The sequence below is a fragment of the Triturus cristatus genome, chromosome 2_1 (assembly GCF_964204655.1).
Source record: "Triturus cristatus chromosome 2_1, aTriCri1.1, whole genome shotgun sequence".
In the NCBI taxonomy this organism is placed as follows: domain Eukaryota; kingdom Metazoa; phylum Chordata; class Amphibia; order Caudata; family Salamandridae; genus Triturus; species Triturus cristatus.
The window spans coordinates 1,093,914,358-1,094,058,536 of record NC_140581.1 but is presented as its reverse complement, the minus strand read 5'-3'; positions in this window follow the sequence as shown (position 1 = coordinate 1,094,058,536).

Here is a 144,179-nt window from a genome sequence, read left to right as displayed (position 1 = left end):
ATGCAGCCAAGCCTTCACTGCTAGGGATTGCATTGGTGAGCCGATGGGGGTGGCTGCCGCAGGGCGCCTTGGTGTTTTGGAAGGAACCCCTGAGCGGGCCGGAGCACTGGGGTGATGGGTGAAAGCTGGATAATAGCCTGACACTGGAAAGTGAGATCCATGAGAGATCCCTGTAAAATTGGCACAATCTGGAAGTGTTGGAATAGGCCAAAGTCGGTGAGACCCAGTGCATTACACCCCACATTCCATGAACTGCTAGCTGGTAGCAAGCACCAGAGTCCCGGTGGCACAAGGTGACTCTTGCATTGCTATTCTCTACAGGGGCGGTGTGGGGGGTATGTCTCGGCCCTCTGCGGGTTCCAAAACTCAGACCAGACAAGGGTGAGAGGCTATCCTGTGGAGTGAGATACCGGAATACAGGAAGCCTTTAGGAGGTAATAATTCTGTGGCTGAAGCCTACTGAGCCTCTTTATCGAGGTGCTGCACTGAGCCCATCTTCAATAGCTGACGTGACATCTGCGCTGCCTAACCACCCGCCCCTGCAGATATACCGGAATATCTCCATTGAGAGCAGACTACTTCTATGAGAGATGGAATCTAAGACTAAAAATCTAAGACACAGCAAAAGTAGCAGACCGCAGTAAGCACACCAAACATGGGATGAGTTGTTGCAAGTTAGTTGTCTGGCAAACAGAGAAAAATTTGGTGAAATAATAGTTTGGCCAATTTTCTCTGGCTCTGATCTTGGGCTAGCGTGTTCGCATATATCCCCTGATCACCTTTGTTAAAGAAGAACCATGCAAAACATGTGCTCTTAGCTATTTTTGGCTGCAATTTATTGAGCTACATGGATGGATCCAGCTTGCATGTTGTTGAAAATACATTTTGTAGGATACTCTTGTGTGTCCCTCAGTCGACTCTCTCTTATATTTTGCACTAAGAATTGGGTCTTGATTATTTTTGCGTTCTTGTGGCCTTCCGTGCCCTTTTGAGATCAATTACTATTTGGGTCACACCTGAATGTAAGTTGAACAGGGTGGTACTAAGAGATTGTCTGATCTTAGATTATTGGCAGTCCATACCATGGTTAAAATATGCCATCAAGTTCAGGAGGCTGGGCTTTTTGATTGCCTTAATGCTATTTTAAAATCTGCCCTGGACTCATAAGCACTTGCTTTTGATGCAACAGTCTTGTAGAGAGGAATAAGAACTTTTTAGGCCTTCTATTCGAAGTTGTATTATGTTGAAAACTTCACCTGGTATTGAACCCTACTTTTCTATCAGTCAGCAACTGTTCTCATCATTTGTTGCTGACGAGATTTAGATTGAATTTAATCCACAGGCTACTGGCAGTCTCTAAACATCAGGATGAAACCTGGTGTTTAGACCTGAAAGCCATGAAGTTCTTGACCTATTCTAGAGACACAATCCGATCATTCCTGTAAGCATGTAAGTGTAGAGGGGAGAATTTATTTTATTGTTGTCAATCAATTAACAAGAATTTCCTTGGACACAGAGTAACCACAGATAACTACTTACGGCTAGTTAATTTACTACAAAGCCAAAATTAACTGAACATAAAGACACCTCAATACAAGAGTGTAAAAGTACTTTGGAATTAACATAAAGCCAAATCAGCGTATCCAATGAAGATGATGTAACATAAATAAAACAATTAATTCAAGAAGCAAAATGCAGAGGATCAAAAAGCATGGCTCCAAGTTTCACCGCATTGAGGGTTGGTGAATATAAAGCATTAATCTATCCCTACTCTAACTCTAAGATGACATCCCTTCTTATTAAGCATCTTCAGGAAAAGGAGTGAAAAAGGTGTCAGCATGTGGAGTCTTCCTAAGAAGTCTCTTCACCATGGATGGGTCAGATAGCATAAAGATATTGAGACAGAGTTTGTTCTAAGATGCTCTCTCTCTGAAGGCAAAATAAGAAGAGGGCGCTTTCCCTACTCCAAAAAACACAATATTGTAGGTAACTTTCCCAAGATCCTTTGCAGATCACACCATCTGCTCTAGGTACCGTCCAAAAGGTAGTTTTCCATGGGACAAAGTTGTTCTTTTTGCAACAAATTGTCCTTGATTCTCAGAACTTCTCCTGTGTGAAGCACAACAAGCTTCCTTTATCGACTCAAGCTATACGATGTAACTTCTTCTCTCCTTGCCTGACTAGTAAAACAAAGTAATCATTCTAGCTAACAAGAGCACTTTGTTCACCTGAAAAACAAAACATGAGAAAGAACAAATTCTACTGCACACATGAAATTCAGCTATTAATTCTAAAGCGAGAGATTCCAGGGAACTGCATATCAGGCCTACAAGATTCAGCTAACATAAGAAACCAGAAGATGGCTTTGACGGATTTGCATAGGAAAAAATAAAGCACATTCAATTAATGATTTACCTACATGTAAAACAACCTAGTTAATAAACACATGTGATACATCAATAATAGTCACTTTCACAATACAAATTCTTTCTGTTAATATTTTCTGCTAGTTACATTCACTTTCTTTGGTAATTCTCCATGTTACTTTTCAATGGCCTAAGCACATCTCATTTCATATTAATACATTTCAAATTCTAACACCTCATGTTAATACGAGAAAGGATTATATGCGGGTGCTTTCTACATGTATGATTATGATGCACCCCTACAATTAAAATGCGATTTCTGCTACATCAGACCCATGTGGCTGTGATTCATCATTATCCCCAAAAGACCTTTAGCATTTTATCATGTTTTTTGGGGATTTTACACCTACTGCCCATGATGTGACTTGTTATTTGCAACAGTTTACCTGAGAAGGGCATGTGAGGGTTGACTCCTGTTCAGCTAGGGTGGGTTGTTCCAAGTCGAGGTCTATTTGTAATGTCATTGTTATATTTAACTGCTATGCTAAGGTAAGATCCCTGACTTATGTCTTTTAAATTTTGCCATGTATGATGACATTGTAACATGAACTTAGGTTTTATATTTATCTGCATTTATCTGAATTATCTGCATTTAATTCTCTATGCAATTGCTTTTATGGTTAATTTATTTTAACAGAATAAAGTATCTTGATTGATTGATTAATTGATTGACTTACCAACACACCTGCCACCTTCTCCATGTGTTTCTCTAAAACTGATACTGATTCATGTACCATTATCCTATTGCTATGTACAGGATTTCTCATCATAAAGCTTTACAAATCAATAAATAGATTAAATAAGCCTGATACAAAAAATGCCAGTAATCTGTTCACAGAAGATGGAATATTCCTGCTTATAGCAGCCGGTGCAGTTTCAGTAACTGTTAGTATCGATATAGTTAGCATCACGTTTAATTTCTAAGAAAAACTTTTTTAGTAGAAATCAGCCCAATCCTCATACAATTTAGTGGGTGGTTGATTATTGGATATCTCAATTTAGGTTGAAGTCTTTTTATTGATTTAACAACAAACACGATGCAGTGAGAAATGAAACCCAGATCATGGGCTAGCAACCAACTGAGTGTTTAGCACAGCATCAAATTAAAAGTGAAATAAACCGTCCTGCAACCCTCCCACCACTCGCCTTCCCCACCCCCCTCCCATCTCCTCCCCTGTTCAAGCTGCTTATACATGAAGGTGGAAATTTGGCTCAGCACATAGTTGCTCAATTTGGTGGTATATGGGTGACATCTTGGTTCAGCGCGGGAGGCGCAGAAGCCGCAAGTATCTAGGGCAGGATAGTTCGCGAAATTCAGAACATAATAAAGTGACAAAAGATCGCCACACGTCGGCGAGAGCGGCCCCATCCCCCTGGAGCGAGAAAGAGATGCGCTCCATACCCAGCACATACCATAGGCGATGAAGTCCTCCCTCGAAAGTCGGTGTCTGATCTGTGCCCCATAAGGAAAGTATGTTCTGTAAGGCCGCCCCCAGAACTATGCCTAGTTGCTTACCTTTACGAGACTTGAGGGGGTCGGTAAGCCTATCAGAGACTCTCAGGACCACATATGCAGGAAAGCGTAAGAGTGAGGCATTGAAGTGACGATCGATCTAATCTAGTACCTGTGTCCAGTAGGATGTGAGATTGGGGCACTCCCATAATAGATGTAATAATGTGCCATCTGCCTCACAGCCCCTCCAGCAAGTGGGAGAGCAGTCGGGGTCACTTTGATGGAGTTGTGATGGTGTGAGGTACCAATACATCATAATCTTAGTGGCTGTCTCTATGCTAGAAGAGTTGCGTGCAGAGTGTCGGGCTCTGTAATGGATATCTGTCCATTCTTTAGGGGTCAGTGTCTGCCCAATCTCAGCCTCCCATCGCCTTTGGCCCGCTGATTTGACTACCTGTTCTGGGGGGCGCAGAATGTGATATAGTTCTGTGATAAGTCTCTTTGTGGATTGTTTCAAGAGCAACCAGGGCTCGTACGGAGTAAGGATCTGCTCCGCTCCAGGGCGGAATATCTAAATTTAATGGCATTTCTGTCTGATCCCTACCTAGATTGTGTTTAAAAGGATAACTATTTACACGTCACAGATCACAAACAATTGTATCCATGAGTTAAATGGGCAAGAGGTATCACACTTTACTTGTGACTGCCACCTCTCAGGGCGAGTACTCAGTCCATTAATCCATCTCAGCATTTCTCAAAATTCTTGCACTTTCACATGAATACGGCTATGCAGATTTAGCAGAAAAAGGAGTTGGTAGTTGTTAGACCTGGCACCATTGGCGTGGGTCTCCCTTCCATTTTTTCACTGTTTCCACCTGTGTTTTTGCTATGTTTTTGCTGGTCTAGATGCTTTAGGCACTTTGCCACTGCTATTCAGTGCCAAAGTGCAAGTGCTCCCTATTGTAAAGTGTTGTATTGGATTAGTGACGCATGATTGGCTATTTGATTTACTTGCCAGACCCTAGTACAGTGCACCAGGTGTGCCCAGGGCCTGTAAATCAAAGGCTGCTGGTGGGCTTGCAGCACTGGTTGTGCCACCCACAGTAGCAGCTCGTAAAATATGTCTCAGCCCTGCCAATGCAGAGCCTGTGTGCAGTCTGGGACTGCCATGTCGACTTGGCAAGTGCACACACTTGCCAGTCCCTAAACCTTCCCTTTTCTACATGTTAGTCACCCCTAAGGTAGGCCCAAGGTACCCCCATGGGCAGGGTGCATTGTATGTAAAAGGTAGGACATGCCCTGATGTGTGTGGCATGTCCTGAAAGTGAATTACAGCCAATTTCGTTTTTCACTGTTGCAAGACTCAAACCTGCGAGGGTGTCCTCAGTCTCCTTGGAAGCTCTCTTTCTAAGGCAGAAATGCCTTCATCAATAACACCTTGACTTCTTTTTGGAAAAGGACAGTAGAAGGATTATGTCTGACTTCAGGGGGCAAGGAGGTCCAAATGCTCGGGGCGATACCGGAGAAGGCTTGATTGTAGGTTATTCTTTTCTTGAATTTTTGCGGTATGGGCAGTAGAGTGCTGGCACTTCTAGAGGCTCTCGATCCACCTGAGAGCTCCAGTTTGTGAGCGAGGTACATCGGGGTATTGAAATGAATGGCTTTATGTACCATGCATGCAATTTTTTATTGTATATGAGCTTCATATGGGAGCCAGTTCAGGGATATCAGATCTGGTGAGATATGGTTGTATCTTTCAGTGCCTGTTTAGAGCCTAGCAGCAGAAACGAGGGCAGCTCTAAGAGGAGCCGTCTTCAATCTTGGAAGGCCGCAAAGTGTTGCGCTGCCATAATCCAGCTTTGAGATCAATAAGGCTTACACTGCAACCTTTAGGTCATGTGAAGGGAGAAAAGGTTTTATTTTCCTTAAGATGCTGATTTGGAAGTTCACTCCTTTGGTGAGGTTACTAATGTACTTCTGCGTGTTCAGACTCTTGTCTAGCATTATTCCCAAAGAGGATGTAGTATCAACGATGTGTAGCTCCCTGTGGAACCCCCAGCGTGACCGGAGAAGGATGAGATAGGGACTGGTTCACCTTAAAGCTTTGGGTTCTATTGTGGAGGAATGAGGAGAACCATTTTAGTACAGACCCAGACAACCCCATCCTATGCTCCAAGAGCTCAATTAGGTTATCATGTTTAACAGTATCAAATGCTTAAAAAAGGCTGAGGAGGCTAAGTAGGCAAGATTTGATCAAGCAATCTTAGCGCATCATTGCAATATGGGTGAGAGCGGGTTCTGTGCTATGACCCTGGCGGAAAGTGAATTTAAATTGGTCCAGGAGTTGGAATTGATCATTGTGGTTACACAGTTGGACTTGGACACATTTCTCCAGGGGCTTTGCCAATGTGGGTAATTTAGAAATTGGGTGGAAGTTATGTAGGTCAGTGGGATCTGCGGATGGTTTCTTTAGAATAGGGGTAACTTGCCCAGATTTCAGGCAGTCTGGAATATCACCTTGAAGAAGTGAAGCATTGACAATCCTAGTCCAAAGTGAGAGTATGGAGGTTCTGATTTCAGAGAAGAGGTTCAATGGCAGGGGGTCATTGAAATGATTAGATGGTTTCATAGTAGACAGAATTTTGCGTATAGTGCTTTCATCCAAGGTTTTGAATAAGCTCCAAGATGCTACTCATTATAATGTTTGATATTTATTACAAATCTATATTTACTGTGGCATTAATTATATTTTTGAGTACCCTAACTAGTGCCTTTAGTTCCAGCATTTTCTCATATAATTTATCATCCTGATTCAAAAAATATGAATGTCACATGCCAAACTTTCTTTCCCATAAACCTTTATGGGGAAGTGTACTTAGGACTATTGAGCTTACAAGGCAATTGTTTAAACCATGAAGGTCACTATTAAGAGATCCTTGTTAATCCTTCAGGGAGATACAACGGCGAGAATTAATAATTAGGATTTTTTTATATATATTTTTATTGAGAAAGAGAAAAAAGAATTTCCCCTCCCCCCACAGTTTTAGCTCAAACACTGTACCCTCCCCCACCCTACCCCTAAATGTTAATACATCACAAACATTTCATAGGCAGTGTTGATAATCATCAGCAATAAAAAAAAAACTCTGTTAGTTCTTATTACATAGCATAAAAGCTTTGCTAACGAAACACCCACTCAATTCAATGTATTATTTAACAGCAGATTCAAAGTACAATGGTGTAAAATATGCAGCAGATACAATACTAGCACGGCTGACGGCCACCTGCACTTAGTTATAGTTTCATACTCCAATTATATAACATCAAATTAATCTGATAAAGTGCTGGTGCAATTTAAGTGTCTGAATGTTCAACCCAATTGGCTAGGCAATTCCAAATTATTGTTCCCTTCTTCCTGGCCTATGTGCCTTTTGCGTGTATATGGCTTTCTCCAGATTTTATGTCACCAATAGTCGGGTTAGCCATTGTTGAAATGAGGGAGGAACAGGGTCAAGCCAGGCTGAAGCAATGCACAACCTATACACAGCCCTTGCTATACTTAAGAAGGCGCCTTCATCCTCTGACCTCAGATTTCTTATGCCCAATAGTATTAGCGGGGGGTTAGATCAATATGCAGTTGTAATTTCTTTTTTTTAAATTCATTAAATTCCTTAATTATTGAACCAAGTGCATTACACGTAGGAAACATGTGCGCTAAGTCTGCTTTATACAGCCCCAGCTTGGGCAATACACTCCTTTTCCCTCACTCCATTTGGCTATCCGATATGGGCTGTGGTATAGCTCATAACAGGTCTGATAATACTGTGTTTGGAGGTTGGCAGGCATTAAATCTGATTGAGTGCTTATAAAAGCATTTTGAAATGATGCATCAGTAATATCTAGTTTCCCTTGCCACTTAGTAGAGCATTTTTCCAGGTCATCTTTCAAGTATTCGTTAAGCAACCTGTGCAGTTTCCCAATACACGGAGAGAAAGGCTGAGTAATTTTGTCCACAAGATCGCTCTTCCTATATCTCTCCACCCCCTCTCCCTTCCTCTGTGAATAATCTCAAATCTGAAGATTTTTAAAGAACTCTCTATAGATAAGACCAAATTTCAATCTCAATTGATCCTATCATATTATACTATAAGGTGAGTAAAAACAGCCTATTTGCTTCATTTATCCAATTCTTAAAATAAAGGTCATTAAAAATATCTGGCAGGTTCCTATTGCACAACAGGGGATATAATAATTCAGCCTCCCCAGCCTTGAATGGCGACGCATAGAATTCCATACTTTAAAAGCCATGAGCAGCGTCTTGAAACATACCCTTTTGTAATAACTATTATATAGGTGGTGCCATAAACATCCCCAGGCTTCTGGCCAATAAATAATTCAAACGGGGTAGGGTACATTGGCCTCCCACTGCTAGGATCTTCCTTAAGAATGCTGTGTAGTGTACCAATGAGGCCACCCACCAATATAACCTAAGGTTAGGAAGGGCCAATCCACCACTTTCCCTGGGTAATGACAGAAATTTGTATGATCTTCTTGGTCTCGAATATGCCCAGATAAATTGTGCAAATATGCTTTCTAATTTCTTTAGCCAAAAATGTGGAATAGCAAGGGGGATTGCTCTCAGAAAATACAGTATTTTTGGAAAAAAGTACAATTTTAATTAAATTGCTTCTGCCAATCAGTTTTAAATGTAAATTATCCACCGTTTTCAGTGCCTTTTTGGTCTCTTCTGCACACAGCCCCAAGTTTTCATTTACCTCCTAAACAAGATCAGAGCCTATCGTAACCCCTAAGTAGACTGTTTTTTTTACTACCCTGTAATCAACTAAAGATGTAAATTAATTAGTGACAATCTGCGTCTTATCCTTGTTCAGAGCATATCCTGATAACGCACCATATCTCCAAGCTTCTTCTTCTATTACCCCAATAGCCTGTTTGGGATGGGAGGAGACTAAAGCTATATCGTTGGCATAGGCCAACACCTTGCTCTCATACTCATACAAAACTATGGGGGGATATCCAGAGCCAATTCCAGATGCTTTAAAAAAAGGTCGATGTACAATGCAAAAAGGAGCAGTGAGCAGGGACACCCTTGTTGTGTCCCTCTTGTGATTTTGAAGGGCTCCGTCATATTCCCATTTATAAAAACATTTGCCGCAGGATCCTTGTACAGAGCTTTAAATGCCCCAATACATTTAGTCCCTATCCCTTTCCTTTGCTCAAAATTCAAAGAAAGTGCCAGGAAACCCTATTGAATAATTTTTCAGTATCAAGCAAAATTGCCGCCATCCGGTCTCCTGACACTTGTCTGGCATCAAACAAGGTAACGATTCTTCTAATATGCTCCATTGTACCCTTGTGGGGGATTAAGCTATGCTCCCCCATAGATACAATCCTGTGAATAAGCTGTGATAAGCAAGAGTCTAAAACTTTTGAATATATTTTTACATCCCCATTAATGATATTGGACGGTAGGAGCCAAGCTCCTGTGCAGGTTTATTTTTCTTCAGGAAGACTATGATCTTTGCTATAGCCCAGGAATGTGGTGGGCTGCTCCTTCCAAGATCTGTAGAAACAGAGTTGTCATGACGTGTTTTAACAGATCCCAAAAGATCTTAAAAAAATCCTTGGGAATTAATTTGGGACTGGCCGCTTTCCTACTAGGTAGTTTTGACATTGCTTCCAAAATCTCATCCTAAGTCAATGGGTAGCCTGATTGCTCCCTCTCATCCTGCATCAATGCTTCCATCACAGAAGAGTATTATGTCGTCGCTTTGGCCCCCCAGATCTTCTGTATCTTTTGCATATAGAGCATGATAGAATGTATAAAAGGCTGCCCGGATTTTACCTGATTCGGATACCAGCCCCAATAAAGGATCTCTCATCATGTTGATTTCACTGCTTGTAAGTTCCTGCCTAGTTCTTACTGCTAATAGGTGACCCACTTTATTTCTACACTCATACATCTTTCTCTCGATAATCTGCTGATTTATCTATTGCCTTTTTCAATAGCCTTCCCCCAATTACTGCTTGAGCATGAGCCACTTCTTCCTGGGCTTCCTCCACCCCTTACTACTGCTGCAAGGCGGTGACTAAATTTCCATCTGCCCTAGCCAGATTTTGTTGATTAAGCCGCAGACAATCCCTTTCCTTTTTCCTCTTTTCAATCGAGAATTGGATTATTCCTTTCCGGGTGCCTGCCTTTAGAGTGTCCCAAACTATACTAGCGGCCAAGTCCCAGGTTCCTCTGCAAAAAGTTTGGAATCCACTCCTTCATGTGTTCTACATAGGCCTCGCCCAATTATAGTGCCCTCTCAAATGTCCAAGAGGGAGCTCTTTCAAGAGTGCCCTGCCCAGCCAATTCTAACACTAATGGACTATGGTCCTATAAAAAGCTTGGAAAACATTAAATTGTGCTCTCATAAGTGACAGTAGATGAGACAAAACAATAATCCAACCTCACATGTTTTTGATGTGTGGCAGAGTAAAAGGTAAAAGTGTGTTCCAAAGGTCTAATTTTGGCCCATGCATCATACAGTCCATGTGTCTGGCATAAGTTAAGTGGTGCTTGAAATACTTTGGGCTTCCTCCCCGTGTATTTTTGCCCCAGCCCCCAAATGCATGGCAAATTGATGTTTAAGTCTCCACATAAAATAATTGGGAGTGCCCAATGTGCTAATTCATTACACATCCACTGAAATGAGGAAGGATTATCTATGTTGCTACCATGCAATGATCATAAGGGACCAATGGGGATCCCTGGGGCTCTGCAGCCAGCAATAACCCATCGCCCTTGTACAGCCACCCGGACTTGAGTAATTTGTATTGATTTGCTATGGATTAAAATTGCTACCCCGACGCAGGCAGCCTTGCACTATGGTGCAAGGGTGGCTGCGTCACAGGGATGATTGTTTTTGGTCAGGAAGTTAAACCTTTGTGCACAAAACAATCACAAGAGGTAATTTCCTCTTCCCAAATGTGCTGCAGAATGCAGTACACATAGAAAGAGGAAAACAACGAGGAGAAATTAAAACAGGGTGGCTTTAGGTGTCCTTGTAAATATGGGGCAGCATATTGCACCCCCAGTGTGTCACAAAAAGTGATGAACCAGTGGCACAATGGGCTTGTAAATAGGCCCCTAAATACTTTTTGTGGTTTGCCAGGCATAAAGTTACTTTCCTGTTGGTTTCAGCTCTTCGTCTGGTTAATGCTCTCACCCCCTAAATGTAGCGTAATAACTGTTCCTGGTTTCCACACTGTATGAGACTACTCAGGGTTCTAATGCTCCCTGAGGGGAATGGAACCTATTTATGCGCTGTTACTTTTTCGGGCCGCAACAGGGATGTATTTTATTTCTCCACGGAGTTACTTTTAGATATGATATTTGTCTCTGCAATGTTTCTGGTTCACCATTTCGGACTTCAGATCCAGACTAAAATGCTAGTTATTGGCCCTCACGTGACTTATACACACGGATGCATGCTCAATGATGGTAAGTGAAAGTCATTATTTTGACTGACTCCAATGTCACGAAGGAGATTCACATCTGGTGGTGAGTACCTGTAATTGCTATAATTCCAGGGTTCCAATTAGCTATCCCCCCTCAACTTTCCAATGGATGTGTTGATAAAGTGTAAGTAACCTGGGCAGATGGTATCACAGTCTATTTATTTGTCACTCATGTTAGGGGTCCTGAGCAGAATAGAACATGCAATTATGTGGTTATTATTGCTTGCCTCCCAGGTAGTTAACATTATTAGAAAATGGATATGCAAGAACATGTTCTAGAATCCTCTTTTCTTCTGGGGTATCCGCTGTCAGAAAATGGCTCCCATTTTTCCATGGTCCTTCAGGCTGTGAAGCATGTCCATGGCTCCTGAGGCATCCTCTCTTATCCCACTGGAGCCTACTGTCTCTCAATGAAAGCTGTAGCAGGAACCTGTGCATGGCAGCTTAGGTAGCTCCTCCTTCAGCTTTCATTCCTTGAAAGCAACCGCTGTAGGAGGGAGGAAGAGAATTGCAGCACAGGCCATCAAGGTACTGTACACCCCTGGAACACCCTTAGTGGTAGGGGTGTCTTAGCCAGTATCTGCAGGGATCTCAAAGCATCCTCATGACCACTAGAGGCTTATTCAAATGCCACCCATTACCCCATCCTCTTCTTTACAGGTACTACTATGTGTCTTAAGTTTGTGTGTCAGCCATATGTCTTCCTTTGGTAAGTGTTGCTCAGTATTTTATGGACTGAGTATGACATGTCTTCTATCTTTTGTATCTAAACAGCTAAAGCTATTCCAATTCACAGCCTCTTCATCAGAGTTCTAGTGAGTATCACATTCCACCCCTACAATATTCCACCAGATTCCTCTCCCCAAGCTTTTATCCTTTTGAATTTGATGGTTTTATTTCCAGTCAATTGGTTGTCAGTATGCCATACTACTTACAATGTGCAGAAACAGCCAAAATGTGGTTGGTACTAAGTACTGCGTAGAGAACAAGGTAGCATTCCCAGAAGCTTTAAAGGCCAGAGAATAGGAACTCATAAAAGAATCACTTGCTGAATTTTTTGTTGTGGGTTTTCAGGTCATTTCTTCATATCCTCGCTGGGATGTCGAAAGGGGAACCTCGGTCTTGGCTCTTACCGAGCGCCTGATTCGTGCAAATTACCTATTTCTAGCAAAACTCCTCAGAATGAAGATTCCCCCCTCTGATAGCATATTTAGAAGGTGAAACCCCAAAGCATGAACCAGTGAGCACACAATTTAAACAAGTATTAATGGCATTTCAAACAAGCATTGACCATTGACAAAGCCATTAAGTCTGGTATGGGCTGCTCGCTTTTAGGCTTATTAAAGCTTGTTTATTTTCACTGTTTCATAAAACTTTATTGTGGGAGGAGATGCTGGGTACTCACCAAGATTAGAAAATTGTCTAAAGATTAAAAAGTTGATTTGGTCTCAAAAAGCTCACATTCCCATAGTTGTCCACGGAACTAAATGAAAACAGTTTGTGTGTGGATGTGCTCCTTGTGAAAAAGCAGAACGCCATCACTCACAGTGAAGTTAGCCGACGGCATATTTGGCCTGTACATCAAACTGGCATGGCGGATCACGTTGCTGTTGCGTGGTCTTGCCTTGTCTACGATCTTGGCACTCTCCTCCACCGGACTGTTGTTCCGACGACTCCTGCAAGGAACAAGGAGAGTGAGGATCAGGAGCTTGAAACCTCTTTGGTGTCTTAGAGCGGTCACGCATATCATACCTACGCTCGGAAGCATCAGGTGTCGGGGAACTAGCACCTGAACCCTGCTTCTGCTGTGGCTGTTGTTGTTTATTCGTGTTCCAATTCTTTTTAGGAAAGAATAGACATCCCTCCTTTTTGGGAGGGGGTTTAGCGAGTTGCTGAGTAAAAGGTTTATTCCCCAAATTATTACGTCCAAATACTTTATACACCTTAGCGATAATCTTTGGCAATTCGCGTTGTTTATCAACATCGGCTACTGCCTCAAGGTGCTAATTCACTTGCAAACTAACTGCTTTTCCTTTTATATTGGCTAATAACATATCAGAGACTATAGAGAATACCCCAACTAGTCTCATCCCTAACTCCAGGGCGGGCTCCACCCCATGCTCCTCCTGAACCTTCTTAAGAACTGTCGGAAGCACTATCATGGAGGGGGTGCCAAAGCATAGAGAATACAGCGCTGCAAACACCTTTCCCCAAGTTGGGCAGTCAGCTAAATTAGGAATAAGACCTTTTGGCAAACTCATTGTGAGTATCCAGTGTTTATCCAAAGGAGTAATATTAGGAAATACAGCTTTGAGTTGCTCAAATCGTTCAGCCAACCAGAATGGCAAATCATCTCTATTTTGAGGAAGCTTTCCCATCACTGAGTTAATCATGATTGTGCTAATTACCATGCCTCCATGTCCGGGTTGCTGAGGAGGTGCACCAGCCGGAGCTGCCTGGACCATTCGAGACGCATATTGTATCACGCTTCTGTGAATATACACTAATGATTCATGATATTAACGCAGGTCTGCGTGTGTAACACCACGATAATTTGGGTGTGGTGTAAAACCCGCCAACATGGGCCATGTGGCTCCGTCGACCAATAAAGGGCCTAAACAGAACATTGTAACAGAGTGAGGTAGGGCTCCATTTATCCTGATGGTGTGCTCTCAAGCTGACAACGGAACCTCAAGTGTCCGATAAGGTCTATAATCCCGGGGAACTGCTGCATGCTCATATTCATGAAAGAAATTCCCATTCCCATCCACCGCCGGAAACTTAACCCAAGAATAAAAAACCTCGAGAGAAAAGCTGCGTTCACTTCAACAACAAAGATAATGTTAGCCCCCACAGCCGGGACTCCATGTTGAGTCAAATGAGTAGTTAGCGCTGCGCGATTATGAGAAGCGATATCAATAGCCATTATCCAAACTAAGAGGAAAAGAAGGAAAACGGTAGTGCAACACTAGGTCTTAAAGAAGAAGAAAAACAAAACCTTTTACAATCCAAGCTTGAAAAATCTATAATCTCCAATATAGGAGGTTAAACCCTCGCACCACGGACGTCTCCGGTAATTGGTGAGAGGGTTTTGTGGACAAGCACTATTCAGGGGTCTCATGAATAAGTACCAGACCAAACGTTGGTGGCGCCATGTTGCATGAATTCTGCACATACACAGAACTATGCGCAGGATTATGGGACCTTGGTATATAGGGGCTGAGCCTTACTACCACCTTAGTGCCCACGAGCCCAGGAACGACAAGCTAGAAGGTGTCTCACTCGCTCTCCTACTCACAAACAGAGAAACCAATGATTAGACATCCCAGATCACAACACTCCTGGATCTCTTAGGAATCGCGGTAACAAGACACACCTTTTCGCTCACTCTCTCGTTGTCCACAAAACAAACTGACAGAGACACGAAGATAGTGTAAAATATTTACTTTAACTAACGTGGTCTAAAATGCAGTATGAGGGGGGCGTGGCCAAGATGGCGGCGAGGTAGGATGCATCGGTCAGAGGTCCTGCCCGCCGTCCGCCGAATTAGCACATACGCCTTTCTGCGGTGCACGAAACTGACTCGGGGCGCCTTCGAAGTGCCCCCCTGATGAGACTCCGTCCATAGCTGCCATGAGACCCCCATCGCAGGCGGCGTGAGTGGTTGCCCCGTGGGGACCGCGAGGGAGGCGGCCTGGTCTTCCCCTCGCTGACATTCAGAAGCGGCTTCAACAACGCGGTGGTCCGGAGCCCGGACCACCGAGGCCAGCTACGTTGAGCCCAGCCGTACTACAGGCACCCGGATGACCCGCGGGTTGCCCAGCTCCACGCCTGGTTGCCTGCGATCCCCATCCTAGGCCTGCTTCGGGGAGCGCCGGAGCCGTAGGTGCAGACTTCTCCCCGGCCTTGCATTTGATCTGTCCGCGGGGCCGACTGGAACCCGCGGAGGCAGCCCACCACCTCTCGCCTTCATTGGGCAGCTCTTGGGGGCCGCATTGAGGTGCTCCTGTGCCTAGCAGCACTTGTGGTCACCACACTCAGGAGGCCCGGTAGCACACGGGGCCGTGAGGATCCCCAGCCTTGATTTTGGGACTCGCCCACCTGAGTAGCTGAGGCCCAGGTTGACGGGCCCGCCAGGCCCTTGGGGCTCCCGGAGAGCAGCCGCATCGCCTTGCACCTTGCCATCGGCTCCGGGGTCGGGGGCTGATCGGGACCCTACCCTCCCGCTGCGCACTCTGCCGATCAGGCCCTCCATTGATTCCTGCGCCCGCACCTCGCGTGGAAGTGGGCCCTGCCACCGGAGGACGTTTCCACCCACTGACGCCTGGTATGGATGCGCATTCTGCAGCTGCATTGGACAGGAGGTCACACTGGGTTATGCACCATGCTTCTTGTGCGGTGAGGGAGACGTGAGAGAGCTGGGGCCTCCTCAGACTTTCCTGGCCTGTGGCGCAGTGTTTTGGGAGCTTTGCGGTGGATGCCTTGGGCCTCATTTCGTTCCTCACACAGTGGCGGTCTATGGACGCTGTGGCCCCACGTGGTATTTAGACCCAGCAGGGTTATCTGGATTTCTCGCACCGGCATAGAGATTGCTCCCCTGCCTTCGCCTCGGGGCACCCTCACAATGATTGGCGGCGGAGCTGCACGTTGAGCCACAGCAGAGCCAGCAGTTCGCCTAGCGCCCACTTTGATCTGACACATTTGTGCCTCCCACATCTCACTTCACAGCTCGGAGGGAGGTGCCCGATGAGCATGTCCCCCGACAAGGCGAAGACGGTGAAACCCCTGAAGGACATTTTTGGTCGCTCGCAATCCATCCCCAACATGGCGTCCGCAGCCCCCGAGGCTGTGGCCTCACAGCAGCCTGCAAGCACTGGCGCGGAGCTTATCATGAAGGCATTCCTGGAGTCGCAGTTCCTGACTCTCAGGGAGGACTTGCAATCGGTGAAAAATGACCTCACGGCTGAGATCAAGGAGATCCGCCGGGATGTGGATGACGTTGGGGATCGGGTGGCCGCCCTTGAGTAGAAGGGTGACACCGCGGTGGCCGAGTCCACTATGCTCCAACAGGAGGTAATCCGTTTACAGGATCAGCACATCGACATGCAAACCCATCTGGGGGATTTGGAAAACAGATCCCGCAGGCACAACATCCAGATCCGGGGGGTGAAGACAACGGAGGACACTAGAGACTTGTTTCCATTCGCCAAGGGCCTATTCCACCATATACTGGGTGCCTCCCACGAAACTGAGATCATCTTGGACCGGGCTCACAGGGTCGGACCACCTCGGGCGTCTACTGCTCCCCCAGCAGATATTCTTGTATGCGTGCAGGACTTTAGAACCAAGGAAGCCATTCTCACTAAATCAAGGTCTCTCCACCCCATCTCTTTCCAGGGACACTCTCCAGCGCTGTTCCAAGACCTGACCCTCATTACGCTTCAGCACCGCCGGCAATTCCGCCCCGTGACTGAACACCTTCGACAGCATGGAATCCCATACTCCTGGGGGTATCCCTTCCGACTCATCTTTCATCAGTGGCAAACTTCATCAGCTCCGATCGCTCACAGAGTCTTGCAGGCTCCTAGGCCTCACTGTACCGAGTGATGAAGAAGGCCAGCGCAGTGTCAGCTCGAGGCCTGAGATCTCCCCCTCGGGGTGGCAGAAGCGGAGCCAGAGACGGCTCGTCCGGAAGCCAAACAAGATAGATATAGCCAACGGTCAACGGGCGGCCCTCGCCTCTGCAGCAGATGCTCTGGCTGCGGCAGACTCTGACGCCAAGTGAATGAGCAGGGCTCATCGATTTCTCTGCAGGTCCTTGTTGGATCCTGGGCAGGCAGCGGGTGGGGCTGAGACTGCCCTCTTGGTCACAATATGGACCCCAGTTTGTTGACAGGCTGGTCCTCCCGGGATGACGGACTACTTTCCTTGACTCTATTGGGTTTCAATGTTATTGTTTCTGTTTTGTTCTGGGCTTTTGTTTTTAGGGGGTTTTGGTGTTTTTTGGGTTTGGGTCTCCTCGTCCACCCCTCCTCACTGCACCTTGGAAGACGCTGAACATTGGATCATGGTCCTCCCCCCTCTATGCCTTCCCACCCGCCACGACACACATCCAATGCTATGGCTTTTACCCCTCCTCCAACCTAGATGCCGCACAACTCTCTTAAAATCCTTACCCTGAATGTGCGAGGTTTGAACAACCCGGTCAAACGTAGGGCCGTCCGTCACTATTTGGAGCACTCCAAAGCCGATATATGCCTCCTACAGGAGACTCATCTTCTCCCTAAGGATCACCACAGGTTGAACTCTCGTGCTTTTCCCACACAGATGTTTTCCTCTAATCCCACTAAGTCAGCCGAGGTTGCCATATTGGTCTTCTGATCTTCTCAGGGTAGAGTCCTGCAGAAGGAGGCCGAGATCGGGGGTCTATTGCTCACATATCAGTTCCAGGTGGGAGGGATGTCCTTTATAGCGAAGTCCATATACGCACGCAATGAGGGGTAGGACAAGTTGCTTCATGACGCAATCACTGAGGCGACGGCTACTACTGAAAGACGTATACTATTGGGGGGCGACTTAAACCTTGTCTTCGATAACGCTCATGACCGCTCATGCCAAAGGATAGGCCAGACTGTTGCTCTCTCACCTGCAGGGCAGGCCCATCCTTAAGACATGGGGATAGTAGATCTTTGGCGACACTTCCACCCCCGCAGTCGGGCCTACACCTTTTATTCAGGCACGCAGAAAATGTACACTAGACTGGAGTATCTCCTCAGCTCCTCCTCCCTACACGCGCTTGCGACTGACACTGAGATTCTGCCAGACTTTCTTTCAGACCACTCCCCGGTCATTGCCACCTTTCAGCTCCCACCAACACAGCAACCTCTTAGACACTGGCGCCTCCGCGATACACTCCTCCACTGAGCTTCCGTAATTGAACAGATTCAGAAAGCTATCACTGATTATCTTGCCCTCAATGCCAACTCCGACACCTCTTTAGCGACACAATGGACGGCACTGAAGGCAGTTATACGGGGGGATTTTATAGCCATCTACACAGCAGATAACCTTGATCGTAGTCGTAAATGGCCCGAACTCTATCAGCGGGTCACGGACCTGGAGCAGATGCACCAGAGGACAGGTGCTTCCCAGGCTTGGTGGCAATTGTGTATAGAGCGGAAGCAACTTGCAGCTTTAGACCAAGACAGGGCCGAATATGCTGTCCTCCATCTCCGTCTCCGTCTCCGTCTCCGTCACTCCTTTTACACGGGCGGCGACCATTGCAGTCGTCTCCTAGCCCTCAAATTATGGGAAACCAGGCAGAGACAGGGTGTCCAAGCCATTCGCTCTTCTAGGGGTGACCTCGTCAACGACGATGCTGCCATTGCGGAAGTCTTTTGAGACTTCTATGCAACGCTTTATTCAAGTGACCCGCTAGATGCCCACCGTAGCGCCGACTATCTGGAGCCTGCACACTTACCCTCCCTCACTCAAGCACAAGCCGACTACTTAGATAGGGACATTGGGACAGAAGAAGTCATAGCAGCGATTTCTAGTCTCAAGCTGGGCAAATCGCCCGGGCCAGATGACTATTCGGCGGCCTTCTATAACACATTCTGCAGCCAGGTGGCCCCCCTCTTGAAGGACTTGTTTAACACCTTTGCGCAGGCCGGGGCTATTCCGGAGGAGATGCTTGAAGCATCAATAGTGGTTATCCCGAAACCTGGGAAAGATAGGACGTCCTGTGGTGCATACAGTCCGATCTCTCTACTGAACATAGATATTAAAGTTTACACTAGCATTTTAGCGACCCGCCTCGCACCCTACATGTCCCAACTAGTCGAGCCAGATCAGGCAGGCTTCATCCCGCTGAGACGAACGAGTGATAACACCAAACGGGTCTTGCACCTACTCGAAAAGGCATCTCGCACTCAGGGAGAATACATGTTCCTGGCCATTGACACGGAGAAAGCCTTTGATAGGGTGCACTGGCCCTACTTGGAGCAGGTCTTGACACACCGCGGCTTCGGTGAGAAGCTACGCATTCGGATCCTCAATTGCTAACGCTCGCCCAAGGCGACTATTCGGGTTAAAGGCCACACATCCTCTCATTTTCCCATAGAAAGAGGCACCAGACAGGGGTGTCCTCTTCCACCCCTCCTATTCGCATTCTATATGGAGCCCATGGCATTACGGATTGGACGCCACCCCCTCATCTCCGGGATCAAGTTTGGCGGGGATGTACACACTATAAGCCTCTATGAAGATGACATCTTGCTCTCCTTCTCCAACCCGATTCCTGCGCTGCGAGCCCTCTTCATTGAAATGCACTGCTTTGCGCAAGCCTCGGGATTTAAGGTTCACGTGGATAAGTCGATCATACTTAACATCTCCCTCTCCCCGTACACTTTGGCTCATCTACAAGAAGAACACCCCATACAATGGTCCACTTCCTCGATTCCATATCTGGGAATACAACTAGCCTCCTCCATTCAGGCTACGGCCGACACCAACTATTCCATACTCCGGACGCATATACGTAAGGAACTAAGCCAGTGGAAGCACTACACCCTATCCTGGCTTGGTAGGATTGCGGCTATTAAGATAACCATCCTCCCACAGATCATATATCTTTTCCAGACCCTTCCTCTTCGCCCTCCCTCAGGCTGGATTCAACAGACCCAATCAGACCTCGCACACTTTATATGGCAAGGCCGCAAACCCCGGTTTAAACATGCGAATCACCATTCTTCCACCGGAGAAGGGAGGCGTAGGGGTTCCTGACCTTCAGCTCTATTTTTATGCTTCACAGCTTCGGTATTTGGTGGAATGGCACCACCTGGAATCGGAGAAAAATTGGTTGTTCCAGGACCAGGCAGTGGCAGCCATGCCTCTGCAGGGCATTCCCTTTCCCCGCAAATCACATAGACCACCCAATCTCTATGCATCATATATTACAGGTACGATAACGGAGTCGTGGGATTGCACCAACACTACCTATAATCTGACTACCTATTCCTCCCCCCTCACGCCACTGTTCGATAATCCAGAATTCCAACCTGGCATGGACACTAAAGCCTTTTCCGTTTGGCGCTCTTCCTCAGGTCGGTCTCTAGGTCACCTCTTTGATTTGGAAGGGACACTTCCATTCCCACAACTCAAGTCACACTATGGCCTTCGTGAGTCGGAGTGTTTGCCCTACTTGCAGCTCCAACACTGGACACTTCATTCACATATCAGACCTGGGGCTCAGCGCTTCCTGACCCCATACGAGAAATGGCTCATCACCCGCACGTCCGATAAAAAAATTATTTCTGATCTGTATAAAATGCTATTGACATCCTCTACGCACATATACAACGCCGGCCGAGCGCGCTGGGAACGAGACCTAGGAAGGACGCTTAGCCACAAGGAATGGGAAGGCATATATCATAGGGCCCGGCATTCAGCGTACCACACGGGACTCACTGAGACACTGACTAAGATAGCCACATATTGGTACTACACACCGGACCATTTACACCAATTCGACTCACGACAGAGAGCCCTTTGCTGGCAAGGTGGTGGGGAGGTGGGCACCCTGGTACATATCCTATGGGGCTGTGACCGAATTCAACCATACTGGTCCCAAGAGCTCGATGAAATAGACACCCACTTCAAGACGCAGCTCCCGATATTTCCCTCCTACATTCTCCTGGGCTTACCTAATCCCATAACATATCCGTTAAAATCCCGGAGGGGCCGATTGATTGCTGTTGCTTTAGGCGCGGCCACACAGAACATCCTGATACATTGGCGTACCGCCCAGCTCCCAACGCTCTCCGGATGGCTGCAGCGACTCTGGATGGTGTTGGGTATGGAGAAATGAACCCTCACGTTAGCCTGCAGAGGGTTTGACTTCCCGGAGGTGTGGCGGCCCTTCTTGGCCCTATCTGAGTTCCGAGAACTGACATGCCTCTGATACCTTAGACTTCTCCACCTTTCGGACACACCGCTCCCACAAGCTGATTCCTCACGGTGTCGTAAACGACCACGTTTATTCCCAGATTATTCTTATTCCCCTTTTCTGGTGGACGGGAGGGGGGGAGGGGGTGGTTGGGGGCAGCGGGGGTAATTTTGGGTTCTAGTTGTTTGTTCTGATTTGCCCTTTCCCCTTCATTGTGTATTCCCATAGACCCTCTCCGCTCATATTACCTTGGTAATGCTATTATTTGCAACACTTGCTGGGGGTCTTGTTTCTTTTCTTTTTCAAAATCAATAAAAGATATAAACCATAAAATGCAGTATGCATGCCACAACCAGCAGCAAAATGCATAATACCAATACAGTTGGGGACGCTCGAACCATCTTCAGGGCAGCCTTGGCGCTTTGCTGCTCTTCTCTGGGGGCTGTGATCCATCTTGAGCCTCCTGACTCCAGCCAAACGTGAGGCCCTTCCTGTTCCTCCCCGTGTGCACAACTGCCTGGTCATACACTCTGGTGGGACTCCAAGTCCCAGAGTGCAACGTGTGTATCCCGTTTCCTGTCAGCTGGGAGGGAGGAGTCAGCTGTGCCCTCATAAGCGCTGATCAACTCCTGCGGCGCGGGACGCTCGAACCATCTGCAGGGCAGCCTTGGCGCTTTGCTGCTCTTCTCTGGGGGCTTTGATCCATCTTGAGACTCCTGACTCCAGCCAAACGTGCGGGAGGAGTCAGCTGTGCCCTCATAAGCGCTGATCAACTACCGTGGCGTGGGACACGCGAGGGCCAAGGGCGGGCCCATCATTGCCAGGAAGAGGCAGGGCAGGGCCACCTCCCTTTCATCCAACCTCTGAACTGAAACTGAGACGCCGAACTACTTACAACCCAATAAGGTACTGTGCCAAGAGGTAACGATTGTATCAGCGACCTTTTGCTGCTAGAAGGTATCAGGAGGAATCTACTACTACAAACTTTGTGTAGGACCTTTGGACTTAGTAGGTAACTTCTGTAAATCGAACATTGGACTTTGGGCACTGGGGGTACAAACACCTTGGGGGACTCTTGTAAGCTGCGTGCCACTCAAACCAAATCAGGGACCAAAAGATGGGCAAAAGGAATATGATGGAGGAAGCGGGGGTGGGCAATGGCCCTAATGGGGCAGGAAAGGGGAAGAAGGCAAGGAAAGCACATAAACATGCCGCCAATAACTGCGTGATGGATAGAACCCTCATTTACAAATGTGAAGGCATCCTTGAAGCAGAAACACCAGTTCCCCACAATAACATTCAATCACCCCCCAAAAGCGCCAGCCCACCCCGCACAACTGCCATTCCCACAATGTTCCGGAAGCACTCCCAGAAGGGAGTACCGACACATAGTAAAGAAACACCATTGGAGATTAGAGTAGAGCAGGCGAATGACTCTCCTCCTCATGACTCTTCGTCTTAACCTCCAAATTTCTCAATCAGCATTGGTGAGACTCAACCTGGCCCCTCCCTTACGTGTTCGAACAGGTTTGCAGTTTTTGGCAGATATGCCCGATGCCTCTGTGGCTGAGATGCCGCAACCACCGCCTATAACCCCAATTGCGATTAGTGAAGAGGAGATTCCATCACCTCACAACCTTCATCAGCTTGTTAACTCCCTTAGGCTAGAGATAGGAGCCATGCGAAACATGATTGAAGAGCTCATGATTACGGTCAAACTCCAATCCATAAGGGACACACCCCACAAGCATAAACAGCCGACACCCCCCCTGTATGATCAGCGCCTACAGGCCTATCGAGCTTGCTCACTCACTCACTCAGAAAGAAAGAGGCCCATCATGAGGCTCACTATTAAGTGCCGGGGGGGGGGGGGCAAAATGCTCGATGTATTCAATGTTTATGTAAGGGGGACCGCAGGGGGTAAATCTTCACTTATTGTTATGCTATTAGAACAAGGTTTGTCTAGTTGTTTGTCCCACTCTAGAGTTGTGGTTGCTGGAGATCTTAATTGCACCTTTGAGCCTCTAAGTACAGAGGACATGCTCGGTGTCGAGGAAGATGATAGAAAATGGTCCATCCCCCCATTAAGCATACCCCCTGTCAAAAAATGGTCGCAGATAGCAATCCAACTCAATGCTCTTACCTTGGAATTCTGCTTGAGGGCAGCAAATGGTAGAACCATATCAGACGGCCAGGGGGCTAAAACTTATAATAGAGCTAGCTGCCCCTCCCGCATTGACTATGTCTTGCTAGATGTAAGACTGTGAGGGCATGTAATAGACATGGTAGTGGGTAATACAAGTGATAGTGACTATAACCCTCTTTGCGTGACCAAGAAGTCTCCATGGGCCCTCCCCCATCCCCTTTTGGGCACCCATATGTTTTCCTCAACCAAAGAGGTGGTCCCCTCAAACTGCAGAAGATTCCTCAAATGGCAAAAGGTTGCTGTACAAGACTCTAAATTAGAAGGCATTAGGCAAGTATTGAATAAAAACACCATTGAGTTACAGGAAGCAATGACAAGTGCAGACGGGTTTTCTAATGTCCCTAATATCCCCTCGCGCACAATTGAACAGATAGGTGTATACTTTCAAGCTCCCAATAAGTATAATAAACCTGGTGCGCAATCAAGGAGCAGGCAGACATGGTACAATACGGATTGCAGACTCAAGAAGCAGGCACTAGCCGCAGCAATTAGAAATAAGAACTGCCCTGTGATTAAATCCGCAAGTAAAGACAATAGAGTGGCCTTGCTTCATGCAAAGCTGAAATGGGACGAGACCCGCTGGCAGGATCTAAAAGACGCCAGTGCAGCAAGGGATACCAACCTTTTTTGGAATCTCGTTGGGCAGACAAGAGGGATCCAGATCAAATCCCCAATCATATCTCATGCCAGGACCGGTACGACCACTTTGGGAAACTTTATTCTGGGTCTGATGACGAAAGCATGGAAGGGACATGCGATCACCCCCTAATTCTTTCTGGGGGTGGCAACAGCGAGCCTTTCACGCTGAACGAATTAAAATCTGCCATAAGTAGGATAGTTCCCGCCAAAGCCCCAGGACCAGACGGTCCCCTGGAGACCTGTTTCTCGCAGACCCCGAAACTGGGCCCGGTACATCTTGCTCCTAAGTAATTCCATCTCTAATGGTTGCCCAGTACCGGAATCATGGAAGGGCGCGGAGGTGGTCCCGATCTTTAAGGAGGGAGCCAGAGAGGACCCTGCCAACTACAGACCATACTGCAAAGGATCCAATCTTGGGTTAAGGACGAAGACATCCTCTCCCAATATCAGGCTGGATTCAGGGCCAATACGGGAACAGTGGACCAGGTTTTCAGGCTCCTTTTGATATATTGGAAAGTGGTTGTGATCGGCAAAGGCAGTCTTTATCTCGCCTTCATAGACTTAAGGACTGCCTTTGACCTGGACCCCAGAAAAAGGTTGTGGCAAATATTAGGAGACATGAGCATCTCTCCACTAATCCTCAACCTGTTGATCCGGCTCCATGAGGGTAATTACGCCCAGGTGAGATGGGGGTCCCAAGGTCAGGTGACAGAAAGGATCCCAGTAAACAGGGATGTACACCAGGGCTGTGTGATGGCACCAACCTTGTTCTCCTTATACATGAACGAGGTGGTTAGTTTCTTCCAAGACATTCCAGCTGATGCCCTGGCCCTGGCAGGTGATAAGGTACCCACTCTCCTGTTTGCGGATGACACACTACTGATCTCCAAGACCCCATCTGGTCTACAAAAATGACTGATTCCAATCCTTTTGTAACTCTCGGGGGCTGGTCATAAACACATCGAAGACCAAATTTATGACACTTAACGCCCACAAATCGTTCAGAAATAATCTTACCCTAGATGGGACACATCTGGAGAGAGTCAGTACTTTTGACTATCTCGGTATTCGACTCTCAGAAAAAATGCAATGGAGGTCCCACCTTGACAAAATGCTTTTGAATCATAAACGCGCGGTTGAGGTACTAAGCAAAGAACATCGCTCATCACAGAGCAGGCCAGTTTCCCCGGCACTCACGGTTTATGATGCAAAGTCAGTTAGCTCAGCACGTTATGGAACCGAGCTCTGGGGATTTGACAACGCTGACGAGATCTGCAGGTCTGAACACAAGTTTTTGAGGGATTTGGTTATGCTACCCTGTAATGTCCCGCTAACTCCCTTGATTTATGACATGGCAGGCGCCCTTATGGTGATATTGCTAAACTCCGCCCACTGCTCTTCTGGGCTCGCCTTAGGCGGACTTCTGAACTCACAAATTATGCTAAAGCGCTCACAGAAGTAATAAGTTTAGATGTCAACCATGGGGTCAAATGGATTACTAACGTTAAGAATCTAATGACAACTCTGGCCTTAAGGATTCCTGGGAAACCCAAAATCCCCCGAGTAAGGAAGACCTCAAACGTTCATATTGGGACTGGATTGACGTCCGGGAGCTAAGTAAACCAAATATGGGAAGGCTAATGGAAGAACTTTTCCAGCACAAACAATCTAGAAGTCTTGAACCATATTTGGATACAATCCAGATACCAAGAGATAGGGCACTCTATAGCCAATTTAGATTCGGATCACTCCCGGTTCATGTACTTACTGCTAAATGGCGCCCCCCAAAACAGACTACAGAAGACTATCTTTGCTGTAGGGCACCGAAAGAGAGTGTCGCCCACCTCATGTTTGCATGCCCAGCGTATGAAAAGGCGAGGTCTAGATGGCTCAAGCCAATCTGCAAACAAATAGGTACTCTTGATCATCGCGTTGTTTTACGAATTTTAAAATCTGATAAAAGAACCCTCTTTGTTTGCGGAGTTGCCAAGTTTATAAGTTGTGCCTGGATAATCGAAGGGGGACTTATTTTCAAATCACAAGCTCTATGATGAATTCAATAGAGCCGAAGATGAACGACCATATTACTTGAACTAACTTCTATGCACTGCCATTTACACAAGGTATATTTAATTATGATTCTAAAATGCTGCTTTTATCCAAACATGAAATATTTTATCTATGACAAAACAATCGTTATCATCTCTTGACTAATTTTATCACATGTAACTGTCATGTTTTATTATGAAAACTTTTACCTACATCGATTGTATTTTTTATAAAGGTATGTCTGATGCTTTTATGATACTTGTTATCGAAATAAAGCTATGTGACTGACTGATAATACCAATAGAGTTAGCATTGCAGCAAGGCCATATATCATAAAAGGAGATGTCATTTTATAAAGATAGTGGATAAAGAACTATAAGGCCTAATCACCCTCTCCTTGGTAAGCAGAAGTATTATTATATAATAGAAGATCTCTGGGCTTTGTCAGCAGACCCCATACCTCAGGCCATAGATCGTCTTTCTACATCATAGGTGCAGGTTGCTCTTCTCCCTGGAAAGGTCCCTCTCCAAGTGTGTGTTACCTCTTCATGCAGCCCCATAATATCAAAGTACGAGCTTCCAGCAAAAACAGCTGCATTGGTATGTTTTGTCTAAGTGCTAGGGCCTGACCAGAACAGAATAACAAGAGTCAGTGTTTATCGACCTTGCTCACAATGTTCAGATCAAACTCCTGGAACAGGCAGAGAACGAGCACAGCAGAGAGTTCTCATGTGAAAGGCATAAACTGAATCCCGCTAAAATAAAGACATGTAGTGTCGTGCGCAAAAGCAGCATCATGGCTAATGGGCTCATGCTAACTTAAAGATGTCGATAATGACTCTAGCAACCACTTGACACATAGACCAGTGAGCACACAATTTAAACAAACATTAATGGTATTTCAAACAAGCATTGACCATTGAAAAAGCCATTAAGTCTGGTGTTGGCTGCTCACTTTTAGGCTTTTTCACTCTTGTTTTATTTTACGGTTTTAATAAAATGTTATTGTGGGAAGAGATGCTTGGTACTCACCAAGATAAGAAAATAGAAAATTGTCTAAAGCATGAAATATTGTTTTGGTCTCAAAAAGCTCACATTCTCATAGTTGTCCCTGGAACTAAATGAAAATAATTTGTGTGTGGATGTACTCCTTGTGAAAAAGCAGAATGCCATCACTCACAGTGAAGTTAGCCAACGGCAGAATTGGCCCATGATGTATGCTGTGGAGGACAGAAGAGAATGTGAATGATATGACACAATAGACCAGCAGATGAGAAGGTCTGGCTCAAAGCCTATATAGGTAAGCAAAAAGAAAATGATCACAGTCTTTCTTTGTAGCTGGCCGATGCCATACTCCAAACTGAATAGGGCATTAACAGAAACGGAGTCAGCTAGCTTCTTGCAAGTTCTGCGTTCCTTCCTAATATAACAGAAAGGCAGTTGACACCATTGGTTTGCCGAAAATATCAGTTTCTTACAAAGCTTCTGCCATGAAGCCCTTCAACTGTCAGACTCATCCTTTAAACACACAGGTAAGCAGCATCTTGATGTAGTGTTTTAAAGTACATATGTGCGCAAAAATTCCATAAACATAGAAAAAATATGTCTTCAGTATAGTCAAGGTCATCATGATTATAGCACTTCCCGTTTCGGCAACATATCTTTTATTTCAATTGTGACTTATTTTAACAACTCGGCAGCACCAACTCTTCTAATTACTAAACTTGAAAAAAAGACCCCTGGTGGCCTCAATACATAGGAGATTTTGCAAACATATTTATTAACACCAAACGCTCTCTATGCTTTTGTATTAGAAGCAGGTATTACTCAGGTACATGATAGGTTAGGTTAGTCTACTTGGGCATAACGTTGTTTGTGTGATGAGTAAGGCTGAACAGGGTATTTCACAGCAATTAATATGAAAAAAAATGTTAGGACACTGGTACAACCATATGCTGCAGTTAAAAGTAATGTTTTAAAAGTGGTATAATTAAATCCTACTATGTGAGAATTTCACATGGAGGAACATTTAGAAAAGTTGGTGGTATTATGTTAATAAATGTATTGCTACATATTTCTGTACGGTTAAACACGCTTGTTTTCTGACAAACAAGATTTATATTTCAGCCTGTGTACCAGATATCATGCGGAAGTGTTTTATTGTGTTTTTAAGGTAGATTTAATTACAAATTATAATGTCACTTATGTGAATTTGTCACGTAGTTCCTACAAATCTATAAAGGACCTGCACGTTTTAGACAACATAAACTAAGGGATTGGTCCAGACTGATTCCAGACACCCCCCAAAGGATATGTTAGTCTGTAGTGCCACTATAAGCCCCACAACCTTACCAAGGAGTGAATAGTTTCTGGCAACTATCGAACATGAGAACCCTGACCCCTCAGGGATCGTGGAAACAGTACAGTACTTTTTGCTTGGTCACTCATGCTCACTTTATCTCAGAGAGATACACAGAATAAACTGTGAGAGCGTTTTCAATAAGTATTTATTGAACTAGCGTCATTCTAGCATAAAATACATGTGCTGAAACAACCATGAGACAGAAACAGATATAGACGATTACAAGCACAAATTTTGTAAATAAAAGGTAAAATACTACCATAGTGATAAAACAGTGAATATATGCAGGCATATAAATACATGACAGTAATAGTGTGTACTACAATGCAAAGCCTAACTAGATGTACCTAAGTGTACCTAGCATGTATGTAGGTGTATAGCCAATAATCCCCTAGGAAAGAGCCAACCACATTACCTGATGTGAGAAAGCGAAGGACCCTGTCTTGGTTTCGAGTTGGACACCCCGCGAGGGATGTCAGAGGACTGCGTGCGGGAGTTTCTGCGTGCAGGGACTTCAGTGTCTCGTGCCAGCAAGTCAGCATGGATGCTTTTTCTTCTCCGGTTTGCCCAGCGAAGATGTGTTACTTATATACTCAAAAGGTACTCTCTGGGGTTCTATCTAGATGTGTCATGGTACTGTGGGCATGTCAGCCAAGAATGACGATAGTGCTGACTCATATACAGAGTTTTTATGCAGAAGATGGTAATCGTGTTGTGATACTGAGAATCCTCATGCATAATATATGAGGTTAGTTTTCGGAGAAAACCACATGACATTTATGTGGCACCTAACAGTAAAAGGTCAGAGCAAGAACCGTTATGTAGAGCAAGGTAGGACAAATGTAGGTAAAAGGTTGTGCAACTACCTAGGCCTACATTGGAGTACATTGGCTTTCACAGCAAATTATGAAGTGTTATAAAATATTTTGGTCTGCGATATAATAAAGGAGTATTTTTCTATGTGTATGTAATTTTAGGGCACGTATGCACTTTTGGACTCTGAACCACAACGGTGATCCCTATGTGATCAAGGCTGCATCTGATAGCTGAAATGCTTATTAGCAGAAGTTCTGTAATAATCTGATTTTCTGCAAACAAGTGATTTGGCAGCATTTCTGTTATATAGTAAAGGAAAACAGAATATTTAAACCTTAAAATTACAACCAGCTATAAGGAGCTAAGAGCTGAGCCAACAAACACATTTTGCACACTTTAATGTGTGACTCTACGTCTGCTAGTGCTTGGTATGTAAGCCCATGGCCTTTGAAATGTTGCTTGCTATTCATTTTTACCTACATATATTTCTTTCTTCCCAACTACTATTTCAGCTTCAATGGAAAGAACCTTTGACCTGGCACAGTGGAAAGGCAAGCTTGTCTCAGTAAGGATGAATTGCTAATGAAGGTTACACATGACACTTGTCTCTTTGTCTTCCATAACCACTCATTCAGAGTGAATATATGCAGATATTAAATACACCCCATCATTGTGCTGTTCTGCTATGAGGGTTGCAATATTTTCACCATATTCCTATTATTTCTATGGATTATGATTGTTTCTATGACCTTGATTATGATTGGGCACAGAGAGGGAGCAGCTGTCCCTGTACATAACATTTCCCTAATATGCAATATTTCCCAGAAGCATTAAAAACCTCATTGGCCCCAGTTGACACTCAGAAAATTTGGAATTTCGTGCTTACTGCACCTAGTCCTGCATGTATCAGAGTTTATCCCCATGTTTTACCCAGGTACATTACAGGCTCTACAGTGATCATTGCATTACACATAAATCTGACTGTTGCTGAACAGGGCTACAAATGTAGCCCCTTACTGGTAAGCGTGTCCTCCGACTCTTTTTATTCCCAGGATAGTCACACCAGCACAACGTTCTTCTTTCCCTGGATTGTCACACTATCACTCTTCCCGCTCTGCCAACTGCTTTTCACATTATCAGTATGTTCATATTCTGCAATCGGATTGGCACATGATCAGTGCTCCCTATCTTCATCTGAACTGTCACTCTGTCACTGTTCCAGTTCAAACTTGTGATGGTCATGTTATAACTATCTCTATTCAGCCCTTGGTTATCACACTCCAACATGGTTCCTTTTTAATTCCCAGATAGTCACATTGATGCAGCGGAGTTTACCAGCTCTACACATTCATACACACAACACTAATGTGGGCCCATATACATTCATACACGCAAATGAGCTGGCAAATTTCCACTGGTCATCAATTTTATTTTACCCTAGGTAACCTGTACACCAGTATTCTTACCATTCCTGTCTCCTGATTAAATGAACAATTCGATAGATCTAGTAGTAGATTAGAATAGGGAGGAAATTACAATAATGCATTTAACTTTATTTTAAAGAACCACAGACTCAGAAGAAGTTTTAAACGTTTACCTGAATTAATCATTTTGTGAGTCAAATTAAAATACACATGGATATATCAGAAGTCTCCAGCAGGGAAAAATAGTACAGTTAGCTTATAATCAGTTTCGTCAATGTAATACTTGCAATGACAGCACCCGAGGAGAGAAAGAATAGAGAGCAAGTACGGAGCATTTACCCTACAGTTATATTTACCTAGAAGGTGACCTCTTCTACTATAACGCCGGCGTTACACCCCTCTCTGGGGCCACTCTCTCCAGCTCGGGCTCGTCTGGACCCTTTCCTAGATGTGCCTCCTCGGTTGTTCCGCAAATTTCCCTAGTGTTGGATTCTTCAGTCAGATTGCAGCAAAATCGGGCAGCATCACAGCATCAAGTGTGTCTAACTATCTAGAACTTACCTCTGTTATACCAATTCAAATGTATGATCCACCCCTAAATGTTTCAATGCCATGTTCACCTGTAATTTGATTGGGCCAAGCAGTGGGGAAAGGACATCACACCATACTAAGTGCAATAATTTTCTTTAGTTTATTGTCTAGTTCCCCGCACCTTAATTTTAATACCCACAAGCTTTATTCCCACAAGCATTTCAAATTGTTGATCGATAAGTCTATTTTGCAATGTTGCTTCTTCTTCCTCTCTTAGGGTCAAGAGTTGGTTTCCCATGTCCTTGCTGGGCTTAGGGTTTGGCAGACAGTCAATTTCACTTCACTTGTTCAGAATAAGCAGACGTTTGCGCATGCATAGAAGCCACAAGGAAACAGAGACGTAGTCACCCTCCAAGGCCCAAATATGAACTATTAATAAAGTCAAAGAAAAACACGTTAGCATACAAACTTAAATAAATTCACTGTATACCACTTGCTTCTACTCTAACTCCATTTACTTAATAAATCTTTTGCATTAATGTCTTAGTAGATCTTGCATAGGTTAGTTTCAGCACAGAATGTGAGTTAGTGCATTACTTTAAAGCAGCCATTTCAGAAGCTATTGCTCAGCTGCAAAGTTTTCCCCCCAAGCGACAGAAAACGTCATACTACGTAGATGTAGTAGACGCATGCGCAGAAGAGTTCCCGCATTTTAGCTGCCATTTTAGGACACTAGGGTTATTCATTAGTAAGGCACATAGGAAAGCGTCCCCTGGATACAATATGTAGAATGTGGTGCACTGTTAGTACTCACGGACAGATTGATTATAGTGTTATAGGTTATTTGAGAGGATTGCACACAAGCAAGTTTCTTTTTATGCGAAACCTTGCTCCGTCAACATTAACAGTGTATTTTTTGCCAGGTAATCGCACTCCCCTGTGCTTTTATTGTGCTCCTGAGATGCAATTTTCTTTTCCTTGTGTTCAGTCTTCACCCTTGTTTACACTAAATTTACATTCTGCCCCCATGCTGGTGATCCAAAAGTCTATGTGTTTACATTCTGCTTCTGAGAATTGTTGCACAGTCCCCATGTGTTTTCTGTCTAGATGGCTGCACTGTTGCTCTTTTCAGAATAATTTGTGGGCAGCATGTTTTTGTTGCATATGTTTCTTTGTAAATCAAGGCCACTGTAAAGGCCTCCTGTTTCTTCTGAGAACTGATTTTACACCACACTATTTAAGCATTGCTGTATGTGTTCTCTGGTTCTTCTGTCTACATATAATTTCATCATTCCCTGAGGTTGTTGTCAGCTGAAGTTTGTTAACCCTTATCTTCTCAAAGTCACTGCAGACGTTAGCTGTGGATACTGCATGTATGTTTATATTACTACATTAAAGTCTCTCACTGTTTTCTTTGCAGTTCCTGGGGGCTATCCTGAAGCAAGCCCATACAGAGAATGGCATGTCTTTTGTATGGAAGAACTAACCCTGCAGATTGACAGTTTTGCCCGTCATGAGAATGAGGAGGTTAGTGATCTCAATGGTCAGCACTGAGCCATTGGGGAAGTCAATTTAATACAAAGTCGTAGAAGGATAAAACTGTGTATTCTTATTGCAGTGTGATTGGTAAAGTTCTTTTTTATACTATGGGTATGCAGCACTGGACCAAGCCAGTCAGGAAAATCAGGTATGGTTCTCCCACTCACTGGAAAGGCTGACCTACTTAGAATCATATGGAGATGAACTCCATGAGGTAATTCCTCTCCACCTGAATCGTTAGGAGCAAACACATATCAGGGCTAAACTCATTTCCTCAATGGATCTCCTTTAGCTTATAAGTATTTCTCATGTTAGAGCCAATCCCCATTCAGGATATGTGAGGCCATATTCATGCAAAAAGCAGTGGAGGTATTGTTCCTATCTAAAAGCAAAGGAGAAAGGAAGGCGGGCAAAGAAGGGGGAATCTTAAGTATTATTTCTTGGTGCCCTCACACATCCATGAGGATGTCATGCTTCATAGCGAGCTTAATCCTCATAGGTCCAGTGCTGTAATGCCCTACGGGCCACACGAAGGGTCACTTTAGCGAAGATCTTTTTCTTTTTGCTGTCTGATGAGAAGTGCTTGTGTGAGGGCGTTTTGAATATGAGGGGTAGAGTAAATGTGTACAGTGAAGTGAAGGAAGACTAAAACTATCTAAGAGATACAGAACTGGACGTTAATGTGATGGTTCCCTTGGAAGAATTAAAAGCAATAATTTGGTTGGGGCTACTACAGGGGCGTGATTACCCAAGTAGACTAAAACTGTTAGTGTGGTCAGGTCAACATGTTTTGCGCGCAATGGCATAAAAAGGTTCCACAATGCTGTGTTAGCACCAAAAATGTGTAGGATAATCCTACTCCACACCTAAGACATGACATGCAGTGTAGGCATGCCTTTAGAAGAAAATACCTGGTTCAAAAAGTTTAGAAGTGATCATCCAACCTAGAAAATAAATGAGAAAATAAAGAAAACACACAGTAAGCAAATGCTTTGTATTTTTGGTCCAATGCGTCACCAGAATAGCTTTTCCAGCTCACTGTCTCATAGTGTCTCTAAAGGTAGACATGTGCATGCTATCTTGGCGCTGATCAATCACCACAACTTGAAAGAAGAGAAAAACACACTAGTACATACATTATAACAAAACAGGCAAATGAACATACATGGAACAGACAACATAAATCAATCAGTGTTGGTGTTACTCAGCATATCATAAGTGATTAGTTGTCCTCAGGTGTGAGTGAAGGATCTCACCCTGTGGATCAATCAAGTATGCCCCATATGTCAAAAGCAGTGGTGCTCAGCTGCTAACTGTTGAAATAACTATGATAGTCAGTATAAAGAAACAGTAAATCAAGGGGACCCAAATGACTTAGTGTTAAAAGAAAAAAAACAGAGAGTTTTCAAGAGAAGCAACCATACTCACGTGGTTTCTGCACGGAGAGCACAAGAGACCTACACTCCTCTGCTCGCCTGGCTTGAGACTGAGCAGAGGAGAAGACCTGTCCTTTAAGGTACGTCAAATTGGAGCGATTGTTCTCAGGTGTGGTGTGTGCAGCCGCGTGCGACTGTGTGAGTGTGATTTAAAAATGTCTCCTGGATTCTCCAAAAGGAGTTTATTCGAAGAGTACCTGGGCCATGAGTAAAAACAGACTGAAAAGTCGTGAACTGAGAGGGGAAAATTAGACTTGTATCAGTTCTTGTGGCTTGTGCAAAGGGTCAAAAAGGGGCGGCAAGTAGTGTACGACAGAGGTCAAAGTCACGTCCCCGTATGACAGGATTCCTCAGTAGTCCTAGTGTGTGAAGTAACAAATCATAAGTAAGGTACAAATATTCCTTCTGGAAAATGGTGACCCAGGGACAGCTTGCTATGGGTAGGTCCCACATTGGGCACCTCTTGGATCCAAATTGGTCCCCTCGTAACTTGAGCGAGTTTGCCGGCTTGTCCCTGCTGGGGCATCATTACCTTACCCTTCAGTTGCACCATTTTCCTGAAGGTATATTTGTACCTCACTTATGATTTGTTACTTCACACACTAGGACTACCAAGGAATCCTGACATAAGGGGTAGTGACTTTGACCTCTGTCTTACACTACTTGCCGCCCCATTTTGAGTAGATGAGGATTATAGGTCCCGATGAATTGCCGAGATCCTGTTGGACTTTTTAATAGGCAAGAAACATGTTAACCCTTTGCACAACCCACTAGAACTGACATGGGTCTAATTTTCCTCTCTCAGTTCACGACTTTTCAGTCTGTTTTTACTCATGGCCCAGAAACGACTTGAATAAACTCCTTTTGGAGAATCCAGGAGCCATTTTTAAATCACAATCACACAGTCCCACATCTACTCACTTCACAGAGGCTCCCCCTCACATAATACCATCTAGCTTCACGACGGCAAAACCAAAAAGACCTCTGGCAAAGAGCCCCCCTGCGGGCCTGTTGGGCATTGCAGCACCGGCACAACGAGGAGCTGCCCTATGATTAAGCATGACACCCCTCAGGGTGTGTGAGGGCCCTTGCTCCTTATTGGAGCGATCCCTGGATGAGCACTAACTACCTTGCCCTTCCTAGCACCTGCTAATGACTGTCATCACTGACATGATCTGACACCCTTTTCCTCCCTCCAGCCCCCTAGGAACAGCATACCTTTTGTCTTTATCTTTTTATTTTTGCCATCTGATGAAAGTGCCAGAGTGAGGGCCTTTTGAATGTGTGGGGTGGAGTGCATGTATATAGTTAAATGAAGGGAGACTTAGTCTTTAGCTTATGATTGGGGCCCGAATGCTGGACCTATCAAGCCCCCCGTCCCTCCCCGTGAGACATTAAAAATAAAAAGATCTCCGCTAAAGCAACCCTTCGTAGGGCCCATTAGGTATTGCAGTGCCAGCCCTATGAGGAACACCTCAGATGATGATACATTACATGCTCATGGATTTGTGAAGGCACCAGGAAAAATCCTTAGGATTACCCCTTCCTTGTCCGCCTTTCTTTTTTCTTTGCTTCCTGAAAGGAACAGTACCACCACTGCTTTTTGCATTAGCACTTTCGGAGCCTAGGTGCTGGAACTTTATTGGCTCCAATTACCCCTCTCTTCATTGTTTTGAGTCATATTGAGGGCCATAAACAAATCTCTTCAATGTCCAGAAAAAATACCTATACATAACATAACAAAACAAACCTTTCTCTCAACTCATTAAGTGCTATTTCAAAGTGGGAGACAAAGACGTGTGTAAAGTGAATCAAAGATGAACACTCCTCTATAAAAGAGTGGGCCTGAGATGCTGTTTATTCTTAACTCAGACTGTCTTTAATTTACTCCCATATTAGGGTTTTATTTACCAGTGCCTTGGTAAGTGCCTGGCCAGCTGTGATAATACTGCACTGACCTTACCCTTCCTCCGAAGCATGTTCAAATCTACTATGTTTATCACAACTCCTCACCATGCAGTAAGTATCAAGTGTATTTCTTACAATAATCATCAATCTATTTCCCTAAGGTAAATGTTCACCCTGTACGACCAGAACAAACACATGTTGAAAAGGAAGTCATATGGGGCTGCGGAGCACCGGGATGTACATTGTCCAGGTTTGTAACTTCAGTAAAGGAGCTTGATGGTAAATTAATAATGGCAGGTGAAACCTTCCTCACTCAGCACTTCCTCTCACCCAAAAGTGTGATTTCTGCTCCATGCATAGCCACATCATATTCGAGTGAAAACCCTCCACAGAGTAGATGGAGACTAAGTTAGCAGAAACTAAATGTATAGCTCCTTTGTTCAGGTGACCACTGATGCATTTCATCAGGGATAGTTAGGAGCCTCTTTAGGTGATCTCTCTTGATAGAAGCTAGTGTTTGAACAAGATAAATCAAGTTTAATCAATGTAGCAGATAAAGCAGAATCTGGTGCAATCCCTGCACAGTAGACATGAGGAAGAAAGGATAAGCACCCCTTCTAAAGAAATCTCACTCCTTCGTCGCAAAGAAGACTTGTGTACTGATCTGTCGTTGCAGTTCCTTTATGTGAAACATCAGAGAGAATCAAGTAACAGAACACAAATAGTGACTGAACTCCCATCTTATTGTCCAAAGATGCTTCTTCAGTAGCATGGTAAAGGCACTCCAGCATAGTTGTATTGGGGGTATCCTTAAATCATGCTTTCCGGCCACTGAATATATTTTCTTTAATAGTTGAGAATCATTCGCCAATACCACCTGTAAATACTGAATGTGAAATCAAGAACCAGCTTTAGCCTTTCTTTCTAATATGGAATCTCTTGCACTAAATGTCTGTGTTTGGTTAATGTCTATTGTCTCCCTGAGGCTGTGAGTTGTCTTTCACTCTTTGCAGGACATAGTAATTGGTTTCGAAACATGTGCAAAGGTTCATCCTTTCGAATGCAGGCAGGTGTTTGAAGAGTACAAGGGTTCTCTTTTTGCTATTGAGCTGGTAAGAGCCATGCATCTCTTTCTCTCTCATATTTCAAACTTTCCTCAGCAGCGGCGGTTTACATGTACGAAAGTGTATTTTACAATTAGATAAATGTTTACAAGAAAGAAAAGCTAAAATATGTCTAAAGACGTAGGCGGTCTACAATTCCAAAAACAAAAATGTATCAAATAGATGGCCAGTGCAGCCTCCGTGCATCATGTGTATATAACATTTGTTGAAGAAATTTAGAAATTTGTTTAGAAAATGTACTTTGAAGGGGCTTATGATACCAAATGCAATAATCACTTAACTATACCTTAAAAACAAGTCATTCAACCTTTACTTCCTCCTTTGATTTATTTATTTATTTATTTATTTTAAAGTTTTATAGAGCGCGAACCAGACCTGTGAGGGTATCAGAGCGCTTTACAGGATTGAAGGGTGGTATACAAGGACTTAGGAGGGGAGGATATCAATGGGATACAAAGGGTTAGGTACATTGTACCAGAAAAACAAGCAGTCTCAAATTCCAGATACATTTGGGATAAAAACAGGTAGAATCATTATTCAAGAAAATAAGTAGTCAGCTCCAGGGTGGGATGCCCAGAAGGGTTGGGAAGGTATAAGACATGGATAGTGCTGTAATGGTGGGTGGAACAAGGTTGGAGAAGAGATTGTAATGCGATCGTTAGGCGAGGAATTTACTCATGACTTCAGAAGTGATAGAGCACAGATGGAAAGGCCACCCTCCAGACAACTTACATGGAGGAATGTGGGTGTTCAATACAAGACCGGGTCTAAGGCCAGGCCATGGGGGGCGCGGTACTCACGATCAAACGCCAAGCCTGTGTAAAGGCTGGGCTCTGCATCCACAGAATACAGTTACATTGAGGAAAGGTACTGGGCTGATTCTATATTCCATAGCACACAGCTTACTGTGTTCTAAACTCCTGCGGAAATGGTGACTGGCCTGGGCCAGGAGGCAACTGGCAACGGCAGTGGTGTGTTGTTTTACAAGACTACCTCTCCTGTCTTTCGGCTAGGTGGATGTGCCTTCATGAGGCCAACGTGAACAACCCACCCTGACACGTGGGTAAGGCAGTGTGATTGCATTGTGGGGGCAGAGAACAGCACATATCCATCTATGCCTAGGACAAGGCCAGGGAGGATAATTGTATTTAGGGACTGGGTGATACTGAGGCCAGGGTGTATTTAGGCAGCCGGGTAAGGCAATATTCACAGGATCGTTGGTTTAGCAGGGCATATTCTTTGTGGCCTTCCTGGCCCTTTTGGGGTTGGGTAATATGTGTGTGTGTGTATGTGTGTGTGTGTGTGCGTGTGCGCGCGCGCATGTGTGTGTGTGTGGGTTGGTGTATGGGTGTGTGTGATTAAGATTTAGGGTAAAGGTAATGGTAATGGTACACATTAAAGTTAGGTGTAGGGTTAAGGAAAGCATAAAGGATAGAGATAGACTTCAGGTTGCGTATATTGTGCCAGTTAGGGAACAGTTCTTGTTTAATGTTAGTCTTAGGGATAACTTTAGGGCTAGAGATGAAGTATGGGTATGGTACAGGGTTAGGGTAAAGAATATTGTTAAGGATGCTTTGCTGGGTTGAACTAGGTTCAGGTTTATGGATAGGGGTGGGTATATTATGCTGCTAGTATTAGGGGTTTTGGGTTTGTGTTATAGTAGAATGGGCAGGTGATAGTGATAGCATTATGGTTAGGCATAGGATTTGGGCTTTGTGTACCTTACAACAAGAATCAGATCCGATAAAATCATTTTTAAATACTTATACAGAATTTAAATTCGAAATGTGAGTTCCTCACTTTTTGGGGGGAATTTTTCCCCTCAACATTTCATTCCAAAATTCTAACCTAAATACCCCCTGCAGGGGACAAGTGTCTTTTGAGCAGACGGGTGCATGAGGTAGTGCTGCCCAAAAGTTCTTTGACTCTATAATTCAACTTTGAGTGAATAATTTATGTTACCTGCACCACCCCAATTCTCTAGCACAGAAAAGGAAATGTGTTTAAACTTTATCATAACCAACAGCCATTACACATCCCTCACTTATTTCACAGTACATTGCGTAACAGGACAAGTGGAAGCTGCACTCCAATAAATGTGCCAATAGCACTGACAAAACATTTGTTTGATAAGGCATGAAACCCATGAGCTGCCAGGCTTTAAATGAAATAAAAACGAGCTGCATAAGTTTATAATTGTTATTTAGTATGATGGATCGATACATGAAATTTAGGTTTTAGTTTGAAGTTTAGCAGTGCCTAGAAGCTGCATGAAGTCGTCACTAGATGGATGAATTTACTTTTTCAGACATTTCAAAGATCCGCTTTCTGGCAAAGCTCTTAACTTATAATAGTGGTTACTTCTTAGGTCTTTGCTCTAGACAGCCCGCATGTGCTGTCTCTAACCATGAGTGCTGTATCTACTACATGGGGTTCAGCCTGCCCATAGGCTTCCCTTTAGCTGCCACAATCGTTACTCTTCAATTTTTAAAACCCGTTCATCCATGGCATGAATACGTCATGCCTTTCTCTGTATTGAACCCCCTCCCCAAGAGAACCAGCCAATTGATTATGTGTTTACACAGCTGCAATTTTAGGTACTTATTTCGGGACTACTTTTTTCATTGGTTAACACTGCTGTACACGGTGGGTACAGACACACTGTCTCTTGGGTCTTGAAACTGCTTGTTTTTTTATTGTTGTCTTGTGTTTTTATCTCAACAGATTACTGGCTCAGGATTTTTTTCCGTTCGTGGTGTTTCCGTTGTTCAGCAGGTACCCCTTCATGCCCGCTGCTTCATTAATCTAAGGGGTTTCGCAAAGAAATTGGAATTTCAACAGCACAATCAACGGCTGTCGTAAAAAAAGCTGTTTTTCTGTCAGTGCCCAGTGCTGCGTTGGCTAAAACACAGCTTCCAAGTTGTTAAAATCAAATAGGAGCGCTCAGTCAGATCACATTGGAAGCAAGCTGGCCTATTGGACCTGGCAGTGAGATCATAGTTGGGACCAAACAAGATGTGGAAACTTGGTGTGTAAATGCTGCAGAGTCCTGCAGTCTTCTCTGCAGCTTTCGTCCTCACCCAGCAGAAACATTCAGTGTACTCCTATACTTTCTTTCTGGTCTCCTCCTTCGGACTCTGCATACATGTTTATATTTAACAACGTGAACACCGTAATAATAATCATTTATGTTTTCATTTATTGCTCAGGTAACCTCATTGTGTAGTTTCATAGCATTGCCACATGTCTTGAAGATACTATTTTTAACAACCCAAGCACAAATAAGAATCACATAAGCCCAGGGCTTTATGTGGGCTGGGTCTTTCCGGTGCACCATCAGTTCTAAAAAGCAAGTGCTGGGATGGGCCCTCCATTTTTGCCCGCATCCTCCGGGCAGGAACCTCCGTTTTGTCTGACTCCTGTTTTTGCTGGAATGTCTACTCTGATTCCGCTGCTTGAAGAAATAATTTTCATTGCTGCGGGGAAGCATGGCTCTTTTACCATTGCAACATACTTTGCAGAACAGCAATATAGTGAGGAGTACATTATTACAGTGTTTACTACAAATGACATTAACTGTCATTGTCCTCTACTAGGGAAGGTTTCTGCCCTTTATGCGCTTGTATATTTCTGCAATCAAGCTAACGATGATGCATATGCCTAGCCAGGGCACACCAAGATCACCTTATGCTGTTTTCTTTCTTTTTTTTTCTGGCAGTTTATATAGCGTAAACTTAGCCCAAGAGCACTAAAGCGTTTTACATATAAACCATACATTTTTACATGACAACTGTTCTGCAGAAAGTAATGCTTTGAGGTATTGAAACATATATTTTGTTAAGCACCAACGTTGTTGAAAATAAGTTGTGAGGGGAAAAAAAAGTTTGGAGAGAAAGGCAAGGGCTTTACTTGGATATCCTGCTTTAAACGCAGGAAAAAACAGAAAATGACCTATTTAAACTAAACTTTACAAATCCTCGCTTTGATAACCAGCCCTTCTTGAGAGAGAAAAGACTTAAAAGGAAACACATTATTTGAAAAGGGCATGGAAATGTTCACCCTCAGATATCGCCAATGGAAATACATACCATTGACAAAGCTGACAGCCTGGGTTTATTGTATATGCAATGTTACTTGCTGTATTATGCAATAACAGAAGCACCAAAATACCAGTGGGGAGGCACTCTATACAGAAGCACATATTTTTAGCTTACATGTTTTAAGCCGCACACTTAATCTTCTTGCCACGTCCCTTTGAGGAACTCACCAGATTTTTCATCACACTTGAAGCCCTGCATAGGCCTTTCGTCGCAGGCCAGGGTTTATTTCATGAAGCATGCCACAAACAGTAACTTGCTACATTCCATTTTTTTTTCTGAGCCTGATGAGCTGCCAACTGTGGTAGACTTTTCTGCTTGTGGTAATTTGGCATTAGTCGTATCATGTTGGAAATTTGTCTATACACCCTGGCAGCCGGGGGTGCTGCAAATTGCTGTGGGCTCTGTTTCAATTCTTTTGTGGCTAGTCTTGTTCATTATTCTATGATTCTAACTCCTGTGGCCTTGCACCCTTTCACACTGCAGCGGAACTGAAAGTGCGAGCATTTAATTGTCCCATGCCACCGCCCACCTGGGCTCTGCAGGTAGGGCCTCTCACTGCACAGTGTGACCGCACTGAAGTGGCCTCCCACTCTGTACACCGCCTGCTCAGTAAAACACGAACATTGCCTATTTTTCTCAGAAATTAAATGTGGGTCAAATGGTTGGTATGTATACGGAAATGAGTGGCAAACTATAAGGTGCTACAATATAAACATTTTGGCAACCGTCGAAGTCATTTCACACTCATTATCTGATCTTATGAAACCTGTTACATATGTTTCTTTTACCATATCGATTATACTGTAACTGCATGTACATGTAATTTTTGTAGGATTACATTTGTACACATGTGTGCTGCTTTTGTGGGCACTCTCCCAAGGGCAGGATGACATATTGAACATTTATTAACACAAATATATTCTGCATCTACAAATGTGTCCACTGCCTCCATACCGTGGCCAAAACACACACAGCCATTTTCTTTTTGGACATACTGCTACCAACAATTCATAAACCTCAATGTATGCTTGGTCATTCAATCTTGCTCTCTGCCTCACTCTGAGAACACGGAAGAGAACACATATGCACCGGTACAGGCAAAGCATTGCAGCGCCATACGGTATCTCTCTGATGGTAAACTACACAGCTGGATGAAGTCATGTTTTTTAGGTCTCAGTTCTAGACGGAGCATATGCGCTGTCTCAAACCGAGACATGCTGCATCTACTGCATGGGCTTCAGCCTGCCCATGGGCTTCAATTCTACCCACATAATTCCAAAGCACACAATGCCACATATTTCCACTACACAACTTCACAAGTTGCCACGTAATTCCACAACAAACAATTCCAATCCAACACATCTCTCCCTTGCACTACCATCAACCCTGTCATCTCTTCCCTACACAACCACTGCCCCTCTCATCTCTTCCTCAGGCTCCCAGTGCCCCCTCTCATTTTACAATACTGCTGCCCTCTCTCATCCCTCCCTCACACTCCCTGTCTTCTCTCTATTCTGCCTGCTCACACCCTCTACCTTCCTGTACCTCCTCAAGCTCTGCACTGGTCCACCTCTTGCCTCCCTCCTATGGGTGCCCCTTCCACCTCTATCTCTCTCTCTCTCTTACTCTCTCTCACCCCTCTCTCTCTCACTCTCTCATGCACTCATTTCACCTCTCTTATATGGTTCACTTGAGGTCTCAAGCACAGTTTCTTTACCATGCCTTTTCAAAAATGTCTGTCCCTCAAACCCACACTCTCCTCTTATTCTTCTGGTGTTTTCTGCATACACACGTGCTCCCTCTTCATGCATGTGTAGCCTGCTCTCCCCTTCTTTCTCACATCCTCTTTCTGCTCCTCTATCTCAAATTCAATTACCACTTCCTGCACAAACTACCTATCCCTCTCTATCATCCATTTCTATCTATTCTGTGCAGCTCTCACCCCTATCTATTCAACATGCCACATAATTCCGCTACACAAATACACCACACAATTCCACTCCACACAATTCCACAACTAACAATTGGAATACACCCCACATAAGTCCACTCAACACCAAATACATCCACAACACTCCAAACCAAAATAAAACATAGGTAAAAGACATTGTCATTTACAACGTCAATAGCTCTAACTCTCGCAAATCCGAGACCTATTGAATCGCAAATGCTTGTTGAATCATACAATCCAATAACTGTGAAGGTCTCTGCTCATTGGTTGAGGGGTATGACAAGGGTGATTAAGATGATCAGTGGCTAAAAAAAGCAAGACATTGAAAGGTTCAGATTAGATGAATCATTTAGAGAAATGCAACAGTACCAAAAAAGGCAGAAGAGAGGTGTCTACCTTAACCAATAGTTGACGATCCAGAAACATGTAGTATGACTCTCTTAGAATCTGTCAGTCACAACAGCAGTCCCAGCTCTTGCTAGATACTCTAACACTCTACACTGGTATTGCATGTATGTATGCATAGATATTTCTATAATCTGAACTTCAGAAATATTGGAGTGTTGATGGATGGGCCAGCCCATCAAATAATGAACTCCGTCCGGGCAGGGCAGTGGAAGCATGTACTCCACTGCCCTGGCTGACATACAGCTCACCATATTGAGGGATTTCTGTCAGCCTGAAAATCCCATGCTAATTTGTAGGACTTGAGTCAATAACATCAAAAGTTGTGGAAAAATCCAGCAGGCACAACTGCAGGGTCGGCTTCGACAGTGAAGGGAGCAGATGGTGGAGTTTCATTGCTGCAATTTCACCCTGATTCGAGAGCAGTTATTGCGCAAGAGGCAATTCTTGTTGATTTTTCCCTGTAGCTGGATAGTCATTTCATTATTTTTTGAAAACTCTTTTTTTGAGTTTTTAACAATTTTAAGATCATAATACTGTAACACTGCATCACCGTCCAGCCCATGCTCCGCTTGCTCAACATCCCATTTAGTTTTGGAATACCATGAAGTAGACCGCAGTTAAGTCTGCTGCTACCAATCTGGTGCACTATAGATGGATCTGTGCCCTGGACAACCTGTTCCCCTCCCCCAAGAACTTCCTATGGGTGGCCAGCTCTGGATATTTTGTGCTGCACTTTCCACTGTCCCCAGATTCTATCATACTTTTTTGGTCACCCTCTGTATCTATACACTGGTTCCTCAGCTGAAGAGTGGTAATACCATCCCTCTTGGCCACTTTGAGATTGGGGGGAGGCTGGATCTCCAATGGCCTGCTTTGTGACGTTTAGCCAAAACACAACCTATTCCAATCATCAGTTTTTGTCCTGTTACGCGTTCCATCCCAGGAATACTTCCATGAGTGCCAATATGGGGTTGTGTTCTATCAGAAATCGGCATACTATTTGTAGGTTAGGGTAAAGCAGGATCCAATACACCTGAAGCACCCAGCATTCCCATACCACATGCATGAAGGAACCTCGGGCTTGTCCGCAACGGAAATATTCAGGTCTGTGGTTCCTACCCATCCTCCATAGCCTGTCAGGGGTGTAATATATTCTGTGAAAGTATTTAACCTGGTATAATCTCAGGCGAGGCAATATTACCAATTCTCGTGCTGACATTGTTTGCCTCAATCCATTTGTCGTCGTCCAAGGGCTGCAGGTCTGATTTCCATCTTTCCTGCAATTTGTTTAGCAGGTCTGGGACATTTATCAACCGCAATTCTGTATAAGCAAGATCTGCCCTTCCTACCAACAGCTAACATCAAGAGTGAGATTTCGAATGGGCTGTACTCTGTGAGAGCTGTTATGTGGGCCTTGTGCCTAATCAGTGCATGTTGGCGCGGTATGTAAAGAAACAACTGGGACCTCTGTAAATCCTATTTAGCTTTGAGTTGGTCATTGACCATCATATGGTATGTCTGCCTGACGTCTCCCAATTTACAGATCCCAAACTTATCTCAGTGCCCTGGAGCTCTAAATGTTCCGATAGCCATGTACCCATGCACAATAGCTTCTTCCTATTGGGCAACGTCCAGTTAATCACAGGAATGGCTGGAATGGCTAGAATGGCCGGAATAGTGGGCAGGAGAAAATCCCCATACAGCCAAAACCCGGGTGCTTGACCGGTAAAGAGAGTCTGCTTGAGTCCTGTAGCTGGATCCCCTGGTTCCCAAAGATCAAGTCATTAACCGCAAGCAGCTGAGCTGCCTAGTATTACAAGCTGATGTCAACTGCCCCTAGTCTGCCATCACAAAGGATTGAATGCACTTCTTATGGGAGATTCACGGCCCTGATCCTCCCTACTTGTAGCTATTGATGTTGGCTCATAGTGTTGTAACTTGTAAACCAATGGGTAAGAATTTTGTGGAGGTAGTGTTGCAAAACATACAACAGCTGTGGCAAGGTCACCATTTTAAAGAGGGCTATACAACCTTATCATGGAAGGAAGCAACAGTGGTCAGAGTCTTTTAAAAAGGTGCAAAAAGTGACCCAGCATGCTATAGGCCCATTTCATTGATTGATGCCACCGCTAAGGGTTTGGGCGGAGTCCTCCTTACATGCTTGGAAGATTGGGCATCAGAAAATTGGATTATGTCCAATACTCAATATAGTTTTTGGAGAGGGCAGGGTACAAATGAACAATGTCTTAATTGATCTTTAATCATTAATAAGCACGTAAGGTCCATGAAGGGTTCTATTGATCTGTCCTTCATGGACCTATCTAGAGCTTTTGACACTGTCAACCAAGAAAGATTATGGGCTATGTTGGAAGACATGGATGGGGAAAAAGCGTTAGTAACCCTACTCCGCAGGCTTCTCTCCGGTACCACAGTCATAATAAGATATGGCAGTAAAGGGGAAAAACACACACAATTATTTCTATGGAGGGTGTTAGGAAAGGATGCATCCTAGCCCCCTTCCTGTTTTTAATTTATACAAATGGGTTGGAGGCTTACTTATTAAGCAAGGAACTTGATTTTCCCAAAATTGGCAATAAACCTGTCTTGCTTTTATCTTATGCAGATGACATGGTTTTATGAGCAAGGACAGCTATGAGTTTGAATAAATCTCTTGATGCTTTTACCGATTTTATGACCTCGTTTGATTTAAAAGTTCATTTTATTAAATCATATACAATGGTATGTGGGCCTAAAACCACTAATACCCAAACATTTATCTTTCAGGGAAGGAAGATAGAAATGGTCAGTAACTTCTTATTCTCGGGCAATCTTTTTAGCAACCAGTTGAGATGGGAACCTCTTTTAACTTTAGGAGCACAGCAAACAAGGAGGGCGATGGATGCACTATTCTGCTTTGCTTGTAAATTGGGGCACACGCCTGAGAAGGAACTAATTACCCTTTATAGAGCCAAAAGTCTCTTTATTGCCATGTATGGAGCTAGGGTTTTGCGCTACGCTAAAAGCCAACAGCTTGTAGTAATCGAAAATAAATTTATGAAATGATTACTGATGCTCCCGAAAGGTTCTCCTATTGTGCCACACGGAACTTGGCCCAGAATTTATAGAAAACCATCTAGTCAGTGACTCTTCTCTCCTATGGGCCAAGATATGGACAGCTGAGGATTTCACGTTTTCACGTGATGTTATCAAAGATTGCCTAAAATCAGACAATGTTTTAAATATTCCATGGTTTTATTATTTAGGGAGAAAATACCATGTGAATAGTCTGGAATACTTTTGGAAAACCCATTTAATTCCTCTGAATGCCAAAGTTATTATCAAGGAGGCATACTGTTCCAGGGGCAATAGGCTTCTTAGTTACCTACATGACAATTTGGGAGTCCCCTGTTTGCTTCCTTCCTCTGCACAGTTGTATCTGTTTTTTTCTACTAAGTCGCAGTTCCGATTTTATCTAACCAGCTTCCGTTTATGCACTGTGCACTTTTACCTGGCATTTCCTTGCCAAGAAGGGTGGTCAAACAAGCTTATGCCCTGCCCATGTTACAATGTTCAAAGCACTATGCACTTTATATTATTTTGCACATTGTATAAATCAGAGAGAACTAGATTTCTGCTCCCGTTACTAAGGAATACTCGCCCTTGCTCGTATCTTGATGGTTTTAACTTCTTACAGTCTTTGGCTATGGCTGAAATCTCTATTGCAGTAGCTAATTAAATCAAGGCTCCATTACGTCCAGAAAGCATTATGAGGAAAATCAGAATATAAATTTTAACTTTTTATAGTGAATCTTGTATGTGTTGTATTTTAATTTTTTTAATTTGTAAATCTTTTTATGTTTCTCTGAGCTGAAATAAAGTTATTCTTGACGTGACTTGCCTGGCTGTACACTCCATCATGATCGGGGGTGCTCCATCTCGCCATATTTCCCTTAATTTTGCGTGCCAAAAGGGTGATATTTCTGTCCCAGCATTCCTCTGGGACTCATTTGTTAGAAACTGGGTTTCTGGTTGGCAAAAGTATGCAGCCTGTCCAAGCAGAAGCCGTAATCCTAGTCAGGGTGAGCTAAATCCACACCAAAAAATAACCTGTGCTCACCCTCTGGTAGCTTGGCACAGAACAGTCAGGCTTATATAAAGAGGCAATGTGTAAAATGCTTGTGCAACACATACACACACAGCAACAGAAAGAATACACTACAAAAAGACTCCATACAGTTTTAGAAGAAATAGGTTATTATATTATAAACAAAACAAGACCAAAATGACAAAAATTAAATGTATAAAGGTTGAGATATTGAATTTCAAAGGAATAAATGCCGTAAAGAGATTAGAAGCAAGTAGTGTTAAAGAAAGTTACTTTAGATCGTGCTGTACCAGGTCAGAGTCAAGTTTCAGGCTGACCGTGTGGAAGCGCAGGTCAGCTACAGGACCCATGCAGGACCGAGAGATCAAAGTACCTTTCCTGGTCACAAACAGTGAGATACATCGATCTGTTCCACATAATGATGGCGATGCATCAGTTCCGAAGAAGAAGTCGAGAAGTGTTGAGTGATGTGCCGCACCAGATTCTGCCCCACAGTCGAGCAGATGCATTGATCTCACTAAGCTGCAGCAGCTGCAATACGCTGTCAGATGCATTAATCTCAAAGTGCTGGTTCAAATGAGATGTGGCAATTTTACTTCAGCAACAGTGTTGATTGCCGGATCTGTTACACACAGACAGGAGATGCGTCAAATTCCATGTTGCAAGTATCTGGGCCACTTCTAGTAAGTTCAAGCACAGGAGCAGGGGGTGAAGACTTTGATATTCCTGACTCTCAAGCAACAGGAGGCAAGCCAACAAGCTCTTGGAGATCCCATGGAGGGAAGCAGAGTCCAGCTCTCCTTCAGCAGAGTCAGAGAGCAGCAGACAGCAGGGCAACACAAGAGAGAAACAGGCCTTTCAAGCTTGCAGTCCAAAGATGAGTCATTTAAGCAGCACAACAGTCCCTCTGTTAGAGATTCATGTCAAGATCCAGAAGTGTCTGATTTTGGGAGTGGGGGGTCAGAGACCCAGTACTTATACCTAAAAGTGCCTTTGATGTGAGGGTGTGAATTCAAAGCAGCCCTCTGAAGTGCACAGGTTCTCCTTTCAGCCCAGCCCTGTCCGCCAGGGATATTCAGTCCTTTGTGTGGGGACAGGACACTGCCTATTCAAGTGACGTGTTAGACCCTCCCTTCTACCCAGCCCAAGCAAGGCCATCAGAATGCAGATGTATTTAGATGGGTACTCGGATACACCTATCCTTCCTGTGTTGTGGCTGTCTAGAGGGAATGCATAAAGTGTAGCTGTCACCCACCCCAGACATGTATTGTAGACGGGCTTTCACATACACACAGCAGTAAGTATAGAGAAATGTCCACTTTCTAATAATGATGTAAACAAAAAGAGCCTAAAAAGAGCCTGTTTGACGAGGGCCCAGGCAATGTGTCCTACATGAGGTGTAGTATTGTGACCGAACTCAACCCTAAAGTACCCAACTTTTCCCCAACAACCCACTACTCAACACTTATAAAGAAGCATCTGTCGCCCCAAAAACAAGCAACCCCAATAGAAACAACATACAATACAACGTAATAATAAATCAAAATAAAGTAATCACCATAGTCTTGTGTAGCAGGGAGTGATTCGCCCCACGACAGCCTCTCTTTGCAGATGCAATGTGTCTCTTCTTTGTCAGCGAATGAGAATAAACTTGTAGCTCTACATGGAGGAAAGGAAGCAAGGGGACCAAACCCTCCTCTATACCGCTGTAACTTCTCATCATCCGCTAGGAGGGTCCACTCCCCCATGATCACCAGAGCTCTCTGAGGAGGATGCCCTATATCTGTCCTCCGGTTGTGACCACAGTTGGCCTCCTATCAGTGTGCTGTGTTTCCTCCTAGAGTTGGGATGGTTGACCCCCTTCGGTCTCCCAAAATGTATTTGGCTCCTTTGATGATATGGGCAGTAATTTCCTCTCCGCTGCTCAGTCCCAGACCTCTTCCAGGCTCCTAAAGAAAATGGTTCTCCACTGATACATTACTTTCAATTTGACAGGGTACATCAGCATATATTGAATGTTAATGGCCCTGACTTTCCACTTAACCTCCAAGAAAGATTTAAGAAGGGGCTGCACTTTAGCTGGGTAATCAGGGAAGAGCATAATGCTGGAGTTGGTGCAGTAGCCAGGGATATAAAGAACTTCAATATCGAGCAGGTATATCCTTACCTTCAAGAAGATTTTTTCTTGAATAACAACCCGAGCTCCCTCAACCTACAATAAACAGGGCGCTCACGTAGAAAATGTATAACTTTTTCGGATACTTCTTCTGACTCTGACTCAGGTCCCTATACTAGTTATCCACCATACTTCCCTTACCCGAGAGCCCAGCAGCCTTTTTTAGGCAAAGACAGAAACAGGGGGAGAAGGGAAAGAGGAGCATGGAGAGGTCAGAATCAGAACCCCAACCAATTCTCAACTCCAGACTCGAGAACCTTCAGAACGAGGAGACGAGTCTACAGACGCTAGGGACTGATAATTCATTCAACATGAATGATGAATGTATACCTGTAAATAACTTGTCTAATTATACAGCTACAGAGAACGAAATGAATTTGTTGTCCAAAGGGTTGTCTTTTGTCCCAACTACACTCCAGAACCCAGTAGACACTAAAACCGAGGTGTTAGAGTTTTTACAAAAAATCAGATTAAAAACATTTCTCTTAGAGAGGAACACCGAAGAAACAACTAATATTAGAGGATTAAAAAAGAAATCTTGCTTTTGCCCCGAAGCTGCTACGATGTAACCAGAAATCTTGTTTTTTGAAGATCAAGTATTATGAGACTTGGATGCTCTGAATGGTAAAAAGACATTCTATAATAACAATTGTTCAAAAGAAGAAATATCAGCACTCAAAAGCTTATCGAACAACCAGGCCTTAGTCATTAAGCCAGCTGATAAGGGGGGTGGGATTGTACTTTGGGACAGAGACAAGTACGAACAAGAAGTGACGAGACAACTGGCTAATACGAATCATTATCTATCACTAGACAACAACCCTACTGAGAACACAAATACTACACATGACCACCGAGGCCTTGGAAGAAGGGTGGATTTGTAAGAATGAAATTATTTTCTCAATACTGACAAATACAAAACACCTAATATATACGTACTGCCTAAAGTACATAAGAACATAGATAACCCCCCAGGAAGGCTGATAATTTCGGCGTGTGGTTCTTTGTTAGAGCCACTGGCCAAATATATCGACACCTTCTTGATTGACTTCGTCAAAAAAACAGATTCATATGTCTGCGATACCATGGACTTCATAAACAAAATCAAAAATTTACCTTTTGACTATGATAAACAACTTTTGGTATGCTTTGACATTGAATCATTGTATACCAATATACCACTTGATAAAGCACTCATTGTACTAAGGAATGCACTTGACCAAAGAGAGCGACCACACGAGGTACCAACAGACTTTATAGTCACTCTGGCTATCATCTGCCTGAGGAATAATTTTTTTGCGTTCAAAGACTCCCTTTACCTTCAAGTAAAGGGAGTTGCCATGTGGTGCAGCTTTGCCCCCGAAATAACGAACCTGGTTATGCATGAATTTGAGAAATACTGGATATATAGCGACACCAACCCTTATAAAAATTGTATTAAACATTGGTGTCATTATAAAGACGATATTTTCATGATATGGGAAGGCACTGAAGAAACCCTTATCCAGTTCCACAATTGGTTGAATGTGAGATCGGCTGATCTTAAATTCACAGTGTCAAGCAACAAAGATAGGATTGATTTCCTTGACGTTTGGGTACAAAATAATGGCGGTATCCTGGAAGTGAGTTTATATACCAAGCCCACCGACCGAAATACGTTGCTACATTTTTCAAGTGGTCATCCCCGAAGTCTTAAAGAAAATTTGGAATATGGGCAATTTTTAAGAATAAGACCAAATTGTAACAATAAAAATGACTATTTTGCCAACGCGTAAGTATTAAAGAACAAATTGATAAACAGAGGATACCCCCGCAAATTAGTGAAAACAGCACGTAAAAGAGCATGGTACACACCAAGGCGGGACCTACTCAAACCCAAAGAAAGACCAGAAATCACGTCACTTACATGTGTACAACCCAAAAGCTAAAAAATTAAAAAGATCATTTTGAATAACTGGAAGTTGGTGTGCCACCTAGGACACCCAAAACCATTGTTTGCATTTCGTAAAGGCAAGAATTTAAGACAACAACTTGTGAGGGCTGCCCAACCCACAGATAAGAAACAGAACTTAAGAGGAATGCTAGGCCTCCCCCAGTGGTGGGTCACTTCAGGTGTCAACAGTGTGTGGCATGTACACTTACAGCAGATTCTAAAGAGGTGACGATTAATGGACAACATCACACTCAGAGAACGTTCTCTAATTGTAACACAAAGAACGTTATTTACTGTGTCACTTGTCCATGTAATATGCACTATATCGGTCAAACTACACAACTGATAAAGAACAGCATTCTGCAACATAAGTCACGAATAAAGTGCAAAACCCCTGGAGCCCCCTTAGTAGAGCACTATTTGAGTCATGCTCATAGCGAAAATGATATCTGTTGGACAGTACTGATTACATTACAAAACACCACTCAAGAAAACATTCAGACTAAGCTGAACAGACTCGAGGCTAGACTCATTAAGAAATATCACACAGCAACCACAGGACTAAATGACAGAGACGAAATCTGGGCTTTGATATAGTAATATTAGTCCCTCCTCGAATCATATCCTGGTGTATATATTTACTCCACAGTTAAATATCCTCTGAAGATATGGGGACCATTACATCATGTTGGCAGTTCAGATAGACGGTAGACAAGGTTACAGGCCAATATACTCTGTTCTAGGTTATATGGACAGGGAGATAGAGTATACCATTAAGACGGCTACAAATGACTTTGGATTATGTTTATAATTGACGGTTTGTTGTACGTTTCAATGTTTGTTTGTTTTTTTGTTTTTTTTTTTGTTTTCCAAAACCTTTATTATTCCTTCAAATAGTACGTTGCTATTCAGCCAACAACCCGGAGGCAGGCAGCTAGGTTGCGAGGCGGATCTCCGCCCAAGCAGTTGAGGTCGTACATTTGAGCAGCAATACAATATGTTACGATGAACAAAACCCAACAGAGCTAACAGTGAGCTAGAGTCGAAATGAAGCAAACACTGACTAGTCGAAATGTCACAACCGCCGTCACGCTGCGCCCACAGCACACTCAGACCACGCAATCGACTGACAACCCCCCACATAAAGCGAGCCCCAAACCTCAGAACACTTATGCCAGGCGGTTCCTCACGTGCAGCGCACCACAGTCAAACTCCAACCTCGCCATGTCACCAGAGTCACAATCCACCACCCTAGTCATCTTCCAACGCTTTCGTCCTCGCCAACCAATCCACCAGTGGCTGCCATATATCTACGGGCCTCGAGCGCTGTGGTAACTGGTCCCAGTAGGCAGTCAGTTGCTCCCTACAGTACACCGCCGCTCTTATCCAGGCCGCCACTTTCGGCGGCATCGTCTTCTTCCAGTGTAGCGCTATTTGACGCTTAGCAAGTAATAGCAGGATGGCCACAAGCCTACGCGAGGCCTTAGGCACATTTCTAACGAATCCCAAGAGGGCCACAAGTGGATCCAGCTCCATCTCCGCCCCCACGATCTGCCGTATGGTATTGAAGACTGCAATCCAGAAGTCGCATATGGGACCACACACCCATACGAGGTGATAAAACGTGGCCTCCCTCTCACCGCATCTCCAACAGTTCGCATCGGACCGTAGTCCCATCCTACGCAGTTGTATGGGCGTACGGTAAGTCCGGTGCAGATAGTTGAAGTGCACCAACCGCAGCCTATAATTAGGTGATAGGTTTTCAAGTTGGGAGCAACAGTACTCCCACTGTTTCTCTGTAATAGATATACCCGCTTCATATTCCCAAGAGGATCTGGAGTCAATGTGCACAACCGGAGCTGTGTTTTGAGTAGCTCTATAGATGCGTGTGATCAGTTTGCGCGTGGAGGAATTCGAGAGTATGTCCTCCAAGGCCGCAAGCGTCGGTGGAGCATCTGGAAACATAGGGTACCTGCACTTGCAGGCAGACCGTAGTTGATAATAGAGAAGAAGTTCCGAGGCCGTCGGTTCAGGCGCTGCCGCCATATCCCGCACTGTAAGGAAGGTATCGTCCAGGTACAAGTCTCCCGCCACCTTCAGGCCGCAGGCCTGCGCCCGCCGCACCACCGCCGCGTCGGTCAATGGCTCCAGCAGTGGATTAGCCGCAAGGGGCATACTCGGCGCATATAAATCAACGACGCCTGCACGTTTGGCAATGTTTGACCAGGCCCAGCGTACCATTTCAACAGTATCAATGTCCTCCCGGGAGCGTTTGTATCCCTGATACACCGCTGCACGAAGGGGGCAGGGGGCCGCAACATCCATCTCTATTGCCACGTGGGGCTGGAAAGGGATCGGGTGATGCCAGTAATGCAGGTATTGAGCCTGTGCACTATACGCATATAGCTCCATGTCCGGGGCCGCGAGTCCACCCTGGCGGAAGGGGAGTGTGAGGAGGTTCCATGCCACTCTAGGCTGCTTACCCGCCCAGACCAGTTCAATCAAGGCGGAGCGGAGCCGGCGGAAGAACGACTTCGTGAGTGGCACGGGGATGTTTACGAATAAATAAAGAAACTTAGGCACGACCACCATCTTAGCAATTGCTATGCGGCCCGTCAGAGACAGTGGCAGCGCCTTCCAGCGCTTCACCTTACACTCCAGCCATTACACGGCCACCCCAAAGTTGGCCAACCATATGTCCTGCACCGATCGGCTGAACCGTATGCCCAGGTATTTAATCTCATCAGTGACCCAGTCAATCGGGAATTCCGTATGGCATTTACTCGTACCATCCGTCAGCGGGAACATCGCCGACTTCGACCAGTTAATATCGATGCCTGTAAGGCCACTGTACCGTGTCACCTCACGCATCAGTGGGTCAAAGTTCTCCGACGGATTCATCATATATATGGTTATGTCGTCGGCATACATAGACACCAGCAGGCCACGCGACGTGAATCCGATACTGCGCTGAGTGTGATGTTGGCGCAAACGGGCCGCCAGCGGCTCCGTCGCAATGGCAAATAGCAATGGCGACAAAGGGCAACCCTGCCGAGTCCCTCGGGTTATGGAGATCGGGGCGGACGTCTGACCATTAACCCGCACCCTAGCCGTCGGATCATTATAGAGTATTCCAATACGCCTGGCGAAGGAGGGGCTAAAACCCATGCGAGTGAATAGTGCCCGTAGGAACTTCCACTCTAAGGAGTCGAACGCCTTTGTGGAGTCCAGCAATGCAGCCGCGGCCTGCACCTTGGGATCCAAATAATGCAGGAGCCCAAACAGTACTCTCAGATTGTGGGAAGTTGACCTCCCCATTACAAATCCCGACTGATCGGACAACGCTATCTGTGGCAGCATAAATTTCAGACGGTCAGTGAGTAATTTCGCGTAGATTTTGGCGTCAAGATTAATTAGCGAGAGTGGGCGATATGAGTCCGGGCTTGCAGGATCCTTGCCAGGTTTAAGCAGCGTGATGATTAGGGCCTCTCGCATCGGGGTAGGGAGGGAGCCCAGCTCCACCGCCTCCTCAAAAACTCTGTGCAATCGCGGGACAAGTAGGTCTGCATATTCCTTATAGAAGGCCGCCGTCAGCCCGTCGGGGCCCGGTGCCTTGCTGAGCGGCATAGCGGCTATCACTGCACGAATGTCCTCCTGCATGAACGGCAGGTCCATATATTGTCTGGCATTATTACTGAACCACGCCAGGGCTATGGTGTCTGGGTAATCACTAATAATAGTGTCATCAGGTGTCACCTTAGAGGTATACAAGACCCTGTAGTAATCTGTCATCACTGTCAGTATAGTCGGAGGGTCTCGAATCACTTCACCCCCTGACCCATGTAGCTCTAGAATATGCTCCGACCCACGCGGCGAGCGCAGCATGTTAGCTAGTGTTCGTCCAGCTCGATCACCCTCCCCATAGCGTCTGGCCTGGGAATCTTTGGACAAGAACGCAACCTCCCTGTCCGCCTCCACTTGATACATGGTCAGTTTCGTCCTGAAGGCTGCACTCGCCTCACCAGAAGGGTCCACTATCATCGCAGCTTCAAGCTGCGCAAGTTCAGATTCTAACGTGCTCAGGGTATCTCTTATGGAGCGCAGTACTCCAGTTTTTAGCGCCATGCAATGCCCCCTGGTTACTGCCTTACAGGCCTCCCAGAGCATGCCAGGCGAATCTACAGAGCCCTCATTAATTGCGAAGTATTCCTCCAGTCGTTCCCGTAAAGAATGCTGGAAGACCTGGTCGCGCAGCGCACGGGAGGGGAACCTCCAGCTAAACGGCTGAATGTACTGCGGCGGCGCGGATAGCGTCAAGCACACCGGGGCATGATCAGAGAGAGACCGCGGCATGTGAGTCACCTCCAACACCGATGAGTGCAAATCTCTGGACAGCAGCCAGAAGTCCAACCTGGACCAGGCCGCTCGGTGAGCTGTAATGCACGTACCAGCGCGGACCTCGGGGTGCAGTGTCCTCCAGGAGTCCACCAGCCCTGCATCCTGCATAATGTAGCCAAGCGCCTCCGACGCCCTGGGGTGATGTTCCCTAGTTGTGCCCTGCCTATCTTTAGTATCCGACAGTACCACATTGTAGTCACCTCCCCACAATATCGCTGCCGGTCCACAGGTCCGCACCCTATGCCATAATTCCTCGTAAAACTCTGGGTTATCGTCATTCGGGCCATATACATTCACCAGAATCACTCTCGCGCCGCACAACGAACCCACCAAAAGAATGTACCTGCCCCCTGTGTCCCTGATTTCCTCATGCGTCCTCCAGTGAAGCCCCTTTCTGATGAGTATCGCCACCCCTCTGGAGTAGTTAGAATAGTGTGCGTGGACTACCTCACCCCATCTATTGTGTCTGAGCAGCTGCGCAGCGTTAGCTATCAGGTGCGTCTCTTTCAGAAGGCAAATGTCAGCACCTTTTCTAATTAGAAAGGCCTGTATCAGTCTCGCTTTGCGTCTATCATTCATACCTCGTACATTCCAGGTAATACACTTTATGCTATTCTCAGCACCAGGCGTATTGACAGAGTTCGCTCAAGCAGCGGACATGTACCATCCTCCCAGTCAGCCGGCCACTTCATGCCGAAACGCAAAGCAAACATTACCAGCCCAGCGGGTCTCAACATACGGGGGCGGCCATGCCACAGCAATCTGCAAGCCCGCTGACAAGGTGGGGAACTTCCGCACGGCAACAAGCATTGAAGTAAATTCCGATGAGACCATGGACCTGGTCCCCGCTGCGTCCCTCCCGGCAACCCATCTCTGATAGACAGCACACACCCCGCCTGCCCATCTGGGCACCCTACCCGGCAAATGCCAGAACACCTCTCGCTAGGTGACTGTCGACATGGCAGCAAACAGTGTACAATGTGCAATTCAGTAGCAGTTCTCGCTTCCTCTGACCCAGCTCTGAAACTTAAAAAGAACTCAACAAAATCCCCCGACCGCAACCAAACCCCAATCCCACCCGCTCCAACCCCCCAATCAGGTTGTGCAATATCCTCCCAGGTCCCCCTCCCAACCATGGTAACTGTGACTACAGTCATTAGTCGTGAGCGATGAGTGGGAATCATCCCTTGAGGTACGCAGGTTGGCCACCCACAAGCACTGTACTCATGACAGGGTGATCGAGCGCTGACCTAGTGTGAAAGCTCAAGGACCTCCCCCTCCCGAGCCCGCAGTCCTACTGAACTCCCTCTCAGCATCTGAAACTGACCCTCCTGGGCATTCAACAGTCACTATGGCCCAGCCCGATACGGACAGGCAATACCCAGCGACAAAGCGATAAACAAGCATGAACAGTTATTCAACATCACTTAGCCTGTCCCGCTGGTCCGGGCCACCTGCCGTTGCCTGAGTCTTATGGTCCTTCACCAGTTGTTTGGCATATTTCAGAGCCGCCTTCGCGTCCAAAAAGAAGGACGGTTTACCGGGACCTTGGACCCGGAGTTTTGCAGGGTAGATGAGGGAGTATTTGGTGCCCGACTGTTGAAAAAGTTTCTTTGCAGGCAAAAATTCCTTCCGAGCGGCCTGCACCTGCAACGTATAGTCCGGGTATAGTGCGATGTGGCTGCCCTTGTACTGCACGTCTGTCATGTCTCTAGCCATACGTAATATCACGTCCCGGTCCCTATAATTTAAGATTCGTGCAATAATAGGCCGGGGCGGCGCACCTGGTTTAGGCCTGGGCCCCAATGATCTATGAGCCCTTTCGACCAGGAACTTCGAAGACAAACCCGACCCAAACAGATCCTTAAACATTTGTTCGACAAATTGCTCCATGTTTGTTATGTCCGTCGTTTCCGCCACTCCCGTGATGCGGACGTTGTTGCGCCTCGAGCGCGCTTCCAAGTCCTCATTTTTTTGTTGTATAAGTGCCAGGATCTTATCCATGCCCCGCAGTTGTTTGGCAAGGTCGGTCTGACTTTCCTCCGTGTCGGCCACGCGTGTTTCGAGCGATGCCACTCTTCCTTCTTGTTTGTCCATGCGAGACGTGATACCGTCCATGCGGGCCGCCAGCGCATCCATTTTGCCATCGATGCCATGTAAACTCGTTTTCAGTTCCTGAAACATGGCTTTAATGTCCACACCCTGAGCACTACTCCGGTCTTCTCGAGAAGACTCAGCCTCACGATGATCTGGGTCTGGGTCTGGCGGTTTCTGTTTGGACTTGCCAAATGTGATTTTCGGCTGCCTCGTGTCTGGCTTGCCCATGGCCGCCCACTGTCCCGGGGCACACACGGGGCGCAGCGGAGCGGACCAAGCGGGGAGAGTCACAACACAGTCCGTCGGATCAGGCCGATACTCGTGTAGCCGTTCCCTGTCCGCATCCCAGGTCAACGCAGCACAGCGGAGATGGACGTCCGCAGGAGCGCACTCGCACCTCGTCTAAGCGATCATCCGGAGGGGAGAGCAGGCCAAGCAATCTCGCACCAGAGCCAGTCGATTCCCTGCTCCGCGCCCCGACCCCCCTCTGATCCGGGGGTCACTGGTCCTAAGCTCGCCTTCACCAGCACTGCAGTATGGCCGGGGGCAGGCACGACAGCCGACCACGGCTCGCCGACCGTCGCCTCCGACAATAGGACTCCGCCACACTATCAACTTCAGGGAAGATGGCCGCCACTGCAATTATCCTTTCGGGCCCGCCACTGTTCCCCAGTATGCACTCCAAGGGCAGGCGATCTAAAGGAGCGAATCAGCGTCGCTCCCCATGAGGTCCGGCAACACGTTCTCACAGAGCAGGGCCCAGCAGCGTTCGCCGAGCATAAGCATCGGAGCCCTCCGCGACGTCCGCGGCAGTCAGCTAGCTCCCAGTGCGCCGCAGAGCGTCCAGGTCTCCCCCTGCGCCTCACCTCCAGTTCGCTTTCAGTGTCCCACCACACCGGGCGCCGCTGTCCCAGCCTCACTGTCTCAGCCGCAGGGGGTGATCATCCGGCGGGCCGCACTCCCTCCGGGGCGATCGAACAGCCGCTGCCTCACCACTCGGTCCGGATTCGGACCCCGCCTCACGCAAGCCCCCGGCTCTCACGAGTGCCGTAGGCCGCCGCGTCTCCGCGCTTCCCGCGGGCCGCTCTCAGCCTCCGTGTCTCCTACGGGGTCAGAACATCCAGCGCACCGGGCAGACACACTGGGCTAACATCTCGGGTGGGGAGGTCCGAGCCCGCACATCAGTTGAGCAGATAATTGAAGGATTTCTGTGCTCGATCGGCGGAGCTGCGGTTTCAGGCAGCCATTCCGCTCGGCAGCCAAGCCACGCCCCTACGTTTCTATGTTTAACTGCTGGGTAGTCAAAACGACATTTCCCAACATATATATTGTGAGGGACAACAGAGAGCAGACACATATATTATATATACGCTTTTTTATATATATGTTTTCTTCTTTGGAGATGGTTGCTATTTATTTGACTATAGTATTCTAGTCTTGCTCTTTCACATTTATTTTTTTAAATATGTTCCTAGATAGTACTTTTTTGCCTTCTTTTTGAATTTTACATTTTACAGTTTAGCGTTCTAGGGTTTTTCAGGCATACCTAGAACGCTGTAGATCAAGAGAGTATTTTGCAGTCTTTTTTCGGAGTCTACCGCTCACAGAGGCTTATTGCGTCCCCACGCCATAATTCGGCTTGCTAATCGGTTGGCGTCTCGACTTGACAGAGACAGAGACAGAGACAGAGATTTCGTTAGCAGAAGGGTCTGCTTAGAGGTAAGCCGTTTCTGCAGCCCGTGTGTACACAGATTGAGCCTCTGTGTGCTGCATGTAGGTCCCTTACACAGGCTCTTTGTTTCCCCGACAGACTGCACAAGATTTTTTACCCAGTAGAGGAACGTCCAGTTATTCCATGGATGACTCGAGCGAAGATTGACGATTACCTAATTATTCTTCATCAACTATGTAAGCCTTTATTTTTATTTTTATTATTCATATTTTTGGTGACCCTAGTTGGCAGAAAACCTCGCCCTTTTAGGTCATCATGTCATATTACCTGCGGGCTATGGAGATGTGATTTTAGTATTTTGAGCATGTCCCCACAGATACGTGGATTTCACTACCATTGTGATCCACTTGACCGAGCCCTAAGGTTTTCACTTCGGCATAGAAGCATTCCTATTGATGAGGTACATATGCAGAGAGATGTTTTAACAATTACACCCCAGTTGGGGTGATTTGACACGTGTTGTGGTGTTTTCTAGCTCTTGGGATTACTTTGGGTATTTTTCGTTATATGTATTCCTCTATTATTCACGGGAACTTTGTTTGAGGAATTTTAATGTGATAGCGTCACTCCTACGTGATTCTGCACTTCTTTATGGGTGTACTCGCTTTTGCCTATTTGACATATAAAAGAATCCACAATTCTTCGTTTTCTAGTGCCTCTGCTTTCAGCTCCACTGTTGTCCACAGTTGAAATCCATTGAAATGGTCACACCCTTGGGAGACTTCCTCTAAGTGGTGTGGTTGATCCCCAGATGTATAAATTGTAAATAGCTGTGTATGTGTATATAAGTTATATGAGAGGTTGTATCTACTTGTATTTCAGGTTTCCTTTAGCCCCCAGTTCTGATGAGGCCCAGATGAAATGGGCTGAAACGGGTCGACCCGATATAGAAAGAAGCCCTGTATCACTTTAATCCATATGTAAAGAAAATTCGCAACACCTGTAAATAGTATGAATAGGGCGTAATGTATAAGTACCCTAAGAGGTGTTGACATGAGGGCGATCTTTATTGATGTGAGTTGCGAATTGTAATTTTGGTGTATAAAAGTGTTTTTCGCAGCAGTACTAATATTAGGGCACTAAGGATTCTGTTTTCCGATACATAAGTGTCTTGACTGTATTTACATTTTCATGTATTGTATGTAAATGTTTGTTGTTTGTCTGATAAAGATATACATATATAAAAAATTGGATGTATAGCGATGTACATCAGACTTACAGCCTAGTGTGAGTGTGCTTATAAATAAAGACAATTGGTCTGCAAGAGAATAACTTCTCACTGATGGATTAATTTAAGTCTCCATCAGCTATATAAATTGTTGTTGTATCTATTCCGCCGCATTATTTCTGTTTTTTTCTTGGAGTTGGTGCAATGCACGTATGGATGTCGTCGTGCCTGCCGCAGGATAGAGTCTCTGTCCATAATGTACAGTACACTGATGGTAATGGCTCTAGGCGGTCTCCCTGGCTGAAGCCTTAGGGCCAGCCCCCTGTGTGCCCTTTCTAGAACGAAGTAGGGGGATAGCTCACAATCCATGATGCAGGTTCTGAACTATTCTGTGGGGAATATCTCTGGGTACTAGTCTTCAACGCCCTCTGGCAGGCCCACCAGCCGGAAGGGCACAGGAGGGTCCCCCCTACACCTAATACAGGAGACATCTGCCCGCTCTTTTCTCTGTGAGGCCATGTATTGAGGGCCGACCCATCTTCCCCTCCTCTCTCAAGGTATCCTCCTGAGACCCCACGGCGATCAGGGGAGGAGTATGGCTGGGCTTGTGTGACCGTTGCTGCCCCCATTGCCCGTAGCAGTCTCCCAGGACTACTGGCCCCCGAGAGGGGGTCACTTCCTGAAGGGGAAGCTGTGTTCCCATCTCTACCTATGGGGCAAAATGTCTTGTGTGGGTCCCAGCACACTGGCTGCAATATTAGCCCTGTTCCTCATGCTGCCTAGCTCATGTCTTTAACTCTGTGCCACCAATTCAGCTGGGCTGTCACAAACCCATGGGGCTGCTTAACGAAAGGGGGTCCCTACCACTCCCCTCCCATGTGGATGTATCCTCTCCCTTGCTGTGCCCCAAGAGTCAATGCGAAGGTAAAGGTAGGTCGCCGCTGTGGGATTGCAGCTCCAGTTTGTGTCTGTTGGCGACAGGTCCATCTCCCGGCAGGTCGTTGCTTGCCAAATGTGTTCTTCTCATCCCCGACTCCCTGCATGGGCTTGGGTAGGCCAAACGGGACAAGCGTAGTGGGTGCCACATGGATGTTTGCATCTAAGACAAGGTCACTCCATAGTCGGCTCACCAAGGCTGCAGTTGCAGTCCTGGCCGCGCGTGGTGCCCAACCCATCTCCTCCACTCTAAGGTGCCCATTCCTCTGTTATGGGCCACCACCTGTAAGTGAAAGCGGATTCGTGCCACCCCCCGGCCACTCGCTTGTCTTCTCTTCCTCGCACATTCCTGTCTACCAGCAGGTCGTATGTACACCCAGGCTGTGGATCGCTGAAATTGTCTCTCTCATCCCGGACTCCCTGGATGGGCTCGGGTGAGCCAAAGGGTGTGATTATAGGGCTACTGCACGGGTGCATGCAGCTAAAAATAGGTCACCTAAGGGTCGGGTTCAGCAGGATTCTCGGAGCTGGCATGTAGCTTGCTTAAAATGCGGTTACCATCTAAGGCTGCTTGGCCACGTCCCCCAGTGATTTCTTTCTTGGTGCTCTTTACAATGTAGTGGAGGTGAGTGATCTGTTAATAGTAGGTGAGCCCTTTGGAAGCCAGGATTGTATTTATCAGATAAGGTAGTAACTGTATTGTTTAGAAAGAGGCATACAAGATTTCTTAGGTAAAGAGTAAAGTGAGCACTTATGGTAGCAGCATACTTACAAACTGCCAGATCACTATCACTATTATTCACTGTTACTGCATCTTTTATCCATTACTCCCAAAAGCAATATTTCACTCACACATATGTTCTGCTTTTAGGTGATGAGTACAAGGTGCTAAGGCTGTGAAATGCCAAAATAGGAAGTGAACATAGTATGCTGTTTTTTGTACAAATGTTTTTTAGTATTTTAGTTGCTTGAGGAGTGCAGCCTTTCATGACTTTCGTCTTCGAGACTCATGACAGTCTACATTTGTTGACAATGGTCCTGCTAACGCTGATCTTTTTACTATATTTTCAGGATCCATATAATCTACTTGAAGAAGTAACACCACCAGAATACAGGGATGACTTCAACATCCCCACCTTTGCAGCTGAGAAACATGTGAGACTTCTTTAAAATACTTTACTAACATGTTCATATGCCTTCTCTCTCAAACTCTGTTTCTTCCGTTCCATCTTCACAAACAAACTAAATCCACAAGATATCACATAAATAACTGCCCATGGAAATTACACTCCATTCTCAGAAACAAAACGAATTCTTTATGATATTAACAAGGAGTGAATAGTGTAGCAACTTAATCCGTCTTTCATCCACTGGTACGCTTAGAGAGCTAGAGCTGATTTCTTAACTTCAAAGCTGGTCTTAGTGCACAGGGTAAATGTAAAGAGGTGGAATCCATCTCCTGATGGAAACAGAGATTAATTAAAACAATCACCCTTCTGAATACTAGACTAACCTCTTCTGCGAAAGAATAGAACAAAACTCACTAGGGTTGATCCAATTTGTGGCCGAGCAAGGATCTATGGGGCTAAAAATTCCCTTTCACCCTAGGACCAAATTTAGCTTTTCCCATCCTCACTTCTAGACTAGACAAAGGATTCGGCTGGCATTGGCTTTGACCAATGGAGAAAAAATCTTCTATTCCTTGGGGTCAGCCAGTCACTGGCAATGCCCACAGTTTGCCTTTTTTGAGAAAAATAAGTCAACTGTTATACATGTTGTCAGGTCTAAATAGCCTTCTTGTTTCCATTCTCTCAATCTACCATCTCGAGAACTGATCAAAATGATGAAAAGCACTCTCAGGTTGTGCGAGTTCATGCTTTCTAAGTAGGGTGAGGTAAGATGTTGATGCTTTTTTCTGTCAATGTGAGTGAGAGTGTGAGTACTATCAGATTGAAAGGATCACAGAACAAACCGTCACTAATCGATGGGGGGCCACTGAAAATAATGTAAATGTAAGGTGGATTTGTAGAGCTCTGCTTGTCACCTGTGAGGGTATCCAGGCACTTCTTCCGTACAATTATGGGTTTGCTGTACTTGCCTAACAATTCACTCTATGCTACATAGTTTACAGTTTTGTACAAATGTTTTGCTAGTTTAGAAGGATCAAAAATTACACATGGTGCTGCACCGTGGCAAACATTAACTACTCACCTGAATTTTTCACCCATGTTTTATGCTAGAACTAGAGAGGCAAAACTTTTTGCAAGATCAGCATTAATATGTGATAAAACAGCAAAATAGTATTGTCCCAGAATGTACTACATTATGCTGCATAATTTTCACTGTGTTCCATAATTTGGCCTTCCAGATGTGTCTCATGAGTAACAATATTGTGTGACACTAATATCATTTACATAAAAATCGAGAGACAAAATATAAAAAAAAAAATATATGTATAGATTTCTGTACCTAATTCCACATATGTGTACCAAAATACATATACAGATATCTTCATTTATTTGGAGGTAAGCATGGCAAATGTATACGTCCCTTTGTGCATTTACCCTTCGATAGTATGTCCCTCGATATTTTGTCCACAGTACTACTGTGACACAATATTTTTGTACTAGACGTTCAAGAGTACAATCGGCCCTTCATAGTCTCATAATTCCAGAGCCGCTTCTAATAGAAGTCCTTTGGTTAATGTTTTAAATGACATTACAGTTAGGTGTGCTAAAAAGGAACAAAATACATAGGTTTCAAGAGCCTAGGGAAATATGTAACCAACAATGGACATGGCAAGATTGGTGCTGGAGGAGGAGCGATTTTGGGGTAGTGTTGTCCAAAGCACTCGTCATCATCAAAGAAACACCTCTATATTGGGGAATATTGGGTGCAAACCCCTTTAAAAGAGAAAAAGAGAAATACTTTATGAATTTGGAGATGCATCATTTGAGAATCGAGCCACCAAGACCTTGGCTGTAATCATACTATGGATGCTTTGTGATTGTCACAGAAGAGCAAAATAATTCTGCAAATGTGGTTCAGATGCAAGGGGTGGGCATGAGTAAGCATTGTTGCGGAAACTGCACCGGCCGACCTCTGGTCATCAGTCCAGACCACCTGATTACGATGAAACCACCCATGGTGCGGTCTCATACTCACATTTCCCGATGAGAACATGTGTTACGGCCATAAATCGGCCTGTAGCACAAGCTCCCATAGGTAAATGGGGGGCTGTGTTCATCCCTGGAGCTCATGGCAGGCACATCAAGGTGCCTGCCACACAGTGTAGGGATCAACATGCCACCTCGGCCCCCAACCGGAGGCCGCAAACAGAAGGGGCCCTGCAAGGCGGGCCTCAAAAACGCTTTCCAACAGGCTTTTCATGTCGGAAAGCCGACATGGAAAGTCTGCCGGAAACCATGCATCATAATATGGAAGGTGTAAACGCTGTCCATATGGATTACGGGCCAGCCTCTGGCAGGCCGAAGGGCTCCTTCAGCCCACTGGAAGCCAGCCGGAATGACCGGCCAGTTTCACTTCCGACCACCGAAATTGTAATTAGGCGGTCAGAAGTGAAACAAACGATCTCAGTCGGAAAGCCTCTGACCTAAGGACGGAGCCTTTCTGACCAAGATCATAATCGACCCCTAATACTGGCATTCATCAGGCCGGTGTCACATTGTTAAAAATAATCTGAATGATTACAAAACACTGACTGCCTTTTTTATGGACTTCAAAGAGTCCTTGTATTCTGTGGAATAGCTCCTATCTATGAGAGTGTGTGACACTGGAGAAGACAAGAGGCAGCTGCTGGAGTGCAATATTGTTTGGCAGCACATTTTTATGAACTGCCTTACTTCTTGTTGTGTTTGAAGAGTCACAACCTCTTTAGTGCTGACTCTCCCTTCAACTTGGTTAAAGTTATTCAAAATCTTTGCAAGCCCACGTGGTAAACAGAGCAAAATATATTTTATGAGCTCCTGGTGCCTCCATTGCTTGCTGGACTGTGAGGAAGGGCAATTGCCTACTTGACCTATCTGACCTTTTACTTTTCACATTTCAGGTTTCAGCCTACTTTCCATTTCTTTAGCCTTTGATTCTGACCACTGTGCTTCATATCACTGACAACATTTATTGAGGATCCCTCAACATCTCCCTTTCTGATAAACATTCAGTGCTGAAACACCATATCCCATCAGAGGATATCCAGAGAACCGTTAGAAATCGTTAAACAATAAAACTTCACTAGCCATAGACAAATATAAATATTTAACTTTTGTGACTTGGCGAAGGATGACGACCACATCTCAAGAGTATGGCTGAGGACCACTTTGAATGACAACTAAGTACTACTTCCCCTGACCTGGGGCTCCTACATCAAACCATTCACTAGTATCTGCCATGACACGTTGGTTCATAACAACTTGAGCAATATTAAGCAGTTGTTGAATAGTTATTGTACAGCCATGGTGAATTTTAAATTGCTTACTATTTGGAATGTAAATCTGACTGTTTAAAATATTTGTATTAGAAATGCTCTTGTCCAGACTCTCGGAATGTAAACATTGTACATTATTTTATGTAATCTAGTTTAAGGTTCCTTGGCAGTAAATTAAAAAGAATTAAAAAATTAAATTACTCTTGTCTTTAATGATAACTTTCATGTATTCTTGGCTACATGACTGGCATGATCCTTCAAGATAGAGTTTAAAAACTAAGTAGATGTGGGGCAAATTGCATCACAATGCGTCACTCTTGAAAAATCACTCTAAGCAAGGTTTTTCTATGCAGAATTTGGAATTGGATGGAACATGCTTCTTCAATCACATTCAAATTTTGAAACACAGAGACCCACTGGTCTATTAATTTGCTTGGCTTAGACCTGTGCAAGGGAATTAATATGAAAAAAATAATTCTGTTCACAAGACTAATTTGTAGGCCTGGGTGGTAAACTCGGCTGTGGAGGTTTTCTAACTCTGCACAGACTGTGCAGCTCAGAAAAACTCAGCATAGTGACATGCAGCAGAGGCTTTCCTCTCTCACGGTTTGCCAATGTTAAGTTTGTGAGCGCGAGCTAGGAAAATCCAATGCTAGACTTTCTCCCGGCAAGATTTCTCATCACGAGCGGTCGCGGCAGATCATTACTGCTCACGCTGAGAAACCTGCCACTTGTGTTGAGGAAGCTGCCACTCGAGTAGAACATCTACTCAAGTGGCAGAAGGAAGCTGCGCCCTCTAGCGCCAAAAAACAGCAGCGCAACTTACCTCACTCTGTCGCTTGCGGAACTCCACAGAGAGTGTGGAGGTTTTTGGTCACTCCGTGAACTCTGCAGAGGCCTACTAATTTGTCCCTTGTTTACAAAAATGCTTATATAAGCCATTAAAAAGCCATTAAGAATCCAGGAAACCACATTTACACAAATCACTATAAAAAAATCCACGTTGATCACATTTACGAATCTTCTTCAACTATTCTCAACCATCATCGTAATTTGGGGTGTTTCAATGAACAAAAAGAATCTTACTGTGTAAATTGGTATGCAGTGTCCTTGAGCAGGGTAAGGGGCACGTTCATCTTTCTTGAAGGAATAAATAAAGGACCAATTAAAAAAAAAGTGAAAGGGTACACAAACCTCTAACTTGCAGGAGAACTTTACCCCAAATTATTTTTTCTACTCCTGACTCATTCTAAGGAGTAAGATATATAATTGAGGGTCAGATGACTTCTCTATCACAGGTCAGACACAAGGTAATTAGAAAACAAACTCATGTGACTGTGTGTCTCAAAATGTCCTTTGTGAGAGAGAATTTGCTTGTTGTTTAGCAAAAGTGGAGGGATGGGATCAGATGAGCAGGATGAGGGTTTGGTGCTTTTTACGGCAGGCTTAATACTGCACTCTCTGGAAGGATTTTTTTCCTCATGATGCTTATTGTTTCCACGTCTTTACCTGATATATGAAACTCATGTTATAGGGTATAGTGAACACAAGGAGATGATGGACGGAGCGCAGAATCTTTTCAGACACTCACCCCAAGTCACAGATCTGGGTTGAGTTCATCATCGTCCTTTAGCTCACTTCACCACCTCAGTTCAGTCTCAGCTATATGCAAATCAGTCTTGACCCTGTGCCTCATGGCAACAGTCCAGCCTGAACTGCCAAGTCTTCCCTGAACCGGAAACAAGCATCCTGGGACCTGTTTCGGGGTGACACTCCTCATCAGCCAGGCTAGATTGAATCCAGTGGCAAAGTGAGCAAGGGACCCACGTCTGTGCCTCATGGGAACAGTCCAGCTTGAATTTCCAAGCCAAGTCGTCCTTGAACCGGAAACAAGCATCCTGGGACTGGTTTCGGGGTAACACCCCTCATCAGCCAGGCTAGCTTGAATCCAGTGGCAAAACGAGCAAGGGATCCACGTCTGGGCATACCATGCCAACTTAGGGCGAACAAAGAAAACACAAAGAGATGATGGACGGAGCATTGAAACTCAGCCAAAGTAACAGATCTGGGTTAAATCCATCATCGTTCTTTAGCTCACTTCGCCATACCCTTGCTCACTTTGCCTCTGGATTCAAGCTAGCCTGGCTGATGAGGGCTCTTAACCCAAAACCGGTCCCAGGATGCTTGTTTCCGGTCCAGGGAAGACATGGCTTGGCAGTTCGGGCTGGACTGTTCCCATGAGGCACAGGGTCAAGACTGATTCACATATAGCTGTGTTTGAACTGGGGTGGCGAAGGGAGCTAAAGAAGGATGATAGATTCAACCCAGATCTGTGACTGGGGTGAGTGTCTGAAAAGTTTCAACGCTCCGTCCATCATCTCCTTGTGTTTGTTTTATTACAATAAAGGAACCTGCAGCAGAAATATTGTAGATTTCAGCATGAATGCTCGAAATGCGCAGGAAGGCACCCATTGGGGCAATGCTTCGGGCAGGATACGCAGGACAGGGCAAGCAAGGGAGGCAAAGTTCCAACAACTGAATGCTTATAGTGGACAGCAGTGACAACAGGGGGCTGGAGGCAGGGGAGGAGGAGGAGTGGAGGGTTACATGGAAAAAGGCTTATACACCCATTAAGCTGGACTGCTTGGATGCCTGGCTGATGCACTACCCAAGGGAATAGGATGCACGGTTATTGAGTACAGTTCACAGGGAAAGTTTTAAATTGGGGTATGAGGGCCCTTAGGCAGCAAGATGGGCAGAGTATCTGAAGTCAGTGGCAGCTTATAAATCAGTGGTTTGCAGAATATTGAAAAAGGTAGTTGCAGAAGGGCGCATGGAGGGTCCATTCGCAGTTAGCCCAATAAAGGATTTGATTTTTTCTCACGTAGGAGTGCTGCCAAAGAAAGAACCAGGCAAGAATCGGTTGATTCAGCACTTGTCATGGCCACAGGGAGGGTCAGTGAATGATTTCATATCGGATGACTGAGTAGTGGCCGGAGAGAATGCAGGTACCTAGGTGCCTTAGCGCAATGTGCACAGTAGTTGTGTCAATATGTGAAACCACATTCAGAATAGCCATCATGAAAACCAAATGTAATCTCCAAGACACATGTGGATCTTACATCAACATACCTGCACAGCCAGGGCGGACCATCAAGCTGTCCATCTATGTTGCAATGTGTGGTCTGACCTGAAAAGTCACTATGGTCACACAGTGGTATTGTGAACAAAGCTGAGATACTGCCACCTGCAAAACAACCACAGTGCAACTTAGCAATATTTCCTAAGAGTCACACATGTCCTACACATCAATGTAGAACTCAAAGTTAATGAAAATAAAGTCTGTATGTCACCCACCAGCGTCTTTCTACTGTTGCGTGAGCAAAGTCAAGTTTGATAAAGAATGATACACAATTACAGGACTTCGGCGCATTAGGGTGGGCTTGATCATAAACTAGTTGCCTCCGTAAAAAATTGCTGAAAAATAGTAAAATAACAGCATAGCTCTGGGTCTTTCCTTCATATCGTGCATGTGTTTTTTTAAGGTTAACGGAAATCGATGAGTTTGTTGTATTTCAGAGTCCCAGTCTCAGTTCACTTGATCAGGGAATGCACCTTCAATAGGTTCACCATATAGGCTTAGGGTTGCTACCTTCCACTCCTCCCAGAATCCCTAAAAAGTGCAAGTTGTTTCTTCGCTGACGGTCTTCTTGATCTTCAAGCTTGAACATAACGTCGGACATAGCTGCACCTTGAGCAGTACTTTGTGACTTCAGGGATTCAACTTCAGCTTCTAGTAGCTTCTAGTACCTCCATCAGGGTTTCTACAGAAGTTAATTGCTCAGCAATTTCTCCACATGTTTTATTCAGCTAACAGAAACCCGCTTGTACTTTTTTAGCAGCGATTATGGCTCCACGTCCATCATTCCTGGTTTCTTCTTTTTTTGTTCAATGCACATAAATACAGCCGTCAAAGAGGATTCTTTAGACTGTATATTCATATTTGAGCCTTCTTCAACGCCATCTTCCTGAGGCATTAGCTGGTGTCTGAGTAGTCCCATTTTAACTGTTTACAGGCACTCCCCTTCTGGCTTTATTTCCTCTTTTTCTTTTTAGAGTACTTATTCCTTTGTGTCAACTGAATATCCTCAATTGAAGTGCTACTGGAATCCAAAAGAGCCTCACTGCTTGAGGGAGTGTTTTCCTGCCCAGAAGAGTCTGAGTCATCTGTTAAAGAGAAAAACTTCTCTCCTGGCAGATAGGGTGAAAGGGCCCCCCTGCGCAGACGTATAATCTAGAGGACCCTGCACTCAGAGATGTATCAGGCTTCGAGTCCACCAGGCCTTCTTTTATCCTACTATCTTCCTTGCCTTCTGCTCTTTGTGTCACAAACTCCTCCGTGTTCGCCTGACTTTATCCCCCCCCAGTGAGTTCTCTAGGCCAAATTCTGGAATAGTGGCTGGGGCACAGAACGTTAGTTTAACCCTCTTTCGACCCATGGGGTCTCATTCTGATTATATCCTTTTTCTCTGTGCCACAGTCTGCAGACTCTTCTGTCTGCTTTTTATCCCCCCTCCTCAAACAGTAAGTTATTTTTCCAGGAGTCTACTGATAGACATACAAACATTGAAGCAACAGTGGGTTGTGCAGACCCCCCCCTCTACCTGTTACGTGGATTTAGTTGCTGCCTTTCTTGCTCTAGTCTCACACTTCATTTTACCCAGTCTGCTGTGCTGCCTCGGATCAGGGATCACTTTATTAACATCAGATGGCTGACTGCCGCCTGTGGGCACCTCACCACCACTAGGAATTTCAGCAGTCCGCACTTTCCCTGTTTGTCCCTCTCTGGATGACATGAGCCAATTCAGTAGCTCTCCTCATAGCCGCCGTAGCAGCCGACCCCAGCCGGCTGAGAGTGGGTGCCTTAAGAAAGCACTCGTCGTGGTCCACAGCAGCACCTCCCATAACTAAGCGCACAGCAAGCAGTTCACCGAGCCCAGGCAGAGCAATCAATCGCCGCACCACTGATCCATAGAGAGAGACAGTGACAGTTGCGGCAGTTAGTTGTGCGCTATCTTTGCCCCCTCCCAGAATTAATTACTCCATTGGGTACCTCTTCATGATTAATCTGGGATCAAGAGTTGAACTCCCTGGAATGGAGAATAACCGACTAGACTTACGACTATTCTCTCTTTTTGTGCTGTTCTCATCCTCTTCTAGGCTGTTTAATGAAGATATTTACCAAGGACTTTTTACTTTCTGAGTGGACATTGTGTGCTCTCCCCTTGGAGCAAAGAGGGGGGAGGAAGGGGTCGGGCTGTACCTCAGTCCTCACTCCCTGTCCCTTTACCTGCCTTATTTTTTCCAGGTGCGGACCCACATCCTGTGTTTCTAGACCAGAAAATTGCAGTTTCTGAAAATGTAAAAATTCTGAGTTGTCTATAGCCGAACTACCCTTGTGATAAACTCCAAGCAACTCACAGTGGAAGCCAAGAGTATGGGTAACTAACCTATCAGCATGAAGCTCCCCCAGAGGATGTAATTTAACTTATTTGAATAAATGTTGGATCAGTGACCACCATGAAAATACATACAAGAGGGATGACTTATGAACTGACACTAAGCTACAAAGTTTACACATTGAATAAATCAACCAGAAGCTGGTATTACACAGTACGAAAGTAGGCTAATATGCTTTAAATTAGAAAAGCAACACAATTAATTAAGAGCAAAATAATGTATTTCATTAAAAATCATACCACAGTATCTGGCAAAGGTAGTGAATCACAGACCAAATACAATGGGCGTAATCCGCAAAGGCAAACTTTCACTTTTGTTTAAGTTTACGATTGTTTGCAATTCACACAGGTATTATACTACTAGTATCTTTACGACTGCAGAGCCTCTGCACATAAAAAGATAGGGCAGTCCTATATGACAAGAAGAGGTTGTGCACTCAATACTATGTCCCACCTGAAAAATACAGATTTTTAAATGTATGATATAGCAAAAAATACTATTTTGTTGACCAGCATCATGGGCCAGATGTGTCATTGGTCACGTCTCATCACAGCATTGTGTTTGTGCAGCATCTACATGGATTAACTGAAGAAATATGTCATACATTGCTGGACAATTCGGAGGACTTTAATTTAGTCCATCACTGCAGGCCCCAAATATCTATACTATCTGACCGTTTCTTTCCATATCACAAAGACACTCAGATACAGGATGATAATAATAATTCCCATCTCATCAGATCTCTCCACTTCTCTCTCTATCCAACCATGCCATCTCAGGACCATAACTATACACAAAATCTCAGAGTGGACAACCTAGTGAAGTAACTTCTAAGCAGACTACATACTAAGGTCCTTGCAGAGCTGTTCAAACATACCAACATACTGAAAACCATAAAATTGCACGACACTTCATCATCCACCACACTGATATGCGCTGTGTCCCACAACACAATAACTGCACCTCAGTGGTCATCACACACGGTATGGAAACATTTCCAACATAGGATCAAAATAAAAACATCATCCTTCCAACCACACACCGTACAAGGTGTAGAATGCCACCCATATAGGCAAGTACTTTGGCTCACCACATAGAGGTAGTAAGTGCTATATAAATGCTGCACTACAATAGAACCTGGCCACTTCTTTGTACTGCGCTTCATGTATTGATATAGCTGGGTGTTCAACATGGGCTCAAAAGTATTCACAGAAGGGGGGTGGCCATCAACATGGCCGGGTAGCTGCGTTTACTGCGAGCTCCGCCGGCCCCGATTTCATACTGCTTTATATCCTGACCCTCAATGCCTTAAAACGCCACCAGTGGGGATCGAATGGTGTGCTGTGACGGAGGGGTGCGGCAGCATTGACGATTGGACGATATGGGATATCTTTTTTTTAAAATATGTTTATTAGTTTCATCAGGTACAAGTACAATCAATAAATGCAAATTAGATACAGAATAATCGAATCGAACAAACCCACCATTACCCTCCCCCACCCCCAGGCAGAGCGTGATCAGAGTTCTAGTACATTCGGACAATGCCTGCGCAATAATAAACTGTCATATATAAGACAATAACAGTGATGGCAATTAATTGGCGCTTTCATGCTATCCACTACTCAGGGCAGGGAGAGCAAGCACAAACCACTGCGGAGTGCGGGCACCTCCAAGCAATTCATTGGTCTTCAGATATAATGAATGCAAACAAGTTGGAGATTCACAGCAGGTCTGGAGAGTACATCAAATATGCTGTAAGCGGGGACCAGAAGTCCTTGGGACAAGATGCATCTGGCAGCTCCTCCTCATAAATCAGCAGCTGGTCCCTGCAGTAGATCAGATCCCGAAGACATTTTTTTTACCGTAGGAGTAGTTTTAGCGCCACAGCTTTGCGCAACGGCCCTTTTCGCAAATAAAGTGGAAACTGCAACAATTCGTCTATTACAGTGTTTAAGACATTTGATATAACTGAGTAAGCATATTTCAGGAGTGCAGTGCACTGGATCCAGCAGGACATCAGTAAGCATTTTCACCACAGCCGTCTAAAAAGCAATTACACCCGCACACAGCCAAGCCACATGTATGAAGTCTGCATCCGTCATTCCCCAACGCACGCAACTAGCAGTCTCTCATAGACCATACCAACAGAGTTGTGAAGGGGTGCAATATAATTGGTGTATGAATTTGAAGTGAATAATACGGAGATTACAGTTAGCCGTAAGACGACCAGTGAGTTGGCAGCACGCCGTCCAGACCTCCGGTGCAAGAGTGGTACCCAACACTGCCTGCCAGCGTAGACAAGAGGGGTGATCAACCTGTTCCCGCTCGCGTAAGGAAGCATTATAAAGTTTCATGATTTACCTCTTTCGCCCCTCTCCCGACAGCATCACCTGCAATGCCCATACAGTAGTGGGCTCCATTGGGTAATCCGGATAAATCGCCTGAATAGCCTGTCGAACTCTGACAAATGTAAAGCCAAACATAAAGCCCCCGATCCGTACCATTCCGTGCCTCCTGTAACGTTTTGAATTGACCATTCTTGTACAAATCACCCAACCGAGAGACACCCGCCTTAGCCAGCTCTCGTAGGGCCGATGATTCTCGTGCCGCAGAGATCTCGGGGTGTGAAGCTAGGGGTAGCAGCGGAGTGTATAGATAGGGTAACTGAGCTCGCTTCGCAAGCATTCTCCAAACCCACTCTGTGCACTGTATGGGGTTTATTTCAGTCCGCGGGCCACCCGAGCCCCCGACAAAATTGCCGCCTGCAGTGGCATGGGGAGGACAGCATCTGATTCAATACCCACATAAGGGTGAAAACGCTGGGTGAAAATGTCAATAATGCGTGAATTGCGCCTGTGAGCACAAATAGTATAAGCAAAGGTCAGGGGCCTCAAAACCGCCCCCGTCAAAGGGTTGCACCAGAAGATCCCACTTACAGCGAGGCTTCTTACCACCCTAGACAAACGTCAGCAGGGAAGATTGAAGAGGGCGAAACATTGCCACATTTAATTTTATGGGAATATTAACAAAGAAGTAAAGCAATTTGGGGAGAAAGGCCATTTTCACAACCGCTATCCTGTCTGCCAAGGAGAGGGGCAGGTGTGCCCACCTCTCAGCTAATTCAGTGATGCGCGTGACAGTGCGGCCATAGTTTTCTGATATAACCACATCTGTATTCCTGTGTAGCCACACCCCGAGATACTTCACAGGATCAGATGTCCAGGTTAGCTGAAATTCCATCTCCACTTCTTTTGTATTCGCTGTAAGGGGAGACACCACAGATTTTGACCAGTTGATCCCGAGACCCGAGAATCCCTCAAACTTTACATACTCCCTGAGAAGCGCAGGTAGATACACTGCAGTTTCACGGACATAAAGTAACATGTCGTCCGCATAAAGAGAGCCCACAAGCGGCCTCTGCCAAAACCGCAAGGCAGCCCCCGCATGTTTTTGATGCAATTTACATGCTAGGGGATCCAGGGCAAGCGAGAACAGCATAGGTGATAGGGGACACTCTTGCCGTGTACCCCTCCCAATGGGTAACAACGAAGACACCCATCCATTAACCCGAACCAGAGCCACAGGGGAATCGTACAATACACTGAGCCATCGAAGGAAGAACGGCGGGAAGCCCACCCTGGTCAGTACCATGAACATAAAAGGCATTTGTAGGGAGTCAAAAGCCTTTGCTGAATCTAGCAGCACAGCAACTGCTTGAAAGTCAGGGTCGGAGTAGTGTAAGGTGGAAAGAACAGTGCGCAAATTATGAGCCGTGGATCGCGCTGTGATGAACCCAAATTGATCAGGTAAAACCAGAAGAGGGACCAATGGTTGTATCCTAGTGGTGATCATTTTTGCCAGAATCTTTGCGTCAATATTAATAATCGAAAGGGGCCGATACCACACGCACAGATTAGGGGCCTTGTCAGGTTTCAATAGTGTAACAAGCAAAGCTTCACGGAGCGAAGGCGGCATCGTCCCCTTCTCATAAGCTTCCGCATAGGCTTCCAAAAGTCTGGGGGCAAGTTCCGACGCATACGTCTTATAGAATCAGATTCATAGTCATGTTCTAGTTTAGAAATATCAGATGCTAAGCGTTTGAGTTTCCGCCGAATTTCTCGCAACACCCTGGATTGGGCCTCTATGCATGTTCCACGAATAGTCACTTTAAAAGCCTCCCATACCAGTTCCGTGCTATCCACTGATCCCTCATTTTCCTTAAAAAAGTGTTTAATCGCAATAGTCCGCCGGAATACAGGATCGGTAAGCTCAGAGGGCTGTAATTGAAGGAGCACGGGAGAATGATCAGACAAAGTGTGGGCTTCATTTGTCAACTCCTCTACCCAAGTACAGACTCTCTCCGAGACAAGCCTCAGGTCTATCCGGGACCAAGACCCATGAACTGAAGACACAAAGGTACCCTCCCGGTCTGTGGGATGGCGGCTACGCCAAATGTCATACAAATGACATGCGTCTAGTAACCCCAGCAGAACCTCTGCAGCTTGTTTAGGCCGTGTCTCACTACTACCCATTCTGTCCATTGTAGCATCCAGACAAACGTTAAATTCACCCCCCCAAATGACTGCAGCCGGAGGAAATGCAGAAATTCTACGCCACACATCTGAATAGAAGAAAGGGTTATCCGTGTTAGGACCATACACATTTACCAGCAACACATTTTTGCCGCCCAATTGCCCATGTAGGATCACCACTCGTCCACATTCATCCACGTCGGAGTGAATCACAGTAAATGGAACACCTTTTTTCACCAGAGTCAACACACCCCTAGAGTAGGTAGACTAAGAGGACGCAACTCTGGCACCTGCCCAGCGCACCCCCACTTTCTTAGCCGAATCATTGGTTAGATGAGTCTCCTGCAGTAGGGCTATTTTCACTCTCATGCGGTCTATATAGGCAAATACTGATCTTATTTTTTTAGGTGTATTAAGCCCGCATACGTTCCAAGAAAGGAACTTAACTGTACTGTTCATGGTTCGGAGCCATCATTAACAGAACACCTGAGTAATAAGTTGTGTAAAGCATGTCCGAAGTACCACGGTCCACCAGCTCGGTGGATACCCAGCCCAGCTACAATACCATTCTGCCTACCCCAAAACCACCCCCCCAAGCCCCCACCCACTTCAGCGTCCCCAACTTGCCAAAGCCATCCCCAAACATTCCCTCCCCTTCCCCAAAATACCCAACAAAGACAAAATGCATTTGGGGTACACCCAATTTCAGGGGCACTGAGTGCTACTGGCCTCCCACGTAGTAGGAGGTGGGTGAGCAGGTCTAGTATTGCACCAGGATAGTAATACGTCAATAACATGTAGCATAATGAAACAGCGCACAGATTCAACCGGGGCAGGAAGGCACCCCCGCAAAGACACACCATAGTATGGCTCCACAGAACCCGAATAGGCACACTCAATGAGTCACGGACAGCTTGTAAAGAGAAACCAGTATTGCGACAGTACAGTAGCCGCAGAGAATTTAGTGCGCCCATGTTAACACAACCAAAATCCAGTGCAAGCATTCTACAAGAAAAGCATTGCATGAGTCTAGAAGTCATTCAAGGCAACACATGTTAGTGCATAGTACATCAGAGGTGCTTCTGGAAAAATACATATGTATAGCATCTAGCAATGTGTAATGTTATGCAGCTCACAGCTACTCCGCCTTGTTAGGCTCATTACTGGTCTCAAGTCTCCTCCGCTTTAACTGTTTAGCGTTCTCCAGAGTGGCTATTGGAGAAGAAAAATGTTTGCAATCCCCATCCGGGCCTAGGCGCAAACGGGCCAGGTACAGCATCGCATATGGGACCCCTTCCGTCTGCAGGAATTTTTTTACGGCACCAAATTCACGTCTGGCCGCTTGGACAGCCACCGTGAAATCAGGGAAGAAGGCCTGTGAATTGCCCTGGTGCACAATATTTCCCTTATCTCTCGCCAACCTCAATATGGTATCTCGGTCTCTATAGTTCAAAAGCCTGGCTATTACAGGGCGGGGAGTAGCCCCCTGGACAGGTCTGGCAGCGAGGGATCTGTGTGCGCGCTCCACAACGAACAGGTTAGAGAGTTGTTCTGCACCAAATACTTCAGTTATGAAGTTTTCTATGAAGGTCTCCATTTTCCCTACATTGATGGATTCCGGCAGCCCTGTAATTCTAATGTTGTTATGCCGGGACCGCTCCTCTAAATCCGCAGACTTGGCCTGGATGAGGGCTAATACTTTCTCCATAATGAGTGCCTTTTCTGAAACTTCACCCAGGCCGTCCTCCGTTGCAGAAACCCTCTGCTCCACCTCCCCCATGCGAGTGTTTTGTTTTTCTAACTTAGAAGACATGTGGTCTAGTCGGTGATTAACTGCAGCCATCGTGCCCTCAATTGACTGTAGAATGCGCTGCATGGCTAGCAATGTAGCCTCCAGGGTGGGGGGGGGCGTCCGCCTGGGCATCAGCCTCTGAGTCAGATGCAGCTGTCTGCAGAGTTCTAGATGGTTTAAGTGCCTCGAAAGTGACGTGAGGCTGTGATTTATCCATTCGTCCCATGGCCTCTCCCGCTGGAGGCACCCCTTATGGCCAAGGACGCAGTGAGAAGAATGAGGCTCAAGGGGAGGCATATGGTCACTCGAAGTTTGTAATAGGGCAGAAACCCAGCTGAGCCACTAGGTATCAACACACTGCCCCACCAACCAGGCAGTGCACACCCAGTCACCAAATGTGCCAGCGATCAACTTAATGGCAACCACTCTGCACAGGTAGCGGGTACAGAAGCAGCGCACACCCAGAATATTCACTGATCCACCAGGGCACAAGCTCTAAGCCTCAGTGATCTCGCAGTACCCCACACACAAGAAACAAAGAAGCGGGACTTTTAGCTACAATGAAGGCGGTGGTTTGGAGGGTCGATGATGCCGAAAATAAGGCCCGTATGAATAATCTGAGATTTAGAGGCTTTCCGGAAAATGCGGAGCACTCTGACCGGGGTCATTTTTTCCTGACATTTCTTTAGTGTGTAATCCAGGAGTAGCAGGGGGACGGCAGGCACAGAGCCCCACAGTTGGTCAGCCTGGAGCGCCCACCCAGCGCTGTGTCAAGTGTAAACGTGAGCCCACAGACACTAGGCCCAGCAGCTTTCAGAAGGTTACACTCAATGAGCTCCTCGTTTATCTACGACTGGCAGCATCACCGAAATGGAGTCAGGAGGGCCACACAGTATTCAGTAACCTTACAGCACTCCCTGCAGGAGCCAGGGAGAGACCAATATCGCCAGGTCACCGCTCCCACGATGGACACCACAGCCTCAGATCAATCAGCTGCAAGTGTCCCGCACAGCGCAAAAGAGAGCAGGCCGCCAGGAGTATCCCTGCCGTTCAGTGCTCTCAATGCAGCGGAGGAGCAACTAGCTCTGATAACAGGCCCATCAGCATGCGATCCTGCTCACCGGCCCACGCAGGCAACGCGATGTCTTTCTCACCACCGTGCACCCCAGAAACGAGCCGCACCAGCCAGCTGCACACCCACAGGCGCAAGCCCCAGCTCACAGGGCACAACCCAGCAAAGGCCCACTCCCGCCTCCACAGTTACAGGCACCGACCAAGCCGGGTCACACTTACGGGGCCGGCACTGCGAGCAACACTATCACCAGGGGGCCCGCAGCACCTCAGCGCCGGGCGAGAAGTCCACAGCTAGGCTGCCACGTTTCGCCGCACACAGGCAGAGACTGGTATCCGCACATGCAGCGCAGGAAGCCTCCACTCTGGAAGACGCTGTCCCAGGATACGTGCAGCGTCAGCGGCCCACAGTCTACTGCAACTCGTCACCTCAAACCAGCACCCCGGTGCGGCATCGCCAGGCAGGATCCGTTAGAAGGACATTGCGGCGGCCGCCATCTTGTGTCTAGTCTCCACAGCGCTCCTCGCTGCCCAGAAATGCCGCCAATGTGTGCAGGGAGATCTTGCAGGTGAGCTTGAGTAGTTTCAGAGAGTAGATGTAGCTATTCCAGACAGATGATGGGCGGATAGTGGCTCAGCCGGGCAGAGCTACACGAGAGTGCGGCCATCTTGCAGTGCACCCTCTAGGGTCCCCCGATATGGGACATCTTTAAAGCCCTTTTCTGCAGCACCGCTGAGTCGACGTGCACCAAGATGGCGTCTTGCCGGAGCAGCACACGGCAATACTGTGGGTCCGTGACACTCTCAAGTTGAGAGGTGGATGCGGAATGAACCTTGGGAACGCCTAGACACTCTTTCTGGGGTCGGAGACCAGTGGTGCCCTTCCGGACCGCTAGTGCTGAGACGAGGAGCGGTCCACACACGCTCAAGGTGGGCAGAGTGCTTCAGGTCCGGAGGCGAGCTGAGGGCTGGAAGTTAGCATAGAGGCTGGTGGAAGGGCTCTCAGCCCTAGAGCCGGCCTGACGCTGAAACCTGGTGAGACACCCTGAGGCTGGGAGTGAGGGGGCCCCCTTTTGTTTTCCCTTTTTGCGGCGGGTGGTGGTGGTTGTTTCCGCGCTGATACCCGGGTTGACCCATCTGCATCTGGGCCGCCGGGGGACTCCTCGTGAGCCCGCATTGAAGGCACTAAAACACTGGGCTGAAGACACTGCAGTGTTGGTGCGGGAGGTCCGGTGGGACCGCTGATTGACTCTCTCTCCTTCCCTCTCCCCCTCGCTGATTCCAGCAACACTGGAGTGGATGTCTGGGATAGGTACGATGGGGAAATTATAAACTTGTTGACCCCGGTATGTACTTTGGCTCCCGGGCTTAGTGGATGGCCATCTACCAACACTGTGGCAGCGTGCTGTGGAACTCTCATTTTCTGGCACCGCCGACTCGCAGACTTCAGGGGCATCAATCCACAGATACCGGGCATAATCTGGATGAGACACTGGTGCCCTTCATAACTGTGCAAAGGGCATGATAATCCAGCCTCCGAGATTGGAAGATCCCAGAGGAAGTACTGCAAGTAGCCTGTGGCCTCCCTGCAGAGAGCCTGGTGGACTTGAAACCAAGCCTGGTCACTCCCGTCCACGGGGAAAGGCGCAAAATATAGCCCGAACATCGGAGTGAGAGATGTGGGGGTGGAGAGCGGTTTGGTGCCTCTTTGAATACCCAATTCTGTAGTGCCAGAGTGGGTGCACCTACGCTGGCCTCCACTGCCTGGCTGCCACCGGTATTGTGGTACTGGGAGCCCCGCCACAACTGGGGGAGGGTGTTACAGGGAGCCCAACCACAGTGGCAGCAGTGGCCATGAGACAGGGGAGGAGTGCCCGGCTGCGGTCCACTATTAGATTGACTACGATGACACGAGAAAAGGTGCCTAAAACATCAAAACTGGGGAAGGTGGAGTGCTTTACCAAAGTACCCCCTGCGCCCAGGGGAGCGGAGGGAGGCCTCGTTCCACTTCCGGATGCCACGACTATACTGCAGGCGATTCAAGCGTCCAGAGAAAGCCTAGAAGACAAGATGGCCGAGATACGAACTGAGGTCACATTCCTGCACCAGGACCGGGTAAAGGTATCTGAAAGGGTTACTGAGGCAGAACAGCGCTTCTCAGAACTTGAAGACACCTCGCATGCCACACGTAAGGATGTGGCGGGACTTTTAGCTACAATGAAGGCGGTGGTTTGGAGGGTCGATGATGCCGAAAATAAGGCCCGTATGAATAATCTGAGATTTAGAGGCTTTCCGGAAAATGCGGAGCACTCTGACCGGGGTCATTTTTTCCTGACATTTCTTTAAAAAGCTCTTACAGATGCACAATTTTTGACTTGTTTTGTCATAGAAAGGGCACACAGGATGCCCAATGTCCACCCACCACCAGGGGCACCCCCTCGGCCATTGATAGCCCTTTTCTTGAACTTCCAGGACAGGGATTTAATACTCAGGGAGTTGCACAAGAAGGGGGAGATCATATACGACAACACAAGAGTGACGGTGTTTCCGGACTATTCACGAGATGTGCAAAAGTTACGACTTTCCCATTAAAGCAAAACTCAGAGCACTTGGGATCCAATACATGTTGTTGTTTCCAACCAAACTTAAAGTTATTTATCAAGGCACAACGCCATTCTTCCAGAATCCGGACGTAGTCCTGGATTGAGGAAAGGCCTCGGTTGAGGCGTGGGTCTCCCCAAACTAATGTTCTGTTCGTTGAAAAGAGAGTGGGCTCCAGTCAGGAACGACCCAAAGAAAAGCGCTGGAGAAGAATGTTAAATCATTGGATTGCTACTGTGGGAACACCGGGGAGATCCCTGAGGCCAAGAGAAACTAAAGGCAGTATATCGGAATCCGAAGACGACACCGTCCAGAACTGCATGACACGAACTCCTCAAAGCTTGAGCGACAATGGTAACTCTGAACAGTTAGAAAGAGAAGATTCAGTAGATGCGGACAGTGAACTCCCACTTCTGGAGAGCATTCAGCAGTTGGAGGATCCAGGCTCGGGCCTTCTAGATGGAAGCACACAGCAACTGCACCCTCCCAGCAATGGCAAAGAGGAATGAGGAACTTTGGGCTGGACGGCTGCCCAGAGACAGTAAGAGATTCCCGGGGCCTGGCAGACATTTGGGAACTTTGGCCTGCTAACAGGAAGTATACAGTGTGTTGTTATTGCATTATTTCAAAATTGATTGAGGTTGGGTGGGGGGAGGGTTACAGACCTCTCGGGGGTTTACCCGTACCAGTGTTGTCATGGTGACGAAATTGGGGGTGGTGAGGGAGCCTGCAGAGTGTGGGGAGGGGGATATACTGGATACCGTCAAATGTTCTGGACTATGTTCAGTGGTGGGGGGGAGTTCTGTTGAGTCGGTTTACATGAATACCGAGATTGAGATGAGAGAACAATATTTGGGCGCAGCTCTGAGAGAGGGGTAGGCATTTGATGTTTTGATAGTTTCTTTACAATGGCTGCGGGCTGATACACAGTAATGATATGCGATGTCAACGGGTTAGGGAACAAAATCAAACGTGACTAGCTGTCTAACTACCTTAAAAGGCTCAAACCTGATATAATATTTTTACAGGAGACACATCTAATGGGCTCGCACTGTTCGTTCTTGGGTAGGGGGCACTACACCACTTTGGCGCTTGCTGGCTTCACCCAGGGATTGAGGGAAGTAGTTATTCTCATCAAAAAGTCACCCTGGTTTCCGGGTTACCCGACAATGGGTGGACCCTGATGGCACATACGTTGCGGTTCAGGGCATTTGGAATCATAAAACATAGTTACTCATTAGTGTCTATGCTTCCCCACGGCTCCAGCAGTGTACGCTGGATAAGTTAACGGAACTCCTCTTGCAGTCTGGCACAGCCATGCACATTATCGGGGGTGACTTTAATGATGTGAGTGATCCTTCCCTAGATCGCACTCAAACACGACCCGCGTCGCACGAACTCACAGCACTGGCAAAGCTCCAAGCAACCCCTGGGCTAACTGACCTATGGAGACGACACCATCCAAGCACACGTGCCTACTCTTACTTCTCTGGGGCTCACAGGGTGTTTTCTAGGCTGGACTACCTCTTCACTCCAGCGGGCAAGATTGAACAAGTAGAGCAAATTGAATATTTAGCATGGGGCATCTCAGATCACTCACCGCTCTTATTAAAGGTGGGTATCAGGGAGGAGAGGCGGCCTAGGAGTGACTTGGAGACTGAATGCATGGGCCTTGAAAGATAAAAGGGTCGCTGAAGAACTCAGGGTGGAAACCGAGCTTTACTTCAAGGAAAACGCAGGCTCAGTACAGTCGGCAGTCATCTTATGGGAAGCATTCAAAGCGGTGTTACGAGATAGGGCCCAAAACATTATTGCCCATAAAAAACGGCGGGAAACCCAAGAGATTGTGGCCTTGGAACGCAGGCTGGTGAGTCTTGAAGGTAGTGGAACCTCCACGTTGAATGAACATACCCTTCGCCAAATTGAAATTACTAAAATGGAATACCAGGCGCACGTCACCCAAGAGGCAAGGGCTCATCAGCTCGCAGTCCAACACCAATTATATGAGGTAGGGGACAGGACGGGTAAACTACTGGCCTGGTTAGGTAGGAAGGAAATGGAGTTGAGGTGGGTCATGTCCATTACGGAGCAAGGCCATACTTACACCACACCCCAAGACATAGCGGGGGCTTTTGCCCGGTACTACACAGCACTCTACGCAGCTAGATCACAAGCGACTGAGACACAAATAATCAATTACCTTGACGGGATCGAGCTTCCTCAACTTCCGAAGGATAGGCTTGAGGAAGACATCACCCTGGAAGAAGTAACAGAGGCCATTGGCCGCAAAAAGTCAGGGAAATCCCCGGGTCCGAATGGACTCCCGGGGGAAGTTTTTTAATTACACAGTAACCTCCTGGCCCCACATCTACTTAAGATGTTTCAGACGTCAAAAGATCATGGGATTCTCTCACAAGACCTTAGAATGGCCACGGTGGTGGTAATACATAAAGCCGGGAAACCCCCGAAAGCTTGTGGGTCCTATTGACCCATCTCGCTACTTAATATAGAAACAAAAATCCTGGCCACTATTCTCGCGATGCGTCTCTTAACGGTTATCATACATAGAGACCAGTCCAGATTTATGCCAAGGTGAGCCACGCGTTATAACCTGCGGTGCGTGGCTAATTAGATGGATGTGGTTCGTGGCTGGGACGGGGCCTATCTGCTTCTTTCCCTTGATGCTGTAAAGGCATGACGACAACCTGGCCGATTCAAAGGAGCACTAGGCAGGGCTGCCCCCATTCTCCCTTACTTTTTGACCTCATTTTGGAACCGTTGGCCTGTGTGGTTAGAGCTTAGCCTGGGCTGGGTGGTTTTGTAGACGAATCCCAACTTCTGGATGAAGCACGCATATCTTTATATGTGGACGATGTCCTACTATACGTGACTGAGACACTCCCTAAAATCCTACACATTTTGTTAAGACTATGGGCGCCATGCTGGATATAAGATCAATTGGAGTAAATCCACCCTGTACCCGGTGGGAGGAGTGGTGGAGCCTCAGACTTACCGAATTGTTTACGATGGTCGACAGAGGGGTTTACCTACCTAGGCCTCTACATCACGATGGACTCAGCTGTTAGCTTAGAACGCAACCTCAGACGGGTCCTTCAAAACTGTCAGGAAGATGTCAGAAGATGGAGGAAGCTCCCACTGACGATTATTGGGAGAGCCGCTATATACAAAATGATTACACTCCCCCAGTTGCTCTATGTGCTGCAAAACACTTATTGTAAGCTACCAGAAACAGTGTTCAGAAGTAGAGACAGTGAACTACACCTGCTTCTATGGGATGGGGCCCATCCACGCGTCACACACCAAACACTACAGAGAAACCCATATAATGGAGGTTGGGCCTACCAGATATGACAGAGATATTACAGAGTGTCCCTCCCATGTCATTGTAATCAATGAGGGGGTCCACGCTCCAGGGGACCACCCAACATATAGACTGGAACGGTTACAATTTAGAGAGCGCACACTTACATTATATATATGGTGGCAAGGGAAGTAGCCGGTAGTTGCAAGATACCCAAAGGGCACTCGAGGCGTGGAAAAGAGCTGAGCAGCAAATGAAATGGGACAAAAAACCCACTAGAGAGACCCCTCTATGGGAGGGAATTAGACTAGCCGAGATTGGAAAACTGAGAGGCTTTAGGCATTGGGACTTGATAGGCATTTCTAAAATAGGGGATGTCTTAGAGAAAGGCACATTAGCCTCATTTAACACACTACACGTTACATATCAGCTCCATGACACTCAAGCCTATGCGTATCTTCGACTGAAACATGCATGGGTAGCGGAGGGACTGGACATGGAGATGCTGCCGGAATAAGCCCCGCTAGAAGGTCGACTCCTACAGGAGGAGATTCAAGCCAAAGCCATTTAGTTTACATATAAAACATTAATTAACAATATGCCCGATAAACTGGGTCCACTTCGAGCTGGATTGGAGCCTACCTCTGGCTCAATGGACGACATTAATTGGGAGGCTGCTCTTATGCATCCACGTGAAGTGGCAATTAAACTGAGATTGCGTCTCATTTAATATAACATTTTACATCAGACCTACCTTGATAGAGCATGGTTACATAAAATAGGGAGAGCAGCAACCCCGGACTGTCTTAGATGCCATTCCGAGTGCAGAACATTTATACACACCCTCTGGGAGTGCAACAAAATTCAAGCTTACTGGGGGAAGATTGTGAGAGAGCTTAACAATATATTGGAACTCCAACTTGAGTTGGAGCCTGGGTTTCTCCTCCTGGGAATCTCCACGGATGTGGATCTCCCATGACATAAACTCACATTGGCTAGTTTGGAGCTGGTGGTAGCTAAGCGGGATATTGCCAGATACTGGGGTGCTCAACAACTGCCTACACTTAATGAATGGAGAACAAGTCTTGATTTATATATAGTCGCGGAACAAGTGACATACAAGGCTAGGGGTTGCCCTCGGAAATTCCGGAAGATACGGGCTTCTTGGATAAAATATTATGGTTTGGAAGTAGGGAAGGGGGAAGAGGGAACGGGAATGACACCGGGAAGATCAGGGGACGAGCCTTGAATACTGTGATGTCTGACCCCACTGTTGATGTTTGTGAATGATACAATTGTGACCCTCTGTGCTCATATGCAGTCGGTGTTAGCGCCCATATATATGCTCACCTGCAGAGGAAATGTTGTTTTATTTGCCCTTCACAAATGCTATGGACTGACATTTAAGTTCTATTGTGTAGTCATGATTTGTTCGCTGTTATGTTCAATTTACAAAACAAAAATAAAAATATAGATTTTTTTTTAAGTATTCACAGAAATAATGACTCATCAGTGTTCATGAGGCAGGATTTCTTCTGTGAATCCTTACTTTGTGCTGCGAGTGCAGAGATGGAGGCCAGGGCATGACTGCAGACCTCCATTTCTACATTCACTAAGTGTCAGTATTATATCTACTCTCCCTTAAAAAGACAGAGACTGCAATGGCAAAAAAGTATTACCTTGAGAAAGGGACATTGGAAGGAGCATGCATCAGTGCATGTGTCCACTAGCCCCAATGCCTGAAATTGCATCTATTTATTTACTTATTTAATGCATTTATTATAGCCTGGACCTAGCTTCAGGGCAGCAAAGTACTCTTTGACCACAGAGTTTACAGCATCGAGTTTAGAACAGAAAGCAATTTGCACCCTCCTGTATTGCCGGATACTAAAGAAGGACAAGATGTGGACTACTACCAAGCTGGTTATCAGATCAGTTGGCCACCAGACACCGTAATTAGGGAGCAGAAAGTGTCCAGGAGCAAACGTTTGAAAGAGAGAAAGAGGGGTCATAGGCAGTCCAGCACGCAGTGCTTGCATGTATCAATGTACCCTCCCCGACAAGCAATAAACACATTACAAATACCTGACTGGTGCCGGGTCCTTTCTGGAAAGCCATCCCCAACACTACATTCTGTTCCCAAATGCTAAGTGTTTAATTTGAGCGGGTGGTTGCCCATGGGGTTTCAGGCACTCATTTTTGGTGACCAGCACATATTATTACCTCATTAAATTTTCACCCACAGAAATCGAGAGAAAAACCACAAAAGGGGGAATGAAAGAGGAAGAGGAAGATGGGGAGAAGCAGTAAGGAGATAGAACTAGTGAGAGTGATATAAAGGGACAGGGGGGCTCATTTATGAGCCCCTGCGTCACTTTTGCACCACCGGTGCGTCACTTTTTGTGACGCACCAGTGGCTTAAAACATGCGCCATGTTGCGCCATATTTACGAAGTGACGCATCTAGGTAGATGCGTCACTTCGTAAACCCCTGCGCTACATTATACCTGCGCCAGGTATAATGTATGCAGGGTGGGCGTACTCCCGCAAGAAAGGGCCGTAGGAGTGGCGCAGCGAAATCTATGAGATTTCGCTGCGCCACTTCTAGGACGCCAATGCGTCAAAACCTTACGCCTGCCTCATGGCAGGCGTAAGGGCGACGCAGACCTTTTCACATGGGGCTTGCCCCATGTGAAAGGAACATTGCTGGAGAGTTATACTGGCGTAGCTGTCCTTCCTGTGACATGAGGCGACATCTTAAAAATATGACGCATCATTGGTGTCGCAAGGAGGACGCACTGAGAAGTGAAGCATCGCTGCGTTCACGCAGCGATGCGTCACTTGTCATAAATGAGGCCCAGGGAGTCTCTGGTGGTGAATGAAAGAGGTTTGAGGTGGAATCAAGACTAGTTGGCCTTGGTATTTGGCACACCCAATACTCGCTGACTACAGTCTTCTGAAGAAAACTTTGGGCTCCAGGACTTTTCGTTTTAAAAATGAATCACTACAAACGCCTACAGTTATTCACCATTCACACAGTAATAGCCAGCCCCCACTGACAGCTTTATCTATGCGGATACAGTCTGTACCATTTCACTGCTTTGCAATTGCAGGAGCTAGTACACCGTATTGAAGTATATGCTTGAAAATCACTAGGAAAAGTAGGACACCCTTCTGCTGCCCCTTTCCTTTGTGATTCTCAATCAATTAAAATAGTGACAGTGTGAGTCTAGCTTTTAAAGCCATTTTGCCACGTTGTGGTTTGTGTTTTTAACTATCTCAATGCATGCTAATTTTCTGCAGGCTTTGCAGCCCCTGGAAATCCTGTGCAATATTTCAAGACAATCATAAGTAGCATTTCCTCATGCTGGGGTTTCAAAGCACAGCTTTGATACACTAGGACAACATACCCTTCTGTTTACATCTCCCACACACTTCTACTGCAGAGCATGCATTTACTGTGCTTTATGTGCTACAACTGAGCTAACATGTGTCAGAACAGTGCAATGTGGAGAACTGCACTGACAACAAGGGAGAGGCAAGGGGCTCAGAACCATTGTTATAGTCAGAGGCAACAGACTGTAATGCTATATTAGAAGATTGGAATGTTGAGAGCCCGTTGAAGTGAATGAAGTGGCTCAGGACTACTAGGCCTTCTGCTGCAAGATTGCAATGTTTATCTTTCTGTTTCTCCCTTTTCAGTATAAAACTTTTTTTATGGCGCAAACATTTGCGACTGCAAAAAAGCCTTTTTGAATGTACAGAGCCCTATTTTGCAATTTGGTAACTTATTACAGAATCGCAAAAGGGATTTGCGATTCGGTATTAGGAAGTGGCATGTTAAGGGCGTTCGTTCCTAATAGCGACTTGCAGAGATAAGTGTGAATATTTTGTGACTGAAATTAGCATTTTACCACCAACTCTGAGTTGGTGGTAACCCAATAGCAAACGGGAAGGGGTTCCCAAAGGACCCCTTCCCCTTTGTGAATGGTTGTAAAAACACTTTTTAAGAGCAGGCAGTGGTCTCACGGACGACTGCATACACTTAAAAATGATGGACGGAATGGTGCACATGGGTTTAATCCATCGTTATTTTGCTCACCAGGCCACCCCAGTTCAGACATGGCCATATGCAAATCAGTCTTGACCCTGTGCCTCATGGGAACAGTCCAGCCCGAACTGCCATGCCAGGTCTTAACTGGACCGGAATCAAACATCCTAGGACCGGTTTCGGGGTTTCGAATACTAACATCTGTGGCTCATGAAGGAACGTTAAAAATCCAGTATAACTCATGTGCTGCATTTATGTGACGCTCGTACTGTAAAATTCAATTACTCTGGGGTCACTAGAGACCTGGCAAACGTTGAAAAAACCCGCATCCGACATGCGGTTTCAATCGCCCTTTTAAGTACCTCACATAAATCGTCGATGCCAAACATTTGTGGTCAAGAAATAAAAACACACATGGAAACCGTTAACATTGCAACTTCTCTGACCAATGACTTTTAACGAGGCACTGCATTCTGCTTTCATCAGCTCGAGAAAATGGAGGGCAACATTTATTTTATGGGGAAGTGGACGCTTTCTAGGTTTTGGAAGCATTTGCGTCTATTTCACAACACGTAGCCAGATCCCCGGATTGAAGAATTGAGGCCAAACAGAAGACAAATACCCTCTTGCAATATGTTTCTTGACATAAATGCAGCATATTTGCATAAGCAATCTGCTGATTACTGAATGTATATTTGTTCTTTTCGATTTATGCTATACATCCCAACGGACCTATTTCAGACAGGGGACACCCTATTTTTAAGCCCAAAATTATTTTATTCTAGCTGTCTCCCGCCTGAAATGGACTCTGTTTCCATGCAAGTCAATGGGGAAAATGCATGCCCCTCTTTGCAGCTTCAAAATGTTGGCATGTATGTTATGCTATAAAAGAGAAGAGATTGATGGATGCGCAGAACATGCCAAAAAAGAGGCCAGTATCCTGTCAACCCTATTCAAAGTCCATATAAACCACATACACTCTAATTAGGGCGGATGGGATGGTATGTCACACACCCACCAGGTCCGTTTTAGCACCGAAAGCTGTGTTGAGCACAGAATTTTTTAATTTTTATATTTACAGCTATATTTAAATCATTAGGTGCCACATATGCAGTACAAATGATTGATTCTTGAATTCCAGGAGTAAGTCAGCAGGCAGATTACTTCTGGTTAATCATTGTTCTTTTACCTGACGTTCTTCCTTGTCATGAAGACACAGAGGGGCAGATTTACAAGCCCCTTGCGAGACATTTACGCCGCCGTTGCGTCACTTCTGTGACGCAGCGGTGGCGTAAACCATGCGCCACGTTGCGCCTTATTTACAACGTGACGCATCTAGGGAGATGCGTCACGTTATAAAGCCCTGCGCTACATTAAACCTGCGTCAGGTTTAATGTATGCAGGGTGGGCATTCCGTCGGAAAAAGCCTCGGAAAAGTGACGCAGTGAAATCTACAAGATTTCACTGAGTCACTTTTCCGACGCTGCTGCGTCAAAACCCTGCAGCTGCTTGAAGCAGGCGTAAGGCATTACGCAGCATGTTCGGTATGGGCAGCCCCTGAGCATTGCTGGAGTTGCGTCGTGCTTGCGACGCGACTCCAGCAATGCGCCGCCCTTATGCCATCAGATGCGTCACGCATCTGTTTATCCTTGCGCCACGATGCGCTGCATTGTAAATGCGGCGCATCTGTGGTGGCGCAAGGGTAAACTTGCGTGACGCATCTTTCCTGGCGCATCCCTGCTGATTTGCAGGGATGCGCCAGGGAACATAAATCTGCCCCAGAAAGAGGAAATAAGATGTCTTCAGTGATAACAGATCTGGATCCCTCACACTAGAATTCGGACTTGAATGTGCCCCTTCTTCAGATAATCATGGTTTGCAAATGTTACTGAGGAGGTGCACATAGTAGCCCATCAGTGGCTCCCTGAGAGGTTTTGTGAATCCAATCTGAATTCCAGTTGGAGAGTAATTGTTGTGACTGTTGCAAAGTTGTGTATGCTGGTGGAGCATTAGAATTCAAACAATGACTTAATGCTAAGGAACACTGCTACACACACTTGTTTTGGAGCCATATAAAGCATATAGGCATACTATTTTTCGTAAATAAAAGTGCATTTTTACCACTCTCACCACATCTGCTGTATAAGGAAGTTCTTCTCTAGATCTCTGTGAAGAAGAAAATGCGTTCAGTACAAATGCAGGTTCATTTCTAAGCTGGAGACCACTAAGAAAGAACCTTATAAACAGGTTGCTGAATATTAAAGAGCAACCAGTGCATCTCTCCTCTTCGAATAACCCCCAAAAGGAGGAGCATGATGGATTGACAGCATTAATGGGAAAATCTCAAGGAGGTAAAGTTAATCGGAGTCTTTGTGTGGAGGTACACCAAGGTGAACTCAGGCAATACCCAGACAATGAACAAAGTCCAGGAAAAATGCCCTTACTTCTTGGTTCCCGGATTCCTCCTTAATCTGATGGTTGTACTGTCAAGGCGGACACTGCCAGCCACTTATGAAGAAGGTGGACAATCTTAACAGGCACTCGAGGCCTGCACACCAACTCCAAATGAAGGATCAATTTCCCATGGGAATGAAGTGTAATAGGAGATAAAGGATTTTGGACATCAATGACCAACAACAAAGATAGATCCTTACTCCACAGACCTAAACATTTAGGGACAGATTTATGTTGGACTTACGACACTTTTACGCCGCCGTTGCATCACTTTTGTGACGCTGTGGCGGCGTAAACCCTGCGCCACGTTGCGCCCTATTTACATCGTGACGCATCTATGGAGATGCGTCACGGTGTAAAGCCCTGCGCCACGTGAAACCTGCATCAGGTTTCATGTGGGTGTTTCTACACAGGGGGGGGGGGGGCGTTCCGTCGCAGGAACGCCCCTGAAAAGTGACTCCCTGAAATCTACAAGATTTCACTGAGTCACTTTTCCAACGTTGATGCGTCAAAACCCTGCGCCTGCTTGAAGCAGGCGTAAGGCTTGACGCACCACGTTACAGATAGGGCAAGTTGGAAGAGTGCTGGAGTTGCGTGTCGCACGCAACACTACTTCAGCACTGCGCCAACTTTATGCACCAGATGCGACACGCATCTGTTTATTCCTGCGCCATGATGCGCTGCATTGTAAATGCGGCGCATCATGGGTGGCGCAAGGGTAAACTTGCGTGCCGCATCTTTCCTGGCGCATCCCTGCTGATTTGCAGAGATGCGCCAGGCAACATAAATCTGCCCCTTAACATTTAAGCCATGAGACAAAATCAGTGGTGGTGATTGATCATCTGGAAGGGGAATTCCGCGCTACTGTCTTTATGTTAGCAGAGGGATTCATGACACCTGATGCCAAAAAAGATCCTCATAAGAACCTGTGAGTCCTCCATCTTGACTTTCAATAAAATGTTGGGGAGAAATAAAAAACTGGAGCGAGGGTAAAAAGAAGCCAGCTACCCAAGAAAAGAACAACGCATCTCTATTTCTGGTAAAAATAATGTAATCCAGTTAGCGAAGGATCATAGCATTCTATCAGGACATGAACAGCTCTAGTTAGAAACTACTCTACCTCCTACCAATGATGCAATATTTTAGGGATGATGGTAAGACTTCACTGAGTTTCTATCACTTCTTGTTGATAAGTCATGGAAGGTGGAGCCCAAATAAGGAGTTCGGGGTCCTCATTTTACATAGTTTTAAATGGGTGCATCAGGTGCCAACTGGGGCGATGCACTCTGTTACTGTAAATGCACTGCCCCCAGCACAACCGTAAATTTCACTGCGCTCGAGCCTGCACATCAGTGAAGAGCAAAACAGATGTCTGAAGCCTTCTCTATACCTTTAGCAGTGCAGTCAGCAAACCTGTCTGCATTTGAAAGGTGTGCAGAGATCTCCTCGCAGGTGGGTGGCTTGAATTATTCCACCCGCCTGAAAGGTGGATCTCTGGAGGGGGGGTAGCCCTGGGGCTGCAGTTCACATTTTCCAAAGACTGCCTTTGGGGCACATTAACTGCAGGCAACATCTATGTGGTGCATTGTCAGTGAGCCTTGCCACTGCTCCTTTGTCTCTGTACCTGCATCTGTGTTACAGCACCGGCCCAGAGGCAAAGGATTTCCTTATTTGCATGGGGTCACAGGGACGACACAAGTCAGGGAATGTGAGAATGCGCTGGTGCTACATGTGCACTGGCATGATCTGTATTACAAAATCGGCAGAGCAAGCCTCTGCAGCCCTTTCTGTAATACCTAGGTGCCCAGGGGTGCTGAAAGTGAGTGCACATTCCCATTGTTTTCTACATTAACCTCCTATCAGGTCTGCTGTATATACCAAAGATTATGGTTGGCTTTCATCTGCCTGTAGCAGTAGGTGTTTGTATTGGTATTTACACAAATGTGACCTGCATGAATGTGTACAAAAAAGATGGATATAATACTTCGTAAATCACAGCTATTTCTTTCCACTTGACTGATGGAACAGCTTCTCTGCCTGACCACCTGCCATGAATGAATAACAGTTTGTTCTTTCCCATTGATGAACACCCCTGGTCGGTATGAGAGTCCTATATTGGGAAGTAATTTGCTTGAAATTTTCCTTAATGGTGGATATCTCTAGTGCAATTGCTGTGCATTCGCCATTATCATTGCCGTTACTCCTCATCAGTCTCACCAGCCGAAGAATGTTCAGGAATGTATTTCTTTCTGGTATGAAGCCATTCTGGTGGGGTTGGACCAGTGTGTGGATTATGGGGAGTAGTCTGTTGGCCACCACCTTCCCCAGTATTTTATTGTCTACATTTAAAAGTGATAGCGAACTGTATGAATGCATGTCCAACGCTTTATGGCCGTTTTAGGGAGTATGACTATCAGAGCCTCACAGAGTGTCTCCGGGAGCCTACCCAGCTCTTTCACTTCATTGAAAACGTCTAACAATTTTGGGGTCAATCGTGTATCGTAGGCAGCGTAATAATCAATAGGGAGGCCGTCAGTGCCTGGGGTTTCAATTCTGGCCATATGGATTATTTCCACTCAGATGTCTTCAATTTGTATGGGCACGATGAAGTTGGTTTCAGCATGGAGAAGGCGATATAATTGAAGTATTCACAGATTTCAGTGGCATCAGGGATATTATCTGCCGCATATAGAGAGCAGTAATAGTCCAGAAAGGTGGAGTTGATGCCCGATTGAGGGTTGTCTATGATGCGGTCAGTAGTATTGATGGCCCATATGCAGGGAGTAATCCTGGTCCCCACACAATAGCCATGCCAGCAATCTGCCAGCACGCTCTTCCTCCCCGTCTTGTCATGCCAGGCAATGTTTGTAATCTAAGTCACCGAGACGTGTTCCTAGTTCAGAGGGGGCTTTCATAAGTGCACGCAATTCTTCAAACCTAATTGCCTGCAGGTGAGTATCGGTCTCGAGTTGTCTTGTCCCGTTCCAGGTTTAGTATCTTCCTGTGCAGGGTGTGTCGAGCCCCCAATGTTGTGGAGGTGCAGTGGTCTGGTATGACCAATTTGTGTGCCTCCCACTCCATTGCTCTAGACAGGGCCGAACTCGCATTGAGTTCAAAGCAGTGAATGATATGTGTTGCTATGGCTTCTCAGAACGGTGCACTGTTAGCGCCAGAGTCTGCCGTCTCCTGAATGGAATAAGAGGACGGTTGTTGTACCTTGACTCCCATGTTATGATTGCCCTCTCTGTGGCAATCTTGATGTGATGTCACCATACAAATAGCCACAGTTAGCTGGGCTGAGCAGCATGCTGGCTGCTCCTGGTGGGGTCTCGCTCAGATCTTCTTGTGATCTTACAACTACCTTGAATAAACCTCTCTGAACCGCCTCTACCTGTGTGAACTTGATCACTACAACGGTCTTTACCCCAGCACAGCACTAGATGTAGTGGACAGTGATCAGATAGGGTGCCTGCTAAGTATTCAGTTATAATTATGGTGGACCAAATGTGTCGCTGCAGAGAAATAAGTCCCATCTAGTGTGTCATGCATTGTGGAGTAGAATGTGCACTCTTTACTGTGTGGGTGTTGTAAGTGCCAAATATTGTGCACTCTTCTATAGTCCATCTGATATATGAATTGGTGTTTCACTCTGTTGCAGGCTGCCCTCATCTGCAGAGGGACGGAAAAGAACAGTCCGCAAACATGTCTGAGACACTGTTAAAATCAACCCCCCCCCTCAAATAAGGGCACCTGTGGGTTTTGCGAGAGAGCCGGTGCCAGTCGATGTAGGAATGCCAAGTGGTTGGCAATGGGGGCATAGAGTGCTTTTAGTATCAGTGGGGTGCAGTCCAGAAGGCCTTCGACTATGACATACCTGTCCTTAGGTTAGTTTGTGTGACACCTGTGTAAAGTCACTCCTGGGGAGATCCATATCAGCACCCCTTTAGCATATGCTGAAGAGGTTGTGCCGTAAACCTGCCATTTCCATCTCGTATGCATCTTTTGTATCTCTGAGTGCACCAAGTGTAACTCTTGCCGGGAGTAGCCATGCTCCTAACATTCCATGTCAGTAAGTTGCAAGCAGGTGTCAAAGAAGCTATGGGAGTTCCCAGCTGGTGTAGTCTGGTGTAGGTGTGTGGTATCTGTCAACCACATTGGGGCAATGTGGTGAGAAGCCAGGTATTTGGTTACCTCAGTGTATACCTTGTATGGTAGAGTGATTGCATCTGCACAGGCCCAACCCAGATCAGTCTATATGTGTTCCTTCAGCCATGTAACAACATGTAAAACATTTTATCCAACTCCCCCTCTGCCCTATGTTGTGCCAAGCAGCATAAATATGATTCACAAAGGCAATCTGAGACAAAACTCTAACTTTACGACTTTTGGTATTCTCAGAGGTCATTTACGAGTCGTATCTTTAAGTCCTCAGTCGGGATGGAATCTCCGCATGCAGGACCTACTCTCCACTCCCGGGCCATACTCTCTGGCTGGGGGCATACTCTCTGGCTCGGCCCGTACTCTCCGGCTCGGGCTGGATGAATTATAACCAATGAGCTGGGAAACTATGTTTTACAAAAAGGAACATTAGGAACGTGTGATGAATGTTAGAGGAGATCATGAAAATCCGTTTGGGCAAGGAAAAGTGTGTGGCCAGACACTACATCATATCCCAGAAAAGTTTGCTCCTTTGCATCAAGGTATATGCAAACCACGATTTGTGTTCCGGTCAGTTTGCATGGTACATGCAGTACAATGTTTGCGCTCACTTAATTGAGGGTGCGCAAATCGTGGACTGCATGTACCATGATGCAAAGAAGCCAACATTTCTCGGTGCGGAGAGTATGGCACGGTTGCGGAGAGTACGGCCCGGATGCAGAGATTCCGGCCCGACTGCAGATGTAAAGATATGACTTGTAAATGACCTCTGTGAATACCAAAAGTCGTAAAGTTAGACTTTTGTCTCAGATTGCCTTTGTGAATCTGGCCCAAGGTGTCCATGAGCATTGCATATGTCCCTAACAAAATGTTCAAGTCCATTTCAGTAGTGGTGGGGTGGAGGGCGGCATTCTCAGCCTCACTCAACAGTCACAAAGGCCCTGATGTGTCATGATGATAGCCCCTCCCAAACCCTACACCCCATACACTCCCTGAAAACTCCTACCTTTTCCCAAAAATCTATTAGGACTGTCCACGGTGAGGCCCCTCGCAATTCCACCCTGGCGGTCAGCCAGTCTGTCAGGGTCAGGCCCTGGGTCTCCCTGTCTCCTGAGGCATCGGACACCTGGAATCCAGAGTTACTATCATTAAATGACGTGCATTTAAGTGGAATGTGGTACAATACTATGGAATAAAGTGTACTGTTGTTCAGTATAGTGTTGTAGAGTGAAGCAGAGTGAAGTGGAGTACATTGGAATGTGGTACAGTGAAGTGGCATACAGGGGAGTGGTGTAGCGTGGAATAACATTAAGTTTTACTAGTGTGCAGTGTAGTTACATAGAATGGAGTGGCATATAGTGAAATAGCGTACAGTAAAGTGACATAGAATGAAGTGACATATAGTGGAATAGGGTAGACTGTTGTAGGGTATAGTGGAATGGCCTACTGTGGAGTGGCATAGAGTGGAGTGATGTAAAGTGTAATAGCATACTACTGATTGTCGTACATAGAGGAGTGGCATACAGTTCAGTGGCGTAGACTGGAGTGGTATAGAGTGGAGAGGCAGAGAGTGGAGAGGCATAGAGTGGAGTGGCATAGAGTGGAATGGCAAAGAGTGGAATGGAGTAGAGTACAGTGGCATAGAATGAAGTGGCATACAGCAGAATCATGTATACTAGAGTGGCGTAGAGTGGAGTAGCATAGAATGGGCTAGCATAGAGTGAAGTGTTGTACAGTGGGGTGGAGTACAGTGGAATCGTTTAGAGTGTGTTGGCATATAGTGTAGTAGCATACAGTTGAGTGGTGTAGACTGAGGTGTCATATAATGGAATGTGTTAGAGGGGAGTGGTGTAAAGTGGAAGAGTGGATAGTAGAGTTGCATATGGTGGAGTAGTGTAGATTGAAGTGAGGTACAGTGTACTGGCGTACAGTGGAATTGCGTTGAGTGAAGTGGAGTGGCGTAGAGGGGAGTGGCATACAGTGGAATAGTGTACAATGGAGCGGGGTAAAGTGGAGTGGCATAGAGTGAAGTGGGATAGAGTAGAATAGCATACAGTAGAGTGGCATACAATGGAGTAGCGTAGAGTAGAGTGGTGTAAAGTGGAATGAGGTACAGTGTAGTAGCATTTACCAGAGAGGTGTACAGTGGAGTGGTGTACAGTGTAGTGGCATAGAGTGGACTGTTGTAGAGTGTAATACTATAGAGTTGTGCGTTTTAGAGTGATGAGGGGAACTGTGTAGTGGGGTAGACTGTAGTGACATACAGTGGAGGAGCATACAGTAGAGTGGTGTTGAGTGTAATAACATTGACTGTTACTAGCGTACAGTGTAGTGATGTAGAGTGGAGTGACATATACTGGAATAGCGTACAGTAAAGTGGCGTAGAATGAAGTGTCATACAGTGGAAGAGGATAAAGGGTAGTAGGGTAGAGTGGATTGGCGTAGCATGGCACAGCATGGAGTGGCATAGAATGGAGTGATGTACAGTGTAATACCATAAAGTGCATTGTTGTAGAGGGGAGTAGCGGATAGTGGAGTGGCGAACAGTGCAGTGGAGTGGACTGGAGTTGCATAAAGTGGAGTGGCTTAGAGTGGAGTAGCATAGAGGAGAGTGGCGTAGAGTGGAGTGGCACACAGTGGAGTGGGGTAAATTGGGATAGCGTATATTAGAGTGGCATAGAGTTGAGTGGCATAGAGTGGAATAGCATGGAGTGGAGTTGCATACAGTGGAATAGTGTACAGTGCATTGGCATATAGTGTATTGGCATACAGTGGAGTGGGGTAGACTGGAGTGTCATACAGATTAGCAGCATACAGTGGAATAGCGTATAGTAGAGTAGTGTACAGTACATTGGTGTGCATTGGAATTTGTTAGAGTGGAGTAGTGTACAGTGGAATAGCATAGAGCAAAGTGGTGTACAGTGGAGTGGCATAGAGTGGGGTTATGTAGAGTGGAATGTTGAAGAGTGGACTTGCGTAGAGTGGAGTGAGATAGAGTTTATTGGCATACATTGGAATAGTATAGAATGGAGTGGCATAGAGTGCAGTGGCATATACTGGAGTGGCATACAGTGGAATAAATATAAGAAATGAGAGAACTCTTTTGTGTAACTAACTCACGTGGAATGTGAATATGCGAGTGTGGAGGCTATGGAAAGCACCACTACAGATGCAAAAAATATATATTGAGAAAAACCTAGTATGGATACTATTTAAACATTGAACACAGTCTTCTGTAAAATGTCTAATTTTATTTTGCAACAATTTAAAAAGGGTTTTGACAGTATCTATTGTTTTTATAAAATGTTTTTATGAAGAGTTTGGTAATAACTTCTTTTTTCAATTGTGCAGGTGCATTGCTTTGATGAACAGTTTGTAATGGTATCAGAATGTGTTTTTAAAGATTTCACATGAAGAAATGTGTTTAGGTATGATTTCATGGAATGTTAAGATTTGATTGTGCTAAATACAATTAGACAGTTTTACAAAATACACTGTTAAGTGTTTAAATAGTATCTCTACAAGTGTTTTCTCGATATATATTTTTACATATGTGGTGGTGCATTTCCATAGTCTCCAAACTAGCCCATTCACATTCCACATGAGTTAGTTACACAAAAGGGACCGCTCTTTTCACTTATTTATTTACCCTTTCCCCTTTGGTAATAAAGGGTACTTCATGGTTCTTGGGTTTGTGGAGTCAGCATACAGTGGAGTGTGGTAGAGTGTAGTGGCACACAGTGGAGCAGCATAGATTAGAGTGCTGTGGAGGGAGGTACTGTGAATAGGCATGCAGTGTAATACCGTAGACTGGAGAAGTGTAGAATGGAGTGACATACCATGTAGCGTACAGTGGAGTGTTGTAGCGTAGAATGCCATAGAGTAGAGTGTTGTATAGTGGGGCAGGATACAGAGTTTGGGGTAGAGTGTAGTGGAGTACAGTGTATTAGCATACTGTGGAGTAGCGTAGAGTGGAGTGTTGTAGAGTGGAGTGGCCAACAGTGGACTAGAGTAGAGTTTAGTGGCATAGAGTTGAGCAGCATACAGTGTAGCAGCATACAGTGGTGTAGAGTGTATTAATGTTGAGTGTTACGGGCTAAGGACACACAATTGATGGACGGAATGCAGAACAAATCAAAACATTCACCCCCAGTCAAGAGATCTGGATTAAATCCATCATTCTTTTGCGAACCATGCCACCCCAGTTTAGACCTGGCTGTATGCAAATCAGTCTTGACCCTGTGCCTCATGGGAACAGTCCAGCCCGAACTGCCAAGCCAGGTCCTCCCTGGACCGGAAACAAGCATCCTAGGACCGGTTTCGGGGTTTCACCCCTCTTCAGCCAGGATAGCTTGATTCCAGTGGCACAGTGAGCCCAGGACTCACATCTGAGCATACCTGGCGCACTTAGGGCGAGAAAGCATGAGACACACAATTGATGGACGGAATGCAGAACAAATCAAAACATTCACCCCCAGTCAAGAGATCTGGGTTAAATCCATCATTCTTTTGCTCACCATGCCACCCCAGTTTAGACCTGGCTGTATACAAATCAGTCTTGACCCTGTGCCTCATGGGAACAGTCCAGCCCGAACTGCCAAGCCAGGTCCTCCCTGGACTGGAAACAAGAATCCTAGGACCGGTTTCGGGGAGTGTCGCAGAGTGGAGGGGCGTATAGTAGAATAGTGTAGAGTGGAGTGGCGTGGAGGTGAGTGTCATATAGTGGAATGGAGTAGAGTGTAGTACAGTAGAGTGGATTGTCGCAGATTAGAGTGGCGTGGAGTGGAGTGCCATAGAATAGGGTGATGTTCAGGATGATAGTCTACAGTGTATTGTCCCAAGTGGGTTATAGTGGAGTGGCAAAAGGTGCAGTGGTGTACAGATGAATGATATATAGTGCAGTGATGTACAGTGATTTACACTGAAGTGTCGTATAGTGGATTGGCATAGAGTGGAATAGAGCAAACTGTAGTGTCGTAGAATAGAGTTGTGTGTAGTGGAATAGCATACAGTCGACTAGCATAGAGTGTAAGGGCGTACAGTGTTTTACCATACAATTGACTGTCATAAAATGGAGTGGTGAAGATTGTAATGCGTACAGTGTTGCAGTGTAGAGTGGAGTGGCGTAGAGTGGAATTGGTTAGACTGGAATGGTGTAGAGCGGATTAGCGTAGAGTGGAGTGGTGTATAGTGGAGTGACACAGAGTGGAGTGGCATAGAGTGTAATAGCAGAGAGTGGAGAGGCATGTGATTTTCAGCACATTTTATCTTCATTCTGTATTTCTCTGTGTTCTGGGTTAGGTACTTAAATTTAGGTAAGTAGTAAGTTTTATTGTTGTTCCCTGCCTATTACCACTTGATTAAAGTGTTAATAGGTAGAACAATGTATTTATAATTTTCTTTATATTTTTACAGCAGTTTAGAGAGATCTGTACATTTAAAAACAAAATAAATAAGTAGTGGGTAATTTGTAGGTATTACTGAAGTACTTTGTAGACATGTTACTGAAGATTTAAATAGGTTTAAAAAGGAAAATACTCTGTAGTACACCACATTTGTAAAATAATGGGTACTACAGTGCAGTTTACACTTTTTAACATATTTATTTTTGAAACCACGGTACACCTGATGTAGTACCACAGTATTCGTACTTTTTTTGTTAAATATATAGAAACGTATAAATATTTTTCCCGACCAAGTATCACTTTAATAAAGTAGTAATAGGTATGTGAAAATGATCACATCTAATACTTTCCTACATCTATGGGCAAAACAAAGAACACAGGCAATGTGTTCCTAAACATAACCTGGCTGTCATTAACTTTCATAAAGGCAGTCACTAACCAATCACATAATGACTAGTCATCGCTCTGTACTATTGTACTTCTACAAAATACTGCAAAATATAGTGAAACTTCGAGGCCACAAATATCACTAAATTAAAATGCCTTATAACTTAAAAATACTTACCCTACTTACCTGTAGTACCCAAAAGGCGCACCTTAATGCCCAATCCTGCCAAATTTCATGTCAATCAATTCAGGCATTTTTCGCGCTACTCAAAATAAAAAGTCTACGGAAAATGCATTGGTGGAAAAATGTGTTTAGGACCCCACCCCCACCCCCCTCCCCCTTTTGTCTTTGCATGCCCTGGACCTACCACAGCGAAACTTTGCATCATACACCAATGTTGAAGGAAAAATATGTATGCAACGTTCCGTGGAGAGTCATCAAACAGGCGCAAAGTTATTAATGGTGAAAAATCCAAGAAATTCCCATCTCTGGTAACTGTATCTGTAACTACAGAGTGGCTACTGCCACTCCTTAATATACATATAGATATAGACGTAGATGTAGATATAGATATATATATGGGGATAGATTTGGTTATATAGATAGAAAGATATGTTTGTGAATAAAAATACATATATATTTGAAAAATAAACTACAATTTATGATTATGAGAATGCATGTATGTTTGTGCATTGGATGATTAGATGGACAGCTCTATCTGGGTATGTATATACGGCTAGGTGCCTGTAGATATATATTTTTCCTTGAGATTATGCATTGTATAAGGATATAGAAATTATATATACAGGAAAGAATAATTAAATAAACATCTATTATGTATATGCCAATAAATGTATGTTAGCGCATTACATATGCATGTATGTCATAGTATTTAGATATCCTATATGTACATGAATTACAGTATATGAGATTATGATTCTTTGTATGAATACAGATAGATGTCAGAGTAAGTAAATATCATTATAGGCTAGGTACCTGTACTTATACATAACTCTTTTTATACTTTGTATAAAGTTATACCAACATATTTATATATTTGTAAAAAAGTGACTATGTATATTCAATATAACAAAAATATGTGTGTCTATGAATCGAACTGAGGTTGCCTATATACATGTGTGCATGTGTAAGGGTTTGATGCCCCATTTATTAGGGTATACGTACATTCAGAAATAAAAAGTATTATAAAACAAAAAAGAATTCAACAGTCTATATATATTTATGCACATATGCACAGGTGTATATATCTGGTAATTTAAATATATTATTACATATTATAACATGTATATTACTAATCTACTTTAATAAATCTATCCCTATTCAAAACAGGAGGGTAAATGAATGAGATCTCAAAAGTATAAATTTAACACACTTAACACAACTAATCCTACACGGAAAGGAAAGCAAATATTACTGATGTACTGACTATCTATAACCGTGGGTTCCGGAGTAGCATTCTACTCACTGCAAAGTGCTTAAACGCATCGCCAATTTACAATTACAATAATAATTGATTTCCGGAATGATTTCCCATATTACACAATGAATAGAAATGTCCAAGTCACATAATTAATGAACAAAACAGTTAACAGCTGTAGACAGACTTTGTGTTAGTCCTTCATGGTTTACATTGTGACGATTACAGTCAGGGCCGGACTGGGAACCAAAACTGGCCCTGGCAAAGTGCTCCGCCGCCCCCACCCGGGGGGTTGGGGGAGCCGCCGAGCTCTTTTTCAGGGCCAGTTTTCGGCCGATTTTGTTATAGGGCCGATTTGGCAGCTATGCTGCAAAACGGCCCTGCAACAAAAACGGCCCCAGGGGCCCAAAACCGACCCCCACCCATGCGGCCCACCGGGGGATTGCCCGGTGCCCGCTACGGCCAGTCCGGCCCTGATTACAGTACACAAAACCAGGCAATCCCGGAACACAATTGCGAAGCTCAATTCAGAAATCAGGAGCAGAGTGTGATACCTTGTAATCCTTTAGGAATTTTAAGCAATGATTGTCAGTAAAGAGAGCGTTTCCTGGTGCTCATTTCCCAACATGTTTTCATTGTGGTGAAAGCACTCTACCTCTAGTGTTGTGTTTCATGTTAAATCAACAAAAGTGTGCAGCTCCAGCGGTAGATATTTTTCTTCACGTTCTTTAGTTCTGTGCTAATCAATTTACAGCTGATACCCTAAAGTGGAAATTCCTAGATTAGCAATACAGTGCGTGTAAACACTTAGGCCCTCATTAATGGGATTTTGGCAAGTCACCTTGCTGCGCTGCCCTACGCCAAAGTGAATGGGCAGGAATGAACTGCATTTAAGCAATGCAGTGCATTTCTGTTCTTTTTCTCTGGGCTGGCTCCATTTCAGTAGCCTAGCGTCAATGGAGGCACCCTCACACCAAGGTGCAATTGTGCCTGTGTTGCATCCAGAATGGTTTTTGTTTAGGGGGGACACCTTCCTGCACAGAAACAGTCCTAAGAGGCACTTTACTTTTTCTATGTGTGCTGCAGAATGCAAGAGTAGAGTAATGCGATGAGTGATTTGCGCTGCATTGCCTTACTCAAGATTTATGATTTACTCAAAGCTACGCATGGTGGGTTTGCATAGCTTCATAAATCTCATTCAGACCCCTGTGTCATGCATGTATCACTTTACGTGGTGCAAAAGTGAAGCAAGGCTCTGATAAATAACCGCCTGATAGCCTGATTCACAAAGGTAAACTTACACTTTTGTGTAATTTTACGTTGTTTGCTATTCCCACAGGTATTTTACTATTAGTAACTTAACGACTGAGGAGTCGCTGCATATAAAAAGATAGGGCTGACCTATCTTTTAATGTGCATAGAAACTGCAATTGTAAATATGCTATAAGTAAAAATACCTGTGTTAATATCAAGCACTCGCAAACTTACACAAAAGCTTATTTTTTCCCTTGTGAATCAGGCTCACAACCAGTTTTTGATGGCCAGCAACATGGTCACTGGGAGGTCTCTGCCAAAATCCTGTAGCCTGGGTATGTTTTGTGGTACACAATCCCAGTCTGCATGTGGTACTTTGTAATTGGTTGCACCCCATGCAGTCTGGTAGACTGTGACCGATTATAAGAAAATGTGCTATTCATGGCACAGGCTCAGTTGTCAATCCATCTTTCACTAGAGATGACATTCCCAGGTGCCCCTCATAAAGAACATCCCCGGGGGACCACTTACACTATGTTGTTTACTTGGTAGTTCACCATTATTGTGCCTACACAAACCCTATTTTCCTCTGTGGATTAGTAATATGCTGTGGGCAAAGAAGCAAAGGAGTTCCCTCATTTGCATGGGCCACACCTATTCAAATGAAAGAATTCCCCTTTCAAACTTAGTCACACAATGTTAACATGCCTGATCGGAATTACAGAAGAGGGTTACACAGAGTGCCGGGCACTCAAAAATTAAGCCAAAAGGCAAATTCACTCTGGGGTACTTCTGCAATGTGGCCCCATGGAGGTAACTGTCATTAGTGCAGCTAGTGAAGAAGCACTGGGGCCTACTAGGATGAGGAAGCAAATGATGCTTTCTTTTACAGTTTTCTTGTGTGTGTTAAATCATATAGCAGCCTTGCTATGCCGCTGAGAAACACCATTCATCTGATCCTAGTTTATGTCTTGAGATTCCAACCTCTGATGTACCATAACCAGGGGAGTACGAAATGTGTGAAATATAAAATTGACACCATGTGTTATAAACCAGCCCAACATGTAGGACAGCATGACAGGCCTATCATTTAAGGTGTCTCCGCCAGTCATAAAATTACTCTTCATAGAATTAGGCTCACCATTTGTGAATACTAAATATCTCACATTTCATATCTTTCCTTTTTAGCACCCCATCTTTACTCTCTCTCTGCATACTTCTTTGCATCTAATTCACTACACCAATCCCCCACCACACAATTCTCCCACTCACCTGTACGCACTCTAGTTTCTTTAACTTTCACCCTGTCAATAGTTTGACAGTTGTGTAACTCCTTCATACACTTTCACATATTATCACAGTTACAGTTAGCACACCTGGCCATTGTGTATGCACTCTGCAGGGGCCAAGGATTTTATGCCTGTGTATTTCAGAGTTTTTGTTTTTTTAAAGTTAGTTCTTATCAAATTTCAACACCTAACTATAATGACACTTTAACCACTTAATTACCCTGCAAGGACTACCATTGACCCTGGTTTGGCCATTCCTGACGCAGGAACTAGGCCCTGCCACACAATCTGACCTTCAAACACCAGATCAGTCATCTTACCTCTACAATCTTCTTTATCTTAAAGATAATCAGGAAAGTTTGTCCTTTCATACTGCTGAACACCTTGAAAACACTTGTGACAGCATTAGCCCTGTCCAGACTGGATTATGGCAATGCCCTTTATACGGGCATTCAAACGCAGCACTTACTTAAGCTACAGCTTCTTCAAAATGCGACAGCTAGATTGCTGATGGATATTCCTGGATTTCAGCCAGTCTCCCATGGACTGAGAATGCTACACTGGTTTCCAGTTGAAAAAAGGATTACATTTAAATCTCAATGCTGAGCATTCAAGACATTGCACTGTGTTGGTCCTCAATACATGAAGCAACATCTGATCTGGTATGTACCCTCCAGAAATCTAAGATCATCACAGAGGAAACTTTTACAACCCCCCAGATTAAAGAAAGCTCGCTGGGGTTGAAGAAGTTTAATCTCTGGGATAGTTAAAGCATGGACTTCACTCCCGGCTGAAATAAAAAAAAAGCCCAACGCTGCTATCTTTTAGAAAAGTACCGTAAACATGGCTCTTTGCCAACTAAAGTTATGTTTATTAATCTTTCATTGGCAGCCTTACCGGGTCCCTTTGGCACTAGCGCTTAGATGCCCTTGGGCATTCGTGCGCTATACACATTTTCAAATCAAATCAAGATTTCTGTTTGGGACGATTTTGTCATCTTTTACTTTCTTCGTCTTTCTGATCTATGTGTTTTTCATTCTCTTGACCTCGCTCCATATTTGATATGAGAAAAATAAGTGGTGGTCCTCGAAAATAAGTGGTTGGTTCCCCCACCAGCAACCACCAGCTCAAATTAAGCCCTGTCTACCCCGTGGTGGGTAGATAGTCTGATTTGTCCCTTCCTTTTAGGGTGGGGCCCTTTGCATGGTGTCCAACCCCCACCACTATGTTTTCTTATTTTCTTTTTATTATCTATATTCCTGGTGACTAGTGCCCCCCACACCCACACCAAGAAAGCAGATTGTGGAAAAAGTCCAATCTGCCCCTTCGGAGGGGGGGAGGGCAGAAAGATTGTTGCACCATTTTTAGGGTGGTGGTATGGCCATGCCCTTGTTAGGCAGACCCATCGCTATTTTGTTAATTCAAATTCCTAGTGTGTAGTGGGCATTCTGCCCCCTTGGGATTGCAGGAAGACTGTTGCACCCTTTTTGATGGTGGGATCATGGCTATGCTCATGGTAGGAAGCATCCATCCCTATTTGTTAGACTGTTGGACCCTGTTTTGGGATGAGGGCGTGGTTATGCCTATGGTGGGCAGCCCCCACCCCTTTGTTATTTTTATTCAAATTGCCTGGTGTTTAGTGGGCTTTCTGCTCCTCTGGAAGAGGAGGCAGTTTAGGAGTAATAAACCCCGTCTACCCCATAGGGGGCAGAAAGACTGAAACATTTTGGAGCTCTGAGGGGGCACAAGCCCTTTCCTAAGGGGCCGCTCCCCCTGGCAAAAATCCCTGGTGTGTACTGGGTGGATCCCTGCTTGGGGATCGCTCTCCTGTAGCTATCCCCAATCAGGGATCCACTACGTAGAGATACCATCAGAAAGGAGAGATTCACCCCTTTCCAACGATAACTCCCCCAACTCAATCAGTGTTTGGGAGCATCAGCCAACAGCCCAAGCCTGCACTCCCTCCCCATTCCATCTGACGGTCATTGGCCGACGCTGGGGAGTGTTTAAAAGGATCCTCTGGTGATTGCACTTAAGATGCCTGAATCACACTGAGCGCCAGCCGCTTCTGCCAATTCTGGGCCAGAAAGGTGGTCAAAATTATCCTCCAAGTGTGATGCGCTGGTTGTGTTAAACTCGTCAGATAAGAGCATGGGCTGTCCCCAGCTAAATTTGTTTTCCTGTTGAAGTACTGGGAATTTTAAGCCCAGCGGTGCAGGGGAACACACCCTAAGACTTCGGGTTCTTCCTGTTTCAGACCTACAGAAACACAGAGTCTTCTGGGTGAAGTCAAAGATCAGTTTATTGGCTGCAGACCAATTACAGGTATCCGAGAAGTACAACAGCATGTATGTACTCAGGAGACTGCTTAAAGTTACAGAAACGAGCTTCTCCTTAAATACAAAATATCATGCTTCAGGCACACACTCCTTGTTTTATGGCATGGTCATTCATATGTATACATTATAAACGAAAAGGCAGAGTCATGATGACCATCCCACATTCCAGTTAAGCCAGCCCACAATTATTTACCCAGCGAGGCTCAGATCCCACATCAGATATCAATAGGCCCCAATAAACACGGGCATCTCCTGTTGGAAAACAAGTCATAAAGCAGGAAGAGTCAGGTGTGAAAGAGATTAGCCGGAGGCTCGTGTGGGATGAAAAGGCTTTATGGTGTGTCAAACCCTGATGTTAATCACAGGTGGCCATAGGACGGAGAGCTCGTGGGACCGGACTGACCTGGGGCAGCGGAGCCAAGCTGCACAGGTCACAGAGAAGTCAAACAGAAAGTACATGTGTTCTAAAGGCCCGTACTTGTTTGTAATGTGTAGCCTATGTGAGGGCAACCATAAGATGGCCACCGCTCTAAGATGGAACCCACGTAGTCAGTGTATAATATTATAAACACAGTGCATTTATAGCTAACACGTTATACAAAGCACTTGTACATACCGCATTGACCATTCGCGGTTCGCTAATGCCGGAATAGACAGGGGTAGGGCCCTGCCTCCTACGCGGTCCCAAATTTCAAAGTACCACAGACCCTCCTTTTGCCCTTACATAGGCAATAACTATACTCATTTCAATCCGAGTCCAGGTCAATATTCACGAAGTCATGGAGATGTTGCTGTAGCATCATCCTATTACTTAGCTCGTCCCTCGATACAGGTTTCCTTACACATAATGTAGCACAGAGGCCACATATCGCAGGAGCACACTGTATGCATAGACAGAACAGGAAAAGGATGGCTAAGATCATTCCAATGACCATCAGAATCTTCCAACCCCAGGCAGATATCAGTTCCCAGAACCACCCCACCAGTGACCAATCTCCTTTATCCACGTGTATGGGTTCAGATATTTTATGCAGTTTGGAGATGGCTTGATAAACTGTTGGAGCGTTATCTGGTATGAAAATGCAACAACTAGATTGGATAACCTTACATACCCCACCGCGGTCTGCAAGTATGACGTCTAGAACCATACGGTTCTGCAAAGTCATGAGGCGATCCGCTTGGAGCTCAGCTGTCAAATTACCAAGGGCACCAGCCGTAACATTAACAGTGGATTCAACCACACGAGTCAGTTGTCTCAGGTTCCTACTATTGACCATAGGTCCCCAAAACGGCAGGTAACCCAAAAAGAAGTCTCCCGCTTCCTGACCGGCCGTATCCTCCTTACTAATCACACCTCTCACAACTCTGGTCTTGTGATAGTCAGAGGCAGCAGTAAATGTTGGCGGTAGCAGATTTGCAATATAACATGTGCCCGAGAAATCAGGGGGCAACCATGTATATGCTCGGTCATTGCAGACAAAATATGTACCCTTGGCAGCCAAAAACGCAGGGGAAAACTGTGATGGAAAAGTGTACGTTTCAGTACAGTCACTTCTCCCCAGTTGAGCTCTTGGATTCTGACCATTACCTTGTAAACAGAACCGACCTATGTGGGGTACGACCCAGATTGGGGATGAGATTTTTCGCTGCCTTTCACCCAGACTAATGCTATACCCCGTCGCGTTCCACCCTACATAAGCTCTCAATTCATCCTTGGGAATAGATGAGTATGCATAGATATCTCTGCTCATATCGGCAACTCCTTTCATTAAAGCTTTATTATTTGTGCTAGGTCTGATGGAACGCGGTTGTCGCGGGGAGTAGGCGTCTAGTGCAAAGAGAAACATGGTCTGGAATGCCCATGATGATCGATTGTAACTAAACGGCAGCACTAGATAAGGAATACCCTTATTAATGGTATGTGGCATTAAACCGCACACCCAGCAATTGGTTGTATTCATGACTAGTTGGTGCTGGTGCAGGAGCTGAATAAACGAGTTGTTTACAAACTCTGATCGTCTGGCTTGTTCATGTTCAGGCAGAGGGTGAAAAGAGTGTGAGGAGACAGTAGGAGGAGGAATAGGCTGTACAGTGGGTGTAATAGGCTCTTGAGAGGAGAAGAATACAAATCCTACAGTAAACACTATCATACTACATAGTATAAACAGACATAAAAATACAAAACGTTTGCTCTTCATTATTTTACATATTTTTGCTTTAAAGTTCATTTCCTCAGCGGGTCTCTCCATCTTGAAAAACTCCATCCTCTAATCGTGCCGCTCGCGGCGGGTGAGTATCTTCTGCTAAGGAGTACGCCTGTCGGTCCAGGGAACGCCCTAGACCAACCAGAACCGTTGACCTAACGTCTTCGGCCTGTACCCCAAAGTCTTGGCACCGCGACCCTGCGGCTGAACCCGGATGGTGGTTCGAAAAACAAAAATCAAGAAAGTCCTTCAGATGGGAGAGCTATGATATCAAAAAACAAAAGGGTAAGGGAAAGGAATATTTATTTGTCCATAGGCCTTGGTCTCAGATTGTAGTGGAAACGGCCAGGTACTGTCTGATCTTGAAATAAGAGTTCGGGCTCTGTAGTGTCCAATCGAATTGACGGTGGCACAGCTTCTTGCAAAATATCGTCACTCTCTTGTGCTGAAGCTGTGCCTCTTACGCGTGCATCACTGAACGGCACAAAACGAGGTACAGTGTCGGTTTCAGAGTCAGCGATACCCTCCTGGACCCACTGGTCATATGGTAGAGGCAAAGGGATCCTCTTGATGTGGGCGCCGTGGATCCAATTCTTTTTTCCCTTTACTCAAACAGCTGATCTTGTAGACAGAAGTACGAGGTGAGGGCCAATCCAACGGGGCTCATCGTTGCTCTTTCGCTGGAAATTCTTCACCAGAACCCACGTGCCAGGGTCGATAGGGTGTCCTGGAGCTTCAGAGGCCTGGGGGAGAGTATCATGCACCTGTTGGGTGTAAAACACGCAATTTAGCCGTCAATTCGTACAAATAATCAAGCAGTACTGGATGTTCGATTTCGCTGAAATTCGTCGGTCTTGGCACACCCCATACATTGGCCGGGCGGCCAAAAATAATCTCTTATGGGCTAAATCCCACTCGTGAGTGTACGGTCATTCTGGTGGACAGGAGCGCTAGATGCAGAGCGTCAGGCCATTTAAGACCGGAGCTCGCCTGGATTTTGGCCAGCTTGAGTTTTAGAGCGCCATTGTAGCGCTCTACTAATCCAGCTGATTGGGGGTGATTTGCAGCGTGGAACTTCTACTTAATCCCTAATCCCTCACACACATCCTTCATCACTTGGCCCACAAATTCACTCCCATTATCACTCCACACCATTCTTGGCATTCCAAACCTAGGGAAGAATTCCTTCACAAGGGCTTTGGCTGTGGATAAAGCAGTGTTGTCTTTTAGGGAATATGCTTCTATCCATCTTGAAAAAGCGCAAACAACAACCAATACATATTTCAGGTTGTTGCACCTTTCCATGTGGATAAAATCTAGCTGCAAAACTTCGAATGATATGATGGAGGTGCAAAATGACCAGCTGGAGTTGGGGTTCCCCTACCAGGGTTGTATTTCAAGCATACCATACAATTCTTGACCACATTCTCTGCACACTTGGGAATTCCAGCATTCTGCCATAATGGAGCCAACAACTTACAAATTCCTTTCATACTGATATGTGCCATTCCATGTGCCATAGTAACTACTGGAAGCACATATGCATCAGGTAACAACCATCGCCTATGTTCTGACAAATCAACCCAACAACCATTCTCGTCCAATTTACCCGTACTTTCTCTCCACTTGCTCAACTCTTTCTCTGTGGCTTCAGCTTGAAGGGACTTCACACTCTCTATCGTGTTTTCACACATTCCAACATCACCAACCCATCTTGCAGGGCCTGCAACATACATTCGAGTCTTCACATCTTTCGCTGTTTCTTTCGCGACTTCATCAGCAGACGCATTACCACGACCAACATCATCAGTGATTTTCTTGTGCGCACTGCATTTCATGATCGCAACTTGTAACGGTAGGGTCAGTGACTCAAGGAGATCATTCACCAACTTGCCATTCTGAATCTTAGCTCCATGCGAAGTCAGGAACCCACGTTCTTTCCACAATCGCCCAAAACTGTGAGCCACGCCAAAGGCGTACTGGCTATCAGTATATATGTTCACTTTCATTCCTTCAGACAACACGCATGCTCTTGTAAGGGCAATCAATTCTGCTGCTTGAGCCGAATTTTGTGGCACACGTGCAGTTTCAACAATCGTGTGCAAAGTCATGATAGCATATGCAGCAGTCGTATCACCATTCGGAAGCTTGAAACACCAACCATCCACCCATAAGGTACCATCACACTCAGTCAGGGGAGTATCTTTAAGATCTACTCTCCCTTTTGTCTCTTCTTCTGTTCTGAACAGACAATCATGTTGCTCAATCTCATCCAGGTCTGCTGGAATCGGCAATAATGTAGCTGGATTCAACGTGTTGCATCTCTTTATGTGTATATGATTTGCTAACAGTGTTAGTTCATATCCTGACAATCGCGCACTAGTTAAGTGCTGTGTCTTGGTCCTGTTTAACAGTGTGTCCACAGCATGTGGAACCATAACAATCAATGTATTATCCATCACTAGTCCAGCAGATTGTCGAATAGACATAGCTGCGGCGGCTGTAGCTCTCAGACAACTTGGCAATGCCCTAGCTACCGGGTCCAAGGTTGATGAAAAATATGCGCATGGACGCGGTCTGTCGCCAAAAGGCTGTGTCAACACTGATAATGCGCAACCGTTCTTTTCGTGAACATACAATGTAAAAGGCTTGCTGTAGTCAGGGGTACCCAACACAGGAGCTGAAAATAATGCATTGCGCAATTCCCAAAAACTTTTCTGACACTCCTCAGACCATGGAATAGGATTCGGTCTGTCTTTACATGTTAATGCTAACAAAGGTTTTGCCAGCAATGAAAAATTCGGAATCCAATGCCTACAGTATGAAGTAATGCCCAAGAAAGCACGCACTTCTCTCTGTGTTCTTGGCACACTTAATTGTGCAATGGCCTGAATTCTCTCTGGGGTCAGTTTCCTTCCCTCCTTCGATAAGAGATGACCTAAGTAGGTCACTTCTTGTCGACAATATTGCATTTTTGAGAGGGACACTTTGTGATGAAAGGCAGACAAATGACGCAACAATGACAATGTAGCTTTTTTGCAAATCTCTTCAGTATCCGCGGCGATTAGTAAATCGTCAACATACTGAATAAGGATAGCGCCACTAGGCAAAACAAGTGCATCAAGCTGCGCTTTTAAAGCTTGACTGTATATTGATGGACTTTCACAGTAGCCCTGGGGAGCGCGTTTAAAGCGGAAACTTCGACCTCCTAAACTAAAGCCAAAAATGTCTCTGCTCTCTTCTGCAATTGGGATGCTAAAGAAGGCATTCTTTAAATCGATCACTGAGAACCATGCAGCGGAGGCTGGAATCATAGTTAACAAGGTAGTTATGTCAGGGACAACTGGAAACTGTGGCACAACAATCTTATTAACCTCTCTAAGATCAATCACAAATCTGTAAACAGGTGGCTGTGAAGGGTCCGTTCGTTTTAAGACAGGTAAAACAGGACTATTGCAAACGTTGCCTCTTGTCTCTTCAATTACACCCTTTTTAACCAAATCGCTGACAATTGCTAACAACGCTTTCTGACCTTCATTGGAGATCTTGTACTGGGGAATGCGTGGCAATCTGACATTGGCTTTTAAAGTGACCACGTATGGCGGTATTTCCAAGAGACCCACATCATTGGGACCAGTAGCCCAAAGGACATCTGGAAGGGATGATAATTCAGGTGGCATTGCATTCTTAGACAAATACATTGGGGAAATCACTTTCTTACCTAATGTAAGTTGTACTCCTGAGGGAGAACAATATAGCGTTGCATGCAATCTTTTTAGCAAATCTAATCCTAGCAGATTTTCACCACATCCTGTCGTTAGGATGAGGGGTGCTTTTAGCTCACAAGGTCCAACAGAGAGTGGCATAGGACTAGAAATCGGGTTCCTAACTGGGGCGCCAGAAAAACCTATTGAAACATTCATTTCGCCAGACAAAGGCGCGCCAGGGAGTTTTGAATGCATGATTGAACTCTTTGCAGCACCAGTATCCAGCAGAAAGGGCTCCGTTACATTTGCTGTAGTTACTTTAACATAAGGTCCACTCTGATCCACTGGCACTGAAACAACTCCCTCTCTCTGTCTACGGCTGTCCTAGTAATCATTACCTTCCACATTGTCATCTTCTGCATAATAATCATTATTGTAGTACTGAGCTGTTGGCTTGCTGATCAAAGCTATTTATGGTATTTTGAGGCGGAAGAGGACGCGCGTTCTGGGGAACATTTCCACGCCCTCTGCCTCTAGGAGCTTGCTGACCACCTCTATCTCTTGAGCCATACGCATTACTGTTACGCTGCATTAATTTAGGGCAACTATATTTAAAATGACCTTCCTCTTTGCAATATGAACATTGGTTGGGACCTACAGGGATTCGTGGTTGATAATTCCCATTCATTTGCTGATTATTCTGAAACTGTTGGGGCTGCTGATAGATACCTTGGGTTTGCCTATAATTATTCTGTCCTCCACGTGGCGGATAAGCCTGCTGTAAAAGGACCTTCGTTTTCAGTTCTTTCGTTTTCTTATCTGTTCTATCCTTCTCGTCTTTATCTCTATTTTCATAATGCTGTGCAGTAGCCAGTATTTGCGCTGAAGAGGAAACAGCCCAAGAACTTTCTGAGTCTTTTAATTTCTTACACAACTTGGGAAGTAGATTCTGCACAAATTTATCCACAAATAACCGTTGGCCACCTTCAGTGCTCATGTCTTGACCACTGTGGTCGATAAACGTTTCTTCAAACCTGGTAAAGAAATCGGACACTGGGGGAGGAGCCTAGCGCTTGACCAAGATGGCCGCGTGAGCTCTGAGCTCCCGAGACCCTCGTGCCCTCCGTCGACTATCCTGTCTCTAATCCTGTCTGTATGCATGGCATCGTGTAGATGACCTGTCAGGGAGGCGACTGATGCTACCCGCGGTCGGATCGCCCACCGGGAACCGGAGTTATGCATGGCGGAAGATTGCGGCCTATCTCCGAGGGATGCCAGGGGCTAGAGTTGGTAGGATGCCCGACTTCTAGTTGAACAACAACGGCCAGGCGAGGTGTGAACTGTCGGATGGAGGTCCCCGTCCTTTCACTTTCGCTTTCTCTCCCTTTGTCTGCCCTGCCCCTGGAGAGCTCTTGGTGGCTTTATTATCCTTTGGACGCTCTACATGCTACCCTGGCGGCCCATTGCAGAACTGATTACTCCTGATTCCTCTCGTTGAGAGAGGGCCGTCTTATCTGAACCGACCTGCTTGGTACCAACCATGTCGGGCAAAGCAGAGGTGGATCGGCTGAAGCCTAAGTCTACCAGGCGGGGAGCCTATACTCAAGTCAATAATATGGACCGCTATGCTCTGCAGAAGGGATCACCGAGTGGGTCGAGCCAGTCGCCGGATACCCAGAAGGCGGCCTCGCCCCTGGCCCCGGAGCTCTCGCTGCAGGATGTCATGGGCGCGCTCGAAGGGATGCAGACTTCGATTGGGAGACAGTTTGACGCCCTGGCGCATAAGGTGGATGCCATCTTGGTGGATGTTAACCTGATCCGTGCGGACTTGGGCAAAACGAATGAGCGGGTTAAAACCCTGGACCTCAAGACCACGGGCCTCGCCGATGATGTCATGGAACTGCAGACCGAGGTTCGTAAGCTGAGGACCGAGAGTGATCTCGCCGCCCGCCGGCTGGAGGACTTTGAGAGTCGGGCCAGGCGCAACAACATGCGCGTTATCGGGGTCCCGGAGTCCTCGGATGAGGCTTCGGTTGACCTGCTCGTCGAGGACTTGGTGCTTAACCATCTGCAGCCTAAGGGTCTTGGGAAGTTCTTTGCGGTTGAAAGGGCCCATAGAGTGCCGGGTGGGAGGCCCAGGGTGGGAGCCCCACCGAGGCCGATTGTCGCCCGGCTCTTTCATTTTCGAGATCGGGACGCTATCCTGCAAGCATCGAGGGTGACGGGCCCGGTCCCCTTCCAGAACGCGTTGGTGAATTTCTATCCGGACTTCACCCAGCAGGTGCAGAGGCAGAGACAGGGCTTTCTGGGGTGAAGAGGCGACTTCGGGAGAGGGATCTGAAGTATGCCATGCTCTTCCCTGCCAGACTACGTGTGGTGTACGATGATCGGACATTCTTCTTTGAGTCTCCTGTCATGGCCGATGAATGGCTGGACGCTTTGCCCCGGCGGCGGACGGGAGAGGACACTGCCGCGGATGGGGACAGTGGCCGGGATGGGCAAGGCTGATTTTTCGGAGCCGGTCTGACTCGATTTGACTTTATTTGATGACTTGATTAGAGTGCAGTAAATGCGGAGGGTTGCGGGAGGACGAGGGGAGCTCTTTCCTCCCTCAGGGTGCTTTTTGTAGATTTTGGGTTTGGTAGGGCGACAGGCACACTGCAAGTTGGGGGGGCTTTGTAAGCTGCAGCAGGGGTGCAGGGTGGGGGGGATGGTTGGGATTTTGGGGTTGTTGTTGGGGGGTCTGTTTCTGCAAGGCGTAGTGATCATCTTCGGTATTGTCCCATGGTGGCTCTTCGGGGGGGGGTGGGCCTCTTTGTGTTTGGGGATGGGGGGTAGAGGTTTAAGTGTTATTAGCTGGAATGTTAATGGTTTGGGGGATCGCATTAAGCGCGGGATAGTTTTGCAACACTTGAAACGGTCAATGCCAGATGTTGCCCTACTGCAGGAGACACACCTTATAGGTAACACGTGCTATGCTCTTAATAGGAAGGGTTATAAATTCATAGCTCATTCGGGATTTTCCTCCGGGTCTAGGGGTGTGGGCATCCTAGTCAGGGCCTCGCTTCCATTTGAGGTGGACTCCACCGTTGTTGACGATAGGGGGAGGTTTGTGGCGGTGGCGGGGAGGTGGGAAGGTAGAACTTTGGTTTTAGTTTCGGTTTATGTCCCTCCAGCCCTGCAGGCCTCCACGTTTGTAGATCTGGGTAGGGCCTTGCTGGATCTCCCGGGGGGTATGTTAGTGGTAGGGGGGGACTTCAATGCTGTCGGCTCTGGGCTGCTGGATGGGTACCCGCCCAGAGACACAGGGGGGGCTCAGAAGTGGCTTCCAGACTTCCTAGACACACTCGGCCTGATAGACTGCTGGAGGCTCCGACACCCCACACAGCGTCAATACACCTTCCACTCCGGGGCGCATGGTAGCCTTTCTAGGATTGACTATCTGCTCACTTTGGCTGTGCACGCCCCTTTGGTGTCTGAGGCCAGGCACATGGCGCGTGGCATATCGGACCATTCGCCAGTGTGGGTCAGGCTGGATGTCAGCCGAGAGGGAGGGGGAAGGGTGGCTCCTATTAACCCCTGGTACTTTCGAGATTCCAAGATGCGCAGCGCACTGGTGAAGACAGTTGATAATTTTTTTAAGGATAATCAGGGGTCCGTGGATTCGGCAGTGTCGCTCTGGGAAGCATTTAAGACCGTGCTGCGAGGGGAGGCCCTCTCACTTGTAGTGGCGGCCAAGCGACGGAGAGATGGCGAGGTTATGCAGGTGGAGAAGGAGATCGTGGCTTTGGAGGGAGCGCTAGAGGAGGAGGTAACAGCGGCCTCACTGCATGAGCTGAGCTTGAAGCAAGCCGAGTATAAGGACCTTGTGACAAATGCCGCTAAGACCCTCAGTAGGGAACAGCAGGGCCGCCTGTATGATGTTGGTGACAAGGCCGGGAAGCTCCTAGCTTGGCTGGATAAAAAAGAACGGGTTAATAGAGTAGTGCCGGAGCTGACGGGGGAGGGGGGAGAGGTGATTGTGGAACCTAAGGGGATTGTCCAGTGTTTCTCGGACTATTTCCGTAAGGTTTATGCCTCAGTGTCGGATAGGCCGCCCGAGGACTCGCGTGACCTCTTGCGGGATATCGCTCTGCCCTGTCTTTCTGATGTAGATAGAGATGATCTTGATGGAGACTTAACGGTCGATGAGGTGGCGGGAGCTATTCGCGCGCTGAACTCGGGCAAGGCCTCCGGCCCGAATGGCTTGCCGATTGACCTGTATAAACTGTTCCCGGATAGGGTGGCCCCTCACCTGCGCGCCATGGTCGTGGAGGCGCGGGGGAGTGGGACCCTCCCGTTGGACCAGAGGCTGGCGACAATTGTTGTGATACATAAAGATGGTAAACCCCGAGATAAGTGTGCCTCATATAGGCCCATATCACTCCTCAACGCCGAGCCGAAGATCCTGGCTAAAATCCTGGCGGGCCGATTGGTCGGGGTACTTGGAGACTTGATTCACCCTGATCAATCTGGTTTTATTCCGCATCGCAACACCGCGTTGAACCTTCGGCGCCTTCATGGGGTGATCGCCAGGGCTGGCACGCTGCGAGAACCGGCTATTGTGGCGTCTCTTGATGCCACGATGGCCTTCGATACGGTGGAATGGGAGTATTTGTGGGCAGTGCTAGCCAAGTTCGGCTTTGGCCCTGGTTTTGTGAGCTGGGTGAGGTTGCTGTATGAGGGACCCCTTGCGAGTGTGGTGGTGAATGGCCGGGCATCGACTCCGTTCCGGCTTGGGAGGGGGACTCGGCAGGGCTGCCCCCTGTCGCCTCTGTTGTTCGCCCTTGCTCTCGAACCGCTGGCGGCGTGGATACGCTGGCACCCGGATATACGTGGCCTTCGGTGGTCGCCCGAACACGAGGATCGCATTTCGCTATATGCTGATGACATCTTGTTGTATCTTGCCTCGCCCAAGAACTCACTCACAGTGGTCTGTGACGTTCTTACATCCTTCGGTAGGAATTCGGGTCTCGTCATCAACTGGAGTAAATCGTATTTATACGTCCTGAGTGGTGAGGTTCCACCGGTCCCGCGAACTTGTTCGATCCAGATTGCTCAGCAGGGCTTCGTGTATCTGGGGATCTTTATCTCCATGGACCCCGCTTTGCGGTATGAGAGAAACCTGCTCCCCCCCCTGGCGCGCCTGCGGCGGGATGTTGAGGGCTGGCGGAGGCTGCCGCTCTCCCTCGTCGGGCGCGCTGCCTTGTTCAAAATGATGTCCCTTCCTCGGTTCCTCTACGCATTGCAAAGTACTCTGGATTGGGTGCCGGCCAAGTGCTTTCGGGGGGTCGAGGGCCTCCAGCGGACGTTGTTGTGGGATGGGCGGCCGCGGATGGCGATTGCTGAATTGGCGCTTCCATGGTGTGACGGGGGTGTCGCGCTTCCAGACATCCGACGCTGTTGCTGGGCCGCCCAGTTGTCCGCGATTGACCATGGTTTCTATGGCCCGGCCCTCAGCCCTGGTTATGCCATGGACAGATGGCTGTTGCGCGGTGGGAACTATCTTAGGGCGTTGTACTCGCGGTCCCTCGACTCATCCCTCACGGGGCCCACTGGGGTGGCGGTGCGTGTATGGAAGATGGCGACTGACTCTCTGGGCTGGAAGGATAGGCTCACCCTAGCTGCCCCGTTGTTTGAATCTGAAAGGTTGGGTAGGCTTTGGCATACGAAAGGGTTTGATAAATGGGACTTGATCGGCATCTCCAGGGTTGGAGATATGCTGATTAAGGGTAGGGTGAAGTCCTTTGAAGAGTTGCAGAAGGAGTATGAGTTGGGGGCGTCTGAGTTTTTCCGATATGTTCAGGTGCGTCATGCCCTGCAGTCAGTCCTCGTGGAGGGTGAGAAGGTGCCTGAGTCCTCTCCTTTGGAGGACCGGATCCTTGATGGCCATATGCCGGAGAGCACGATCTCGCTCATCTACAAGAAACTGATAAATGTTCGGGCTGATATGCTACTGGGGCTGCGGGACCAGTGGACTAGGGACGGACTCGAGTTGGATGATGAGGACTGGCGGTCTGCTGTTTCCTCTCCTAAGGAGGTTGCGATCCCGTCGCGTCTGAGGCTGGTGCAGCTCAAGATCCTGCATCGAGTGTATGTGACGGGGCCGCGACTGGTTCATATGGGATTCTCTGAGGAAGGCCTATGTAGGAGGGGATGCGGTGTGGTGGGTGCTTTCCTGCATATCATCTGGGAGTGTGGTGTCGTCACGGAGTTTTGGAGGCGGGTTTATGCGGTGGTGGGGGAGGTGACGAGCATTGCTGTGCAGCCGGGGGCGCGGTGTTGTCTCCTGAATGTCTGGGGGCCCACTGGCCATGATGAGGCACAGACCCAGTGGGTGACCCTGGGTAACATGGTTGCTAAGAGGGACATCACGCGCTTGTGGGGTTCCGGGGGGCCCCCCACGTTAACTGCGTGGAAAGAAAATATGGACTGGAGTATGCTCAGGGAGAAGACAGTATATTGCGCCAGAGGCCGCCCTCGGAAGTGGCATGCCATCTGGGGGCGGTGGAATCAATACAGGGGGGGAATATGTCTTGCCCCTGATCTGGATCCCCCCGAGGAACAGCTTTCTTCTTGACCTTCTTTCCAGCTCAGTATGCAGATGTGATGGTTAATTGACTTCTTGGGCCTCTGCTTTTTCCTCTTATCATAGTACTGTGACTGTTAGACGATTGGGGTCCGGCTCCCCCTGGGGGGCTACCACCGTGGGCATTCAGTGTTGTTGCCTTGCTGGGGTTTGTTGTGTGTTTGTAATTATTAAAAATGGAACCTTCTCACTGCTCCTTCAATGTACTGTGGACGATTCTTTGTACTCTCCTATCGAAGCTGCCGAACCTCCGGGTTGTCGGCTGAATAGCTGTGTCCAGATTCTTGAAGAAATAAAGGTTTTTAAAAAAAAAAAAAAAAAAAAAAAGAAATCGGACACTGTCTCATCTTTCTTCTGCTTGCATGCAGATAGTTTATCCCAATTTACGCGCATCGCAGGCATTATAGTCTTCATATAGGTAATAATTCTACCAGGGAGTTCTGCTACCAAAGGGTCAGGCTTTGCGCCACCAACTTGTCTAGCGTCTGCAGCAACGATATTAGCCCATGTGCCCCCTAGTTCTGCAGCATTATCCGTATTACGGATGGATCCCCATAAAGGCTGTGGAACAACATTCCCGAATAACATATCTATGTCAGCCAGATTCATGACACACGTTTCTGCAGTTTGGGATAACTCCTTATAATATCCTGTAGGGTTTTTACGGGGGTCAGGCAATGTCTGCTTAAGCGCTAACACCTCAGAACGCTTCCATGGGACATGTACCCAAACACGCTGAAAATGTGCTAAGACAGGTGGATTAGCATTTGGATCAGCAGGTCTCCAAACTGGAGGAACCTCACGCATCGGGTATTGGCGCGCTTTTACCTTCTTCCCCACAGGTAATTCCTGTTCGAACAATGATTGCTGACAATCTCTATTCCTGAAGGACAGTAAAATCGCAACTGCTTTATCTACATCGGGACCCACAATTATACCTTTGTCAAAATCGAATCGTACTCGACACAATTCCTGCGGGATTGTGCTTGAACCATGATCCTCCAATTCCTCATAGAGGCATTCACACATTTTGTCAAAGACATATCTCTGTTTTGGGGCATCCCATTGGTCGAAAACGTTAACAACTGATTCCACATTATAAAGTGAAGGGAAACCAATCCACCTACGCGCCAGATGATCTAACACCTCTTTCTCGTCGGGACCAGGCAGCTGACTACGCAATTGCTTATGTTGTAAACCAGGAGTCGCACTAGATGACCCAAAGAGAGGCGACATTAAACTAGTAACTACATTAGCTAGTCGTTGTCGTGCTGAAGGAGAAGTTGAGGCGAAAACGGGGGGATAGACAGAGGGAAGAAAAACGGATTCAGATACAGGTACCGGGGTAGTGCAAGAAGGAGCGCCAGGGGAGGCAGCTGATATGCAATGCAAAGTCGCAGGAAGCGCGGGGGCAACAGGTAACAAAACTGGCGGCCTTTGAGGGGGCTGCATTACAGGGATAGGAGCCAGCTGAGGAGGAGCTGGTGGTTGTGGGAAGGCTTGCGGCATATTTACTGGAGGCTGCACGTTTACAAGCTGTGGAGGTGCGGTGGCATTTTGCGCATACGGTGTGAACTTAGCAAATGGGACATTAGGGAATCTTTCTCTTTCTCTTTTGCTTCATGTTGCACAAGGGGTGACAAAACAGGGTAACATTTATCGATCCCTAGTTTGCGCTGTCTATGCAACTGTTCATTCAATTGTTCCTCCTCATTATCTTTAAATTGTACAGCTGCTTGCATCACTGACATACCTCTTTCTCTCTTATTCCTTTTCGCTAGCTTAATTTCCTTCTGTTTGGCTTCCTTTCGCCATAGGCGGAAAGAATCAAACATCGCCGGCCGGGCTTTCTTTTTAAACAATTTAACTTCCAAATTATCTAAGATATCTGTATCGAAACTACCATTTTGGGGCCATTTTAAAACACCGTCCTTTCTGGTGTATCGGATCCATACTTCATTATATGCAATGGGGCCCACGCCATGTTTTACATAAAGCTCATAAGTTGGAGTTCCAATTGGAGGAACCGGACATGAATCCTCTAACTGGAAATCCCTTCTACAACTCAAACAAAACCAATTACCAAATACACTAGAACCAGGCATCCTCGCTCACTAGTCTAGTTTCAAAACTTCAAAGGATTATCGAATACGATAGTCTCGTGAATACACGAGTCCTCTGGCTTTGGGACTTGCAAGCTCCAAATCAAAGCGATCCCGAAGGATACCAAAAATCCCGAAGGATACCAAACAAACTGGGAGACGCTCCACTTATACTTAACTGAATATCGATGATCGATGGCGTCACCAGAAGACTCTCTCGATTGTTTAGCTCTACCAAAATCGTCAAGGGTCCAAAACAGGGCGATTAATCAGGGCAGCAGTCCTTCGTAGCCGTCGGGACGTGGAGAACCTCGCAGAAAAGACTTTTGGACCACGTCGACATGCAGGGGTCGATGAAGTGGCGGCCTTCCTCCAGAATTTCCACACGAAGCTCCTCACGAACCTCTGGCTTGGACCGGTACCGCTGAAATCGTCCCGAGTTGGGCACCAACTGAAGTACTGGGAATTTTAAGCCCAGCGGTGCAGGGGAACACAACCTAAGACTTCGGGTTCTTCCTGTTTCAGACCTACAGAAACACAGAGTCTTCTGGGTGAAGTCAAAGTTCAGTTTATTGGCTGCAGACCAATTACAGGTATCCGAGAAGTACAACAGCATGTATGTTCTCAGGAGACTGCTTAAAGTTACAGAAACGAGCTTCTCCTTAAATACAAAATATCATGCTTCAGGCACACACTCCTTGTTTTATGGCATGGTCATTCATATGTATACATTACAAACGAAAAGGCAGAGTCATGATGACCATCCCACATTCCAGTTAAGCCAGCCCACAATTATTTACCCAGCGAGGCTCAGATCCCACATCAGATATCAATAGGCCCCAATAAACACGGGCATCTCCTGTTTGGAAAACAAGTCATAAAGCAGGAAGAGTCAGGTGTGAAAGAGATTAGCTGGAGGCTCGTGTGGGATGAAAAGGCTTTATGGTGTGTCAAACCCTGATGTTAATCACAGGTGGCCGTAGGATGGAGAGCTCGTGGGACCAGACTGACCTGGGGCAGCGGAGCCAAGCTGCACAGGTCACAGAGAAGTCAAACAGAACGTACATGTGTTCTAAAGGCCCGTACTTGTTTGTAATGTGTAGCCTATGTGAGGGCAACCATAAGATGGCCACCGCTCTAAGATGGAACCCACGTAGTCAGTGTATAATATTATATACACAGTGCATTTATAGCTAAAACGTTATACAAAGCACTTGTACATACCGCATTGACCATTCGCGGTTCGCTAATACCGGAATAGACAGGGGTAGGGCCCTGCCTCCTACGCGGTCCCAAATTTCAAAGTACCACACTGTGCAGAAAACTCAAACGTCATCTTCCAAGAATGTGGTGAACACCTGGGCTTTGCTAAGTTAGAACTAACTTCAGAACCAACCTCAGTAACTAGGAATTCCTCGAGTTTTCGGACTGGAGGTATTAAGTCTATAAACAAGTTGTTCTGTGCTCTCATTAATGCAAGATCATTGGTGAAGAATAGTACATAATTCCTACCCCTTATGGAGACCCATAAAACCACCTTGGCTTTTATCACTGAAACATGGGCCCACCCCTCGTCTAATCCTGATATTTTGGCAGCTATTCCAGAAGGATTTACTATTTACAGATAAGATAGACCATTATATACAGAACCGATTTTGTGGTTTGCTGCAACTCTGTACCGTCACCCCACTGCAAAGGAGTTTCCTTCTGCATTGAAATCTCAAAATCCCAGACATTAAAAGGGACTATTGTATATCGCCCTCCCAGTCCTAGACTGATTTTCTTTCATGAGATCAGCCGTCTACTGGAGGCTAACATTCTAGTTAATGGCTACATGGTCCTAGTGGTCTTTAATTTGTATTTACAGACTTACCTAGATAACGATACAGCTGCATGTCTACAGATGATTTAAGGTCTTGGCCTCATACAAGTGGTGGCAGGCCTCACACACCTGGTGGGACATACCTTAGGCAATAGCTTTATCAACAATCCATCCCTAGGTAACATAAGCACTCATCCCTTAGCATGGACAGATCATAGTGCATGTCTATTTGACATAAATTATAGACAGTTAGATCATGCACAAAATTCAACCAGACCTAGGGGGATATTCTCAAGAACCTGTGATAACTACCGCAAAAGTAGCTTAACGCAATTCTTCACATCGCAGGCCATCGTGGGAAATTAACACCGTGGTAACGTGGTATTCACAAGCCGGCGGTACCATGCGAAAGGCTCACGATAACGCACCAAATGTCCACGATAAAGTCAACGTGACGCCGCAAAAATGCGAAACACGAATGCAAAAAAAGTTGCGATGAGGCCTACAATTTCCACGCGTCATGCGGGAAAATGCACTATAAAAGCAGAGTGGTTCATTGCAGAAAATGTGCACATGCATGTGTATCTGTCGCTGTGTGGGTCTCCTTTGTGGTGTTTAGGTGGTCCCTGATGGGTCTTGAACACCCACGTATGTAATCTAGTTCGGCTTCCATGAGCTCTGACCCCACCCGCACCTGTTCGGCCACCTCCTTTTGGCATTCTGACACCTGGCATTGGAATGCGATGAGTGCCTTTGTGAAGTGTTGGAAGCCAGCCGTGGCGGTGGGTGCTTCCTGCTGTGTGGTCTCCGCAGGGGCTGAGGTCCCCTCTGTGTGGCTTGGCTACCCTGCTCCTGGGGGAGGGTTGCCTGAGATGTCCATGGGCTATTGTAGGACATCTGTGTTGAAGGTGTGGTGGTCCTCTCCAGCATCACTGATGAGTGGTCTGGTCAGCTCTACTGGAGGTGTTGTTTGTCCATCTGCAATGTGAACGGGAGATGCATGTTGACATTGTGTTGACATGTATGTTGGCACATTTTTCTAGTTTACGTGCAGACTATATGACAATGTACATTGTGTCTGTTTGGGAGGTGCTGTATATTTGTTGCGGGACAGTGAACATTTGCACTACATGGCAGATGTGTGGTTGTACACGTGCATTTCCATCTCACAGTTTCCTGCTATGTTAGATGTGATTGGCCTGTTTCTGCGCATGAGTGGACCCAGTTGGGTCCTCTGTTCTGCAGTGTCTGTGTTGCACATTTTCTGCAATGAACCACCCCCACAGCCACGGAATCATTATTCACACCCCCACGCCGGACCTGCGTACGAAGGCCCAGTCTACTTCTCTTACGCATTTAGTGGCTGACGACAAAGCTACATGTCCAAGGTCTTACCCACTGCCAGCGGTGACATGGTTGCATCCGCTGTACACAGAACAATGTGATGTTAGAGGCCCAGGGGCCCTCATGCATACATCATGACCACACGGACACACGCAGATAGTTTGTGGAACTGGCTACGGGCACGTACGCCCGGCCCCTTTATTGGCAGATTCACATTTACAGTGACGCCTGTGCTGGATGGGTGTGGGGTGAGTGTAAGCCAGCCCGCATGGAGTGGTTGGTGCTGGCAACAACATGAACAGTGAATATCATTAAATGGAAAGAGAAAACACCAGCATGACAGAGACAACTGCGGTGCATCATGGTGGTAGATGGAGCAAGTACAGAGGTCACCCAATTTGCAAACAGAAGTGTCCGTGAGTTGCAGTGCACTGAGGTTGGGCAGTAGAGATGAGCATGCTCATGTGAAAAAAAATTAGAGTATTGTGTCCCTTCGTTTATTTCTGATGCAGCTGCAGTGGGGTGTGTTACACATGCATCATCTTCCTCATCATCGTCCCAGGTCTCCCACACTGCCTGAGGTGACATTGCTGCTTGAGCTCACCACAGCACACAACTCATTCAGAAATAGTCCATGAGTCGCGGAGCACTGAGTTAGTGGCACCTGGAGTGCGGAGCAGGGTAGCAGGTGGATGATGGCATCCACGACAGGTATGAGCATCTCCCTTTGTCTGCCAGTACGGCTGTTTCGACTCTGGCAGTTGGCGTTTGGAGGAGGTCTTGGCGGTGGTGGGATGTGACTCTTGCGGTGATGCGACGTCCGGGCTGGTCAGAACTCGATTTGATGTGTGAGCCCTGGTGGACCGCATTCGAGTCCGGAGGCAGCGGACAGCGCAGGGCCACAGACACATGGCATTGAGGACTCCAAGGCCATCATCTCAGAGGCCATCCAATAAATCACAGGACAAGGTCCCTGACTTGAGCTGCACAGAGTTAGTGGCCCTGGATGCACAGACGCACCGCCACGGTACGGTGACTTGCGGTGCAGTGAGATGGGCCAAACAAGCTAAGCGGGTCCTCATCGATGTCCGAGGAGAATGTGACTCAGGGTTGCGGGTGACAGTGGAAGGTGTCCTCCAGGGCATGATGCAGAGGGTAGAAACCATCCGGAAGCGGCAAATTGAGGATTGGAATGCTACAGCCTAATTTTCACAAAAAAATCAGTATCATCGACATGATGATGAAGACAACCCCAAGTCCATAGACTCAGTCGCCACCAAAGTCCAACCAGAAAGTGTCCATTTCTGTCTGGGAACAGACTTAGTGGTACCAGAGCTGTTGGGGTATGCAGTCTGCGATGAGGCCAGTACAACGATATCAAAACAGCCATAAATAAATCAAGACTGAGTTCCTAAGGTGTGAACTACTCAGCCGCAGTGTGGGTCCGAGGCAGCTGTCCGCATGGGCCCACAGACACGTGTCGTTGAGATGCTATGCACAGATTTGCTGGCACCAGATCAAAGGGAGTACAGTGAGATAAAATCTGCCATAAATATATGGCATCGACATCATGAAATCAAGACTCAATTGCCAATGTGTGACCTACTCGACCGCAGTTTAGGCCTGAGGCAGCGGACAGCATGGGCCCACAGCCAAGTGTCGTTGGTTCGCGAGTCAGTGACACCAGAGCAGTTGTTGGCAGTGTTCGATCACCTCCGTAACGAGGATCCTTTTTTCCTCTGGACTGCACCACATCTTCCTCTTTCTCCTCTCCATGCGTTCAATGATATGAACTCTGCCATACAGAAATCAAGACTCAGTTCCAACTGTGTGACCTACTCGACCACAGTGTAGGCCGCAGGCAGTAGTCAGGAAGGGGCCATGGACAGGTGTCGTGCAGGATGCTATGCACAGAGTTGGTGGCACCTCATCTTAGGGAGTATAGCGACATAAACGCAGCCACAGAGTGTGTACTCTGCCATTGCGTAATCAAAACTCAGTTCCAAATGTGTGACCGACATGGCAGCTGTGTAGGCCGGTGGAGTATGAAACAAGAAAGGAGTACTGCGGGCCTGTGTCAAAGAGGCCGTGATGGTCTAAGGAGGCTGCTAAGCTTGTGGGCCTCGGGCTTGCTCCGGCATGTGGTGAGCCCTCCTTGACACACGCTGGTGTCGGCAGGTGAGCAGTGAGGCCTGGCTGCGTGGAGGCAGGCATGACGGGTTGGGGACTAGCGTCCCGAGGTGCAGCAGGTGAACATGTTCGCAGGCAACACCGCTCATGGCGTCGGCATTGGCATCGGCCTCATGGCGGGCTGGGAGGTTGGGCATTCCAGAAGAGGACCACGCCCAGAGCTACATGCTTTTTAGTCACACCCCTAAGCATTCCTGGCGTACGCCGGGCAAGCCCACTCTGCACACGCTTACAGGGGGGGACGTCACAAGCTACATTTCTGTGATCTTCCCCACTGGCTGGGGTGACATGGTTGCGTCCACTACACTCCATACACCTGCGTAGTATGTGGACATGGATATGTCTGTGGTCTACATACTGCATTCTGTCCAGCACATCCCCACCACACTTGGCATTGTGTACCTTCTCATTCATGGGTCACTTGCCTCCGTCGCATGTACCTGGTTCCCACTTCTCCCCGCATTCCGCTATTGTGTGGCTGAGGTGCCATGCCATTGATGGCTCATGTACATGGCTAGCCCAGGTTGCCGCAGTAAGTTATGCTGTTGTGTCTGTTGGGTGGGCATGTTGAACGTGAGTCTGTGACGTGTGCATTCAAAGAGTTGTGATTTGCATGGTTGTGGAGATGGGGGTGTGGTCTGTTTATTTGGTACTTGCCAACGAGCAGTGCATTTACATGGGTGCCATTCTGTTGGTGCTGGTTGATGATGGACTGTGGGTAGGGGTGTTGTGGCCCTGTTGGGGCTGCATGATCGGTGGCTCCATGGCATCTGTTGTTCTTCAGGTGTGGCTCTGGGCTGTACTCCCTTTTCTGGTGCCAGTTGTCATCCGACTTTGCACCAGGTCAGAGCAGGTGTTGATTTCCTGCTGCTAACATGCCTTATTGCATGTTTTGTGTTCTTATCGCCAATCTGGCTGGTCGTTTAAAATGTGGTGGAGTGGTGTTGTCGCGGCTTTTTGCTCGGGAATGCCTACTCTGCATGTCATTAGTGATAGTTGCCAGGGCACCCGTGGCGATGTATTTTGAGAATGCTATTGCCGGAAAACTGGTGATATCGGCTGTTTGCACCATCTTGTGAATGGGGCGATTAATGTATCGTGACTTTGGCAGCGATAAGATGCTGATAATTCGGCTATAACTCCTTGAGAATATGCCCCCTATTTGTTAAAATGCTAGAGGATTCATTGCCTGAACTGATGGTTGACATACATACAGCTGTCTTTCTATATACACACTGGTGAGACACAGCAGCTGGCTCCCTAGCACCGGTTAAAATGTCAAGAATTAAGAGAAGTAATACCTCTGCTTCCTGGTTCTCAGAGGGCCTTAGGCCCCAAAACATAGCTGCAGGACACAGGAGAAAAGATGGAGAAAAGACTATAATGAAGTAGCGAAGGCCAAATGCAAGACATGTCTGGGGGAGTATAATGCCCTGATTGTAAAGGAAAAAGTTTCCTATTTCACCAATAATATAGAAGCCGCTAAAAACTCCATCAAAGAATTGTTCCAAACTGTCATTAAGTTTCAACAGACACAACTCAAAAACTTACAGACACTAGTCAAGCCTTCTGTAACACTTTGGTGACTTTTTTCTTACATAAAGTCGAAGTGGTCTACAATAGGTTTTGAACCCTGGCTCCTGCCTCATCCAACAATATGACCAACTCAAAGTCCACTGCTAAAATCAAAACTCTTAGAGCATTCACTCCACCTTCTATAGAGGAGGTTGCAAGACTGATCAAATCCACCAAATCTGGATCTCTGCAGGATACTTGCCCCCTAGGGTAGCCAGGGTACCATTGCTGCTAAGCTGATGGACATCTTTCAATTAATGTTCAAGACTGGCGCCTTTTCTTCATATTGGAAGAAAGCCTCAGTGCTTCCTCTAATAAAAAACTTAACTCGATCAAATGGATCGTAATAGCTACCGCCTCATCTCCTGTTTACTTTTGCCAGTGAAGATCCCATAAAAAATTATGAACACAAAAATAAAGTTGATCACATCCAAACTAACAATCTTGTGGACTCAACTCAATTCACTCTCTGTAGTGGCTACAGTACAGAGATAGCATTGGTGAAAGTCACAGAGGAGATCAGCTGTCTCTCGCCAGGGAGGAAGAGAGGCCCTTATCCTGGTTGATCTATCAGCAGCTTTTGATACTGTCAATCATGGGCTGCTGATGGATCGCCTTGCCAACATCAGGATCATGGGATTAGCTTGGGATCTGTTAAACTCCTTCCTTCTTGGCCGAGAGTTGTCCATCTAATGGGCAGCCAGTGAAGTTTCCTCATTGAACTAGACACAGAATGGTATTTTGGAGTCTTCAGCAGGAGTCGAGCTGCCATATTTTGCATAGTTTGTTATTGATGTGCGTTGAGATAAAGACCATTACAATAGTAAATCTTTGACAGTACAAGTGATGTAACTAGCATTTTCTGAAGATTAGGTGGAATGTAGGGTAGTATCTTATTGATTGTTCTGAGGGTGAAGAAGGCAGAGGAGGTAACAGCATTAATTTGGTCAGTGTAGGTGAGATTGTCATTGATTAAAACACTCATGTTCTGGATTTTGCTAACTGGTGTAGGAAGTATGCCTAGTTTTAAATTCAAGGTACTTCAAGAAAAAATGCATTTAAAATGTACAGTGATGTACAGATTTAGACACAATTACAAAAACAGCCATAAAAAGCAAATACATTAGTGTATAGTGCCCCCAGTGCAGCAGAACCACAAAGAGTATAGGTAACCTGTTATACAATATAAAATTACATGTGTGTTACAAGTAAAAAACAACACAAATTGACACAAATATTCCATCAGCCTCAAAGTGGCACCAAATTGCCCGTTTGGTTGTTACCCTTTGTCAACAACATATCGACCCGAGAGAAAATATGACCGGGTCTCATCAGGACCTAATATGATATGGAGACCATCTGAAACCATAAACAATAAAACCAAATTAGTGATAATTAAAAGGTGGTAGAGAGTGAACAGAATTGGTGTTAGATATACAGAAGTACCTTCTTCCAGAAAATAATGAAAAAGAATGCCAATCATAAGGCACCCTGGTGAGAATACAGAACAAATTACTTGAAGTGAGAATACCTGAAAAACATAAATAAAGTAAATTCAGTAGACTGACTCTCAAATTAAAGTCTCTAATAGAGCAAATACAGGACACCAAGTCTGAAAATAAAGTCTCTGATAGCCCACAGGAATCCAAATCCACTTACCCCAAATATGAAAGAAGTTTCAGTGTGGACTGCAAGGTTCCTAACTGCCAATGAAGAATGCTTCCCTCAATGCAAGGCCGCGCAGCCACTGATCATCACTGTCTGATTCCTGCAAAGCTGCGCACGCGCCAGGAAGCAACAGACAAAGCTGCATGAAAACGAGGCTTAAAACATGGAGTGCTTCTTGATCCCGTTGGAAGCCAGCTGTATTGACTGGCCGGTTTGACTTCTGACTGCCTACATTGTAATTAGGCGGTCGTAAGTCAAAACAGGGATGTAGGGCGGAAAGCCTCCAACCTGCAGTCAGAGGCTTTCTGACCGACATCATAATAGTAATTACTGAGAGAGTAGTTACAAGGAGTTCTTTCACACTCTTTAAAGGCATGAGAATCATCAATACATGTATGCAGAAAGTTTCTTTCAGATTCCAATAAATTAAATCCACCTCACCTTGCTTTGTCCTGAAGAGTGGTGCAAGAGCGAAGGGGGGAGGAATGAGGGACACATTTTTAAAAAAATTCTATCAATGTCAACCTGCCCATGCAAAATCCAGACCATGCAATATGTGAATCAAAAGAAAAAAGTAAACATGTAAAACAATGAATAATTCTGAAAATAGTGAGTCCTTTTACAGTCTACATTGACGTAAAACTATTTGTGCACAGATGCAATAAGTCTCTCTTAGATTCCAGTAAATTACATCCTCCTTATCCCATTTTATCTTGAAACAGGGATTCATGTTTGTGCCATTCCTCGTTCCTTCATCTCTGGCTGTGGCGCTGTTCTCCAAGGCCGCCAACCGCTCCCCTACCTCGTCCATGTCTCTGCGTACCTGTCACAAATCTGAGGAGAGGTTCTTCTTCACCGCTTGCAGATCCTCTTGTAGAGAGGTGAATAGGGATTCCAGAAATTCACGGGCAACAGAGCTTTTGGGGGCTTCACCACTGCCCCCGGGTCTTGGCTCAGCTGATGCAGATTTCTCACTGGGAGACTCTCCAGAGGTCTTGAGGACCATGTCTCATGGGGTGTGGACCTTCTTGGACTTTTTAGAGGCCATTTCATCTCGCACCACTCCAAGGGAGGCTTCTATGCCCAGGGAAGGCAGGCCCTAGCCCCAAAGATGAGCCATGGGGTTCCAGGTGTTTGCCACCGAAAGAAAGGCAATTCAAGGGCCTCCATCTGCAATTAACACTCTCTCGGAGTCACCTGCGTCGCAGTGGATGCAGGGGCCCAGCAGCGCCACCCTTTACGATCAGGAGCCAGGCCCGCCGGATCACTCTCACCCACAAGGGCAAAGGTAGAGTCTTATCTGTCACTGTATCCCCGGCTCCTCAACTGGGGGGTCAGGCCAGAGGCATCCCTAAACCTTACTGTTACCAAATTGTCGCTGTGGAAGTCAAGCAGCCCCACCACACTGAGCACCTCCCCACACTGGCTTGTGGTACAGCAGGCCCTAGTCCTCCCCTATCAAGGGCTTGGGCCCAACGTTCTTGTTTTCAGATCTACGGGTCCTCACCGCAACAAGCACAGCCATCAGAAAGAGGGTCACCGTTCAACCAGGGCCGCTCAGGCAGCAGGCACAGGTCACTGCCATCCGTCCTCACACCGGGGCTAGGAGCGCCGTCCACATACCCATAGCCCAATCGGGGCTTCGTGCAGGTGTAGGCCGCTGCTTGTTGCCAGGAGTCAAGTGGATAATGGAAGATTAGGCGCCTAGCGGAGAGAAACCTGGATGCTTCCGTCCGTTCAGCCCCTCAATCAGGAAGGGTCCTAGAATCACGTTTAGCGGATGAGGGGGTCTGAGAATCCTTCAAGGTCTGAAGTCCGGTTCTCCGGACGACCCATGCTCGGCAAGACTTCTGGCCTCTGTGGCAGAGACGGTGAATGTGGAAGTCAACTATATCGTTAACTTGTCCTTGCAGGAAGCCAGGGTTCCTAGTTGTTGGAAGGAGGCCAAAATCCTCCTCCTACTGAAGAAACCTACTCTCGATCCTTCGACTCCGGGGAACTACGGGCCTATTTCTCTCCTCCCTAGCCTATCTAAGGTCTGTGAGAAAATAGTGAATAGACAGCTGTCGGAGTTTGTCGAGAGTGCGGATCTTCTTCACCCAGCCCAATCTCGCTTCCGCCCCTCCTTTAGCACGGAAGGTGCTCTTTTGGAAGTTTCGGAAGCAATTTGTGAGTGCCTTGACGCCGGCGGGAAGGCAGCCCTTGTGCTGCTCGACCTGTCGATGGCCTTTGACACTGTCCCCCACTCACTGCTGCTTGACAGACTGACGGAAATTGGGGTGTCGGGCTTGGCCTGGGGCTGGATTAAGTCCTTTTTGGATGGCCGGCTCCAGCAAGTCTGGATACCCCCGGTGGTCTCGCCACCTCTTCGAGTTGGCACGGGGGTCCCACAGGGTTCCTCCCTTAGCCCCCTCCTGTTCAATATCTACCTCACTCCTTTGGTTGTTCTAGCGGAAGGGTTGGGGGCTAAGGTTATTGCCTATGCCAACGACACACAACTTTTGTTTACCTGGGACAAGCAGGGAACCTCGGTGGCCCTTGTACAGATGTGCCTTTCCTCGGTTTTTGAGTGGCTGGCGTCAGCCCATTTAAAATGTAATGAGGATAAATCCGAGGTTCTGATGTTCGGCGACTCCCCCCCCCCCCAGGGTTTAGAGAGTCTATCTGGCCTCCCGAGTTCCCCCCGCCCACTTCAAACAGTCAGACCGTGAAGAACTTGGGTGTTTACTTTGATTGTAATCTCTCCTTTTCCAGTCAAGTTAACCGTCTGACAGGTTGCTGTTTCGGTCTCCTCAGAATTCTGAGAAGATTCCTTCCGCTTCTCCCTCAAGAGGCTAGGGAATCGGTGGTTCGGGCACTTATTTTGTCCCGGCTGGACTATGCCAATGCTCTCTATGCTGGGATCCCAGCTTATGCTCTCAATAAGTTACAAATGACCCAGAATGCGGCTGTCCGCATGCTGGGTGGGCTGGGTCCCAGGCAGAGCGTACATGGCTACCGTCGCTCCCTTCATTGGCTCCTGGTCAAGGGACGTGTGGTATTTAAATCTCTTACCATAGCCCATCGCGCTCTGCATGGGCAAGGCCCCGGCTACTTGCAGAAACGCTTTTCGTTTTATGTGCCGGGGAGATCCTTGCGGTCCTCATCCCTTTGGCTGATGAAGATTCCTGGCTTCCAGCGCCATCGGTTAGGCGGCGCTTCTCTGGTCGTGTTTGCGGGCCGCGCTTAGAATGCGCTCCCCCTTTCACTCCGCACTGTTGAAGACATTGGTGTCTTTAAAAAACTGCTAAAAACCCATCTTTTTTCTTAAGGCTTGGTTATTGTTTGCCTTCTCTTGAGCCGCGCCAGGACACTCCTCGGAGTATCTGCGCGCGTAATAAGTGCACTTAACATAACATAACATGAGGGGGTCCAGGCTGCAACTCCATGCCAACCAGAGCTCTCTCTGTTCAATCCAGGGAGAGCCTCCTCATGCGATTGCCAAGTTCTAGGTCTGCCCCCTTGGCTGAGCCCTGATCGGTTGCAAAAGTCTTCAGCTGGGCTCTGCTCCCCAGGGTCGACCCCCTAGGTCCCCAGATTCAGAAGCTTTTGGCTGCCAGTGCTGAACCAGCTGCTGCAGTCTCTCTTCACAGGCAGGTGCAGCCCTCACTGGAGCACTCAGGTCCTCAGTCGGGCTCCCACCATGGTTGGCTGGTCTACAGGATATCTGGGCACAACATCACTGGTGTCCGGGCACTATGGTCTTTCACCTGGTCCCGGTTGAGGCTCCCAGGTCTTCCCGTGCTCCAGACCAGACAGCAGCTTTCCCAGGTTGTTCTGGGGAGTGTAGGCGAGGTGGATGTGGCTATTAAAAATTGCCTAGAACGAGGTGAGGACGGAGCGACAAGCAAACACATCCGCTCAAGCTGCCATCTTAACCATGCCCCCGAAATACAGGCCTTTTCAACGAAAATAGATGAGGGAAAATGACCAAGAAGAGAAAGCAAAATATTCAGTTGTCTGTAAGGAACACAAAGAGTTTGCACTCTCAGCTAAAACTCTTAATTTTTCAGAAAAAATAAAACCTACAGAAAATTTTACATCTGAGCTGTTTAAAACTTTTACCTTTCTCTCTAATCTTGACCAGGGCACTGGCAGTGGCTTCAAGCTTTTGTAATAAATTGGCTGCCTTTTTTTCAAATCAGAATAAATAGTGTGTGTAACAAATTTGCAGAAAACAAAATTTCTAGCAACTCTGGAACCATAGAAGATTCAACTTATATAGATCCATACAACTCTTTTCATCCTATACCAGACAACTCAACATTGCAAGATTGCCTATGTAACGTTCCCCCTCTCACAGAGGAAAAAAGTTATTAATTTGATTGTTGCCACCAAATCTGGAGCACTGTCGGACCCTTATGCACCTTTTGTCCTTCATCTGGCTCCTGGTTTGATTGCAGTGCATTTAACCAAATTACTGAAAAATATGCTAGAGGCAGGTCACTGGCCTGGAAGGTGGGCTAAATTCTTCCCATCTTAAAAAAACTTACATTAGATCCGATGACCACTAAGAACTACCATCCTATCTCGCCTACCTTTCCTGACTAAAATCCTGGAAAAGGCATTGAATGAAAATTTGACAGCATTTTTGCATTCTAATACAATACTAAATAACTCACAACATGGTTTTAGACCTAAATATTGCACAGAATTGGCACTTGTGGTTGCTACAGAGGAGATCCAGAGAGTGGTGGAGGCGGTTAGGGGTGCCGCGCGGATTCTTCTGGACCTCTCAGGGGTGTTTGACATGGTTAACCGTGGGGTGCTTGTCAACCAACTGGAGTGAATCGGGGCTAGAGGTATGGCGCTCTCAATACTCAGTTCCTTCCTAGCTATAAAAGTAGTTGAGGTTGGCAGTATTACATCTAACACGTTTTCTCCTACATGTGGGGTACCACAGGGTTCCTCCCGACTCCCCACACTTTTTAACATTTATAGTACCTCTTTGTTGGAACCCATTCAATCATTTGGTTTCTCTGCTATTTCTTATGCCCCCATGATACACAAACTATCATATCTATCTCCACAGATGATGGCACTGCGGCAATGTTTGACCCAAACTTCTGTCTGGCTGCGTGATAATCTTTTTAAAATTGAATACTAAAAAAACAGAGGTGATGCTGTTTGGGAAAAACTTAGCAGCATGGAACAATTCTTGGTGACCGCAGGACTTTGGCCCGCCACAAGTCCGTGTCCAAAAGGTAAAAAATATAGGGATTATCTTTGATGAACATCTGACTTTTTTGGAACAGATCAATCATATCACTTCTTCCAGTTTTTATATAATCAAGCAGCTCAAAAAGTTTATCCTTTTTATTCCCACAGACATGCAAAAGTTGGTTGTGACTGCTTTTATCCTTTTGAGGATAGACCATTGCAACACACTTTATGTAGGGGTAAATAAATGATCTCAATCTAAGTTGCAATCCTTGCAAAATGTGGCGGATTGGCCTCTGTCAAATTTACCAAAATGTTGCTCCCTTTCCAAGAAAATCCAGGAATTGCATTGGCTACTGCTGTCTGAAAGGATCAAGTTCAAGACACTTTGCAGAATACAGAAAGCCCTGTATAGCACTTGTCCCTGTTATTTTAGGAAAGTTTTTACCAGGTATTAATGTCCTCTCATTCTTACTTAGATATGTATCCCAAAATAAAAAATATCTAGATAGGGGTAGGAGTTTCTTCTATCTTGGCAGCAAATGGTGGAATGCTTTGCCTCTGTATTTAAGATCTCATCCAAGCCATATCCTTTTCAGGAAAACTTTAGAAACTTGCCGCCTCACTTTCACTGTTAAGTAAGTTAACTGTCTTCCCAGGTGTATTTAGAGGTTCGCTTAGCCCTAAGACATCTCGGTATTTGTGCGCTCTAGAAACCTCTTACTTACTTACTTTTACTTACTATGTCTAGCATATTGCTAGCTTCATCCTTGATGCAAACTTTGACTTGGTCAGACAGTCTGTATATTTTGTTCTTGACAGGGAGGTTGTCACCGGTGTCCACATCATGGACACACCTTGGGGGCATATTCACAAGGAACTACCGCCGATTTAACGGCACTTTATCGCAGCCAAAGTTGCGATAAATTTATCGCCCCTTTCACAAGCTGGTGTTAACAGCCCACAGCACCAGTTTACTCATGATAGCAGTCGCAAAAAACATCGCCACAGAAGACCCCCGGAACTATCGCTAATGAGATGCAGAGTAGGCATTCCCGTGCCCGAAGCCACGACAACACCACTCCACAACATTCACAACGACCAGACAGAACTGCGTTAAGAACACAAAACAGGCGATAAGGCGCGTTAGCACCAGGAAAATAACACCTGCTCTGACCTAGTGCTAAGTCGGTCCGCAGCCTGCACCACAAAAGGGAGCACAGCCCACAGCCACATTGGAAGGGCAGTAAATGCCATGGAGCCTCTGGTCATGGGGCACGGACACCCAATAGGGCCACAACACCCACCGCCATCACCCCAGGACCCCATACAGCACCCAGGCAGCTCTAACAAAGACAGCGGACCCCCAGGAAACTCACCAGCCTCACAGACCCAACACCAGACAATGTCATTGCCCAATACAGGCTCAAAAGGAAAACCATTGCACGCATCATGAACAACAACGCCCAACAGGCCGACGGCACCAACACAGCGGACAACCAACATCCCACCCCACATAAATCTGCTGGCTGTGCTGCACCTGTTGGCCCCTGGAACCCCCAACCAACACCCGCCACTGTTGGAGGAGTCACACAGCCAGCCACATCCCAGTCCCTCACACCTGTCCTGGACATCACCATCAGCCTGGTACCCCAGTCCCCATACGTCCAACATAATGCGCAGTTTCCACTGGAGACCAAGCAAGGACCATATGCCATAGCTGGATGCACGCACGTGTTGGGGCCAATCCACAGCACACATATCCTACCTGTGCCCCCTGCCGACACAGCACACAATCACCGCAACAGAAAGCACACATCTCACATCAATGTGCAGACAACAACCGAACACGGTGGAACCTCCACTGATGTCGCCTATTAATTACCCGCCAGTGTGCATAATACCTTCATCCTCTGACAGACTGTGAGAAGTTGGCCTGGCATATGCTGGTCACTAGTTATAGTGGCCACCTTGCACCAGTCCAATTCGACTCTTATGGTGATAGGTTTAAAAGACAACCTTTAAAGAAAGCTATCCTAGTGGTAGCTGTGGAGAGCAGCCTTCAGGCTAAGTCTTGAAGGAGTGTTAAGCTTATTGTTTTACCATAGATAACCTCTTGAATGACCAAATGAAAGAGTATTCCACACAGGTATATATATAAAATATATGTATTTATTCTAGACAGAATCCCACAGTCTCTTTATGAGGCTAAGGCAAAGTTACAATTCAAACAAGCATTGATAGATACAATACATAGCACTGTTAACATTGGGCCCCAGGGGGGGACCAAACCATATACTAGAAAAGTGGTATAAGAACCACGACAATTCTACAGACAATGCCTAGGGCACTTAGGATCGCTGGCCCCTTTAGAATCCACCCCAGGTTATGAGGAAGGGGACCTACGGGAGGCGCGTGCAGGGGAAATAGCTGCTATCGGGATCTCTATTATATCCTATGGAGAATGTCGCGGTTTGATTTAAACAGATTAAAGACACATCTAGCAGGAGTTCAAAGTTAAAAACTTTTGAGGAGCCCACTACCACGAGGGTACTGAGGTACCACTGTTACCTGCCCCAGGGAAGCCGGGTGCATAGGTCGTTTTCGATGTCGGGTCGCGGGCTGATTTTCAATGGGAAAATGTACAAAACTGCTGCTAGCCAAAAGCGTCGATGATGCCGTGAAGATTGAAGATGTAGAGTTTGTAGAGAAGAACCTGAAAGTAGAGGGGACAGAGACTGGGTCACGGCAAAGTTACCAGGAAGCTCAAAGGAAAAAGCCCTTCAATGTTGGGTGCTTCAAGTGGAAAGAAGTGTCGCTTGGATCTACAGCCACGGGTTCCAGGAGGCTTCAAGGAAGGCCAGCTTCTGGAGGGCAACTGTCCCACATTGGATGAGGGTCGCTGCAGTGTTAGTGTCCGGATTGATCCACTAAGCCTTGGCAACCGCAACCCACGCAAGATAAACAAATCAGCTACTGGTGCAAATCCACGAGGTCTGTGAGAGGTCTCCTTTGGAGAGACTGTAGAGCAAGCCTGGAGCAACCAGGAGAACTCTTAAATGTCGAGATTGACCTCCGCTAGGGCCCGCAAGTCGAGAGACAAGGGACCATGGGAGGCGGCAATTTGGTGTGCATAAAAGGGCACCCACGGGCCACCGGAGGGGGCTTGGGTGCTGGTCCTTGGCACAATTGCTGTAGAGTGGTTGGCTTGATAACGGGCCAAAGCACGACTTCTCCGCTGGTCAGGGTCGTGTGCTATGCAAGAGGTGGCCGGTGTCCTGGGGTATTGGAGATCTCGACACCCACGCGGTCCATGGTGCTCAAACTTGTTGAGCACGCTCACTGGCCTCTCTGATGCTCAGGAAACTCACCTCAAGGGCACTGGAAGTTGATGAAGTCCGCAGGAGCAGCAAAGTTCCAACCGGGTCACTTGCAGTGTTTCAGGTGCCTGCCAAGCAGGGGGGTAACTCCTTTACCCCAAGGGAGATTTCTTCAGTCAGCTGAGCAGCAGCTCGTCGAAGGTCAAGTCTGTGAAGTCCAAGATTAATCTGAGGCTCTGGGGCCACGTTATTCACATTTATCCCCAAGATTAGGGGAGTGTCCAGAGTAGTGTCCACCAATGAGTGGTGAGGCGGGAAAGGGTGGCTACACCCTCTCCCCTTTCTGTGTTTCCCACCTGGGCGAGGGGCAGGATGCCCCTGAACCGGTTCCAAGCGGTGTATGCAGAATGTAGGCGCTGTAGCTGCCTACGTGCAACTCTGAAAGGCATCCTAAGGTGTACCCACCCAGTTCCAATCCACATATCCTGTCTGGGGAGGTGCTGGCACCTCCCTTTCACAGGAGCCCTATTGTCCAGATGCCGAGGCTGGGATTTTCCCCAGCAACAGGCAGCCAGAGTCGTGTGGGTGGCTGGTAGCATCCATTTTGTGTTACGCGTGCACTTTTAAATTGGTGTCTAAATTCTGCTGCTTTTCCCATATCGCTCCTCTAGCAGGGGGGAATCATGCCCTCATGCCCATGGCTGGACTGGGGGTATGATTCCTACATGTTTGACACCAAACACGATATGGTTCTATGTAGCCATTCTCAAGTTATCACGCTATCGAAATATACTTATAATGCGGTTAAGAGTATATGGTATGGCTACACTACAAACAACCCAGCGATGATTTTACGAAGGTTGCAGAGGGGCCCTACTCAGGTAGGGGTCCCCCCTCACACATACCTCAGCACCCTGCCTTGTAGGATTACCAAGGCCTGCCATAGGGGTGACCTATGAGAGTATATGTGTTGTAATGGGGTGGGATATAGGGTACCTATATCCCTGTAAGGGGTGCTAGCACCACCTTACCCAGACTACAGTAGTGGTCTGGTGGTGTCATTTTGTATGGCTGTCCAAGGGTGGCACAATAAGTGCTGCAGCCCTGGTAGGCCTACTGAGGGACCCATGCCCTGGGTACCTAGGGTACCATCTACAAGGGACTGCCAGGGTATCCTCAGCATCCAATTGGTTTGTACCTAGGGTACTCACATGGTTTAAGAGAGGAAGCAGATAGAATGGGGTCCTGGATAGCAGGACCCCAGCCTGGCTAGAGTCATAAAACAGTCAAAACATCAGCAAAATGTTGGGGGCAACTATGCAGTCGATGCCACTCTCCTACACAGACCATCAGCACCCAGCCTTACCAGGATGGCACCAAGGGAAATGCACACTCCCTTGGCAAGTACAAAATGAACAACCCACCCACCTGAACTCCACAACCATGCAACTCACAACAATGGCAATGCACACGACACAAAATCACAACCAAAATGCAAAACTACATGCCCACCCACCAGACACGACAGAACAACTCACACCGGTAACCTGGGCAAGCCGTGAACATGAACCATCAATGGCATGGCACCCCAACCACACAATAGCCGAATGTGGGGAGAGGTGGCAACCAGGCATGTGTGGAGGAGGCAAGTGACCCGTGAATGGGAAAGATACACAATGCCAAGAGTGGTGGATATGTGCTGGACAGACTGCAGCATGCGGAACACACCCACCCATATCCATGGCAACATACACCGCTGGTGTATGGAGTGTAGTGGACAGTGGACGCAACTATGTCACCCCAGCCAGTGGGGGAGCTCGCGGAAATGTTGCCAGTAACGTCTCTCTCGTAAGCGTGAAAGGAGTGGGATGGCCCGGCATACCCCAGGCCAGCGTAGAGGTGTGAATTAAAAGCACATAGCCCTGGGCGTGATTCTCTTCCGGAAAGCCCAACATCTCTGTCAGGGTGGTGCCTCTCACCACGCCTTGAGGCCGATGCCGTCCTCGTGAGCGAAGTTGCCTGTGGTCCTGTGTGCCTGCCATACCCCCACCCGCTGGACCCCAAAGCCGCCCGGCCCGCCCCTGGGCAGCCAGGCCACACTGATCACCTTTCGACACCAGCGTGTGTCATGGAGGGCCCACCACATGCCTGCGCAAGCACCAAACCCGAGTGCCGTGTCCTTGGCAGCTTCTTAGGCCATCAAGGCCTCCACGACACAAGCCTGCTTTAGACCTTTCTCGTTGACGTACTCTACTGTCGCTTCCAGCCTACGCTAAGGTCAAGTAGGTCACACATTTGGAACTGAGTCTTGATTACACCATAGCAGAGTACATATGTTCATTGCAGAGTTTACATCAGTGTACTCCCTTCGACGTGGAGCCACCAACTCTGTGCATAGCATCACAACCACACGTGTCTGTGGGCATTCGCGGACTATTGCCCTCGGCCTACGCTGCGCACGAGTAGGTCACAGAACTGGAACTGACCATCCATTGTTCAACGGCAGGTTACATATCTACGCACACAAGGAGAGGCGTCAGATGATGACGCGTTGCAGCCCGGAGAGAATAGGATCATCATCACGGAGGTGATCGAACACTACTGACAACTGCCCTGTTGCATCTAACTCTGTGCATCCCAAGCCAACGACAGCTGGCTGTGGGCCCTTGCTGACCGCTGCCCCGGCCTACACTGCAGTCGAATAGGTCACACACACCTTCGAATTCAGCCTCGATTTGTTTATGGAAGACTTCATGACATTGTACAGGCCACATCGCAGACTGCATCCCCTTTCAGCCCCGGTGCCAAGATGTCTATTCCCTGAGACCCATGGTCACTTTCTGGTTGGACTTTGGGGGCGACTGAGTCCATGGACTTGGGGTTGTCGTCACCATCAAGGCGGTGATACTGACTTCGTTGCGAAAACGAGGCCGTGATATTCCACCCCACCATTTGCTGCTTCTGGATAACATCTGACCTTTCGCCTCATGCCCTGGAGGACACCTTCCACTGTCCTCCGCAACACTCCGCAACATACACCTCGGACATTGATGAGGACTCGCTCAGGTCGCATGGCTCATCTGACTGCACCGCAAGTCACCGTCCTGTGGCAGGATGCCTGTGCCGGCCGCTGTGCATCCGGGGCCACTAACTCTGTGAAGCTCACATCAGGGACCCTGTCTGAATGAATATTGGATGACCTCTGTGACGGTGGTCCTGGGGTCGTTGACGCCATGGGCATGTGGCCCTGCGCTGCCCGCTGCCTCTGGCCTCATATGCGGACCACCCGGTCTCACACATCAAATCGGGTCCTGACCTGCCCGGATGTCGCATCACTGCAGGAGGCGCATGCCACCTCCGCCAGGACAACCTCCAACTGCCATCTGCCAGAGTCGAAACGGTGGTCCTGACAAACCTACGGATTTGCAAAACACCTGTCATGGATGCCATCATCAGACTGATACCCTGCTCAGCACTCCAGGTGCCACTGACTCAGTGCCCCGCAAGCCATTGTCCGTTACTGATTGTGTTTTGTGCTATGGAGAGGCTGCGCAGCAATGTCATCTCAATCAGTGTGGGAGACCTGGGACGTTGTTGAGGAAGCAGATGCAGGTCTCACACACCACACTGCATCTGCAGCCGGAATATATCAAAGGGACACAATCCGAGACTTTTTCTTCACATGAGCGTGCTCATCTCTAGTGCCCCAACCACAGAGCACTGCAACTCACAGACACTTCTGTTTGCATGTTGGGTGCCGTCTTGAATTTCTCCGCCTCCCTCCATGCTGCTCAGCAGTTGACTTTGTTATGCAGGTGTTTTCAGTTCCCGTTGCACTGGTGTCCACTATTCAAGTGGTTGCCAGCACCAAGCACTCCATGCGTGCTGGCTTATACTCACCCCAAACACATCCAGCACAGTTATCACTGTACATGTGGCCCTGCCTATAAAGGGGCCGGGCGCACGTGCCCGT